Consider the following 144,179-nt stretch of genomic DNA (forward strand, 5'->3'; position numbering starts at 1 on the left):
AGTAGTAATTTTTCTGAGTAACTTGATTTTCAATTGGACTCGTCAGTCCTAAATTAAAATTGTGCGCGCTTTCAAACCGCATAGCAATTTTTTGAGCTTTTTTGCAATTAGTTAGTAATAATTTGTATTCCTCTTTCAATGCCGGTATTGGCTTCTGAGGTGTTTTCAAAATATTAGATAATTTCCAAAAGGACTTAGAGCCAGAGTTCAATTGAGAAATTTGATTTTCAAAATTTTTGTTTCTTAATTGTGAAAATCGTTTTTGGATTTCTTTCTGCAAATCCTGCCACATAATTTTCATAGCAGGATTGCGAGTGCGTTGTAATTACCTTCTTCTCACGTTTTTAGGGCGGATCAAGAGTTTAAGATCATCGTCTATAATCACGGATTCAAATTTTACTTCACATTTTGGAATTCTGACTTCAACAATGGAATTTGTTTTTCAGCTACTTGATGAAAGGCTTTGGTGGGGGGCTTGTAATCAAACCCATGACCTTCCATTTAAGTAGCGAGAGTGCAGTCCATTACGCTCCAGGCACCACCATTTTATCGGTCAGAAAATTTTCTTTTAGGTCGTTGCGCAACTCGGGCGCTGACACGGTATAATGTTGCACACCGTTGACCGTTGCATGAAATCGCCGCATATTGTTCTGGTTCGGACTGTCTTGTGCTTCGGCAATAACACCTGCTTTGTGCTATCTTTCCATTCCGCGGTGTGTTTTTTCAGCTTTCACTGCTTAGCTGTACAGGCTCAAATCAGAAAATGTAATCAATATAATATCTGATTACAATTCTTCCAAATGCAATAAAAGTTAAGAGGGTTCATAAAAGCTTTTTATCTTAGATTGGTGCAACTGCAACCACAACACTTAGGTGTTCATCATCTGTTAATTTGTTCAACATAAAACATAAGCTAAGCAGCAATAAATCAGTTAGTGATCCAAACTCATTACAGCTGTAGTTTGCCAAACGATATACTTAGCTAACTCTTTAGCATTAATTCAAAAACACACCAAAAGAACAAAGTTAATTTCCTCGGTATGCTGTCAGCAACATTTACAATCCTCTTGAAAGAAGTGGCAAATTCAAAACCCACTTCATGAACATTGATTAGTCACACTTAAATATAGCGAACCCAATGGGCCTTTTCTCTATTTTCCCCGGTAGCAAAAAACAGCAGAAATTGGTTCGAAAACCAAGAGCAAGGAAAACGCCGATCTTTACAAGGAAAAGCATGACGCGCCGGGCAAATGAATGGGAAAAAGCTAGCAAAAACAAATCCTTTTTTGCTTTTGCAGACATCCCCTCGTCTCAGGACTCCTTCACGCTCCTGTGTTCTGATTGTGCCGTTTCGCAGTTCGTAACGATGAAGAGTGAAAATAGCGTTCTGTTCCGAAGAAGACAGTTCAACAACGGCGCAGCATCATGAGCAAATCTGTCCTCAATGCTATTTCTGTGCCATTGCAGTTGGCGGAGGCCGTTTAATGTCCCGCTCTTGTTCGTTGCTTCCAAATAAGTATGGCAATTACAATCGCAAATAAACGACAGACGGGAAGTTTCGCCAAGACAATGGGATCCCCGGGAAATAAATGCTGCTGACTTGTCTTGGCGAAGCAGCTTTCGTTTGAAAGTTATTTACACAAAATTGTAACTCCAGCGTAAATTGCAGAATGTTCTTGTTCTGTTTTGAGGACGACACAAGATGCAGTGCGTCCTTTTCCCATTCACATAAATAATTCTTCCTTTTAACTTATTGTGGTTAAATGCAAGACTGCGACGCAAACCATGTTCAAGACGATGTAAAAATTGATAACACTGGCGAAAGAAGCTCTCAGTTAATAACTGTGGAAGTGCACAAAGAGCACTAAAATAAGAAGCAGGTTTTATTCCAGTTGAGTGGCTTTGATAAAAAGAAGAGGAACAATAAATATTTGATTTGAGCAAAGATTGTTTTATAAATAATAATAAAATATCATCCAACTTTTTCGGACTTTTCAATATGAACTCACCAGCAATATTTATCCTCTTGGAAATTTTAGTCGTAGCTCGATTGTCAAATCAACGTTTGTTCATTTCTGTCAAGTAATAAAACTCTTTTTAAGAGACACAGCACCACAACGGCCCACATTTTACATTTGGTTTTTCAAAATGTTCAAAATTGTGCTCGTTCTTAAGCTCTTGTGAAGAAACTGGAAGGTCCAATAGATGGATCCATCGGTAATTAAATTTTATCGATTTTTGAGAATCCCACGATTTTTGACAACTTTTAGTGCACTAACGCTATTAATTCGATGATTCCTTCACGATAACATGCTTTTTAAATTAGGACCATAGGAGCTTCATTCGCAAAAATAAAAAAATAATGACGGCCATATTAATATGGCCACCATACCGGGTACCCCCGTTGGTTTGACCAGATTTAATCTGACCACTTTTTAATTTGTACCCCGCTAATTTGCTCATCGTTCAGATTAAAAACGTTCAAACGAGCTAAATGTCATGGAACGGAGTAAAGTGGAATGGAACGCTGTGGAACGGAACGCAGAATCAAAACAAAACAGTGACAGAAGTGACCAGAAACACGTTTCTAGGGTGACTAGATGTTCAAACTAAAAATGAAACCCGATGGTTTGCATGAGTTACCGTTCAAGTTAACGGGGGTATATGATTAAATGAATTTTCATGGTATTCGCAACTATCGATTAAAAACGTTCTAGCATTAAATTAGCTAGTTTTACCGTTTTATCTCAAATTCCGAACTGACTCATATACCGTAAAATGGAGGGAAGTTGATCACTTTTGAGCGATTCTGCTCTGTAACTCCTAGTAGGATGCGTCCAAATATGTTTAAAACCTGTACTGGATGGTTGTTTATCGAATTATACGAACAAAATTTTTACGAAATGGTCTCGTAATAATAAACAAATATTTAGAAATCAAAAAATGGAGTTTTTGATTACGGGGTGAAGTTGATCAATTATTGTGATATGTTTCTTAAAATAAAGAAATATGCTGTTCACTAAATTTGGGGTCTCTGAATATGAATCAAGTCTTAAAAATCTTACAACTTGTTGAAATATCGTTCAGTTTTAGACTTGAATGTTAAGAATCACAGAATACACCACATAAAACGCCTAAATGTATGCAATTTTCTTTGAAATTAACAACTCGCTCACAAAATATACATGTTTTTCTCGGAAAATGATATTTTATCCTCAATGCAAAATCAAAACTGGATTCACAGAACATATCTGGAATGTATGAAACAGTTTATTTGAATAGTGTCTTCATTTAACCTTGACAATAATCGATTGTTTGAAGAACCCTTCAACAGTTCATCAAACATTTCTTTAAAAATCTATTTTTCCGTGGTATAATTATCTTGAATGTCAGATCGAATTTAAGAACGTCAAGAGCACTGCCGTTATACGCATAATTGTCCCATGTTCCATAATATGCAATCGAGAAAAACGCGTTTTAAGATTTTAACACATTTAGGCCTCGTATTGTCCAGGTGTGTGGTAATTGAATTAAAAACTTTACAACAGTATAAAGAACAACGTGTTCATTAGAGTCAAGAGTTTTTGTTATGGGAATAAAGTAAATTTAGCTACGAAATTCAAAGTGGGACAGTTATGCCTAGAAATACGGGGGTTTTGGTGAATTTCTACTCATAACAGTCCCACTGATGGTAGTAACCAATTATGTGCTAAGCATACTGCTGTAGATGACCGTTCTTACGCATAGATTGCACCTAAGGTAGAGGACGTATATCCTCAAGACTTTGTTAAGGCACCTAATGACGACTCAAGTGGCATGTGCCAATGGAGCCTCGTGTGGGGAAGTGAAAGAAAAAACGATTTTACAGTTTGGGATGGAAAGCAAAATTTTATTATGAGACAATGAATGAGTTAGTGAAAGAAAGAGTGGATGAGTGAGTTAGAGAGTTTATAAGATGTTATAAATTTATATATCGACTCTTCCAGCTGCAGGCTTGACATGAACTCATCTATGAATTCAAGGTTATTCTGCGAAGTAAATATTTAACTCAAAATTCACGACACAAATCTTCACACGATTTGACATTTCTTTGGACTTGGTTTGTAAAATCATGATATTTGATACATCGCAAATGAAGCTTTAGAACCACCAACATATTTGCCACCTGTACCGCAGAACCAATTATCCGGAATAACCCAGTTTGTGGCCAGGTCACCCAAAACCTCTTAATCTATTCTTCTTTTGAATTGACTTTGTCTTAGTCTTGACTTCATAAAGTTTGATATGTCGCAAGATAGGTCTCAAAACCGCCAATATAATGGCAACCTTCCCTGGAGAACAGGGTATCCAAAACAACCTGGCATGTTATCAAGTTATCCAGAAACCTTTGAATTACCCTTATTTAGCCTTGATTTGGGAATTTATGTAGTTTTATGTTGCCAGCTAGGTTTCAGAACCGATGGCCATTTCCCCCAGGGAACCGAGAATTCGGAACAATCCTACATGTGGTCAAATCATTCAAATATATTTGAACCACCTTTAGACTTGATTTGCAAATTCATGACAGAAACTTATTCTGCAGAGTAAATATTTAACTCAAAATTCACGACACAAATCGCCACACGATTTGACACTTCTTTGGACTTGGTTTGCAAAATCATGATATTTGATGCATTGCAAATTAAGTTTAAGATTCACCAACATATTTGCCACTTACATCGAAAAACCAGTTATCCAGAATAATCCAGTATGTAGCCAGGTCATCCAAAACCTATTGAACTATTCTTCTTTTAACTTGTTTTTCAAATTCATGAAGTTTTACATGTTGCAAGATAGGTCTAAAAATCTCCAATATAATGGCCACTTCCTCTGTGGAACAGGGTATCCAAAAGAACCTGGCATGTTATCAAGTCATTCAAAAACTTTTTAATTGCCCTTCTTCAGCCTTGATTTGTGAATTTATGAAGTTAGATTTCGCTAGGTTTCAGATTCGTTAATTTAGTGGTCATTTTCACCGGTTATTCGGATCAATATGACATGTGATCAAGTCGTTCAAATACCAGCTTTACTTTTATTTGCAAATTCATGAAGATTTATATGTCACAGATATTCAAAACGATTTTCCCAAACTACAGCCAATTAAAAATTTCGTACTGAATATTTTGTTGGAGATCAGCGCTGCGAATTGTGTAGTGTGACAGTTATGCGTAGAAATACAGTAGTGGGACAATTATGCGTGGAAATTCAACAATGGGACAACTTGACTTGGCTTGCTTTTCATTGAGTTTCCGAACAAAGTTAAATTTTGGTAAGTGTTTTCTAATACTTTACTTAAAAATAAAATGTTTGATGACAAAAAGTCAAAATGCACAAAAAGTAACATGGGACAATTATGCGTATAACGGCAGAGCAGCTGTCTGGTTATGCGACATCACAGGAATTGTGCTAACTGGAATTGAATTATAGCTCCATTGACAGTTTATACATGTGGGTATGGAGGGCCCAGATAGCCGTAGCGGTAAACGCGCAGCTATTCAGCAAGACCAAGCTGAGGGTCGTGGGTTCGAATCCCACCGGTCGAGGATCTTTTCGGGTTGGAAATTTTCTCGACTTCCCAGGGCATAGAGTATATTCGTACTTGCCACACGATATACGCATGCAAAAATGATCATTGGCATAGTAAGCTCTCAGTTAATAACTGTGGAAGTGCTCATAAGAACACTAAGCTGAGAAGCAGGCTCTGTCCCTGTGAGGACGTAACGCCAGAAAGAAGAAGAACATGTGGATATGTGAACTATCAACTTCTCCCCACTGATCGACTACACCCCGAATTACGGTACCAAACACTTGGTTCATGTATGGCGGTTTGATTCAAATATTTCGCTGAAATATGTCATCAATTTACAAGGAAATAGCAGTCAATTGTAATTCAATTTTAACGTCTTCCAATCTATTTTATACCTTGGGAGAAGTGATGATGACCAGCAGAACCAGTTCAGATAAATTTATTTGCGAAATCATTCATTTGAATACGATTTTTTCGTGCTGTTTGGAATTTGAATCAAGGTGTTCAGAATATGAGACAGAATGAACACAGTGTTCGACATTTGAATCAAAATTTTGTTCCACTCTTTTACGTAAAAACAATACTAAAAAAGTAAAAAAACAAAACAATTTTATAGACATATCCAACAGCTAACAGTTAAACTTTCCGAAGAAATCAAAATTTTCACAAATATCAGCATTTGTTGTCCTTAAGTGTTCGGAAAATGAGTCAAAACGGTACAAATGCTTTCTGATTAAAACATGCTATTTTGCTTTCCAAAACAAGTTAGTGTGGAAGGGTTGCAGAAGAAATTTATGAAATTTTGCAGTTTTAGTGAGCTAAGAATTGTCATAAATCGAGTGCCAAATCAAAATCGCAATCCGGTTAATTTATACCGTTTTGTGTTGAATTCCGAACACATTCCAAACAATGTCGATTCCAGAGTTAACACCGTTAGTAGCATGTCTGAAAGAATTTGAAACTATTGAGAACCAGAGCTACAGGCCAAAGCCCTGATATAGGTTGTGATGGCTATGACCGTCGGTCGATTCACCGAGTACATCTGAAGGTATGGAAGGACGAAGAATTTACCATCGGCTGGTTGGATAGCCTCATACGCCCAATCTACAAGAGAGGGCACAGACTGAAGTGTGCCAATTAAAGAGAAATCACCCTGCTGAATTCGGCGTACACAATTCTGTCTCGTATCCTGTTTAACAGACTGAGATCGCTCGAGGAGTCCTTCGTCGGCGAATACCAAGCTGGGTTTCGTGAAGGCCGTTCGACAACGGACCAGATGTTTAGCTTGCGAATGATCCTAGATAAATTCCGGGAGTGTAGCTTGCAGACTCACCATCTGTTTATTGATTTCTAGGCGGCGTACGGCTCAGTGAAAAGAAATGAACATGGTTTTCCGACCAAACTAATTAGGCTGTGCTACGCTAGATGGTTTGAAATCAAGTGTTTGGATCGCAGACGAGGCGTCAACCTCGTTTGTGACGTTAGAAGGATTGAAGCAGAGAGACGCACTTCCGAATTTACTGTTCAACATTGCACTCGAGGGTGCTATTTGGAGCTCTGGCGTACAGAGAAATGGCACTATTATCACAAGTTCGCACATGCTCCTTGGCTTTACGGACGATATAGACCTAATTGGAATCGATCGCAGGTCAGCGGAAGAGGTCTCCGTGCCTCTGAAGACGAAGAAAGTGAGGTTAGGCCTGAACGATAACTCTACCAGAACGAAGTACATGGTTGCAGGTAGAGATAGAGTCAGATTTGGTGGTGTAGGTGCTGAGGTAGTGTTTGATGGGGATTTGTTTGAAGTTGTTGAAGAGTTTGTTTACCGTGGAACACTTGTGACATGTGCCAACGACGTTTTCCGCGAAGTGAAAAGACGTATTGTGGCTGCGAATAGGGCCTATTACGGAATATGTTACCAGCTTATGTCCCGCAGCTTGCAAACGGAAACAAAATTCGCCCTGTATAAAACATTGATTCTTTCGGTGGCTCTCTACGGACACGAAGCGTGGACGTTGAAAAAGTCAGACCATAAAGCTCTCGGTGTGCGTAAGTGCTGCGGACAATACTCGGTGGGAAACTCGAAAATGGAGTGTGGCGCAGACGCATGAATCACGAGTTGTATCAAGTGTACAAATATGCGAATATTATCACGCGTGTAAAATACGGCAGACTTCAGTGGGCTGGTCACTTAGTGCGAATGCTGGAAGAAAGAATTGCGAAAATAATATTCAGCAGGGAACCAGGTAGACGTCGGCGACTTCGGGGAAGACCACGAATACGCTGGTTGTACGCAGTGGAAGAGGACCTGGCGACTCTAAACCTTCGGGGCAACTGGAGAAGTTTCGCCCAAGACCGACGAAGATGGAGCTCTACAATACGCCCGGCAATGGCGTGACGCTAAGCTGTAGCCATCAAGGTATCAAGGTAAGGTAGCTCTATTCCAGAGATAAGAATAAATATTTTCATTAATTTCAAATGCGAAGGACTTGGATCATAGAAGTATTGATCATCATGTAAAAAAATGAATGATTAAAAAAAACATAAAAGTCGAATTGTTCAGAATATGAGTCATATTCGGAATTTAAGACAAAACGGTAGCTACCATTTGATCCATCAATTTGGGCATCCAAATGTAGTTTTTTTACTTACTCAGTAGGAGCTTCCGAACAACCATAATGATGAACATATTGAAACTAAAGTAAATTGTGGGCCGGTCTGGCAATCTTCTTTTGTAATGACAAATGCGTTATATATAGGTTAAGTGGAAGGACGGGGTAATATGCCCCATGTACAAGACAAGTAATATTGTGAGAACTTTCGAGTGATCACCATTCTAAATGTGGCCTACAAAGCTAACCACTAGCCCGCTAATTCGCCTTCTTGGCCTTATAGGGCTATTATACGGCTTATATAGGGCATGTCAGCATTATTGTAGCACTATATTGTCACACAAGGCGGATTAAAGTGCTATCTGGTTACTTGGGAGTATAATCCCAGCTCATCTTCCGTCGTCTGTCGCCTGTAGTCAAAACAACGAGTTCATGGGAAGTTATCAAGCCGACTTTGCCGACAGCCGATCGACAAAGGATCAGATCATCACTGCACAGCCAACCCTCCAAAAATGTCATGGTCCAACGCATAACCTTTACATCGATTTTAAGGCGGCATACTATGGTATCGACAGCAAAGAGCTATGGAAAACCATTAACGAGAACAGCTTTCCCGGGAAGCTCACGAGACTGATAAGAGCGACGATGGAAGGTGTGCAAAATTGTGAACCTTAGGTGAACATTCCAGTTCGTTTGAATCCCGCCGGTACTATAACAAGGTGATGGACTCTCGTGCCTGTTGTTCAATATTTCGCTAGAAGGTGTTATGCGGATTGACGGGCTTAACAGCCGGGTTACAATTTTCACGAGATCCAGTCAATGTGTTTGCTTTGCGGATGATATGGACATTGTCGGCAGAACATTTGGTAGGTGTTTAGTCTGACTGGACTAAGTGTAATTTAGTGTTTTCAGGAAAATGATCTCCAAGCATTTAAGGCTAAGTAGCCTGTAATTCGTTTTGGCAACAATGATGACTTTTCAGCTTGCATTTCAAAGCGATAAAACTCAGTCTTGATAGTTTATATTGACTTGAAAAAGTATCACTGTATGCGCTAACATGTATGAAGTATGCAGATACTTTTTCAACTGTATCAGTGCAAAATCAACTGATTTTCTTTGATTCGAAATCGGGAGTGGAATTAGCAACAATCATCAACGACGCGTTCAAATTTCAATGACGGCCTACTTCGCCTTAAAATAACAAAATATTTGCAGAATTGAAGTTCATCTGTTTGATAAAACATCTGTATCAGAAGATCACCGAAAACCTCAGAATTGATGGTCCTTGGTTAATCTTTACAAATACAAAATATCATGTAGTCCGGTCTCTCTAAACACCGACCATTTGAAAAGGTAGCAGATTTGTACACCTGTCTGAAACGCGAAGCAACAAGAGTTGGACTGATGGTGAATACATCAAAAAACGAAACCTCGCCTAGGAAGTAGTGTCACGATAGGGGTGGATACCTTCGAGGTGGTGGACGAGTTCGTCTACCTTGGATCCTTGCTACAACGTAAGTTGAGAAAAACGAAGATTCATCATCTGTGGAAGTCTTGCATACTATGGGCTCCAGAAGTAACTGCGGTCAAAAATGTTTTACCCCCGCACCAAATCTGGGGCCCAAATGAGGGGCCCAGATAGCCGTAGCGGTAAACGCGCAGCTATCCAGCAAGACCAAGCTGAGGGTCGTGGGTTCGAATCCCACCGGACGAGGATCTTTCGGGTTGGAAATTTTCTCGACTCCCAGGGCATAGAGTATCTTCGTACCTGCCACACGATATACAAATGCAAAAATGGTCAATTGGCAAAGAAAGCTCTCAGTTAATAACTGTGGAAGTGCTCATAAGAGCACTAAGCTGAGAAAGCAGGCTTTGTCCCAGTTGGGACGTAACGCCAGAAAGAAGAAGAAGACCAAATCTCCATGTACTAAACGCTCATGAGACCGGTAGTCTTCCACGTGGACGATGCTCGAGGAGAACCTGCAAGCTCTTGTAGTCTTCAAACGATCTCTGGCGATATGCAGGAAAACGGTGTATGGCGGCGAAGGATGAAGCACGAGCTCACCCAACTTTAGTGGCTGCTTGGGCACGTCAGGAGTTAATCATCAATATTAACCTCCTTTTCCCGAGCAGCCTAGATAGCCGCGTAGTGTCGGTAGCGGTTGTTTCAACTGGCTAAGAATTAACACTACGGATTGCCTGTTCCGGTGGTAAAAGTCCACCTCACAGGTGACCCCTAATTTATGGTGTGATGCGTACCGTGCCTAAGAATGAATGGTTAGGGGGGTCTAAATAAAACCTAACCGCAAACGGAGCCTGTGGGGTACCAGGGCGCCCTCCACAGTATTGAGTCCTTCCTGTGCTACCCGGAGCAATGGTGCAGGTGACCTTGTGTTTCTCCGAGATAATCGGCTGCCCTTCTTCAGTCTCTATCTTGAGGCTTAATAAGGGTGGGATTATGAATATGTTGACATTTAATTTAAATTATCTCCTATATGGATTCGCATTATGCGTTTTACACAGTGTATTCTGTGCTCTTTCGCCTTTGGCGACTTTAAATAGATACCGATCTGGTTTTTTCGTTGCTGGTCTTTTTCGTGCTGAGATTGCAAAAAGCTTAATCCTGCCTAGTTTGGGTAGTGGCTACGGTTAGGTTAGCTCAGATCAATCTTCAGCATAAAAGAACAGCAACGATCAATCTTTGCAGACTCATGCAAAATGGTGCAGCCCAAGTGGCGCTAGTTCAAGAACCCTACTTTCGTAGAGGGAACTTCTATCTAGGTAACCTTGTGGACCCAGTTTTTGCTACTTTTAGCAAGCTTGAAATGGCAAACTCGCGCTCCATGCCCCGCGCATGCGTGCTCGTTAATAAAGCAATCGTTGCTACACTCATTTCTGAGTTAACTACCAGAGATGTATGTGCTGTCACAATCGATGTTTCTGTTGGTGACCTCAACAGGAAATACGTCTATTGTTCGGTATATTTACCACATGATGAACCATCCCCAACGGATGACTTCAAACGAGTTGTCGTACACTGCGTAACAAAAGGCCTTCCGCTGATTGTGGGCAGTGATGCCAATGCTCATCACATCATCTGGGGCAGCTCGGATATCAATTTGAGAGGCTCCAGTCTGATGGAATACTTAAGTAGTACAGACCTTGGATTACTTAACATAGGCAATCGCCCAACCTTCATGGTTTCTAATAGAGAAGAAGTGTTAGACATAACGCTCTGCTCGAATAGAATCAGTCACGAGTTGACGAATTGGCATGTATCAGATGAGGAATCATTATCTGATCATCGCTACATCTTCTTTGAACATTCAAATGTAACTGCGCAGACTTTGCGTTTTAGGAATCCCCGGTCAACAAACTGGGAACTCTACATTGAATTGGTTGCGACCAAATTTCATGGATATTCTCCGTCCATTGAAAATCCAAGTGATCTGGATGATGCCGTTGATACTACAACATCCTACATTATGGAAGCTTTTGAAGAAGCATGTCCTCTGCGGTCTGTAAAGACTACAAGAGGGACCCCATGGTGGAATTCCGATCTGACTAGACTCAGGAAACAATGTAGAAGGAGTTGGAACAGACGCCGTTCAGCTGGATCAGAGTCGTTCAAGTCAGCTCGCAAGGCTTACAAGAAGGCTCTTCGTTCTGCTGAACGATCCGGCTGGAAAAACCTTTGTACAAATGTTTCCAGTTTGAGTGAAGTCAGTCGGTTGAACAAAATTCTTGCAAAATCTAAGGATTTCCAAGTGAACGAAATTCGCTTACCTAATGGTGACTTTACTTCTTCCGATGAAGAAGTTTTAGAATGTTTATTCAATACACACTTCCCCGGATGTGTGGACATAGCATCTACGGATGAATCAAATGTCTTTTCATGTAGTTACGAGTCTCTGGCCTCGGCTCGCAGTATCGTAACTACTGAATCGATTCAATGGGCACTTAATAGTTTTGCTCCTTTCAAATCTCCAGGAGCGGATGGGATTTATCCTGTTCTGCTCCAAAAGGGATTTGAGTTTATCAAACATGTTTTGAAAAAGCTACTTGTAAGCAGTTTTGCTACCGGGTACATTCCCAAATCCTGGCGTGATATTACTGTAAAGTTTATCCCAAAAGGAGGACGTGCGTCGTATGAGGAAGCGAAGAGTTTTAGACCAATCAGTCTGACCTCTTTTCTTCTGAAATGTCTGGAACGGATTATCGATCATCACATCCGTGATGTTTATTTGGCAAACATGCCTCTTCATGTGAATCAACATGCTTACCAATCTGGAAAGTCCACTGTGACTCTTTTACACAAAGTTGTATACGATATCGAGAAAGCATTCGCTCAGAAGCAATCGTGCTTGGGTGTTTTCTTGGATATTGAGGGTGCCTTTGATAACGTGTCTTTCGATGCCATATTGGAAGCCGCACGAAACCATGGGCTACCTACAATGATTACCAATTGGATTCATCAAATGCTCAAAAACCGACATCTCTTCTCGACATTGCGTCAATCAGCGATTCGAAAATTGAGTGTTTGCGGATGCCCCCAAGGGGGAGTCTTGTCACCACTTTTGTGGAATCTCGTAGCAGATACGCTATTGAGGCAACTCAATAATTGCGGTTTTCCAACTTATGGATTTGCCGACGACTATCTAGCTCTGATAGTTGGTATGTGCATAAGCACCCTATTCGACCTGATGCAAAGTGCTCTTCAGGTAGTCGAGAGTTGGTGTCGCCAATATGGCCTTTCGGTTAACCCGAATAAAACATCTATTGTTCTTTTTACGGAAAGACGAAACCGCGATGGAATTCGACCTTTACGTCTTTTTGGCACTGAGATTAATGTGACTGATCAAGTAAAGTATGTCGGAGTCATTCTAGATTCCAAACTTTCATGGACACCTCACATTGATTTCAGAGTCAAAAAAGCTTGCATGGCCTTCGGTCAATGCCGGCGAACCTTTGGTAAAACTTGGGGCCTCAAACCCAAATATATCAAATGGATTTACACAACAGTTGTTCGACCAATATTGGCATATGGATGTCTTGTGTGGTGGCAAAAGGGCGAAGTGAGAACAATCCAATCAAAATTGGGCCATCTCCAAAGGATGTGCTTGATGGCGATGTCTGGTGCGTTCTCTACAACTCCCACAGCAGCGCTCGAGGCCCTTTTCGACGTTGCGCCACTACACATATATCTTAAACAAGAAGCACTTTCTTGCTCTTACCGTTTATGGGTACTGGATCTACTGGAGAAAAATCCAGTGAATCGTAGATCTACACACACTTCGTTGTTTCCACTTTTGGTGAATTGGGACAAAATTGTCCTTGCTCCAAGTGATCTCACAATTGCTTGTAACTTTCCTTACAGGACATTTACCACACAATTCCCTTCACGGGAAGAGTGGACGTCTGGCTATTTGGAAAGAAGTATATCAAACAATATAGTATGTTACACTGATGGCTCCCTTCTTGAAGGTAGAGCTGGTGCAGGAGTATATTCTCGTGAGCTAAGGCTGAATCAGTTTTACTCACTTGGTAGAAACTGCACCGTTTTTCAGGCGGAAATATTTGCTCTTATGTGTGGAGTGCAATCAGCACTTCAACAGCGCGTAATGGGTAAAGTCATATACTTCTGTTCAGATAGTCAGGCTGCTATAAAAGCTCTCGCTTCGGCCAACTCAAGGTCGAAGCTTGTTATCGCATGTCGAACTCAAATTGAGGAACTGAATTCAGTCAACTCTGTAAACCTTGTATGGGTACCTGGCCATTCTTCCATCGCTGGAAATGAATTGGCTGATGAGCTAGCTCGCGATGGAGCATCGCATGACTTCATTGGCCCTGAGCCGGCTATTCCAATTTCGAAGTGCTGGGTGAAGCTTCAGATAAACTCTTGGGCGGCAACTCAGCACAAGCAATATTGGAATAGTTTGGAGTCGTGTCGTCAAACAAAATTGTATATTACTGAGCCATCTCCAAAGGTGGCGAAGTATTTAACAAATCTGTCAAAGCAGAATTGCAGTCTCTTGGTCAGAGCGTTGACAGGCCACTGCCGACTCAACTATCACATGGCAAATATTCAGCGTGCTGACTCATTTGTGTGTGATAGTTGTGACTCCGATTATGGAACTTCGTATCACCTGATATGTAACTGTCCAGTTTTTGCGCAAATGCGATTCCAATTACTTGGTAAACACTTATTAAGTGAAACTGAATACAGAAGCCTGAATCTTCAGGACATCCTGTTATTCTTAACCCGCTGTGGTAATGAGCTATAGGCTCTCTTTACGCTCACGCGTTTTGCAGTGCCCTTTTTAGGGCGCTGTTCGAACCCATTGTGGTATGGAGCTACATGCTCTCATTTCGCTTATGCGATCTTCCCTCTTCAAGGGACCCACTCCTATTTCCTCCCATCTTTCCCTTCCCTTTCCTCTCCCATCGGGTAGATGATGAAATAGGCTCAAATATGGCGATGGCACAAATCTCCCAACTGGTGGGGAACGTGCCTTTGGAGCCGGCCTTCTGATACCTGATACCTGATTGTCCCAGTTGGGACGTAACGCCAGAAAGAAGAAGAAGACCAAATCTCCATGTACTAAACGCTCATGAGACCGGTAGTCTTCCACGTGGACGATGCTCGAGGAGAACCTGCAAGCTCTTGTAGTCTTCAAACGATCTCTGGCGATATGCAGGAAAACGGTGTATGGCGGCGAAGGATGAAGCACGAGCTCACCCAACTCTATGGCAAACCCAATATCCTGAAGGTGGCTAAAGCAGGAAAGATACGCTGGGCAGGTCATGTTGCATGAATGCCGAACAACAGCCCTGTAAAGATGGTGCTCGCTTCGAATCTGGTTGCAACAAGAAGGCGTAGGGTGCAGCGGGTTAGGTGGATTGACCTGGTGCACCAGAACCTGGAGAGCATGGGTCGAAGTCGGGGTGGCAAATGTGGGTACAGTGAGTACCTTCCGCAGAAATGGTGCAGAATCGATCATCGACGTGACGTTTTGTAGTCCTAACCTTTTAGGTACCATGAACTGGCGCGTTGATGACGGTTATACTCATAGCGATCATCAATCGATTCGCTATAGTATAATACCAGGCGGGCAGAAGGCAGCGCGATGTAACTCGACCCAAGCCCGAGGATGGAAAACAGCGCGCTTCGACGTCGAAGTATTCACTGAAGCCCTGAGGCGCGAACGAAACACTCTGGACCTAAACGGTGAAGAGCTAGTTGCTATGATATCACGAGCGTGTGATGCTTCCATGCCGAGAAAAGCCCCTCCTAGAGAGAACAGGCCGCCAGTGTATTGGTGGTGCGAATCAATTGCAAATCTTCGAGCAATCTGCCTTCGGGCTAGACGAAAAATGCAACGCGCACGCACAGAAGCACAAAGAGAGAAACGCGGTGCAGCATTCAGAGAGGCAAAGTTGGCTCTCAAAAAGGAAATCAAGAGTCGAAAACGGGCATGCTTTGAAAGTCTATGCGAGAGTGCCAATTCTAGTCCATGGGGTGACGCCTACAGAGTGGTAATGGCTAAGACCAAAGGAGCCATAGCGCCCCAAGAGAAATCGCCCGAGTTGCTGCGATCGATAATCGATGTACTCTTCCCGCACCATCCCATAAGCCCATGGCCCCCAGCGCCGTATGCGGCAGATGAAGGAGAAGAAGTGGCGAGAGTGACGAACGAAGAGCTGGCAGAAGTCGTGAAATCATTCGCGTCAAACAAGGCACCGGGACCCGATGGTATCCCGAATGTTGCCTTAAAAGCGGCAGTGAACACGGATCCGGACATGTTCAGAACCACGATGCAACGCTGCATTGATCAAGGAATCTTCCCGGATGCATGGAAGCGACAGAAATTGATGCTACTACCAAAGGCGGGGAAACCACCAGGTGACCCGTCGGCGTATAGACCTATCTGTCTACTAGATACGACGGGCAAGTTATTGGAGAGGTTGATTCTCAACAGACTAGTACCGTATACGGAGAGTGCGGACGGCCTGTCCAACAACCAGTTTGGATTCAGAAAAGGTAAATCTACTCTGGACGCCATCCAGTCGGTCGTTCAAACAGCTGAGGTGGCAATCGAGCATAAAAGGAGCGGCATCCGTTACTGCGCGGTTGTCACTCTGGATGTGAAGAATGCGTTCAACAGCGCAAGCTGGGAAGCAATAGCACACGCGCTTCACCGCCTCAAGGTACCGGTGCAGTTGTGTAAGCTTCTAGAAAGCTATTTTGATGGTAGGATTCTACTGTATGACACAGAGGAGGGGCAGAAAAGCGTTCGAATTACCGCGGGAGTACCTCAAGGTTCAATCCTGGGCCCGCTGTTATGGAATGCGATGTACGATGACGTACTGAGGCTGCCCCTTCCGACGGGTGTTAAGATTGTTGGCTTCGCCGACGATATCACCCTAGTGGTCTATGGTGAATCGATGGAGGAAGTAGAGTTGACAGCAGCGCACTCTATTTCCCTGGTTGAGGAATGGATGAAGTCTAGGAAACTAGGACTGGCCCGTCACAAGACTGAGGTGGTGGTGGTCAACAACCGCAAGTCCGAGCAACGGGCGCTTATCTCGGTAGGTGATTGCACCATAGAGTCCAAGCGATCCCTTAGGCATCTTGGGGTAATGATCGATGACAAGCTGAGCTTCGCTAGCCACGTTGAATATGCCTGTAAAAGGGCATCTACGGCTATAGCGGCGCTTTCGAGGATGATGTCTAACAGCTCTGCTGTAATTGCCAGCAAACGCAAGCTGCTGGCAAGCGTGGCGCTATCCATACTAAGGTATGGAGGACCAATCTGGTCAAAAGCGCTTAGAACGAACAGAAACCTAAAGCGGTTGGAAAGCACGTACAGGATAATGTGCTTAAGAGTAGCAAGTGCATACCGGACGGTATCTAAAGAGGCCGTGTGCATTATAGCCGGGATGACGCCCATCGGGCTCATCATCAAGGAAGATGTTCAATGCTTCAACCAAAGGGGTACCAGAGGAGTCCGCGACACGTGTAAAGAGGAAACGCTCAGAAGCTGGCAGCAGGAATGGGATAACTCCACTAAGGGTAGATGGACCCATCGACTAATACCAAATGTGTCAGATTGGTATGGTAGAAGCCATGGGGAAGTGAACTTCCACCTGACGCAGTTTCTGTCAGGACATGGTTGCTATAGACAGTACCTGCATAGGTTCGGGCACTCAGAATCTCCTGCGTGCCCCAATTGTGCTGGTGTAGAGGAAACAGCGGAGCATGTCGTGTTCGATTGCCCCCGTTTCATTGTTGTGAGAGGTCGCATGCTCACTACATGCGGAGGGGACACGTCCCCCGACAATATTATAGAGAGAATGTGTGCGGATGCCGAGTGCTGGAATGCAGTAACTACGGCTGTCACTCACATTATGTTAGAATTGCAGCGTCTATGGCGCGCCGACCAAGAGTTGGCTGCAGAGGATTAGCCCTGCCGAGGCTGGTCTCTTGTAACATTGTTTAAGTCGGCTAGGAGAAGCAGTTTGCCTAGGCTACTTCTGCTACACGTGTTGTGCTATATGCACTGGTCCCTTCCCGAAGAAATACCGTAAGGTGGTTCCGGGGAGATGAGGGTCTGAGTCCAAGGGTCATGTCGATGCACTGTTCACCACTTGAGCAATTCTAAATGAATTGCTCATGCACAGTGCATAGGCTGGTTTTAGCGGGTCGTCGTTGGTGCGTCATCCCCGCATTCCCTGAGTTATCTTCTCAGGGGATCTGTTTGCAGATTTCCCCCTTGTAAAAAACAAAAAAAAAAAAATGGGTCGAAGTCGAGGATGGAAAGAAACGACCATGCACCGAGCGAATTGGCAAAACATTGTTGGTGAGTTTCCATCAAATTGATTGATATAGAACCAAATAAATGATAATCATTCAACCGGAATTGTAGGTCTGATATTGATATCTGATCTACATGGATTTCTTTTATATTTGCTTCAAAAACTTAACCTTGCAGTCATATTGGTCACCGTCAGAAGTTCAGCGAGGTTTTTCATCAGTGTTGTACAAAATACAACAATGTGACGACTTAAGTGTTAAGCAACTACCGACGACTTGATAAAGCGGAGAGATCAATTGTTTATTAAGAAATTGTTCTCAAGTAATCTAGTTGAAAATAATGCCTTGACTCTTTGATTGTCGAATCTAGATCCATTATTGTTAAGTCTACCAAACCTCTAGTGAACGCTTGGTTACCTGTAAAAGATAAGAAAATAAAGGTATGAGTATGTACTGCAGATTATAACATGCATATTGAATCATAAATGGTTTTAAAACTTTGCGTCGAATTGACACAGAATCAAATTACAAGAAGAAAATTTTAGAACTTATCACAAAAGCCCGAAATATCAGAAGTTTCGAATCACCCCTAAATTACCATAAACCAAGCCGAAACACGTGTCGTTATATTTCAACAAACCTTGGAGTTCACACCTCCCTATCTCGAACACCGTGTGCCCTTTTTGTTTGTGCGATCCTTCAAATGCTTACTTTTCATTACACTCAAATCCCCACAATCCTTGTATCATACCCGGCCAATAAAACCCCGTTTTCTCAGCGGGATCCAGAACCACCGAAGTGATTATTTTCCTTCCCATCAAAAGGATTCCCCCTTTCTCGCATTTGCTACAAACGGAGTCACGCTCGGAGCATAATTTGTTCGATTAAAAATATAATCCAAATATTTTCTTTCCATTTCTTCCGGTACCCGCCAGCCGGACGTGATGCTAAGAAGAAAAGCGAAGCATCCCCGAACCGTAGATCTCCTTGCGTGAAACGGAAAAAGGGGTTCTCGCTGTTATCCCCATCCTATCCTATCTCAGCGCTCCTGCGCTGAAACTGATGAGCTCTTTCTTCCGGTTCCTCTCGCACGCCATTTCCAAACTTTGGCCACATCGACGCGACGGCGAGGTCGGGTTCTGGTGTCGACGTCTTCAAACGCTTCACCTCCTACGCCTTCGATGGTAAGCGCTTTGACGATGACTCGCCGATCAAAGGCCACTAGTACTAAGGGTATGCGATATTTAAAATGATTCTGTCGAATACCTTTTGAAACGAAATATTGCGGAATTCCATAGAATTCAATGAGGTGAAGTTTTTGTTTCTGGTATTGACCTTTTGTGCCTGTGTACTCTGTGCTATTCAAGTGTTCAACGTAATACTACTTCCACCATTCTATCGCTTTGCGTCCGTTCGTCAAGATGCTACCATCCATATCCATGCACATTCAACTCGCGGCATGAAGTCTTTGTAGGATGCGGTCTGAACTCCTCCTCCTGGCCAACCTGAGCGTTCAAATCTCCTATGATGATCTTGACGTCGAGGCTTGGGCAGCGATCGTATTCTCGTTAGAGCTGCGCATAAAATGGTCATGACAAAAATGCATATCACATACCCATACCAAACACACACACAGCCGGAAGAATCTGAGGTCGGCGTTGGCTGGCGGCGGAATATGATGGAATTCCGACAGAAAACGGGTTGCATTTTATTGGATCAGTGCCAGGGCACGGTGCGGTGGAACCTTGGATGCTACACTGTTGCTGTTGGCTGATCTTCGCGAATGCTGCTGCTGCTGAGGCAAAGATTGCAACGGGGCAAGGATTGAAATTCGATTTAAAATTTTTGCTCCGGTGGGTAGAGCTTCGTATAAGATCGCAAACAGAACCAGAGTTTGGTGGAGCGAGGGTAAGAAGAACCGAGAACTCGTTCAAAGAAGTTCTACTTGTATTTATTTTTTGAATTATCTCCGTCTTCCAGCAGTGAATTTTTGCAGGTGTGGGATGGAAATGGCTTGCATCTTATTGATTGTTGTTTAAATAATGAAAAGTCATGGCCTGTGTTGCGTCGTGAGCAAAATCAACTACCCGATGCTCTTTAAATAATCTGTTTCGTTTAATTTAGAATAAATCTATATAAATAAAAATGGAATGATGTTTGTATGTCACGAAATGGCTTGAGAACGAGTGTTTGGACTTACATGATTCTTTCACTTTTGAATTGTATGAAGAATAAAATGAAGGAAGTCTTCGGAATAGTGTGGAAAACGGGAAAAAACTAATCTGACATTTTCTACACGGGACTTGCATAGCGTTTTCAACAGCCTACTTGATGGCAAGACGAAGTTTGCCGGGACCACTAGTTTACAATAAAATATAGAACATTGAAGATTTTCCATGTGATAGTTTAATCTACACTGATCAGTCAGGAGACTGCAATATTTCTTTGACAGATTTGTTAAATACTTTGCCATCCCTGAACATGTCTTAGCAGTTTTGTAGGCACGAAGATCCTCAATACCCAGGGAAGTCAACGAAATTTCCATAACGTAAAGATTATGGTCCGATCAGCAATCGAACAGGCACCTTCAGCATGGCTTTGCTTTGTGGCCACGGATTCTAACCACTTGGCTAAAAGGAAGGCCCCATCAATAGTCCGTTGACTGCTTTTTATGTGGCACAGACCTTTAACTACTTATAATAATTAAAGGAATATGGTATTGTTCATCTGTGAAGATTAGCAGAAATAAGCCAAGGTCCATGAAAGTTTGCTTTTTCCGTAAAAATTCGTGAAGGTCAACAGAAGTCTATGGATGTCCGCAAAGCTTTTGGTATCAATATTGTTACATTTCTTCAAGACCATACATGATATTGTATTAATGAAATACAAACTGTCAGATGAATATCATTGCTCGGTATGTCGCTTTTTTGATACATATGTTATCTTATTCATGATTCGCAAAAGAACCCAAGTTGATTTATATGCTTTCACATTCATCGTAAGTGCCAATAAAGTTTTGCATAGAAGTGTTCAAAATTAGGTCTTCAAGTTTTTCCCATCTTCCAATTTCAGTTAGTCAATCATCAAAGCAGTGATACAATTACTGTAAAAAATGGGATCACTTCATGTCATCCAAAGTTTATCACATATTCTTAACGACGATCGTGTATCATTTCCAGCCCTCCATCAACAGGAGTTTCAATTTCCCGTTTCACACTTCCGCCAATCCAGAATGTGCATAAACCAACAAACGTTTCCCAGGCGCATCCCGCTTCCAAATTTCCCTGTTGTCGGGGGCTATTCGCACTTGTCATCGGGGACATTTTTCATGTGCCAAATTTATTACGGTTATTCTTCTCAGTCATTTTTGCGGGGGATCTATATCTTCCGACTGCGTCAAAATTCGCTCGCTTTCAACCGCACACGCCGACTGCCAGATGCTGCGACGTCGCTGCTTTCCCACATGGAAGCACTAAATGTGTGAGATGAGTTCATTTTTTCGGGAGGGATTGGAGCTTTTGTCGCGTGCGGGAAATTCGAGCGATCCATCGTCAGCAGCACACACGATTCCGGAATCCCGCAATGGTGCACTATGGTCCAGATTGATAATTTGGCAGGAAAAAAAGTTTTAAGGTACCCCGGGGCAAGTGGGACTTGACAAAACGATTGTTCAAACAAATAGTTCAAAATAATTTTCAAATGTCAATATATTGCAAATACAAAAATACGGTCACATTTCGACAACATATTTGCTGGTGTGTGCATGCATTTGATCGAATAATATCTAAATTGTGAAAACTTTAGAAGAAAGTTGTAAAATGAGCCATTAGACGCAGTTTCTTAGCCAAACGAGGCAAATGGGACCCATTCAGTTTCATGCGTCAATCCACATCAGTAAGTCAACCATTGCAATAATAAGATTGGTAAATCATAAAGTTTCAATTTCCAGTGGATATTTGATGTTCATAAGGGATTAACCATAAAATACGTAATGCTTTAAGAAAAAAAAAGTACATTGAATCATATGTCGCAACTGAACTGAACTGAAAATTTCTTACTTAAAGAGTTTAAAAGTTATTAATTCAAAATTTGTACGTAAATTTTCGGTAATTGAAGAAATTATGTATTTATTTTGCAGCTTCTAAATGTGGTAGAAAGAATAAATGAAGTTGAAATTTTGAATTAGTATTTCAAAAATAAAAAACTAAAATCAAGAATTTATAGAAAAAGATACGTTTCAATCCCTTTTAATCAATTACACTCCCGTGCATAAGTTTGGGTTCACCCCCTTAAAAACATGTAAACTTACTTAAATCTGTGAAATCTCAAAGCAATCATGTAGGCGCCATTATTTGCGCTCGAAAAAGCTTTAAACTATTAAAATCGGTTGAAAAATAGCAGAGATATTGACAAAAATGATGAGCCTGCGGCTCGTGTGAACCCAAACTTTTGCACGATACACCATACTGAGGGGTGAACCCAAACTTTTGCACGATGACTTGACTGACTGTTTCATAGATTTTGAATACTTTCCAGGTTTTTTCGCCAAAATTTCGTGGGGTCTCTTCTAAGAATATAAGATTACTATTCTAATGACACTTTGATTTAAAATTTTAGTCGATCCAATGCTGAGGAAATTAGATATGATTTTTCAATGCGTTCTTTGAAAAATGTATCAACTTTAAGTAAAAATTTAGTATACAAAGTTCAAAAAATGTTTTTGTAAAAATACATATAAAGTAAGAACAACTCTTTGCCTTTCGAATGCGGCTTAAAGAGTTTCAATTGGATGTGTAATCACAGAGATATGGACAGAACACTTTTGTTTGTTTTTGAGGGGGTGAACCCAAACTTTTACAAGGGAGTGTACGTAATTTGAAATTGATCTTTATTGATTAAAATTAATTGTTTGGATGTTTTAGTGCTACACTCTTAAAAAATGTCTGAGAAGTGTAGGAAAAAATCTGATGTTGATGATGTTCTTGTTTTGATAGTTCCCCGGGTATAAAAATATTTTGAGGTAAGAAAACAAAATGCCTGTGTAAGCAGCTTGTAATAGTATATAAAATTGTAGCTTACTGATGGTAACTCGATTTATAACACATTTTTTTTTTGCGAGCCAATGCAAGACGTAGAACGCGTCACAATTTGTAATTCAAATTTTAAAAGGCGCTGAATTGACAACTTTATATGGAGCATTCCCTATCAATGTTTCATCAACTTTCCAGAAGAATAATCCCTTGAAAATCTTTTTCTAAATGAGCTATGACGGAAGGTCCAATTTTCCCCGGATTCGCACATGCCCCGTGGTACCTTATTTCTGTTTTTGTCGATTTTGGAAAAAGCTGGCTGTGAATAAGAACTTTTATGGATTATGTAAACAGCTGAAAAACCCAAAGCTTGCGAAAGAAAATCGCTGAATCCTTCGGTGGCTAATAACTCGAAGTGGAGCTCTCATAAGCTGAGTTTCAGATTGAGACTATAAACTGTTCGCTCAGTTTGTTGACCGATTTCAGTTCTGTTAGACTTAAATGAAAGGCACACATATATAATTTCAAGAATCATCCGGAAGAACCGGACACGGTCACTAAAGGCACTGGGTAACAGGTACATCTGGGATAAAGTCGTTTATTTAATCCTAATATCAACGAGCTGTTGTTTCAGAACCAATCAAGTAATTTGAGCCGTTTATGTATAATTGAACAGGGGTTCTCGTGAATTATGAATAATAATACTTATATCACATTCATACTTAGTTCTGCAATACCGAATAAAACTCCTTGAATTTAAGCATCGTCTAGGAAACAAGGTTAGATGTATCACTTCGGCAGTGGGATTTATTGAAAGCTACTGAGCCCATATTTGGTCACAAAAATCGTCTTGAAAAAACCCCCATGCCAAAGTGAATCATGGAAGTGCCCAAGTAGCTCTGCACCCTCACTACTTCGAGTTTAGGTTTGTAAATTGTTAGAATTTGTCAGAATTGTGGAACTTTTAGTTGAGATTTATTTAACTACCGTTTAGTTTTGAATAGCGTTTTTCATATTTTGGATTCTCTTTCCTTTTTCCATTTGTTTAATTGGCAATTCTGTTGTGTCAAAGTGAAATTTTAGTTCTGGATTATAACTGTTGGCCTGCCCTGAGGAGGGAGTCTCATACCGTTATATTTGAACAGAGTTCACGATCCTTTCTCGAAGGGTGGCGCTTAAGACGTTGGCTTTATCGGAACAGAGCGGAACGTTACACAAGGATTCCATCATGCATTATTGTGAGCTTGTGGAATTTTTGGGTTAAAGGTTCCATGGAGGAATTTCTAATATCCCTAATTATTCTGAGAAGGGGAAATCCTAGCTTAAACTATTGAATTATTTTTTTTGGGCCAGAACTTCTGGTGGAACTCTGGTAGATTTATCTGGTGGAAAAACTATGGTGATATTACCAGTATTAACCCTGTAAGAACTCCAGGTGGAATTCCTTAAAAAAAAACTCATCTCTAGAAAAAATTACTGGGTGAAATAAATAAAGAAAATACTGGATTCTCTGAAGGAATAACTGCTGGAATCTTTAACCCATATAGGTCTGAGTGAAAGAAAATACCTTAAACTCTCACCGCTCAGCGAGTACTTAACGGATTACAATTATTTTTTTGTTAGTATACTGGCACACATATCCAGTTTTGAAAAGTGACCAAAGAACTTCGGGAATGTCCCTGTGGTCGGAGTTATTCAGGCGGATTAAATTCTCTCCCATTATGCTCACTTTGTGGAGAAAACTAGACAGAGTAGGTGAGAAAGAGCTGGCCGTTTTGTTTATAAACATCTGAGACAGGTAGTCAAGAGATTGGCTCCTGATTGGTTGGGGAAATATAGTTGTCAAGAATCATTCTAATCTGGTCGCCCCTGTTCCTTCTTTTTTGACAATTTCGTTCACACTGATGGCAGCACAGTTAGTTTCAGTTTCAGCATTATCCAAGCCATGCAGTAATAACTTCTAATTGGTTGAAGAAAAATATTGTCAAGAATTATTTTGAAACGGTCCTACCTGTGCGTAGTGTACTCTACTTTTATCTATCTTTTTACAATTTCGCACTATTGGCAGCACGGTTAGTCTCAGTTTCAGCATCATCCAGGCCAGGCAGTAATGTTTGTAAACAAAACGGCTAGCAAGTTAAAAATAGCTTCCTAGCCACTTTCCCCAAGTGATAACACCTTACTCTGGCTACAGAGTACAATGCACACACATTGACAATAACAGGGTTTTAGAAAGAGAAAACATATGAGTGTGGTAACCAAAATTGCACTCTTCTTCTTCTTGGCATTACGTCCATAGTGAGACAGAGACTGGGCTTAGATGGAGGGGGGCAGATAGCTGTAACGGTAAACGCGCAGCTAATCAGCAAGACCAAGCTGAGGGACCTTCCTTAGCCGAGTGGTTAGAGTCCGCGGCTACAAAGCAAAGCCATGATGAAGGTGTCTGGGTTCGATTCCCGGTCGGTCCAGGATCTTTTCGTAATGGAAATTTCCTTGACTTCCCAGGGCATAGAGTATAATCGTACTTGCTACACGATATACGAATGCGAAAATGGCAACTTTGACAAAGAAAGCTCTCAGTTAATAACTGTGGAAGTGCTCATAAGAACACTAAGCTGAGAAGCAGGCTCTGACCCAGTGAGGACGTTAATGCCAAGAAGAAGAAGAAGCTGAGGGTCGTGGGTTCGAATCCCACCGGTCGAGGATCTTTTCGTAAAGGAAATTTTCTCGACTTCCCTGGGCATATAGTATTTTCGTACCTGCCACACGATATACACATGCAAAAATGGTCATTTGGCACAGAAAGCTCTCAGTTAATAACAGTGGAAGTGCTCATAAGAACACTAAACCGAGAATCAGGCTCTGTCCCAGTTGGGACGTAACGCTAGAAAGAAGAAGAAGAAGGGACAGAGACTGCTTCTCAGCTTAGTGTTCTTATAAGCCCTTCCAAAGTTATTAACTGATATGATAAAAATATACGAATTTCAAAATTCACGAATTTGGCAGCATCCCCATTTTGACAACATAAAAATCACGCCTTGTTGCCAAAACCGGTAAGGCACTGTAGTTCATAATAACATTTTCCAAAAGCTTGCTGAAGAATGCAACTAAACATTTCCTCAAATAAAAAAGGTTAATTCAAAAATTATACCTGAATAAGGGACTAACCAGCCCAATTTTTTTTAAAAGATGCAAAATTGAATTATACGAACCAGAAGTTGTTCTCAACGTAAACATAAAAAACAACTTTTTTCCTGCTTAATTGTCGATTTTAACCATTGTTCAAGAGGAGCTGAAATATGATCTCCACGAAAAGAACCGTCGGTTGATGAGTGTACTGAAAATTTCACCGAAAGGGTGTTCGAAGAGCGAGGGCCGGGATTTGAGCTCATCATTGAACACGCGGGGGGAATGGATGATCCTGCTGTGCATAGTTGGAGCAGGTCTATCCGATGAGTATGAAGGGGAACCGGTTCAAATACAAGCCCCAGTGTAGAACGTGACATATGCCGGGGTCCGGGGAGCAAGATTTAGAAGCAGGAAAAATTGAGTCGGTAAATCAAAATTATGCTGTTTTTATTGGTGCTTTGTGATTATTAATATTGGGAACGAACCCGAGCGTGTGTTCCGTGCTAGTTCGACATGCATTACAAGCTCTTTGGTTTGCCTTTCGTTTAGAATCGGTGGCGATGTTTCTTCGTTGGCCCAGCGACAGCGCCGGGAGTGAATTATGGAAGCGATTCCGATGGCACGAGACTCGTAAATTGGGTATGATGGAGTGAGCGATCGAATTGGTTGGAGCGGGCGTGTATCAATTAGGGGGTCTGGTATGGTTTTGGAATTGGTAGTTATGGAAATTTAGGTAACGTTATTAGCCCTTTGAGGATGTTGTTACTGTCTCATGACATGCTCCCGTGCAACTCGTTACTGGCTGATAAATGGTTCTCCTGATTAATGTGGGAGTCGATGCGAGCAGCTGAGGTCAAAATAAACATGTTGAACTCATTCGTTATATGGGCAAACAACAATCGGTTGTAGCTACAGGTAAGAGGTAACCGCTTTGTTCTACGCCTTTTACATCGATGAAACATGAATCTTTGTGCTATAATATAAATTAGTGGAACAGAGTATCTTTTGAGCTTTAAACGATAATTAAATTATTTCGCCAATTGTTGAACGGTTAAAATGTTCTCCAATTGTCGAGCACACTATGGAGAATACACGGACTGTTCAACAATAGGCAAGATTTTTAGCCGTTCAACAAAAGGCGAATTACCCTAATATCTGACAGTTTTTTTGAGTTTTACCTTTGTTGCATTTGCATTTTCATCATGGACTACCATGAACCACATAGTATAAAATACAAGTCTTTCTAATCCGTACGTAATTCGACTGAAAATGATCCATTATAGTGAACACATCGCCAACTGTAAAGACAGATGCTTGCGTAATCCATAAAACCAGCACGAGATAAACCTCACCGGAAATAAACGAAAGTTTTATGAGACGAATGAAATTTATTTATTTCTCACAGCGACACGAGTTTCCATTTTTATTTCTTTTCGTTGACCCCGGCCAAGCGTCAAGCGTGTGATCTGGAACAAGGGAGGCACTTTGCTCTACAAATCGGCGACACGAAATGGCCATCGTCAGTTTCACAGGAAAAACACGCTACGAGCGCCGCCAGCCGTCAGAAATTGCGTGAAAATTTATACTTTCCGAGCGCACGACACACGAGTCATATAAGGAATTATTACATACGTGTGCGACATGTCGGGCTTCGTGACAATAATGCTAGACTGCCAAGCTGGACTGTGTGACACAAAGAAGCTGAATAAGAGCAGAGAACGTATCATTTGTTGCTGTCATTTGAGTTTTAATGTTATTTCGCGACTTTTCATTACATCTGATAATATTTTGCATCAGATCAATTCTGCTACCATCACTTCATTGTGCACTCCATTAGAATTTACCAAAAAAGTAAAGCCTTAAAACGGTAGGTGCGACCATACTTACTTCTTCAACTATTTACCATAATTTCAGTGAAACCCAGACAAAGTGATTGTCGATTTGATGCTCAAATTTGCTTCATTGTTGAGGGGCGCGAACAGCTTCTTTCTGCGAACCACTTCCACCATAATAACATTCCTTCTGTTTCGATTGTTGGCTGCCACGACGCCGAACCGCCAAACCTCCTCTCTGTTAACAGTCAGCTTGACGGGCCTTCGTTTGGCATCATTAGACATTACGCCAAATCACAACAACAGGCACAACATCAGGACCAAAAGTTCAAGTTTGTTTAGAACAATTTATTCCCACGCCTCCAACGAACTTTATGTTGGCCAAGTCTGTGTTTGCAAGGCGTGTATTGTGAACCAATTTCCGTCAAAGTTTTCCAAATGACGTTCCCGTACAGAACCCTCCGGCCGTAATTGTGGTCCCCCCCTTATAAGATTCACGGCCCCTTGCTGATGCACAGACAACACTCTTGCACTTGCTTCAAAAACTCGATGTAAGAGCGAGGGAGTGGCGTTCAAGACTTTCGCTCTCCTAAATAAAAGCCACAAATTTTGTTAACTAACAATGTTCTTCCATTACCATAAATTGCCTCCCCATTTACTTACACTTGGCAAAGACTATCGGGTTCTACATGGAATGCTAGAAGAGCAGCAGTGGCACTAAAAGTTACGAACCTGGGCGGCTTCGGAGCAAACTTTGTACTCCATTTCTTCGACGACCTTAACTTTTTTTTCGGCTTTGCCATCGTCTCCTTCCGAAAGCTGGTTGATTGGAGGTACTTTTGGAAAAGTTGCGATCCATGGGCTCCCCGTAGGGAAGCAGTCCCATATTTTATAAGCACCAGAAGTTGAAAGATTTCGTCCCACCTGCAGCGGAAATCTTTTCCCAAGAAAATCGAAGCCCACAAAGCAAACGCCTCCCCCCTGCTGCGATCCACCGGGAAAAGTTCCTCCTACTTAAATCTCTCGAATGTTATGGCTGTGAGAATGGGAAATTTTCCATTTGCTGTAAATGCTATCTGCTAGAAGTGAAAGTAGCCTAGTTGTTTTAACCCTTTTAGACCGAAATTTGTCCTCACCAAAGCAGCTAAGGCAATAGGCCTGCGAATGCCCTGGGAGCATAGAAGCTAACACTGCTGCCGGACAAAAACGAATGGTGGTCTCCCCGGATTGGTATCCGGAATTCGCAACTGCAATCCTCGCACAAATTATACCGGAAATGAAAGGGAGCCAAACAAGATTTATTCGGACCGAACCAGAAAGTTGTGCGACATCGTACAAGTAATAACTGTGGAGCCCGAGGATGCACATTCTAGAAGGATAGAGAAGAATGAGTTGGGATGCGGTGAGGGTTATAAATAAATCCTCTATTGAAGTGGAACATTGTTCGTAGGGCTATACTGCAGCATTAGGTCAAATGAATATGACTGGTAGTTGGAACAAGAAAAGAACAGGATTTGCTGGTCTAAAATTGTGAGAGTAGTTTCATAAGGAGGAAATTTGAATTTGGCTTCAATTTTTATCTTTGTGTGTACATCGAGCTAGTTTTAACATTCCCAAGTATATTCGTTCAGGCAGTTTAATCAACTCTGCTGCCTGATTCTCAAGCTAGAATAGTTTGGTGTTACGTTCAATCGTTAACGATTAAAAGTATGGATATTTTTTCTTCATACTTGTCAAGATGAGATGGGTTTCAAGAAATTAGTCAGATGATGTTAATTATCTAGGGCTCATGCTAGATAAGAATTCAACTTTCAAAAATCACGTTGAGGGCATTCCAGCCAAATGTAACAAATATGTAAAATGTCTATAACCCCTTATTAACAGAAAATCGAAACTATGTCTTAAGAAGAGCTTTTGATTGCCGAACAAATTTTCAGGTCAGCCTTGTTGTATGCTGTATCAATGTGGACTAGTTATACAAAAAAAGCGCTGCTTTTTGTCTTTATCCCATCATCCCAACATCCCATTACCCCGAACGCCATTACCCCGAACGCCACTACCCCGAATGGGTCACTACCCCGAAAGCCATTACCCCGAATGGGTCATTACCCCGAACGCCACGACCCCGAATGAGCCATTACCCCGAATAGTATGAGATACAATGTAGTTTCTTGTTTTGCGGACAAAAAATGATGGCCATACTGTAATAAAAGATTGATTATTCATGTATGTGTCTCTAATGTAAACTTAATGGTTTTCATCATATATTTTCCATTCTTTCATATGTGAGCTATTCTTTCGAAATATTCTGTTGGCAACTATTTTCTTTTTAATTTTTTTTTTTCTGGTACAGAACCTATTTCTTAGCTTAGTGAGCACTTACCCAATTCAAGGGTCCATTCACAATATTCATAAAACTAAAAATGGCCATTTCCGATACCCACCCACTGTGGAAATTCAACAAATTTTGTATGAGCTGTAATATTTTGACAACAACCCCCTTGATCGTTATAAAATTTGTGAATGGGCTTTTAATAAAATAAGCCTTTTATTTACTGAGATCATTCCTTGTCAATTTACCATTCTTGTACATGTGTCTCTGTGCCAATGGAGTCAAGGAAATGGTCAATGCAATAAATGTCCTCCGCCACCAGAGGAATTCGAACCCAAAACATATAATCTTGCTGAACAGCTGCGTGCTCACCGGTCTTTGGAGTCCTTGGAGGTGTTCATAATTCAATTATGTTTTTAAACAGAGATTTCCTTTTCTTATCAATACATGTTGTAGCATAGAATCACGTTGTCAAAGTGATTATTCACGTCATAGCTGTAAGCATTTACTAGAATTTAACCCTTTTTTCTTTAGAAGGCTGTTCTTTCAAGTTTTCGTTGGATAATCTACTCTCTAATATTTTCGTATGGAACAGCTAAGTTTATAAAAAGCAGGATATCCTTAAGGCATTCATTGAAGTTAATCCTGCCTTAATTTAATACAAGAAGATAAGAGAAAGGGCATCCCAGAAATTGCCATTCTTTAATTTTCCTAATTAAAACAGTCAGGTCTCTTATCGAACTGCTCACCATTTTTCTGCCATCATCATTTCTTCATTGTCTTGAATCAAATACAACTAATTTTTGTAGTTATCTTATGGGAATTCAGCTGAATGACCATCAAACCAACAAAAGTTTTTACTGTAGCGGCCATCAGAGGCCACCGTTTTTCTAATATGTACAAGTATATGAGCATTTCTATATCACAGCGGAACATTTGTCTATCAGGTTGGTCTTTAAGCGGGTTCCATAGAACAACACTTGCAGCGATAATATCAGGGTGATCTTCAATTGCCACAAAAAATTTTGGAAGATTCCAATGCTAGTAGACTGACATCTAAAATAATATTAGTGAAGGAAGTGGGTAGCAGCGTCCAAAAGGAGACTTTACTACATCCTAATTGTTTGCATATTATAACTATCCTTTTCATAATAAATGCATCCTTCTTTTTAAAGTAGGCAGTTCTTCAGAGCATTGCAGTGTGGCTTTGTAAATCTCACCAAAAATAGAGGACAAATCCAAATGAAACTTTGTAAGTAAGGATTATTTGCTGAAGCTAGCTCCATTTTTTATCTCATAATATTTGAAAAATACATTGTAAAGCTAAAATCGTTTCATACTCCGTACAGTTATCTCCCCATCTTCAATTTAAAATTAGTCATTCGGGGTAATGGCGTTCGGGGTAATGACATTCGGGGTAGTGGCGTTTGGGGTAGTGTCATAGAGTCGTACCAATATGGACTAGCTGTTGTAATACCAGGAAGAAAGCTTTGCAGAGAATTCAAAATAAAATTTTGAAAATGATTCTGAAGCTCCCCTCCCTGGTATAGTACTAATGAGTTGTATAGAATTTCAAATGTTCAGTGCGCATCGTACCTTCGTGCTGTGCGAACGCAAATTTTCTCTGCTCATGAAAGCTTATAAAACTACCTAAAGCAATAAAACAGCACTACTCAGTGCTACAAAAACAGTACTTTTCATTTCTATTTTTCTTTTGATCCCTTTACGATCCTTTTTAGTACACGTGCTTTCGATGTTTCTTTGGATCCGTTAGTGAAAGCTAGTGATGGTAATCCTTCTTGGAAACCGTTTTGAGAAGAAAATAAACCTCTAAGAAGGTCACGTCTTCTTTCGTTTATTCGCTAAACAGGGTTACAACAAATAAGAATATGAAGGGTGAATCTCTGAAATCACAACTTCCTTCCAAAACAGCGGAAAAAAAACTGTCACTAAACGTGGCAAGAATGGAAGAAAGGACGTTTCTCCGGAATGTGAACTTTCTTTCAAGGGAGAAATGGATAATGTTGATAATTGCATCAAAATGAGCAATAAGTTCGATGCTCAAGACAAATTTTGCGAACTTCAAATGGAAGCAGCCTTTTGTCCAGGCTTTTTAAAACAAGTGAGGAAGCAAAACGTGCCGCCTATCGTGGTCAGTTGTTCCGAACTCGGAGGATTTAGGCAGGAAATATTGAACTCCATTGGGGGAATCAAGGTTTCGTTCCAAATCGCAAAGAAAGGAGACGGTCGCGTTTTGCCGGAAACTCTTAAAGATCGCAGATTTCTTCTCAAACATCTTGAAGGGAAGAAGCACAATTTTTTTTATTTATGATGACAAAACTAAACGTTTGTTCAAAGTTGTATTGGAAGGTCCCTCAAGTGACTTCAAGTCACCTGAAAAGAACAAAAATGGAATAAATGATTTACTTGGATTTTCCCCCTGCGCAAATTGTGGGGGCAATCATAAGTCAAATGTTTGGGCTTGCCCTTCGCGTAGGCGAGTCGCCGAGGCTCGTACCATGCAGATGAACGGTAATGTCCGTTACGATAACGGTCGTTTCCGGAATTTCCCTGATAGAGTTTCGAACAATGCTCATTTTTCAGTTAACGATCGCTTGATGAAGAATCATACCCATCAGGAAGATTATAATCACAAACTAATTTTAATCCGTCGTATCTTTCAATTTCGGATGTATCTACCCAAGAAAAATCCTTTGCCGATATCGTAGCAAGTAATTTGAACTCCTCCCCTATTCATACTACGAGTACCCATTTAAATTGTTTCAAATCAAATGGAAAAAACCCTGCCGCCACAGGGAACTTCTACTCCGCGTCTTCGTCTACCGAAAATTTTAGCGGATAATCATCAGATAATGTACCCACTTCAAATGATATGTCTGCCTTCGATTTTATTTTTCTAACTGAACAATTCAATCAAATGATTTATGACTGAAGTAGTCCAAATTGGTGTAAAATTTACAAATTAAATTGTTATTGGATTTCGTTTTTCTAATGGCTCCAATAAATAATAATTTAAATATTTTAAATTGCAATGCTTGGTAAAAGTAGAACACCTTAAATATTTATAGAAGTTTACTATAAATCCTCGATCATAGAAAAATCTTGGAATAACTCATAGAAAAAATCCTGGTGAATTCGCTTGACAAATACCTGAAATTCAAATTCACTGGAAATATCTTCATTGTGTTTTTTTATGCAATTCTACCAGGCAATCAAGATAAAATGCTTGAAGAAATAGTTGATTTTATTGCATAAGGTATGCTTGTAGAAGTATCATAAGAGCAATTGCTGTTCAAATTCTACAAGGACTTCTGAAACAATACTTATGGAATAAAACATGGAACTCGATGAAAAGAAAAAATATAATAATTTAATTTCGATTTCGAAACTTCCAATAACGCTCCTCAATTAATTCCTGCATGAATATATAGAGTCATTCTAGCAAAATAAAAAAAAACTTATGGAATCACCTTAAAGATTCTGGAGAAATTACTGTATATACAATTGAAAGAACTACTTCCAGTTGTGCCTAGAGTAAGTCCAAACCGAATACAAGAAGAACAGCCCGAACAAAATAAAGGACGAATTTAAAAGGATTGCCAATAATCGGAGGTATTATGTAGTTTGCCATATCAATGCGAAATTGCTTGGCTAGGCTAAAACTGGAAAAAAGGCCCTGCATGGAAGCGATGGAAGAAATTTCATAAAGTAGAAAACGACTAAACTTTTTGTAATAATTGTTAGAAGAATTACTAAACCAAAACACACTTCTAATGTTTGCGATTCTTCAACGAAATTTTGGAAAAAGCTCTGGATATATCAAATCACAAATTGTGACATGACTTCTTCTTCTTCTTCTTCTTCTTCTTGGCATTACGTCCTCACTGGGACAGAGCCTGCTTCTCAGCTTAGTGTTCTTATGAGCACTTCCACAGTTATTAACTGAGAGCTTTCTTTGTCAAAGTTGCCATTTTCGCATTCGTATATCGTGTGGCAGGTACGCTGATACTTCATGCCCAGGGAAGGCAAGGAAATTTCCATTACGAAAAGATCCTGGACTGACTTGGAATCGACAGCATGGCTTTGCTTTGTAGCCGCGGACTCTAACCACTCGGCTAAGGAAGGCACTGATAATACAGTTGAATACTGGTACGCTTCGATCCATTTCTCTTAAAACTTTCATATTATTCACTTGTCATCTTCAAATGAACCAAGCTGTGTAAAAGTAGAATTCCTTCCTTTACATCCCCGCACATAATGCAACAGATTTCCTCAAATTCCACACTTTACTTATCGTTTTTCCTTAAATCCTAACGTGCACCCGCTCTTCCTGCCAACATATGGGTAGTGAAGAGTTATGTTTATGTTTATGTAGCGGACTCGTGGTGGGTTTTATATCCCCCGTTAGAAGAAATCCTCCTACTTCCGTGGTTTGTACCAGCAATGGCTAGGTCTAGGTATATCGTCTTGTGTTGTTGGTTGCCATATGAAGCTGCTTCGCCATTACCAGTGTGTGATCTATTTTTGAAGCTCCGGCCCAGACTGTCAGAGCAGCATACATTAGGGCGGTTCAAAATTTGAAAATGTTTGAAAATCCAATCTCCCATATGCTCCTTACCATCCTTACCATAAAAATAATGTTCTGTGAAATTTTCAGCTTTCTAGGTTGTGATTTAAAGGTGGCCCAAAGACAATATAGGTTTGTATGGAAATCACTATGGAGAAATTTTGAGATATGTTCCATACACGGTAGTTCTGTAATATTAATACAAACTTATTATCCCATATTGAAAACTCGTTCTTCAAACCATAATGAAGAAATTTGCTGAAGAGAGAAATTCGATCCGAAGGATAGCAGACGAGATATCCATGAGTTTGTTTGCTATTATTAAGCTTAATATGGGATTATAGCCCTGCAAACATGTACAAAAATCCCAAACAAAATTGGCTCAAAAGGGATTTGTTTCTTCAGCAACATCCTTCATTAAGGTTTGAAAAATGAGTTTTCAATATGGGATGATAAGTTTCTACATTCATTACTAGAGTGTTTGGAACATTTCTCTAAATTTCTCAATAGTAATTTCCATATAAACCTATACTGTCTTTGGGCCACCTTTAAATCACCACCTAGAAAGCTGAAAATTTCACAGAACACTATTGTTATGGTAAGGATGTTAAGGAGCATATAGGAGATTGAATTTTCAAACATTTTTAAAATTTGAATTGCCCTAAGCATACATATACGTGCTTTTGTATAGTTGCGTAGATGGGAAGATGTCGGGAAAGCGTGCCTTGTGCGGTGTTTGTGGGATCACAAGAGGAAGAGTTATAGTTGATAGTTATGTCTGTTTAAAATTGCTCCGTTAGTTGCTGCTGGTGTTGTTGCTGGGGGAAGTTTGTTGAGATTCTGGATAAACTACACAAGTGCAGGAAAGAGCACACGAGCGACTACGCCTGGAATGCACATGCTGTTTGTTGCAAGGTTTTCCTCCATGGATGGAATGCCAGACGAGTATTTAAAGTCGAGCATCCTCCAATCCAGAGAGCACCGTCCATGAATCTGTTTATGCTCAGACCGAAATGCTTAATTTCCGTCGCCATGCCGCCTGCACACGCTGACCTTCTTCTGCTGCACCGAGAATGGGAATTACAAGGTAATAAAGTGCTAAACCTCGTAAAGTCAACATTCCATGAACAGAATTCCGGCTTAATCGGGTCTCATTATTTACTCGAAGGATTCTCCGCCGGAGCAAACATGCAACAACGAATCCCTTTTATACAAACACACATTATGATAATATATTTATGTGCACACTTTGACCATTTTTCTTCCATCCTCGGCAATCTCGCTCCTGCCAGAAACTGTTGCATATGGCTAGTGAACAAACAGGCAATCCCGGGCAGAGTTGTATTCATTTCCGAAAAAAGTTTTCCGTACGCTGAAGACCTACTGCCGTGTGTACTTCCAACATGTAGAGTTAGTGTCCAAAAATTTTCCAGCACAGTTATTCGATCGGTCGGAACGTTTGGTAAAAAGATAAATAAATCGACTCACTCTAGGAGGATGACTTATCCACAAATTATATTGCAAATTGAACCAGTTTAATTTATAGCTAAAATGAGGCATTTATGTGTTGCATCATAGAGTTTTGTCCGTTTTCAACATCACTTCTTTCTCCGGGGACCTGGAATCGATTACCGATCAATTATCCCTATATCCGTTAGTCCAAACCATTCATCGTGCTTCAGATTGGTATGGATAATTGTTGTTTAATACATAATAATTTTCTCCAGGAAACTCGAAACCGGTTCCCAACCCCTACTGGTGGCTATGAACCGGACCTGAATCTGAAAATGTTGTTTCCATTTCATTTGAAATTATTCATAAAGCTCCATCTGGAATTTCTCCAGAAGTTTTTTTTTTGAATTCATCAAGCGGTTTCTGTCGGAAGCTACACGGAAGCTCCGGCTTGGATTTCTTCAAAAGTTTCGTCTATAAACAGTTCACTTTTAAGTTTTTTCAGAAGTACCATCCACAATTTCTAAAAAAGTTCATTCTGATTTTTTTCTGAGAGTAGGACCTTCTAGGAATTGCTAGTAGGAGTTCTACCTTCTGAAATTGCTAAAGGAGTTCTAATAAAACTTTCTCCAGAAGTTCAATCTATACATTCTCCAATAGTTACACTACCCGTCTTAAACACGGATTCGCTTGAAAAAGTATTGCAACACTCAGCTAAATATTGAATCACCCTGAAAAGATTAGCATCACTTTAAAACAGGATCATTCATGATGATATATCTCGAGATGGTGATGATCTATAATGGTCCGGTCTTCAGCAAAGTTGAAATCATTTATTATAGTTGCTTACTAACGGCAACAAGCGGTTATTCATCCAAGACTCGAATTTTCTATTTTATCTGGATAATGAGATAAATGCTCATTTCATATCCTCACTAGCACCACCTCGTGGCAAAATTTAGAATAAAATTGTTTACCTTCCGGATTTCTGAAAAACTTTTCCGTAGCCTCAAACTATCATCTCATGTGGATCACAAGTAGAACTAGTTTAGAGCGAATAATTTTACGTGCACACTAGCGTCACCTTGCGGCAAAATTTCAAACCAAGCGGTTAATCTTTCAGATGTCCTTAACATCCTGAACAACTTTGCCGATGATTCCAAATTTCAAACTCTTTAGAATCACAAGATAGCACATGTTCAAAATTAATCAGTGCCACCGAATGTCCTTGACTTTCTGAAAAACTTTTCGGAAGACTCAAACTGAATTCTGTTTGATCTTTCGACCTTGACACTTGCTCCTGCGGGGGCGGGTGACGAGGGCAGGAACAAACATGTCGAGCATAGGTCGACTAGTGAAATGATAAAGCGCCGCGGATCGTTAGTAGTGTTTGATCTATTGATCGAGTCGATTGCTCTTGCGTGGGCGAGTGATGATTACTTGTTCGAGGTACAATGCGTTTATCGAATTATATCGCGAATCCGATTAGGCGTGATTATATCATGGATCACATCACCAACCATTGGTGACTCCCAAATCTTTATCTCATATGGATCAGAAAATAAAATTAGTTTAGAACGTTTAATTTTACACGCTCACTAGCACCACCTAGCGACAAAATTGCAAACCACACGGTTTGCTTTCCAGATGTCCTTGATCCACTGAACAACTTTGCTTTTTTGCAAATCATAAGAATCTCAAGATAAAGCAATGTAAATTTACCTCTTTTGAGGTGATGCTAAACTTGTTGGGGTATTCAATATTCAACTGAGTGTTGTAATACATTTTTAGTGAGTCCGTATTCATGACGAGTAGTGTATATGTGGAGTTTCTCCAGGAGTTTCATTTGATTTTTTTTTTTCCAAGAATTGATTTCGGAAATTCTTTAACAATTTTTAGACATACCGTTGCAAAAAATACCATGGCATAAGAAAGCGTCAATATTTTGGAAATTCGGTTCCCTTTATTCATAATAAAGCAGCATATTCTTTGCATTATGATTTCCCATATTTTTGTAAGATGCTCCACTCGAATTGTCCGGTGATGATGATTTTCCTTATACAGTCATTCCATGAAAAACCGATCTAGTGGGTCACCGAATTCCGTGAAAATTTGCTAGTTTGTTCCTAATCCGAAATAAGGATACACGTGTTTTTGGATTTTTTGATTAGGGTTACCATTTCCGAAATAGAGTGACCAGAAAAATAATTCTTATTTTGCTTCTTCTTGAAACTTTTACATTAGAAATTCTTCCCATGAATTTCACTAAATTTTCCAGGAAAATATTGTGGTATATTTCTATATATGCTAATGAGGTTACATTAGGAACGCCTCCAACAATAACATTGATTATTGCTTCTGAAATTTCACAGAAAGCCTTATGAGAATTATTTCATTGTAACTATCACGGTGGTAGTTCAATAAAGCGTTAGAAGGTGACATGCGGAGAACTGGAGTAAGATTTTCACGAAATGCAGTCAATTTGTTTGCTTCGCGGATGATATGGACATTGTAAGCTGATCATTTGAAAAGGTGGCAGACCTGTACACCCGCCTGGAATGCGAGGTAGCAAAAGTTGGGCTGGTGGTGAAGCATAGCATAGCATAGCATAGACTGACTGTACATGTCAATGGTTGCTACTCCGTGATTGATCGGAACTGGTAAGAATTGCACTACGATCCAAATGAATAAGGGATGGGAGTTTCCGCTTACTCTCGAAGTGCAATTTTAGCAGATCTAATATTATTGATCAATAACGGCGCCGGCCAAGTCCTTACAGTCAGTTGGGATGGGGAAGGAATGTTAGGGTGTAATGATTGTTGCTTCTAGAGACCGAGAATACCTCTGCATCTCCACAATCACCACGGGAAGGGTGTTTATTAGTGAGGGAGGAAAAGATCTGGGAGTCACTTCTGGTCGGTGATGCGATCCATGGACAAGGGGGAAATATACGACTTGTATTTAAAACTAGTTTTGTATTTTTGTCTCGAGAAGTTTTTGGAAAAAATACGTCAACATCTATAATGTCGAACAATTCAAAAGACGTTTTTATTAATGACGAAAACTGAAAATTACATGTATATATTTTAACTTATATGAAACAGGAATAATGCCGACACTTGTAGTGACGAACCATACATAGTCTGTGCATTTTGTCTCGATATGGAAGAAGTTTTAGAAAATACGTCAACATTCACAATGTCGAACAATTCATTCAGATAATTTTTATTAATGTCAAAAAGAGAAAAATATATGTATATTCAAATTGTATAAGAAAAAAGCATAATGCCGACACCTATAGTGACAAACCATACAAAGTTTGTTTTAATATTACGTAAAAGTTACGCTTTCAAGAAAATATGTGTTATCATAAGCATGAAACGAACTCACCAGTTGGTAATCCATTCTCGACTGAACACAAAACTGACACTGACAGCAAAACTTCTTGGCGTCCCGAAAATAAACCGTCTTGCTTGGGCCTACCCAAATACGTACCCAGCAAGACGCTCCAAAACAGGGGAAAAAAATCTCCGGCGACGAAAAAACGCGCGAATCCGTCAGCAAAATCAATCGGACGACGCAAAACCGAACTGTCCTGCTTGGGCTTCACAAAGCACTACCCAGCAAGACGCTCCAAAACAGGGGGAAAAAATTCTCCGGCAACGAAAACGCGCGAATCCGTCAGCAATTTCAATCGGACGACGCAAAACCGAACTGTCCTGCTTGGGCTTCACGAAGCACTACCGCAAAAGTTGGGCTGGTGGTGAATGCGTCAAAGGCAAAATAGGGGAACTGGGGGTGTTTTGCCCATAGGACGTAAAACGCGCCACCATAGAATTGAACGAACAATGTGTTTTGGAATGATTTTTTTCACCCTTGATCATAGAAAATGGATTAAAATGCTTTCTTAATATAATTTTATGTGTTTTTTCTTGAGAAAATCGTTAAAAACGTTTTTCGCTGTTTTAGTTACAATTTTGTGCGAATTTCAAGGCCATTTTTTAGGTCGATAGATGACACTGAATCAACAATTTCATGCCACAATGTTCGGTTATTGGCCACATCTATCCATCCTCTGTTCTGCCCACGCTCGCCAAATCGATACGCACTTGATCCGCCCACCTAGCTCGCTGTGCTCCACCACGCCTTCTTGTGCCGAGCTCGTCCAACTCTATGGCGAATTAAGTATCCAGAGTGCTAAAGCTCGAAGGATACGATGGGCAGGGCATGCTGCAAGAATGCTGGACAGCAAACCTGTAAAGATGGCGTTCACTTCGAATCCGGTTGGTACGAGAAGACGTGAAGCGCAGCGAGCTAGGTAGGCGGATCAAGAGCATAGCGATTTGGCGAGCGTAAGGCAGAACTGAAGATGGAGAGATATGGCCAATAACCAAGATGTTCAAGATGTTAACTAAATAAATTAAAATGAATGGTGGATTTTCCATATATTTCTTTCCAGAGTGTTCAATAGTTTTCTCAGTTTCGTTTATGGTTCATAACTAGATGAGATCCTCGTTCGACTATAAACAACAGAATAGCACAGTATGGTCGATGAACAACTGCATTTACGACTTCGTCCACACAACTTAAGCTATCCTTAGCCTAGTTATAACGTTTCTGGCTACAATGGAAAGCCTTGTATGTTAAATCCATTCACAGTCGGTCCAAAAGCTTTTCGGAATGGGAATAGAGGTTTGCTTGACCTCCATGAACATAGCGTATCATTTAACCTGCTACTTGTGCTGCTGTGGAACTAATCATTGAATATTAAGCTAATAAGCAGGTTGGTGGGGTAGTTTTTCCAAGCTATTAGATGTGGAAAATGCAGAGGTTTACTCGGTTTTTAAATTCGTACAAAAAAGCACCACACTCACCACAAGATCTTACGTACCTATTTGGCAGAGCAAGCTTCTCAATTTAATGTTCAATGCGTATCTTTCACAGTATTTGCATACCCATGACCTCGATTTCCAGAATCTTGCAAACCATTTCGACTGCTAGTTCTAGCCAGGCTGTCATTCGATCTGCTCCCGTAGTGCAGCTCTAGAAAGGTGGGTGGAGCACTACTATGCCAGCGGTAAATTTAGTGAGTCCCAATGCAGCTGAGTTCACTTGCAAATGTGTAGTTCCGATGTGTGCTTTCCGTTCCTGTACACATGTCTGTTTATCTGTACCCTCTACTGTAGTTTGTTTGAAAAACTAGCCCCAAACTTCAACATCATTTTCCCAACTTGTAGAACGGGTACATATGAAAAAAAAAAAACTAATGATAAACTTCCCTTTTTGAATGGAATCCAATTTTTACCCCAAATGGGAGAGTTGCTGCATGTGTTTGCTTGAGCGTGTGTGCGAGTGTTTGGCTTCAGGAGAAAGTGTACTGGCGGCGATCCACGTTAAATTTCCGACCAATTTTCATGTCCAACTTTCTCCTCCAGGCGGAAATTAAACGGCGGTGAGTGCTCACTGGCTGGCTGACTGGGACGGGATGGAAATGGCTTTTGTGTGGAAATTTTGGCCCACTACATCAACTTGAGAGCACCTCTCTGACTGTTTTGGTAGTGGTTTTTGTAACGATACACAGAAATTGTTTCGCACAGACCGCAGCCAGAGCTTGTTTCGGATTGCTGGCCCCGAGGAAGGTGAAAATTATATAATATTTAATTACTTTGGCAGGATACTGGCCGGGGCAAATTATTTCCGACAGTTCCACAAAGCTAGGGCTACAAAGTTCGGTGGAAATCTGGTGACGTGTGATGTAATCAAAATTTTGGCAATTGATTCGGAAGTAATTTCAAAAAATTTGGATAGCATGTTGAATTATATACGGAATGTATTTGGATTGGACTTGAATATAGATTCAAAGATTTGGATTAGATTATGATTGAGTTGAATAAGATTTTAATTGGATTCGATTAGAATGTTTGTCGTCTTCTGGTCGTCTTTATTCATATCCTGCTTTTGAGGGCAAGCCAGTAGTCTAATGAATGTCTTCCGACCATTTTGTGGCCGTCTCCTAATCGTCTTTTGATTGCTTTCTGATTGTCTGCAGGTCGTCTTTTAGAAATCTTCCGATCTATTTTTTCTTATCCTCTGCTGATTGTACCCCGTTTGGCATAAAGTCGTTTGGCATTTGTTTATTTGGAGCAGAGAAAAGCCAATGGCCGTATGGCATAAGGTCGTCTGGCAAAGATCGTTTGGCATAAGGTCGTTTGGCATTATGATTGACTTCGAATGAAAATTGACATTTTCGAAGCTTTTACCGAGATCAACACCATCGAGCCCATAGCAAAAAAAAAATGGTAGGTTCACAACAAGCGTGATGTACGTTCAGAGATATTCCAAGCCATGAAGGGAAAATTTATTTGCAAAATATTAAAAGATCTTATCCAAAGATCTATTATTGCAGCAAAATGCAAAAAAAAGTCTATATATGAGAGCACGGTATTTTTCGTTTAAAATGTTTAAATGGCTCTAACGCAAACAAATCTTTTCACAGCATAACCATTGAACGATTCAATATAAATTATTATTTCGGAAGTGTACATCAAAAACACTGTCTATTATAGAACAAGGGAAAGTTTGGGATTGAAATAATATTCTTCTTGTCGTTTTTTGATAATTTTCTGAAAATCTTCTAGTCGTATTCCGTTCGTACTTTGGTCATCTTATGGCATCTTGGACATCTTCCAGTCGTTTTCTGACCATATTCTGTTTTTTGGTCATCGTACAGTCAACTTCTGGACGTTTTCTGATTGTCTTGTGGGCGTCTGTTTGTTTTTCCGGTCGTCTTCTAGTAACCCCATTGTCGTTTTTTTTTGATCGACTTCTGGCCATTTTTTAGTAGTCTTCTGATCGTCTTCTTTTCATTTTCTTATAGCCTTCAGGTCCGAGTTTGTTTTCTAGTAGTCTTCTGATCATCTTCTGATTATCTATTTGCCGTTTCCTGGTCGGTTTTATTGTTCTAGTCGACTTTTGGTTGCCCTGTGATGTACTTCAAGTTGTCTTTTGGTGATTATATGGTCATCTACTAGTCATTTTTGAAACGTCATCTATTCAAATTTTGATCGACCTTTAGGCTTCTTCAGACCGTATTCCTATTGTTTATTAGTCATCATGATCGTTTCTTAGTGGTCTTCTGATCATCTTCTAGTATTGCTGTGTGCGGTAAGATTTTTAGCAAGGAAGGCGAAGTCAAAGATTGATTTTCTTTCCTAGGTTGGCGGTGATATGGATCATGGTTGCTAAGTATATATTGGTTACTTTGTGTTACTGCATTTGAAGCTCAGTTAGATTGGATTTGCACATCAAACGCAAACAGCAATAGTGTTTTGCCTTCTGATCGTCTTCAGGTCGTTCTTTTGTAGTCTTTTGGCCGTTTTATGATCGTCTTCTAGTGGTGTTCTGGTCGTCTTCTGATTATATTGCGGTCGTCTTCTAGTCGTCTTTTGTTTGTTTTCTTATCGACTTCTGGTCATCTATCGATCAACTGCTGGTCAATTTCTAACCATCTTCTGATTGTCTTTTGGTCGTTTTTAAGTCGTCTTTCGGTCTTCTTTTGTTCGTCTAGCCAGCTTTTTATATTTTGGGGCGATCCATTAATTACGTAAGACAATTTTGGCGGTTTTTAGACCCCCCTCCCCCCATAGTAAGATTTTTTCTATGAAAATTTAAATTAATTTGTATGGCGCGTAAGAAATCTCAAACCCCCCCTCTCCCCATAAACCCTTAGCTAATTAATGGACGACCCCTTTTGTATTCTTGTCTTCTTGTCTTCTTGTCTTCTTGTCTTCTTGTCTTCTTGTCTTCTTGTCTTCTTGTCTTCTTGTCTTCTTGTCTTCTTGTCTTCTTGTCTTCTTGTCTTCTTGTCTTCTTGTCTTCTTGTCTTCTTGTCTTCTTGTCTTCTTGTCTTCTTGTCTTCTTGTCTTCTTGTCTTCTTGTCTTCTTGTCTTCTTGTCTTCTTGTCTTCTTGTCTTCTTGTCTTCTTGTTTTCTTATCTTCTTGTTCTAAGAATTTAATTTAAAGACTCAAATTTTTAATTAAAATTCTTGATCTATATTTGCTTTCCTCTGAAATGACAATTGATCAATTCATAATATGTTAATTCATATATTCAATGTACGACAGCATTTGCAAATTTTTAATTCACACGTGGCAACTAAAGCTCATATGTCGAAGAGACAGAAAACATAGCACATTATAGAAGGATTTAAAGCGTACAACTTAGGGTTTTCCATGAAGGAAGATATCGATGGCAAATCAAGAACCCCAGAGATAATTTCTTATTAATAGACTCTTTTCGATTTCTCATAGTATAACTTCCGTCATACGTTTGAAGCTCAACGCACATTTTCTTTAAAGAAGCATGGACCGCTCTTTGTGAGGCAAGAAACGCAATTCTGTCGGAACCTACGTGGCAAAGTAAAGAGCAAAATATAACACTCAGATTTCCGACACCTTTCCAATTATTGTTTCGCAATGGTGCTCGTAATTTTGCGGAAAATATTGCTCATTGGAGCAGTGATAATAAACACCGGTATATATGCGGGTACGTGAAGAAAGCCGGTTTTCGAAGAAATAATACCTCGGCAGAAAATTTCTTCTTGCACAAGAATTGGGGAAATAAAACTTGAAGCAACAAGATGTTTCGCAATGGGAAGGTGTCTTTTGAATGAGTTTACTCTCAGAGAAGTTACGATTTGGAATTGATTAATTAATTTCAAACTCAATTCAACAAAATAATAAATAAATTAAGCTTTGACGAAGCCAAAGGCTACTGAAATTGGAGAATGCTCAAAATCTCTGAAAAACTTTTTAAGTGTGTAATACAAGTTGTTGAAAATTTCGAAGCAGTGAAATTAAAGAATAATAGCTCCATTATTATGTTTCCAAATTTCCAATTTAATCTTCCTCGGAAATGCTTCAGCTTATTTATGTACCGCTCAGGGTTCAACCTTCTGCTGTAAGAAGCTCTTTAATCTTCGAACTAAATTGAGTTTGAGACAAATTTCCAAGAAGCTTCCACTTCCATGTGCCTCCCGAAGTTTTTGACTTAGTCTGAGAAAAGGTCACCACATGAAAGAGCCAGTTTGTATCGGTCGGACTCGAGCCGGAGGTTTCCTCCGGTCAATCTGGGACCGAAACCATCACATTGCCTGAATATATTGCCACACATAAGGAAACGGACAGCGTATCCAACCGCACCGAACCAAACCGAACTAAACCGACGACGACGACGGAGCCGAATGCCTGCGGTCAAAGACAACACAATTTGGCACGCACGAGATGAGAGAAGAATTTCATTTTTCGCAATCTTTTGAAGTGACGCTCGTCGATTCATTGTCGTCGTCGTTCTCGCCGTTTCTCTTTGCATGAATCAAAAAAGCCAAGAAATCGCCCAACCCATACACGCTTAGAATCAGTAAGGCAGAGTATGTGTAAATTTTACAGACCTGTCGAAATATATTTTGCCTTTTTACGCAATTTGATGTGTAGATTTACCATAATGAAAATTTATGTAAAAAGACAAAAGAGTCGACAGCAACTTAAAACTTACACCTACTTTGCGTAGCTGATTCTAAGCGTGTAATCTACTCTGCTGCCGGGTTATAACGACACAATACTGGTTCGTGGGGGAGGCAAAGAGACGATTGGCAATTTCTCGGAAGACAGAACTGTTCCTAACAGAGCAACAAAAGGAACATTTGGGGGGGGCTAGACGGCTGGCTAAGCGACCAAGCTGGACGATTATTATCATGTGATGATGGCGAGATGCCGCCTTTGACGAGTATTGCAATGATGATTTGAATGGGCTGATGGGGTTTGGGTAAGCCACAAAAAACGGGAATGATTAAACAGAACGGAAATGGAACGAAAATTGTTTCCTTCAGAACACAGAGTTGCTCGATTTTGTGTTCAAGTCTTTACAGGAAGTCTAAGAAGAGGATTTTGAATCGTGCATGGGGGAAGCAGCTTCAGATATTTATAGTATGGCATTATTAATTCTTGCTAGAGTGGGTATTAGAGCGATTATTCTGATGAACATTCAAAAATTGAAGAGCCCATATGAGTATTAAATTGATTTATCTATCATTTAGAGATTTCTGTTTACGTTGCTGGTCCGTTGTTGCTAAAATTCGGGTGTGGTTATCCAGCGATACGAGTTCCAGAAATCACAGAACGATGCGCATCAACATCCATAAAGCTTGTCGACGGATGTGGTAACAGTACAGTACCGCAAACAGCTAGACGACCAGTTGGGAAGGATCGGTGTTTCTGGAGCATGCCAAAAAGACTAAAAAGGCGCGGTATGTGATTGGCACTGGTCAACCACGAAGGCGACTGGTTCGATGAAGAGTGCCAGGGAGTGACAAACGTGAAGAATGCCATCAGAAGCCATAGTATTGGCGGTGGCGTCCAGTTGTAAGAATCAATGTAGCGAGAAACAGGTTGAATATTGATGAAGACGATCAAGCTAACTAAAGAACAGTAAGGTTGCTGGGCACGACAAGATCCCGTTCGATTTTGGACAATGTTCGACTTACAACGAAGTATGGACAACGCGTAACATTTCCGGTTTCGGAAGATATTCCTCCGTCGGGATACTCTCCATCAGAATAGGCTAGCCTGCCTCACCATCGGGAACTACGCCGAGTTGGATCGATCACGACGAACTGACGGTTTTGGGTTGTCGGGGCGCTTGCGAATTGGAAGCCACCCCTTAACTCAACCGGAATCGCAAGACCGACCTCGGCTTTCAACCGGTCCGCCCGAAGAGCATGACAAGCAGCGCAGTTGAGTCCAGAGAACCAACAAACACAGTAGCATCTATCGAAAGAAGACTCACATGGCTCAGGCGTATGGACGGCCTCAAAATGTTGGTGCCGTTGAAGAGACAAATTGCAGTCAGATTGAATATAGCAAAAGGTATAGAGGCATCAAAAAGCCCTCAGCCCCATGAAGTAATACAATAAGGTAGTTTCAGTAAGACATCGGACTTAAAGGTAGCGTAGTCCAGAGTTCTTAACCCCTTTTTTCTCTGTTACCACACTCGAGACGTGTATCCACATTAGACCGTTGATCGTAATAAACCGTGAAGCCTAAATCGCATGTGCTCCCAGATAGCTGGGTTTGGTGAAAGTTTCTTATTTTGATAGAAGTGCGGAAATTCTACTTAAAAAAATAGTTTTGCTCAAGCTTTAATGTACGCAGTTTACATCATTCAAAGTATGTGCTATACGTAAATGGAATTTTGGTAATATTTGAGTTATTGTGCCTTTTAGAGTACCGTTTCTCAAGTAGAACATTCCTACAGAGTAAGCATTTTCGGACCGACATAATAATAATAATTCCCTTGATTACAACCGCCCCACAAAAGAAAAGGCTGCCTCCCAGAAATGTAATCTCTCGCTTTATGATCTCCACCTGTTGCCCCATTTGAATCATCTCGCAAATCCTCGCCTCCACTCCACCTACCAACGCCGACGATGGGCATATCATTTTCCTCGGAAAATTGACACAAACTGTTCCAAATCGTTTGTGGAGAGATTTAATGATCCATCAAAATAATCTCGGGCATATTATTACCCGAAACGCGGCTCGCCGTCGAGAAGAAGGTACTCGGAGCGATTCCACGCCACGTCGTCGTCGTGTCGGCTTTGCAGCTTACGGATGGTCACCGTTAATGAGAGAGCGAGCATAATGTCCTTTTGGCAGTCATCGCTTCTGTCTACCCATAATACCGCTGCTGCTGGTGCCATTAATGTCTTGCGCATCATCACCCACAATATTCCCGGTAGCGCTTCCCAGGACGGACTACAGCTGTTGACGGCACTGATGACAGCCGCAGCAAATGGGGGAATCTGGTTGGTGGTAGGTACTTTTAAAGACAATTCATCCGGGAGCTACTGGAGCCATCAAGACGAGTGCTCCTTTGTCGTTTTACCCGCTGCCAACCATCCGGTGTGACAGTCTGATGGAAGTTTTTTTTACGACCGCTCTAAATTAATTCACTTTCCCGAGTACAGTCATTTCAACGTCGATTATGTGGAGGAAATGATTCGTCACGTGTGCCTTGGGCTGGGAAATTTTTTTTAATATACGTTTTTGTTCTTTTTGGCGATACGTTCTAGCTAAAACAAAGCATACTTATCAGTTGAATATTCAATAAGCGCTTCAACAATTATAAATCGAAAGCTCTCATTGACGATTGATCAAAATAGTGTGGCAGGTACGACGATACTCTGTACCCAGGGAAGTCAAGGAAATTTCCAATAAAAGATCCTTGCTCGATTGGGAATCGAACCCAGACACCTTCAGCATGGCTTTGCTTTGTAGCCACGGACATTACCACTAGACTAACAAAGGCCTCAATAATTAAACGCATATTGAGCTCAAATTGGAGATTTAAATTTGGTCATTTTATTTTTTTTGACTTCAGAAACAAATATTAAGGACTTCCTCGAGAAAATTACGTATACAAAATTAAAAAGCCACTGATACATTATTTTTCGTTATTACCGATACGTTCATACGTAAAACTCTTCAATGATCTGTTCAGCTCCTGTTGAATCCTTGGAGGCATCTCTATATAAAGAATCTATAGAGAACTTCTACAGTATGGATAGTTTAAAATATAAAATCATGATTTCTACTGCAAATCCATCATTAAAATGCATCATTTTCTGAAATAATTATGCAAAATATATTGATTTTAAACAATACTATAATCACTACTGCATAGATATCGCAAATGAGATCAAAATTTCATTCCGAAAGAAAATCAGCATTCGTTAAATGAATATTTCGCTCCACTCATCTCATCGCTGAATTTACTGTGCGTCTGCTCATTTTCACTCACCATTTTTGTCCCCGGAAAGCAAGAAAAATCCCAAATGAATTCTTTTCAACACGACCACCACCACCTAGTTTAACTTCTGTTCAGCTGGCCCTGATGATGGTGTCACGTTGATAACCTTCTGAAAGTGGTGCTTCTGCGTCGTCGTCCTTCTAGAAATGCAAAAGTCGTGCTCGAAGCGAGGCAACGCTGATTTCCCAGAACATTAGTCTCATTACTTGCTGTTGCTCCGTGCTGCTGTTACTGCTGCTGCACTTTCTGAGGACTTCGTGTATCCGGAGGCAAACGATACGGTGGACGTGTTTTGGTAAAGTCAGTAAAAATGTCTTCGTTAGGTAAGACGATATTTTAGTTTTGACTTTGAAAAGCACATTCATGACTTAAACGATTAATTTATATTCGAAGCATCATATTAGCCTTATACAAATGATTCAGAGTATTCTACACTTTCTTCTCAAACTCATCTCGAAAAGGAACAGATGACAGTGAAGGGATTGGTTACAGTATTTGCATGTCGCCAAGCTTTGCCTTTTGGGCTCCACGCCCAGTTTGTGGACATTTCCACAGCCCACCACCACTTCTGTTTGCTAAAATAAACTGTTTATGAGTTGAGGTTTATCCGGAACCATCTACACAACCACCGTGTTCAAAGTTCCAGAGGTGCGGAATCGGGAGGACAGGTGAAGATGGTGGCTAACATCGTGACTGTATCGTAAACCGTAAGAGCCCCCTGCGGGAATGCGGAAAAGTTTAACACAAGAAAGCTTGCTGCGCCAAACTGGAAAGCTCATCTCCTCCTTGCGACCGACGGTCGTGGCGTCGTTTTCGTGTGGATGTTAGATATGAGCTTGAGAGAGCGTGTGGCCACCGGCATCAGCAGAACGACACTCCGCAAAGGGCACCCTTCGGCAAATGCGGTGATGTTGGTGACAGTACATGTTAGGGTGGGTCATTGGGATCATTATTAAGGCCATTATGAGCAACGAAAAACCATTACTCGAGCTGTCCGTACACAAATTCTTTCTGCTCCCGGAAGTTTTTTTTAAACAACCTAAAGCAACTAAACAGTACTTCTCAATGCTATAAAAACAATACTTTTCAGTTCTAGTTCATTCTACTATTAATCCTTTAATTAAAGTGAGGAAACAAAGAGTGCCGCCAACCGTGGTGTGTTTTTCCGAATTCGAAGAATTAAGGCAGGAGATCTTGAACTCCAACTCCAAGATTTCATTTCAATTAGCAAATAGTCGCGTTTTTCCGAAAACTCTTAAAAATCGCGAACTTCTCCTAAAATATCTTGAAGAGAAGAAGCACAGTTTTTACTTATGACGACAAAACTGAACGTTTGTTCAAGTTCGTCAAGCTGGCAAATGTAGATACAGTGAGTACGTTCCGCAGAAATGGTCTTCTTCTACTTCTGCTTGGCATTACGTTCTCTGGGACAGAGCCTGCTTCTCAGCTTACTGTTCGATGAGTACTACAGTTATTAACTGAGAGCTTTATTTGCCCAAGTTTGCCATTTCGCATTCGTATATCGTGTGGCAGGTACGATGATACTCAAGGCCCGGGGAAGTCAAGGAAATTTCCATTACGTAAAGATTCTGGACCGACCGGGTATCGAACTCAGACACCTTCTGCATAGTTTTGCTTTGTAGCCGCGGACTCTAACCACTCGGCTAAGGAAGGCCGCGCAGAAATGGTGCAGAATTTATTATAGACGTGACATTCTGTAGTTCTAACCTTATAGGTACCATGAACTGGCGCGTTGATGACGGTTATACACATAGTGATCATTAATCGATTCGCTATAGTATAATACCAGGTGTGCGGAGGGCAGTACGATGTAACTCGTGCAGAAAACAGCACTCTTCGATGGTGAAATATCCACTTAAGCCCTGAGGCGTGAACGGAACACTCTGGAACAAAACGGTGAAGAGCGAGTTTCTGTGATATCACAAGCGTGTGATGCTTCCATGCTGAGAAAAGCCCCTCCTAGAGAGAACAGGCCGTCGGTTTACTGATAATACGAATCAATTGAAAATCTTCTGGCTTCGGCCTAGACGAAGAATGCAACGCACACGCACAGAAGCACACAGAGAAATACGCGGTGTAGCATTCAGAGAGGCAACGTTAGCTCTCAAAAAGGAAATCAAGTGTCGAAGACGGGCATGCTTTGATTTGTCTATGGCAGAGTGCCAGCTCAAGTCCGTAGAGTGACGCTTAAGGTGATTATAGAACGAAGCCACACCACAGATTTTCAAGAGCACAAGACTTGAGAACCAAACAGCGCTCCGCGTTGAAAATTTATCCCATTGGTCACCACCAGCAAGAAAGTAATTTGATTGACTTTCAACGCGAACTGTTGTCAGATTCTCCAGTCTTGTGCACTTGAAAATTCAAAGTTTGACTTCGTTTTATAATCACCTTAAAGAGTGGTAAGTAATGGCTTAAACCAAAGGTGCCATGACGCCCCAAGAGAAGTCACCCGAGCTGCTACGATCGATAAACGATGTGCTCTTCCCACATTATCCCATAAGCCTATGGCCATCAGCGTCGTATACGGTAGGTGAAGGAGTAGAAGTAGCGAGGCGAATTCGGACATGTACAGAGCGTGATGCAACGCTGCATTGATGAAGGCATCATTCCGGGCGTATGGAAGCGACAGAAATTGCTGATACTACCAAATAAGGCGGGTAAACCACCAGGACACCCGCCGGCGTATAGATCTAACTTTCTACTAGATACGACGGGCAAGTAGCTGGAGAGGTTGATTGTTAATAGGCTAGTACCGTATGCGAAAGGTGCGGACGACCTATCCAACAACCAGTTTGGAGTCAGGAACCGTGCTGTAAACATTCGACACTTTGCGCGATGTTCGTTTCCTTGCCTTGGTAAGCAGTCACTGCGTTAGAATGAACGTCGACAAACACAAAAAAGTGTCAATTGAATGTCGTCTGACACGATGACATTTGCATAAATCATAAGTTTTGCAGTGAATTCAGACAACGGATCATAAACAGCATGAATAGCTTGATCTTGTCTGTTATGTCGTATGTGACACAAATGAAGTGAAAGCAGAACAGAAACATACAAACCCGTAACGTTTCCTAACGAAGCTGGTGGTGGTGGTAAGTGGCATTCAATTGACATTTTTCTTTTCAACATTCGTTTGATCGATCGTGTTGTGAATGTTTAAGGGAAGCGCTGCCGAATATCAGCTAAAACGTGTCGACTACCGTGATTGCTTACAACACTGGTCAGGAAAGGTAAATCTACTCTAAACGCTAACCAGTAGGTAGTTCAAAGCATAAAAGGAGCGGCATCCGCTACTGCGCGGATGTTAAGAATTAATTCAACAGTGTAAGCTGGGAAGCGATAACCCACATGCTTCATCGCCTGAAGGCAATCTATTTTGATGGTAGAATTCTATTGTATGACATAGAGGAAGAGCAGAAAAGCGTTCGAATCACCACGGAAATACCTCAAGGTTTAATCCTGGCCCCGATGTAATGGAATGCAGTGTACGACGACGTATTGAGGCTGCTCCTGACGACGGGTGTTAAAATTGTTGGCTTCGCTGACGACGTCACCCTAATGATCTATGACGAATCTATGGAGGATGAAAAGTTGACAGCAGCGCACTCTGTCTATATAGTTAAGGAATGGATGAAGTCTAGAAAACCAGGACTGGTCCGTCACAAAACTGAGGTGGTCAATAACCGCAACTCCTAGCAACGGGCGCTCATCTCACGCGTAGATGATTGCACAATACATCTCCAAGCAATTCCTTAGGCGTCTTGGGGTAATGATCGGTTACAAGCTCAGCTTCACTAGCCACGTTGAATATGCCTGTTGTTGGTACAGATGATGGGATTTCAGACCATCCGTTGAGCAAAACTCGGGTTCTGTGGTTGAGTTCGCTTTTAGTTTAGTTCACTAATTTTAAGTTTATTTTGCATAATTAGTTGTAAGTAGCGTAGGTTGGTAAGTGTTTATATTTGTATGATAGTTTGTCTTACATTTTCATTAATTTTCTTGTACAACTCCTGTGCAACAAACTAAGAATTTTCAATGTACGTTCAACATGTGTTCTTGTCCAACTAGCGTGTGTGATTGCTGTGCTGTCTCGACATTGAGTGTGATATGCGTGGTGTACAGAGTCTGTTTCTTTCGTTGGATGACTGTTCACTCAGCCATTTCTCGCGCTCGCCCCGCAACTAATAATTCGGACGGCTAGGTGCCGTCCTGAACATCCTCCGACCCGTATTGATCCATGTCCTCACGAGCAACATCCGTCACTTCAAGGACGGCTAACTTGGCTACTGGACGGCGTAGACCGCCGGTTGCAGTTTGGACATTTTCGCTACGATACCTCCCATCTCGCCCAGGGATCACACGTTGAACTCGTCCCCTGATCCATCCATTCCGCAGTCGGTCTTCTACAATCATAACTAGGTTATCGGCCGAGACTGGTTTGCTCTCAACAAACCATTCGGTTCGCTTAGTGATGGTGCGCAAGTCCCAGCAAACCCAGAATCGGCCCAGTAGACGTTGGTATAACGCCCAGCTGGATCGGAAGGCCAACTTATCGCGTTCCGAAGTCGAAGCAGTATGGCTTTTGCAGCATTTCTGTTGTTCCTCTGCGGAATCTCCGACCCGTGAGAGGACTTCCTTGGAACTAGACATCCAGTTCAGTATATGGAATCCGGCCTTTTGCGTGGACCGTTTTGACTTGCAGCGCAAGATCTATTACCTCCTCGATGGTATCTAGACTAGACTATCCAAACAGTCGTCCACATAGTGATTGTGGACGATAGCGGCAGCAGCTTCGGGGTACTTGGCCTCGAAAACTACGTCATTTTGGCTATAACAAAGCCACATCGCACTTGGACTCCGCCACAGATTGACACGGCATCTGCCAGGCCAGCTACGGAGTAGGCTAAGTCCACCGTCAGGGATTAGTAGATCGCGTTGTTATCCCGGCGAATGACCGTCGGGCGCCTGTGAACCGTAAGCTTCCCACAACCGGAATCGCATATGACCGACCTTGGCATCTACCCGGGTAGCATTGGTTCGGGAGATCTTCCCGGGAAATCTTCGTCGGAGTAGGATAGACCGTCGGGGACTGCTCTGAGTAGTACGTAGCGTATAACCGGCTTGAGTCTTCGGAGCGCCAGTGAACCGGAAGCCATCCTCCAACTGGAATCGCTGGACCGACTTCGGCACTCCACTGGCTAGTATCGAAGCATGAGAGCGTAGCCGGAGTATGCTGGCTCCACCGTTGGGGACTAGGCCGAGTAGCATCGATCGTCACAAACCAGTTTTGGGTCGTCGGGGCGCCAGTGAACCGGTAGTCATCCTCCATCCGGAATCGCTGGACCGACCTCGGCATCCAACTGGTCAACCATGAGAGCTCGAATAGCAGCAGCGAAGAACGAGTCGTCGTAGAGCAACGAAGACCACATGATCGTCCAGTAGAAGTTCAACAGAAAGTTGTCCAAATCCCCGGCCAGATCGTCAACCACCAATTGGGTAGAATTAGTAGTCGCAGAGACAACGTAAACATGTCGTATTGAGCAGCATTTTTTGACGACATTAAGCTCCAACAGCGAGCTACCAGAACAGCTAGAGGGTGAGATTGACGAAGTGCATGAGCGCAGCCCTCCCCCGTTGAAGTTGCATGATGTAGTTCTGGAGGAGATCGAAGCAAAGGATTGCGCTTAATGGCCTTTTTCTCCGCACCTTCAACATAAGTTAGCTCTGTCAGGCCGCTCGCAGAATCGAGCAAGATGACCGCACTCGTGGCACCCATAGCATCTTCCGGTTTCTGGGAGATACTCAGTGGCCATATAGACCGGTTTATTTTTATCTTATTTGTTTCTAGCGCCTTAATAGCCGCTTCAATTGAAGCCCAATTGATGCGATGAGCATTACAGATGGCCCCTTCCTGCACCTCCCTTAGCGCGCACTGGTGCTTCATAGGAACCCTTACGTCTTCTTCCGTAGAGATTGCATCCAAGTGCTTGCACTCAAGACCGGTTCCGGTCATACTTTGCTCTTTGTAGGAAGTGCAACAGGTCTCTCTTTAGCTCCAAAATCATATCTCCGGTGCGGTCGCGCTTGACTTTCCGCATTTCCGCACCTAGCTGTTCAAGCTCCGGGTTTGTCCGCATTGCACGGAGAACCTTCTCGTACGAGTCTTCGCTTGCTTCGACTATGAGCGCCTCGCCCATCTTCCTCTCCTTGCAGAATTTTCGTTTATTAGACCTGCTCTTTGTTTTCGTCTTCCGATTTTTTCTCTTGACAATTTCCCATGTTGTATTGTTGCTTTCATTGGTGGTTGCTGCGATGGCTAAACCTGTTTCGTTGTTCGGGGAGCATCCTTATGTTTCTTGGAACCACCCGGTCTTGCATCTCCTGCTTTTGGCCTCTACGGCGTGAAAGGCACGCTTTCCTCCCGCTGGGGTTTGTCCCTCTTTACGTTGTTTTCGCTCGCAAAAGTGATTGAGCTAGTCCAAGGGCTCCTTGGATCTTAAGCACCAATGTCTTGCTGTCTTTGTGCACATTGCTTCTTTTATCGACAAACTCAGTTTCAGAACAGTTTCTTAGTTGCTACAAAACTCGGTAGCAATGGTACTTTCAGCCATGCACTGTCCTGAGCCTGTTGCTGCTGCTTTCGAAGCTGCTGCTGCTGTTCCTCCTGATCACACTACTGTTGCCCTAGCTGGCTTTGAGATGGTGATGATCTTACTAAGCCACCTCAGGCAAAAGGGTTCGCTGCGCCTCCTCCGATTTCAATTAGACTCTCTTCCATTCTTGAGGTTCCCTCCCTCTGGACCGCTATCTTTACCCGCCGTACGTAGTCGCCTGTCATGCAAGAGTTGTCACGATCCCTTATGAGAAATGTGTTCAGAGCCGGATCGGAGTAATCCGAGGTTTGTTCGTCCGAGTATTTCGTTCGTGATCTAAAGAAATAATTGTTTAGTTAAAATATAAGGCAGTGTGTTGATTTTTTATCAGTTTTTAAACATTTATATTTACCAAAATAAATATGTCTACTTCCAAGAAATATTTTTCTAGGAATACATTGCCTTCTGGATTAACTGGAACAGCAACTTGATTGAATAACGATTTTTTTAATTTTTCGACAATGTCCGGTATTGGTACACCAGTACCAAAAGGGGATCTTTCCCTAAATTATCCACAGGTGGAAATACCTTCGATGTAATTTATAGACTCTTAGTTTTACACGGGTAGAAATCAGAATCCAAAAACAAGATTATGGAGTCATGATATCATGATTCCAGCGTGTTTTCGTCTTATGAAAATACACCATGATTTGGACTCATGATATCATGAGTCGGATTGCCGTAACGCAACACACGCGTTAGGTTTTTGTAGCTGATTGCTCGGAATCATGATTCAAATGCCAAAAATGCTGAGTCGCGCATCCGTTGATTATCGACAAAATAAAAAAAAAGTTAAAAATAGCATGCATTAAGATTCGACTCAAGAACCTTCCGATTGTGAGCCACGTACTCCACCACTCAACCGCTTCGTCATCTTGAATTAAGAGTGATCGATACGAATGTGATGAAGCAAAGTGCGCCGCTTAGTGTTTTCACACTGGATGATTCACGCTTATGAGGAATCATGATTATGACTCCAGGAACTATGATTTGTGATCCTGATATTATGACCTAACTAATTTATGAATTTCATGATTTGTAAATCATGGTGTGGGGATCAGATTTTTATCCGTGTAGAATATTTCATAATCACTAGTATCAGAAATTTTGACCAATTCGATCTTCATCCTTTAGCCCTTGGCTAATATCAATGTTTACAGAAACAAATGCTCCACCCTATCGCACATATTGGAACAGCAAACCAACATTGTGAGCACAATATTCAGAGCTATCAACCAACCGGAGATGAATTATGGCCATCGGGAGGCCTGTATTTCTGCCTGGTTAGTTTGCTGCCCGTTATAGTTGGTTGGTACTTTAGAATTCAACCTGAGGGCATTTTCGGTTTGTTGGCGAATTGTGTGTTCTATCTTCGAGGTGTCCTCCGTTAGGGAAAGTCGTACATATATTAATGTTTATAATGTATGTTTTGTATGAGGCAAACTTTTTCGGGTATAATGTGTCCCTTTTGGTAGATCCGACAATGATAACTATTTGAAAAAAGAACCAAAAGATGGTAACCTTCCCTGAAATGCTTAAATCGGTATGTTTCGGAGCCAAAAATTCTTTATATGCTCTTTAGCTAGGAGCATACATATTGTTTTGACTTATTTTTCTTCTAAAGAAATAGAAAAGAAAAAAATTTTGCCTCTTAGATAGTAAGCAACCAAAAATCTTTACATTAAAACAATACTACAGTAGATAATCTTCTACAACAAAGCAATGCTACATTATACGTGAGTTTTTCCATGTTTTAAGTTAACCACCCTTTAACTACGGCATGGTCACAGTTCATCACTCGGATGTACTGTAGAACATTTTCCCTTAGAATGTATATGTCAATAGTTGCTACTCCGTGATTGATCGGAACTGGTAAGAATTGCACATTGATTCGAATTAATAAGAGATGGGGTTTTCCGCTTATTCTCTAAGTGCACATTTTAGCAGAATTCATATAATTGATCAATATCGGTGTCAAGTCGTTACATGCATTTGGGTTAGGGAAGGAATGTTAGTGTGTAATGGTTGTTATTTCTAGAGAGCGGAAATACCTCTGCATATCCACTAGACTGGCCCTCAAACAAAAAAGTTGTAAAACTCGATGGGGCACCCCCTAGATATGAGCCTTAGGGTAAGAAAGACTCCCTCTCAAAATTTCAACTCAATTGGTTGCTCCACCAGCTGGCGCATTCGATTTGAAGTTTGTATGGGGTATTCGTCTGAAATATATTGAAAATTGACCCTTTGTCACTGTTTCGTCCCTCATACTAATTGTTCGGGTTTAATTAAACTCAGAATGACAAATACACTAGTTGATACCCTAAAGAACATTATTGCAGAAGGTTGTATCTGGATTTAATCTCATTTTCATTACTCTTTCAGTTGTTAAAAGTTAGGCTTAGATCAGCACTCCCGTACAGTCACTAGAGTTACATATTTCTCAGGAGCACATAAATGTACTGACGAGCCTCCAACCAAACCGTCTCTCAGCACATCGGAATCCTAGTGTGCTGCGCTAGATGGAGGCTCACGAAAATTCTAAAAGCGCGCGCTAGGTGATGTGCTCTCGGGGAGACTCGTCACATGCGCTGCTCTGCGCTATGGCTCGCCATCGGTATCCAAGTTGTGAAACAACTGCTTAGTAACGAAGAGCCTCTACAGCTATTTTCGGCTCATTATGCAGGTGTCTAGATGGCCTACATGATATGATCGAAGACTCGCAATTCAAAAGTTACAATTTCGATCCTCGTTGAAAACTTTTGTAATCACTTCAATTATTGCGCTGAATTTTAAACAGCACATGTGACGGAGCGCATGAGACCGCAGTGAGACACATCTCAAGAAAAATGAGGCGCACCAAGAAAGGTCTCACGATGTACAGCGCTCCCGTGCGCTTACAAGCAATGAGGCTCCTGCACCTAAGGCTACAGCACGTGCACAGTAATTCTAACAGTCACTTATATGCATGCGACATGTGCCTCAGATCGCCCAGCGTCATAGGTGGCTATGATGCGCTTAGTGGCTACCACCAGTAGAAGCATTAACCTAAGAATGCTAATGTCGCTGCTGTTCTTGTTACCAACATCTAGTTTGCCACGAACTGACAGCCTGAGTACCGGGCATCAAAGTGTCAAATTAATTATAAAAACATAAACAACGCCAAGGCATTGAAAAAACAATGAAAAACTATAATTAAAGGTAATAATAATTAAAATCAGTTTTGTGACAACAGCGCTACTAGCGTTCTACTACTAATATTTCTATTCTACCACCCAGCTTTGTTGAAGAAAAACTAAGCAGTATTGCAAATCTGCTTCCGATAGCTAAAACACAAGCTTTTTCAATTTTAATCATGATACAACCTTCTACAATATTGTTCGCTATTATATCAAGTAGTGTTGTTGACAATCTGGGTCTAATTGAACGTGATTAACATTTTTTCTGAACCAAACAGTAGATAATGTGTTGTTTCCCATATGTTTGAACTGAAAATCCCATATTAACTTCAATTCAAATGCGCCAGCTCATGGAACGACCAAATGAGCTGAACTTTTCAGAAAGGCTTCATCCAACTCCAAGGAATAATCCTGGGGGGTGCCCCGTGGAATCATACAATTTTATTTTTCTCCCATACTAAGCTGGGCCAGTCTAATATCCACAATTACCACGGAAAGCGTGTTGATGATTGAGGAAAGAAACAGATCTGGGAGTCACCTTTGCTCAGAGTTGCGATCCATGGATTAGGAGGAAGAATACGACTCTTACTTAAAACAAGACTAACATTTTTGTCTCGCGGTGAAAATATGTTATCATGTCGAACTATTCAATGGTTATTTTTAGTTATGACAAAAAAAGAAAGGTATGAGTATATTGAAATCAAATGAAACAGGAATCAGTGTTTATGTCGACACTTGTAGTGACGAACCATACATATTATGTATGAAAATTGCATAAAACTTACGGTGCCAAGAATAAAAAAAAATGTTATCATAAGCATGAAATGAGCTCACTAGTTGGTATTTCATCCTTAACTGAACACGAATTTCTTTTCGAATTCGTACAACGCAAACCGGATACGATTGATCCTGATTTGTGCACCGAATTCTTCCCTTGTAGCTTGAACCTTCACCAAGCAAGAGAAAGTTATTTTAAGAAGGAAAAGTTGTTGTATATTACAAAATAATAAAACTAAAAGAATGCAATGAAAATATAATTAACTGTCTCTTAAATTTTTTTTTCTCCAAAGTATAGACCTTGTATGACGTCGAAGTCCGTAATTTAACAAAATTTCTAGCTTCTAGCTTTACCCATTGTTGGAAAATCCAATCCCCAAGTCAGCACACATTTGCGAACCGATTCCAAACATTGTTGCAAAATCATCCAAAACAAACTCCGGTCTGTAATTGACTTAACCATCTAACGAACATTCAAGGTTGGCAAACTTTGCAGAATAATATACTCAATCAAACTGCGCCCGAAAGCGCTTACAGTAGTTTTGCGAACAGCCAAATCCAACCATGTGAAGAACTGAACTGGTTCGTTCCCATCAAACTGTGGAATATTTACTTTGATGAGGCAACATTTTCCCACCCATTCCGGTATTCATGATGGGGAGGTGAACAGGAGATACGGAACTTTCACTTTTTCACATGGTGCTGATGAAAAACTGTACCCAAGTTTTCCCCGACTGGGAAGAGAAGTAAGAGACGTTGCGGGTGGATGGAAGTTTAATCAAAACTCTATACACTAGCTGTACCTTTTGCGAAAACTTTCTCCTCAGTTGGCGTGTGCCAATTACTTTCCCTATCCTGAATTACCACCCCGCCTCGATATGGTGTGGGGGAGGGATGTTTGTAAGGGAGCCTCTCAGCAACTTATTTACCTGTAATGAAAAAAATGAGAAAGGAGAAAACGACGTTAAAAAATATTTAATAGGCAAACTTTTCCCATTCATTTTGCCGATCAATATAGAGCAAGCAGGTGGCGCTGCGTTGCTTCTTCCCGGAAAGGTGGGCAAAATATTTAGGAATGGCTCGATGGGAGTCGAGGTAGACACTTATTATGGTTTAATATTGAAATAAGTTTTCGATCTGGGGGAAGGGAGGGTTGCAAGAATTGCACGAGCAATTTGTTCATTAATTTGAGCATTTGCTTTGTTAAGTGGGATCTTTTTTTTTTGGGCAACTTGTTGTAAAGTTCAATCGAATCCCCTTTAATGATTAGATATTTGCCGTTTATATCATTGCTAATTAAGAGTGAATGTAAAGTCACGTCTTACTCCGAGAAAAACTTTCTATGCTTTTCCACATTTTGCTTACAAATTATACTATTAAATTTTAGGGGTCTGATAGCCGTAGCTGTAAACGCACAGCCATTCAGCATGCTTAGGTTCGTAGGTTCTAATCATAAAGGACAAAGATCTCTTCGTAAAAAAAAATTTCTCAACTTCCCGAGGCATAGCGTATCTTCGTACTTGCCACGCGATAAACACATGCAAAAATAATCAATTAGCAAAGAAAGCTAGCAGTTAACAACTGTGAAAGAGCTTAAAAGAACACTAAGCTAAAAAGCAGGCTCTTTCCCAGTTGGAATGTAATGCCAGAAAAAAGAAGATGAACATATTGAAACCATCTCCTGAACTGCACGGTATCAGGTATCAGAAGGCCGGCTCCAAAGGCACGTTCCCCACCAGTTGGGAGATTTGTGCCATCGCCATATTTGAGCCTATTTCATCATCTACCCGATGGGAGAGGAAAGGGAAGGGAAAGATGGGAGGAAATAGGAGTGGGGTCCCTTGAAGAGGGAAGATCGCATAAGCGAAATGAGAGCATGTAGCTCCATACCACAATGGGTTCGAACAGCGCCCTAAAAAGGGCACTGCAAAACGCATGAGCGTAAAGAGAGCCTATAGCTCATTACCACAGCGGGTTAAGAATAACAGAATGTCCTGAAGATTCAGGCTTCTGAATTCAGTTTCACTTAATAAGTGTTTACCAAGTAATTGGAATCGCATTTGCGCAAAAACTGGACAGTTACATATCAGGTGATACGAAGTTCCATAATCGGAGTCACAACTATCACACACAAATGAGTCAGCACGCTGAATATTTGCCATGTGATAGTTGAGTCGGCAGTGGCCTGTCAACGCTCTGACCAAGAGACTGCAATTCTGCTTTGACAGATTTGTTAAATACTTCGCCACCTTTGGAGATGGCTCAGTAATATACAATTTTGTTTGACGACACGACTCCAAACTATTCCAATATTGCTTGTGCTGAGTTGCCGCCCAAGAGTTTATCTGAAGCTTCACCCAGCACTTCGAAATTGGAATAGCCGGCTCAGGGCCAATGAAGTCATGCGATGCTCCATCGCGAGCTAGCTCATCAGCCAATTCATTTCCAGCGATGGAAGAATGGCCAGGTACCCATACAAGGTTTACAGAGTTGACTGAATTCAGTTCCTCAATTTGAGTTCGACATGCGATGACAAGCTTCGACCTTGAGTTGGCCGAAGCGAGAGCTTTTATAGCAGCCTGACTATCTGAACAGAAGTATATGACTTTACCCATTACGCGCTGTTGGAGTGCTGATTGCACTCCACACATAAGAGCAAATATTTCCGCCTGAAAAACGGTGCAGTTTCTACCAAGTGAGTAAAACTGATTCAGCCTTAGCTCACGAGAATATACTCCTGCACCAGCTCTACCTTCAAGAAGGGAGCCATCAGTGTAACATACTATATTGCTTGATATACTTCTTTCCAAATAGCCAGACGTCCACTCTTCCCGTGAAGGGAATTGTGTGGTAAATGTCCTGTAAGGAAAGTTACAAGCAATTGTGAGATCACTTGGAGCAAGGACAATTTTGTCCCAATTCACCAAAAGTGGAAACAACGAAGTGTGTGTAGATCTACGATTCACTGGATTTTTCTCCAGTAGATCCAGTACCCATAAACGGTAAGAGCAAGAAAGTGCTTCTTGTTTAAGATATATGTGTAGTGGCGCAACGTCGAAAAGGGCCTCGAGCGCTGCTGTGGGAGTTGTAGAGAACGCACCAGACATCGCCATCAAGCACATCCTTTGGAGATGGCCCAATTTTGATTGGATTGTTCTCACTTCGCCCTTTTGCCACCACACAAGACATCCATATGCCAATATTGGTCGAACAACTGTTGTGTAAATCCATTTGATATATTTGGGTTTGAGGCCCCAAGTTTTACCAAAGGTTCGCCGGCATTGACCGAAGGCCATGCAAGCTTTTTTGACTCTGAAATCAATGTGAGGTGTCCATGAAAGTTTGGAATCTAGAATGACTCCAACATACTTTACTTGATCAGTCACATTAATCTCAGTGCCAAAAAGACGTAAAGGTCGAATTCCATCGCGGTTTCGTCTTTCCGTAAAAAGAACAATAGATGTTTTATTCGGGTTAACCGAAAGGCCATATTGGCGACACCAACTCTCGACTACCTGAAGAGCACTTTGCATCAGGTCGAATAGGGTGCTTATGCACATACCAACTATCAGAGCTAGATAGTCGTCGGCAAATCCATAGGTTGGAAAACCGCAATTATTGAGTTGCCTCAATAGCGTATCTGCTACGAGATTCCACAAAAGTGGTGATAAGACTCCCCCTTGGGGGCATCCGCAAACACTCAATTTTCGAATCGCTGCTTGACGCAATGTCGAGAAGAGATGTCGGTTTTTGAGCATTTGATGAATCCAATTGGTAATCATTGTAGGTAGCCCATGGTTTCGTGCGGCTTCCAATATGGCATCGAAAGACACGTTATCAAAGGCACCCTCAATATCCAAGAAAACACCCAAGCAGGATTGCTTCTGAGCGAATGCTTTCTCGATATCGTATACAACTTTGTGTAAAAGAGTCACAGTGGACTTTCCAGATTGGTAAGCATGTTGATTCACATGAAGAGGCATGTTTGCCAAATAAACATCACGGATGTGATGATCGATAATGCGTTCCAGACATTTCAGAAGAAAAGAGGTCAGACTGATTGGTCTAAAACTCTTCGCTTCCTCATACGACGCACGTCCTCCTTTTGGGATAAACTTTACAGTAATATCACGCCAGGATTTGGGAATGTACCCGGTAGCAAAACTGCTTACAAGTAGCTTTTTCAAAACATGTTTGATAAACTCAAATCCCTTTTGGAGCAGAACAGGATAAATCCCATCCGCTCCTGGAGATTTAAAAGGAGCAAAACTATTAAGTGCCCATTGAATCGATTCAGTAGTTACGATACTGCGAGCCGAGGCCAGAGACTCGTAACTACATGAAAAGACATTTGGTTCATCCGTAGATGCTATGTCCACACATCCGGGGAAGTGTGTATTGAATAAACATTCTAAAACTTCTTCATCGGAAGAAGTAAAGTCACCATTAGGTAAGCGAATTTCGTTCACTTGGAAATCCTTAGATTTTGCAAGAATTTTGTTCAACCGACTGACTTCACTCAAACTGGAAACATTTGTACAAAGGTTTTTCCAGCCGGATCGTTCAGCAGAACGAAGAGCCTTCTTGTAAGCCTTGCGAGCTGACTTGAACGACTCTGATCCAGCTGAACGGCGTCTGTTCCAACTCCTTCTACATTGTTTCCTGAGTCTAGTCAGATCGGAATTCCACCATGGGGTCCCTCTTGTAGTCTTTACAGACCGCAGAGGACATGCTTCTTCAAAAGCTTCCATAATGTAGGATGTTGTAGTATCAACGGCATCATCCAGATCACTTGGATTTTCAATGGACGGAGAATATCCATGAAATTTGGTCGCAACCAATTCAATGTAGAGTTCCCAGTTTGTTGACCGGGGATTCCTAAAACGCAAAGTCTGCGCAGTTACATTTGAATGTTCAAAGAAGATGTAGCGATGATCAGATAATGATTCCTCATCTGATACATGCCAATTCGTCAACTCGTGACTGATTCTATTCGAGCAGAGCGTTATGTCTAACACTTCTTCTCTATTAGAAACCATGAAGGTTGGGCGATTGCCTATGTTAAGTAATCCAAGGTCTGTACTACTTAAGTATTCCATCAGACTGGAGCCTCTCAAATTGATATCTGAGCTGCCCCAGATGATGTGATGAGCATTGGCATCACTGCCCACAATCAGCGGAAGGCCTTTTGTTACGCAGTGTACGACAACTCGTTTGAAGTCATCCGTTGGGGATGGTTCATCATGTGGTAAATATACCGAACAATAGACGTATTTCCTGTTGAGGTAACCAACAGAAACATCGATTGTGACAGCACATACATCTCTGGTAGTTAACTCAGAAATGAATGTAGCAACGATTGCTTTATTAACGAGCACGCATGCGCGGGGCATGGAGCGCGAGTTTGCCATTTCAAGTTTGCTAAAAGTAGCAAAAACTGGGTCCACAAGGTTACCTAGATAGAAGTTCCCTCTACGAAAGTAGGGTTCTTGAACTAGCGCCACTTGGGCTGCACCATTTTGCATGAGTCTGCAAAGATTGATCGTTGCTGTTCTTTTATGCTGAAGATTGATCTGAGCTAACCTAACCGTAGCCACTACCCAAACTAGGCAGGATTAAGCTTTTTGCAATCTCAGTACGAAAAAGACCAGCAACGAAAAAACCAGATCGGTATCTATTTAAAGTCGCCAAAGGCGAAAGAGCACAGAATACACTGTGTAAAACGCATAATGCGAATCCATATAGGTGATAATTTAAATTAAATGTCAACATATTCATAATCCCACCCTTATTAAGCCTCAGGATAGAGACTGAAGAAGGGCAGCCGATTATCTCGGAGAAACACAAGGTCACCTGCACCATTGCTCCGGGTAGCACAGGAAGGACTCAATACTGTGGAGGGCGCCCTGGTACCCCACAGGCTCCGTTTGCGGTTAGGTTTTATTTAGACCCCCCTAACCATTCATTCTTAGGCACGGTACGCATCACACCATAAATTAGGGGTCACCTGTGAGGTGGACTTTTACCACCGGAACAGGCAGTCCGTAGTGTTAATTCTTAGCCAGTTGAAACAACCGCTACCGACACTACGCGGCTATCTAGGCTGCTCGGGAAAAGGAGGTTAATATTGATGATTAACTCCTGACGTGCCCAAGCAGCCAACAGGAATATTTCCCTATCCTGAATTACCACCCCGCCTCGATATGGTGTGGGGGAGGGATGTTTGTAAGGGAGCCTCTCAGCAACTTATTTACCTGTAATGAAAAAAATGAGAAAGGAGAAAACGACGTTAAAAAATATTTAATAGGCAAACTTTTCCCATTCATTTTGCCGATCAATATAGAGCAAGCAGGTGGCGCTGCGTTGCTTCTTCCCGGAAAGGTGGGCAAAATATTTAGGAATGGCTCGATGGGAGTCGAGGTAGACACTTATTATGGTTTAATATTGAAATAAGTTTTCGATCTGGGGGAAGGGAGGGTTGCAAGAATTGCACGAGCAATTTGTTCATTAATTTGAGCATTTGCTTTGTTAAGTGGGATCTTTTTTTTTTGGGCAACTTGTTGTAAAGTTCAATCGAATCCCCTTTAATGATTAGATATTTGCCGTTTATATCATTGCTAATTAAGAGTGAATGTAAAGTCACGTCTTACTCCGAGAAAAACTTTCTATGCTTTTCCACATTTTGCTTACAAATTATACTATTAAATTTTAGGGGTCTGATAGCCGTAGCTGTAAACGCACAGCCATTCAGCATGCTTAGGTTCGTAGGTTCTAATCATAAAGGACAAAGATCTCTTCGTAAAAAAAATTTTCTCAACTTCCCGAGGCATAGCGTATCTTCGTACTTGCCACGCGATAAACACATGCAAAAATAATCAATTAGCAAAGAAAGCTAGCAGTTAACAACTGTGAAAGAGCTTAAAAGAACACTAAGCTAAAAAGCAGGCTCTTTCCCAGTTGGAATGTAATGCCAGAAAGAAGAAGATGAACATATTGAAACCATCTCCTGAACTGCACGGTAAACTTGCTTACTTCAACATAAGGGTCCACGATAACCTTAATACTGGTTGGAACTGCGTCACCCTCTGACCCTGGATCCACCAAGTCCACTATGAATCTTGCCAAAAGTCCACAAACATCTTGGCAAGAAACTTCTTTAATCGTTAGAAATACTAATAAAGTAATCTTCTACGGCATTTCTGAATGAATCAATATATGGTTTCTTAAAAATATCAACAACCAACCCTGTGTATGCCATGGAACAAATTTGCGTGAGAATTCTTGGAAGTAATCGATGAGATATTTTTTAAAAAATTTAAGGAAAATTATCTGAAGATTCTTGAAAAATCATTGAGAGAAGCTTTGAATCAATCTAAGACCTGTCGCATCGTGTAATACAAAGTACGAACTGTGGTGATACTAGCGATTTCTGAGCGTGCGATCTCTATTGATGTTATCTATCAAAGCATTGTTGTACCTCTCGACGATTGAAGTTCTTAGCTGATTCAGAATTTTTGTAGAATCTTCTGGTAGTAGTTCTTAATTGATTCTTGAAAAATGATGTCATCAAAACCTCACTAATATTTTCTGGTCTCTATTTTAATACAAGTAAAAAAAGTCTCTACTTTTAGGGAAGGTTTAAGTCTCTTTTTCCTTATTCAGCTTGCAATGAAACCTGATGATAAATTGTACATGCTCCAGAGAAACCTTTAGAGACTATATCGGGTTCAACTGATCCTTCAAGAATTTCGTCTCAGATTCCTCGAGGAAAAGCTTCAGAAATTATTATAGTGATTTTATTTATAATGCCTAGAGGGATTTCTTCTTAAATTCTCTGCCAAACCTTCTAGAAACTCTTTTAGCTATTTTGCAAAGCATGCTTAGAAGATTTCCGCAGAATTCACTCCAGTAAATCTATGAGAACTCCAAAGCTACTGCCTCCAGTATTTTCCTCACATTTTGTTTTTTTTTTCCAAAGCTATCCTAGAACTCCCTCAAGATATTTTTTACTGATCCTTCAACAAAATTCTCCAGTTGTCACTGAAGGAGATCTTCCAAAGGTTTACAAAGATGAAGATTTCTCCCAAGAAAATCCACAAAGGTTTATTGCTGAGTTAAAAAAAAATAGCTTAAGCTTTTCTTTTTCAAGAAAACCTGCAAGAATTCCTCCACCTGTACATGTTTATCCATCGAGTTTATCCATATTTTCTCCCATGAACCCTGGAATTTCTTAAGAGGATCTTCGAGAAAATCTCTTTTTTTTCTATGACTTTCTTCAGCATTCTATCCCATCTAGTTACCCCTGCAGTTAATCCAAATATTTCTTAAAATGTTTTCCAACACAATCCCAAGCATTCTTCAACAGTATATTTAAGATGTTGCTGTAATATTAACTCAACAGAAATTTTCCTAATAATTCCTCCAATCATTCCTGCACAATTTCTATTGAGATTTCGTCAAATGTTATTCGAGAAATTCTATTCGAAAATCCTACCCTATACTATCCCGAGATTCGATTGATTTTGTTTCGATTATCTCAGCAAGTTATCTATGAAACCTACTAAAACTTCCTCGAAGGTGTAGGAGTTCTTTCAAGGGTCCTTGTTCACTAAGGATAACTGTTTTTTACACAGGTTTTATCAGAGGTTACTTTGAGCTTTTCTTCATCAATACCTCACGTATTTATTTTTCAGAAAAATATTCTTGGCATTTCACTAGAAACATGAATTATGAAACAATCCCTGATAAAAAAATCTCAAGACTTACTTTAGAAAGTCTCATAGAATTAATGGAGGATTTTTTTTGCAGAAATATTAGAAGGAACTTCTGAAGCGATTTCTGAGGGTATCTTCAGATCAATTCCTAGTTGAAATCTCATATAAATCCTGCAAGACAATTTCGTAGGAAACCCCTGGAAATTCCTGGAGAAGTTATGGATTTAATTTTAGAAGACGTTCTGACAAGGAATCTTGAAGCCCAGTAAAATCAATGGATGAATCACTGGAAATCTTTGAGGAATTAGGATTCTCTTCAAACATTTCTCAAAGAATTTCTGAAAAAACTCGTAAATTCCGAAAAAATAATTGGAGAAATCGCAATTCCAAACTCTTATTTCCTGTGCCTTTTTAGGTTTTGTTTTGATTCCTTGGTATCTCTTTGGCTTCTTCTTTTTTAATTTCTTTATTAGTATTATTCTAAACATTACATTCATTTCTTATAAATACGTGTTCTGTGTTATAAGACAACACTATCATCCTAATTTGGTAAAACAAATGCAAGATTTTATTAACATTTTGTTAACAACATATTACATTTCATTTGCCGTAGCAGTTCCGATTTTTTACAGGTGAGTTGATTTCACCTGCTTATAAAAGATTCGGCCTCTTTTTGATTCCTTCAAGTCTCTTTTTTCAGGCAAGAGGTCTTCAATATACTATTTTTAAAATACTTAGTAGCTACCAGCTCTGTGAAGACAAAAAGTTGTCTTAGTCTTGTGATAACGAATTTGCGTTTGAACCCCTTAAATATAGTAATTTTCAATTTCCGGTTTAGGAATCTATTAAAATTTTTCTTAGCTTCACTGTCCACAAAATAATTGTCAACGTTTGTCCTATCCATGGCTTCAAACGTGGAAGCGCCTCTGTAGAGTATCTCGTCAACAATTGAATTTGGGGAGCTGGACCTTATTCTTGGCACTTTTGATTCACTTCGGCAGTGGGTTTTTTTGAAAGCTACAAAGCTCATACATATTTGGCCACAATATGCGTCGTAGTGAAGTGCTCCTTTTTGCAAAGTTTCAGACTATTCGGCCGAGAAAAACCCCCCATGCCAAAGTGAATCATGGAAGTGCCCAAGGGTTCTGCACCCTCTATATTTGAGAAGTTTTAGGTGAAACAGAGAAAAATTTCAATTTCTTCAATCTTGTCAATAGTTTGCTTTCCAGAAAGAGGCAAATCATTTATGTAAGCCATGCAAATCTCACACTATAGATTTTAATCTAAAACCACTCGATCGAACTCATGCTGATAAAAATAAATCTCTCATAATACCCATCAAAACCTGTTTTGGTTGTTGTTTGTATAAAGTCCCGTAAAGCGAGTAAAGAGATTCCTCATATTAAGAGCAAAAAAAGCCATCATTATAAATCTAGCAGAATCATGTGATTTATCTGTATTCACTGTTGACCAAAGTAAGCAAATCACATCTCATGAATCACCCGTTGGCTTCCAGGGATACATCAGGACAACAACAAGATCCCAAAAAGCAGAGAAGCGACACTGAGTGCAGAATAACGGCAGTGAATAGCACACTGTTTAAAGTGAGAAGGAGAAGAATGCAACACGTAAGGAGAGAAAGAGAAAACAGGAAGGACTCGAAGAAGAAAGAAAAGCGATGGTCATCTCGTGAGAGGTTCAAGGGCGATGCTCTTGTCATTGAGGCAAACGATAAGACAATCAACGCGGCGATTCTCAGGAGAGTAAAGAAGTGCCGGCTATTGCCAGTGTTTCTGGAAGCATCATGTAGTAGTTTCGGCAATAACTGGCACTGTGGGGCAAGAGGTCCCATCTAGTCTCAAACACCCAATCTATTTTCAAACACAATCGCGCCTTCCATTTCTTCAGACCCCATCAAACCGCATCAACCAGTGCAAAGGCGGCATCCATTTATTACGTAACGCTAAAATTGGAAATTTCCGAACCCCCCCCCCGTTACGCTTTTTGTATGGAAATTTTTAAAATTGTGTATGAGTCGTAACGCTCGAGCCTACCCCCTCCCCCCCCCCCCTTCGAGCGTTACGTAATTTGTGGATGCCGCCAAATCCCAATCATCACAAGACACTACACAAAGTCTTTCCCCGGTGCTGTTGCTCCCGCGCATGCATCTGAATGTCGATCCGCCATCGATAGTTGCTCTGCCCTTCAATACACGAATATTCCGTGGTCTAAAGGCCAACCTTAGCGAACTAAAACTCCTCATCGCCGACTTCGAACCATGCGTGGTAGCACTTCACTGCCCATACTCGCAATACAGTCCCATTCGTGAAATCATCATGTTGAGAAAAATGCATCTTTACAATTTCACAAAAAAAATACGTTTTGCTGCTACTGGTTATAATAAATATAGATAGCATTGTTCAGCATATTATAATTACAATATGAAAGAGTCGCTGGCAGTTGAGATACACTTGAATTCGTTGTATTTTCATATTTAAATTGGAATACTGGTAAATGGGACTCCTTATCCGAGTATTTCTCACGCCAAATGCATTTATACCCGCATACCAGTCCCATTAGTTGGGACTCGCTTACTTTGTTATCGCGAACATTGACACATTGTCCCAAGTTTACAATCGATTCCAAGACACTTTTGCATTTCCAACCATTGTTTAAATTGTAATAATGTCCCTCGAATACATTAAATTGTATGGTGGTGGCAGTGATAGTGGAGGTAGCAGTGATGAAGATTTTGCTGGATTCGATTTGTCCGCACCGGCCAGCCGATACGAAAAGTTTGGTGAACCCACCAGTTAAGAAACCGAGCCAGGTTTGGTCAGCGTGATGACGGCAATCCCGTTGGCGCCCACCCAAATGTGAAATTTCCTATGGTGAGTTCAAAACCTCCTCGTTTCTCCTCATCAGATGTCGAGTCCAATGGAAATGGGCGCGATCCTGCGGTAGCCCAACAAGCGAACAACTCACCGTCATTAGAAGATGAACCTACCGTGGCTGTTTCGCCGGATGACAATAACAACCATAGCGATAGTATCGACTCAGAGGGAAATAGTTCTCAAATATTTTGAGTCTGGGCATACGTTTATGGCTGCAGATTCTTTCCACGCTGCTGTAGAAAAAGCAATGCGCCAAAATCCGACGCTTACATACCCTGATTTCGTTGATGTTGTAACAAAAGCAAAAAAGAGGGTCGATGTATTTGATATGCAAGTGTCTGATTTCTTCCAAACGCCATTTAACGTCAATCAAAGCGACCATATATTGACAAGATTAAGAAGATTATTGTGCAAAAAGGATGTTTCGTGTTAAAATACAGTGAGTCTGCAATCGACGAAAAAGCAACACATAATTGTAAGTTGTTTTCTTAATCCCAAATTAAACAGATCAACGCTGAAGGATTCAATTTGGGAAATTCGTTGAATATGCAAGGAAACTCCGTGGGTTTTGACGCTGTTCGCAAGGATTCACTTGTCAGTGTGATTCTACCATTGGTTTCAGAAGAGAAAAAAGCATTCTGAGAAAATTTGCCTATCAAGAAAGAATAAACTTTTTTGTATACGAATATTTTTAAATATAGATGAACTGTACCACCTTAGCTTGTATAATTTGATATTTTATAAAATGAAAACCATAATGCTAGATTTCAACAATAATTGAAGGAATATATTGGTTCATTTTCTTCGTTATCAACTAATGGGACTGTTATGCGGGTACTTTCAATATGGGACGCACATGGTTTGGTATTTTTTTCGCATTTTGCCCATACAAAAGTAAAATTTTAAAAATGGTTTCGAAAAGTACACTTAAAATAAACACTATTCATGAAGTTATCTCAAAAGTGGAGAAAATTCAAATGGGACTGTTATGCGAGTATGGGCAGTTCAGGAGACTAAAGTCGGCCAGCATGTCATTCCCCAAGACCTCGTTGCTGGCATCGAACACCATGCACCACTGGCAACACTGGGTAGGCATTGCCATCCGGGAAGGCATACCCTTTGAGCCAGATGACAGTGGTTTCGGTGTATACCTAGCGCAGCGCAATGTCAGACCGCATTGGGAGACCTTTTTGAACAACTAGAAGGTCCGGTTATCCTCCTGGGGGACTTTAACGCGCACTATCATGCTTGGGGGTCACCGCAGTCAAATGCCGAAACTCCGGATAAAAAACTGGTTATCCTGAACGACAGCTCTCATACTTGTATCGACCCGGAAACGAGCAACATCTCAGCAATCGACGAGACAATATGCTCTGAGAGTATTGCGCGAAGGTTCACCTGGCGGACCTTGTCAGACACACACAACAGCGACCACTTTCCGATAACGGTGTGCGTGCATCCCTGGATGGTCCAATAATCGAACAACACGACAGAAGTGGCTGTACGAACCAAGCGGATTGGTCGCTGTACGAACGGCTCAAAGCGGAACCCATCCGCCCAGATGTCGAGTGGGACGTAGACAGCTTCACGGAAAACCTATTAGCAGCAACGAAGAAATCTATCCCGCAAACCAGCGGCCAAAATCGATGCCGTGGTTATGCCCAGAAGGTAGGGCTGCCGACGAAAGTGTCTGCGCTCCTTCCGATGTGTCCAGCACAGTGAATCAATTGTTACCCAACACGCAGCAACAAAGACATTGTCATCTCCTATTCTTGTTGCAACAATTTCGTTACGCAACATCAGTTTATCATAACTTAAACAGAATATGACAATGATCGATCACCACGTGCGCAGAGATTTTGTGGGCTTCGCATTGCAATTTTCGATAACTTTCTCCGTGTTAGTAAACATTGACACATTATCGAACAGCATCCATAAAACAAATTTGGTTTTGTGTTTAGAATAACTGATTAATCGCGAGTTGAAAAGGTTGCAACAATGTTGCGCTCTGGGATTGTCATGACAATTTTGCTTTTGATTGTATCCTTATCCGCAACAGATGGGACAAACGGTTGTGAGCGAGCTACTTTTATTGTTTGTTTTTCGTCTGTTTTGATGACAATTTGATTCACTCAGCAGCTTGATCCGAACTAACCAGAAGCATTGGCGAGCTTCCAGGAAGCTATAGCAGCGACTAAAAAGGCAGTCAATCAAGCAAAACAACGGTAATGAGAAGATTTAGTGGCGAAAATATCACCCAGTAGCTCAACGGCTGAATTGCGGCGTACGGTTAACACATTGCGTGGTTACCCTCCATTGTTCCAGAGGGTGAAATCGGCAGCTGAAGGAAAGTCCACAGATGTTTCGCCTATCAACGGCGATGTATACAACATCGATATCACCCTGTCCGAACTTGTGTAGGCTCGACAAAGGGCGAGGTGCATCAACAGGTGCCGATTCGATAGAGCACTCTCTGCTTTAACGACTTCCTTTGGCTGTGAAGATGACGTTTCTTGAGTTACTTAATAAAATCTGGCGAAGTGGCGAGTTTCCTGCCTGCTGGCGGAATGCTATCGTCGTTCCAATACCGAAGCCCAATTGTCAAGATTCCGGAACTGCTGCCTTCCGGCCAATCTCGCCACATGGCGATGTTGTTTGAGCGGATCATCAGCCACCGCCTAATTTCGGAGCTTGAATCAAGCGGACGACTTGACAAGCGCCAGCATGCCTTTCGTGCGGGACGTGGCACTGACACCTACTTTGTTGAGCTGGAAAAAAATCGCTTCCTTATGTAGACGAGCATAGCTTCGTTGAACCTGTCGAAGCATATGACACGACTTGGCGCCACGAAATATTGCGTACATTGAAATTCTGGCGGATACGGGGTCGGATGATCAACATATTACGAAGCATCCTCTCGGAGCGAACATTCAAGTGGCTGGTGGACATATGTCTCGTAAACATGCCTTAGAAAACGGAGTACCGCAGGGATCCGTGCTATCCGTAACGCTGTTCATCGTTGCAATGCAGCCCTTCTTCCGAGTTATACCAGCTGGAGTCGATATTTTATTATACGCTGACGATATCCTTCTCGTTGTACGTGGGCCGAAAAACTAAGGGTTACACAGAAAGCTTCAGGCCGCCGTGAAAGCATTTGACAAGTGGTCGAAAAGCGTGGATCGTCTGGCCGTAAGTGGCGCGCAAAAACCGTTGATTCGTTGGGATGTTAAAAGAAGTGTACGAGCCGCCAGTTATCCACCGGAAGAAGTCCACCCAATTATTCAACAATTATTATCGACCCGCTTCCATCAATCAACCGTTATGTATACCGAAGGTTCCAAATTCGAAAATACGGTTGGTGCTGCTTTTCCTACCACTGGACTAACAGGTACTTACAGCTTTCCGAAACAGTGCAGCGTCTTCTCTGCTGAAGCATATGCCATTAAAATGACAGTTGCAATTCCGAACGCGAATGGAGAATTGTTCATCCTCATGAACTCTGCAAGCTGCTTGCAGTCCCTGGAGGCAGGCAAATCTAGGAAATCCAGGCAGTGGAAAGTGTAGCGATGACCAAAGCGATCCGTTTCTGCTTGATATTTGGACACCAGGGATTGAATCCTGAGAAAATTGAGAGAATCTCTCACGTATCGCTCTCTGTAACTATCATAACATGCTGCACATTATGAGAGACTGTTTATCGTATACTGCTACAACTCTGATCAGATTGGGGGGGATAGTAGTGCCTGATAAAACCCCTCTAAACATGCTCCAATCCTGGGGGGCATTATTGTTATTGGAAGTTCGTGGATTGTTTATCGTGTCAGTAAAGAAAAACACCTATCCCCAACGGTAAACAAGCGAGAAAAATGGATTTTATCATCGCTCTCTCATTGGGGCTCTCGCTCGCTGCTTCCATTTATCAGACTTGTTACACCTTGCGATACAATGACGATCGTGGACCGCAACAGATGGGATGTTTTTCTTTGCTTGCTTTGATCGTGCTTCATACTCAAATGAGAGCGAACTCTGCAATGCCTGTTGGACACACAGGCATTAGTGGAAACAATGAAGACGACCGACTAGCTAACGAGGCTTGAAGGCAATCGGCTATCGAAATTCCTCTTCCAAGTGAAGGTACTTTACGAGCAGTAAAAGACAACAAGAAATGCGACATCGATGGAATACCCAATGGAATGACTGCAGAGACGTGAAACTCAGGGAAGTGAAACATAGCATATTTAGAGGACCGATTGGGGAAGAACTGCTGATCAGCGCGTACTAACACGTTTGAGGATTGGCCACACTCGGCCAACAAACTTTTTCCTACTTAAAAAGGAGTTCCTGCCGACCTGTGAATTCTGCGGCACAATTATAGATGTGAGACACCTGATACCTCAATGCAGAAAGTACAAGAAGGAAAGACAAGAAAATGAGATCAATATGACCAGTCTCCAAGATGCCCTAAGCAATGAAGAAATTGCTTTGAAGAAGTTATTGAAATGTTTGAATGGACTATACAAACTGTTGTGAATAAACTTTGAACTGTAAACTTTAAATTTTACGAGGCCGTCAAGAATGCGCCATCCTGGTGTAAAGTGTCGTAAATACACAATCAATCAATAAATTAATCCATCCTTGTCACAATACGCCGAACCGTCGTGCATTTGGAATCCTAATATAGCGCTCCAAGCATTCCTGGTCTAGCCGGATCTGAAAAGAACACAATCTTTGCATGGTTGCTATCTGACGTCCCTGTCCATGGTATTCAACATTCACCCCCTTCTGAATAATGGCTTCTGTTGGTGCCTGTACTAACCCAAGCATTCTCAAATGATGCACCTCCGTTTTTTACGCCCAATGCTAATATCAGCCATATGGCAGGAATCTAAATTAAGCAAGCTCATCCACAACCTAGAATGTACCCTCGTCTATCGTAACGCTATTTCCTAAACAAACCCTATCGCGCTCAGCTTGGCTTACGAACATACACCTGGTCTTTGACGTATTCATCACCAGTCTGGGTTGTTTTGGGTGTAACTTTTTATCGCATGGCTAAAAATCAAAGAAATTTAGTTTAGAGTTATGTGTGAAAAACTGCGATCTGTCAAGTAGATGCATTCGAAACAAGAAGAGCTACGCCAGCAAGTCTTAGGCGCAGTGATCGATAATCCTTGTCAGTCAAACAGATGGATCGGCAAAAGGCTTGGAATCCACCATTCCACCGTGTTCCGCGTTATACAGATGTTCCAGGAGACAAAGATCGTCGATGCGCTGGAAGCGACCAAAAACCGAAAACGGAATACCCAGAGTAGACGCGGAAGATGAGGCAGTACTTTAAGAATAATCCGAACCTTTCCGCCCGAGACGTGCCCAAAAAGGTCAATCCGTCGAAGTGGTTCATCCAGCAGACCATGAAGCGGGCTGAGCTACGTGTTTTTAAGGTTAGGAAGGCGCCAAATCGTTGTCAGTCCGATTTGACGCCTTCCTAACCAAAACACAGTGGCCAAATTGTGTGCGTAGAAGCTTACCGTGAGTGGCTGGTCAAGCCAAGCGGAAGATACAGATGGACAAATTTGCGGCAGGCGATCTGCGAGTGCGGCGGTACAGCAATCCGTTCGTTACAACCGGCACCATAAACGGGAAGATTTATAGAGAGGAATGCTTGCAGAAGCGCTTGCAGTCCTTCCTCCGCTCTCACCGTAGTCCCACGCTACGTACCGTTACCCCAAGTCTGTTACGGATTGGTACGAAGTGAAGGGCGTTGATGTGATCCAGAAGGAGGCGAACCCGCCAAATACTCAAGAACTTCGTCCGATCAAAAAGTTTTGGGCGATAATGGAGAAGAAGTTGAAGAAAGCGGAACAACATTCAAAACCAATGAGGCTTTGAAGTGAAAACTGGGAGAAATTGCGTAAGAAAGATGGACAAAGCCTCGCCCAAGATCCCATGAGCAGTGTTTACGAGCAGTCAGCTTGGGGGAAGAGATTTAATAAATAAATTATACCAAAACATAGCTAATATATAATTATCTCATCCCTGAAAATTACTTCTCAAATCCGACATTAAATAAATTTTTGGTGATCATTTTTGTGTGTGTCATTTTGTTCAAGTCCAATCTTTACCATCCTTGAAGCTAACGAATTTACTGGATCTGTTAGAAATTTTATTATTAATCCAACATTTAAATCAAGAAGATGTGGAGCTTAAAGACTTCAAGAAAAGAAAATACAATTTACACCGTCTTCAGCCAAAGGCTGCACAGACTGAACAATCACGAACATTAGGCAACGGACAACACAAAACACCCAGTAGCCCAGTGATGAATTTTTCGTTTGACGAAAAGTTTCCACCGACTGGAGCGGGAATCGAACCCACGCTTCGTAGCACTCATAATACGCCTAATCGACTGACGCCGTTAACCGCACGGCCACGAAGCTCACTCTCTATACGCAGTGGAGGATGGCCAGATAATTTTAAACTTTCGAGGCAACTGCAGTAGTATCTTCCATGGTTCTGATTCGCCTGGCTGTGATCTGAAGCTACACTACAGCCAACCAGATATTCAAATAAGGACGAGAAGTATCTATAGGGCGCTCCAGAAAACTACTAAAAATTGCCCAATAAATGCTTTATTGCTCAACCATTCTAGAAGTATAAATGCTGAAGACGGAGTTCGAAAAAGTAAAACAAAAGAAACATAATACCTCAATTCACAAAACATGATTATACTCAATGAGAGAAGGTGTAGCGAGGTGCTTCTGTGATTTATTCATATGATTCCTTCTGTATTCACTTACCAAGCTCCCTCGAAATAGACTGTTATTCTACGTAGAGCACAATTGTGCCACAAATCGCAGATGATTGATGTTCATCTAGTCGCAAAATTGCGTCCAACAGTGTTGTTTTATTTTTCGCGAGAATTCCCTTCGGTAAGAAACCGATACTGTTTCACACGACACGGACAATTGTATTTCCTTCCAAGTGATAAATTACCTCCCATCATGTTGTATTCCTAAGAAACATAAACACGAGCAAGTCGAGATCGTCCACAATTTTCCAGATAATGTTGCAATTTTTCCCGAAATCGAACTGCTAACTTATTAGCATTCATCAACGGTTTTCCACGACCAACTTCATCAATCTGAGCCTCGTTCCGTTTCGCGAATAAATTGACCGAGAGCTTAGCCATTAAGGATCGATATTGATGATTTGACTTTGTGAATCATCGGTTGGGAGGAAGACGATTCCAACATTGACACGAAAATTAGTATAATTTACTGTCTGCCACGGAACAGTTTCTCGTTCATTATAGGCGTATTTAACCTACTTTCAAAACTTTCTTTATTAGAATTTGCCCTTGTCGCTACAAATCATACGCTTCGGTATGAAACAGGCCTAAGTTAACTCAAGGACGACGACGACAACAAAATGGGGGTATGCGATATTTCGAACGATTCCGTCAATTGTCGTTCGAAACAAAATTCTGCGAAATTCCGTGGAATCCAATGAGGCAAAGTGTTTTGCTCTGATTTTGTATCGTTTCGTTACATTGAAGAAAAAAAAGAGTCTTCTAAAGTGTAGCTTATGATATTCAAAAACAAGAAATTCACCATACCGTTTCGTATTGACATGAGAAAAATCCATATCGCATACCCTTCGGACAAAAGCCGTTATTCCTCGTCAGACAACACCATGTGAGCTTTCTCCTTCCGGCTGGACGACGAGGAAGCTAGGCAGAACGGGATCAAAGCTGGATAATACTTCCGAACACTTGTTCCCAGTTAGGGCGAGGGCTTAGCCTAATAATGGGATAAAGTTTCAATGACACGAACTGAACCGGGTTGCGTGCTTCGAGAGCATTGTGCGTGATTGTGGCCATGTGTTTGTGCGCTTGTGTGTGTGCGAGAGTGCGACGTTAGTTCTGGAGGATTGATTCTTGAGAGAGGCCAAAGCGATGTTTGTTTTGCTTTCTTAAACGTTCCTGAACTGAAGGGGACAATCAACACAGGAAATGGGACGAATGTGGTGCGGAATTTCAATCGGAACGTGAGTGATACTTCGGAAGATAGATAGCGCTTTAAGCTGTGCGTAACTGGATGGAATAATAAACTGGAACCGATGGTTTCCGGGAACATTCTGATAAATTATAAGCAAACAACTGATTTATGGGATGAACGGTTTCCGAATAATTGGAAAACGAGTTGGGTTATTTTGGAGCAAATATTCATGAATTCGATCCATGGAGTGGTAATCGGATTGAATAAAGAATCCATTTTTTATTGTTGGATGCTCTGTGATTGACCACACCTCGAATTTTTAAGAATTGTTTTGTTTTGTTTAGTTGGTGTTACATCAATTAATTGGTTTCATGGCTGTGTCCCTCCAACTTCGATTTTTTCCCATGCTCTCCATATCTTGTTGCACCCCCTCGCTCGCTGTGCTCCCCGCCTTCTTGTGCCAACCGGATTCGACACGAACACCATCTTTTCAGGATTGTTGTCAGGTAGTCTTGCAACATGCCCTGCCCAGCGCACACTTCCGGCTTTCGCCGTCCAGGTTCGCCGTAGAGCCTAGCGAGCTCGTCGTTCATTCTCCGCCGCCATACACCGTTCTCCTGCACACCACCAAAGCACCCTTCGTTCGAACATTCCAAGTGCTTGCAGGTCCTCTTCCAGCATGGTCCATGCTTCATGTTCATAGAGGACCACCGGTCTTATTAGCGTTTTGTTCATGGTACATTTGGTGCGGGGGTGAACCTTTCTCGACCTCTTCTGGAGCCCATAGTAGGCGCGACTTCCACTGATGACGCGTCTCCGTATTTCACGACTAACGTTGTTATCAGCCATTAACAAGGATCCGAGGTAGACGAACTCATCAACCACCTCAAAGGTATCCTCGTCTATCGTAACACTGCTTCCTAGGCGGGCTCTGTCTCGCTAGGTTCCACCTGTCAGCATGTAGCTTGTTTTTGACACATTCAGCACCAAGCCGACATAAATTGCCTCGCGTTTCAGGCGGAAGTACAGGTCTGCCATCGTTCCAAATGTTATGCAGACAATATCCATATCATCCGCGAAGCAAACAAATTGGCCATAACTTGTGAAAATCGTACCTCGGTTATTGAACCCAGCTCTTCACATGCCACCTTCTAGTACGATGTTGAACAGCAGGCACGAAAGTTCATCACCCTGTCGAAGTTCTCGGCGGGATTCGAACGAACTGGAATGTTTGCCCGAAATCTTCACGCTATTCTGCACACCGTCCATCGTTGATCTTACTAGTCTTGTGAGCTTCCCGGGAAAGCTGTACCCGTCCATGATTTTCCATTGCTTTTCGCGGTCGATGCTATCATAAGCCGCTTTAAAATCGATGAACAGGTGATGCGCTGGGACTAGGTATTCACAGCAGTTCTGGAGGATTTGCCGTACAGTGAAGATCTGGTCCGTCGTCGAGCGGCCGTTGATGAAACCAGCTTGATAACTTCCCACAAACTCATTTGCTATTGGTGATAGATGACGGAAGATAATCTGGGATAGCACTTTGTAGGCGGCATTCGCACGATAGTTTTCCCATTCCAGTTTGTCGCCCTTCTTGTAAATGGGGCATATGATCCCTTGCTTCCACTCCTCCGGAAGCTGTTCCGTTTCCCAGATTCTGACAATCAGCCGGTGCAGACAAGTGGCCAATCACTCCGGGCCCATTTTGATGAATTCAGCTCCAATACCATCCTTACCAGCGGCCTTGTTGTACTTGAACTGGTTGATGGCATCCCTAACTTCCCTTAATGTGGGGGCAGGTTGGTTTCCTTCATCCACCGTGCTGACGTAGTCACTTCCTCCACTGTCGTTACCCTTTGCGCCAGTGTTCTCCGTACCATTCAGATGTTCATCATAGTGCTATTGCATCTTTCAATCACCTCACGTCCATACGTCAAGATGCTTCCGTCCTCATCCCTACACATTTTGGCTCGCGGCACGAAGCCTTTTCGGGATGCGTTAAGTTTCTCGTAGAACTTTCGCGTTTCTTGTGAACGATGCAGCTGCTCGATTGCTTCACATTCCGCTTCTTCCAAGCAGCGCTTTTTGTCCCGGAATAGGCGGGTTTGCTGGTTTTGTTTCCTCTTATACCGCTTCACGTTTTGTTGCGTTCCTTGCTGCCGCACTGCAGCCTGCGCTGCATCATTCTCCTCCAAAACCTGTCTGCATTCTTCGTCAAACCAATCGTTACATGTCCTCCTTTCCACGTACCCGACGATGCTCTCGGCTGCGTTGTTGATGGCTGCTTTTATGTTGCTCCAGCACTCCTCAAGAGGAACTTCGTCAAGCTCGCCCTCTTCCGGCAACGCTACCTCGAGATGCTGCGCGTATGCGGCAGCGACGTTCGGTTGGGCCAGTTGCATTAGGTTATACCGGAGCGGGCGTCGATACCGTACATTGCTGATGACGGATAGTTTTGGGCGCGGTTTAACCATCACTAGATAGTGATCAGAGTCAATGTTAGCGCCACGATAGGTTCTGACGTCGGTTATATCGGGGAAGTGCCGTCCATCGAGCAAAGCATGGTCGATTTGTGATTCCGTCTGCTGCGGTGATCTCCAGTTGTACCGATACGGGAGACTTGCTGAAAGTAGGTGCTACGAATGGCCATGTTCTTGGAGGTGGCAAATCTATTAGTCGAAGGCCGTTCTTGTTCGTCAGCCGGTAAGCGCTGAACTTTCCAATCATCGATCATAGCTCCTCCTAGCCAATCTGAGCGTTCAAATCACCTCTTCTTGACGTCGTAGCTTGAGCAGCGGTCGTACTCGCGTTCGAGCTGCGTCCTTGTCATCATCAGTGCTACCGGAGTGAGGGCTATGCACGTTTATTATGCTGAAGTAGAAGAACCGGCCTTTGAGCCTCAACTTGCACATTTTTTCGTTGATCGGCCACCCATCACTATAAAAGCTGTCCCAGCTCACGTGTGTTGCCGCAGCTCTGGTAGATGGTATGGTTACCTCAAAACGTTCGCACCATCAAATCTGTCCAGCATACCTCCTTCAGCGCTACGATGTCGAAACCGCGGATCTTCAGTACATCTGCTTTCGATGAAGTTGAGAGATTTGCAGTTCCACGAACCGAGTTTCCAATAGCTAGTCCATTTTCGTCGCTGTGGTCTTTGCCGATTGTTATGGTTCGTGTTCTCTCGTTGACGTTTCATGCTGGTGTATTTTAGAGGGTTGGTGTTAAAGCCAACCGTAATTTCCGGAGGACCATTCCCCCTAAATGTTCAGAGGGCAATAGTGCGCAGTTTAGCTCAGAGTGCTTCTCTGGCACTCGGACGATGATCAGTCGCCCCTGACATGGGGAACAGACGCTGTTGTGAGCCGCTCCTAACATGGAGTACAGACGCTCCAGGTTTGCAAAAGCAATAAGACCAAAGCTCCCACCGGGGTTGGTTACCCGATCTTCCCTAAGGTTACTCGTACCCCGGCCAGTACCACGAGGAGATAGGGATAGGAGTTGCTGGGCAAGAGGCTAAGGACCACACAAAGGGGTATATTTTGCTCCTGTAGGTACGCGAGGTACCAATGGTACGCCATGCCCAGCCATTTAGCGTGCCCATACTGTAGAAGTAAACGTTCAAAAGTGAAACTAATAAGAAACACTCAAATAGATATTTTATTCTTCTTTTGAGTGTAAATATTAAGTCACTGAATAGCTCAACAATGGTAGGTGTACCAGTTATGGCCATAGTGGTTCCCTATTTCACCATAGGCAAAATTTAGTTTTGATATTTTGGTAGTAAGGTGTGAAGATATATGTTTGTTAGCATATTCAAAGAGATTACTAGTTAGGACAAATTTCAAAATTTCACATATTGTCAAATATAAAACCAATATGGTCATAATTGGTACACTTTCCCTAGATTTTATCAAATTGGCTGATAGTTTTACCTAACAAGGATCATCTAGATTTAAGAAATAAATGTGTTATTCGAAATGTTGGTGATGAAGGAGTTTAATTATCAGTTCAGAATATCAACTTTATATAATAACCAACGCAATCATTTGATGTAACAAAAAGTTGCCTGGCTCATTGACTTCGTTAAAAAACGCAAAGTTTCAAAAACCCTGTTGATTTGCTATCCATTTTATTAAGAATAATGACCCGTAGTTTTCCCGAAGGTAATTGCTCATTCTTTCATGCAAAATTAAGGAAACTTTCGCTCTTAAACCAGCAAAAACAATCGCTTTCAACCCTTTACGCATACCATGGCTTAAATGTTTTAACGTTTTTACGAGAGGTGACCCAGCGCTAATTGATTTGGAGAGCTCGTAGGAAAAAGGTAAAACACGATTCTAACACAACCCCACGCAGGCGAACGAAAAGCAAAAACTTTCCTCGTTATGAGCGATAAACTTTGTGAAAATGACTCATTAAAAGCTTCTCGGCGAAGAATGATTGTCCCTCCTGTCCCCTCTTGTGCGGGAGGGATATCAGCATTATTATTAAAGCCATCGCCTCGTCGGGAAATAACGCCCCGGACAGCTTCTTAGGCGATCTCTCTTCAATTATCGTTTGCCTAATTCTACGGCACATTGTTGACCAAAATAGAAAATGTCCCAAGCAGAGATGCGTCTGTCGCGCTACAATAAATTTACTTTTTCCTCGTAACAGGGCGCTCACAGAAGATCGTCAAGAAATTCAATTTGGAACATTCTCCACTTGGTGGCTTGCGACCGACCACAAATAAAGCAACCACTGCACAGTGTTCTTTTCATTCGCTGATTTCGTGGTCAAAATAAAATCGCACTTGAGCCGTTCATTTTATGAATAAATATTTTTCAGAAAAGTTTCTTGATTTTTGAAAGCGCTTCCTTTGGTACTCACGGCTTGACGATTAATCCACCTTAAAAAATATAAGAAGTTGTGCATGGAACATTTTTGCTGAAGACACCGACCGCCTATATCCATTCGGTAAAAAATATTTTACTTTTACAACACAAAACCCTTGGCTGAACAAACTTTGTGAATAGAATTGACAGTTTAGGAGCTATTCTATTCCATTCACGATTCCATGGAAAAAAGAACACTGTGCGCTGACAGTGAATATAGCAGATTGGAGGAAAAAGATGTTGGTAGAAACGAGCCTAATTCATCAATTTCCACGAGTTTTACACTTTAATTAAAATATCCCTCAGCCCAACTTCAGCTCAAAGTCGTTAGACGGCCAGCAGCCTGGATTGTTGTCTCCATACTTCCTCTCCTTCAACTTAGACATTTTATTTCCGTTTTGTGTGTGGAGTGTCGATTCAAGGCGCGAGAAAAAAAAATTAGCGCCTCTTCTAATTTTAATGCTTCTTCCGACCGTCGTCGTCTTCTGCACGTGCCTTCAAGTGTGAAAAGAAATGTTTTCCCCACTCGCACTTGCCGTTTGGGGAAAACCGACCAGCACACCAGAACCAGGGATCTACACATTTCCTTCGTCGCCTCGGTTCGAGTCTCAAGAGCGCAATCAGTCTGAATAAAGACAGATATCCTAGGTTTGTTGACAGGCTGTGCTTCTGGGTAAGCACAAGTAGGGTAATGGTTTGAACATTCGGAAGTGTGGTGGATTCTATCCTCTTTTCGCATACTTCCGAATGTTTGACCTTCTGATTACTTCTGAAACAATAATTTTACATTTGGTGTTTTGAATGTAATTAGTTGATATTATTCTTCTACTATGACGAGCAATGGAACCGCCATTCAAATGGTGAATCAATAAAATTTAAACGAAGTGTGAGACGTTAATTGCGGAATCGAATGAGTTGTTATGCAACACTTTTTTTATTATACGCAAAATTGAACTTGCAGTTCTATTTCACGTACTAAAAGTAGTTGTTAGTTTTGTTACGTTTGAAGCTTGTAATCGGCATTTAGCTTAACAATCTCATCAAAAACCGTTCATTAAATCTGTCAAAAAGCCGTCAATGATCTTGCAAATGACACAGCGCCCATAGAATTTTCAAAGCAATTTTGATATACAGTATGGCCCCTAGAAAATGCGAAAATCGTCATATTATGTTTTATGGTTCCATTTACATAGACAATGTGAATGAAACATAAATGTTAGTCTCCAGGAATCTAAACCGTTAAGCCCTCAATAATTTGGGATTACGTAATCGAAATGCGACTATTACTTTTAATTCATTTATTGTGCTCCCAACCAACACCGATCAGTGGCGGAGCACAACACCAACTGATCCACTACACGCATTCGTTTAATAAGTTCAACACATCTCATAAGTCTAGGGATGTCTATTTCATTATTCTGACATTCGGCCATCCTGACCACCATCGGACTCCGATGGTGTTACGCAGCATCCGTACATAGCATTTTCATCATCATCGTCGTCGTCATCATCGTTGTCATAATCGTCGTCCTCACATTCAAAGTTTCCGAATCCATTCCAAAGTATCACGCGTTTTGGAAAGATTTTTAATGCACCATATTCAGCAGCATACGATTTGGTGTGATTCCATTGCTTCTGCCTATTACAATTCCTGGCTCGTTTTAATTTTGAAACATTTTCGCGTCTGTTGCGATACTTGTAAAACATGTTCTGGCTCCACTGAACCAATCGCACCGATGAGCAGTGATGCCACATACACAGATTTATCTGTAATTACACAGATTTTTTCCCGTTATTGCCTACAGATATCTGTGATCACAGATCATAGATTTTTTAGATAAAAAATATTCTTAAGATTTTAGGATATTTCACGAGTTTAGGACACGGTTTTGGAAGATATAAAACAGGCATGCCTTCACTCTGTTTAGTTTTTCTCAAAAAATTAAGTATTTTAATATTTTAGAAACTATTATGTACCTTTAACTTACTTTTAGAAGAATAAGGTAAAATTTAAAATTGTTGACATGCCAAAAACAGTCATAATACGTTTGCGAAAATTCTTTTTGGTCTAAAAAATGAAAATTTTGGGTATTTTTTGCGACACAGATTTTTACCAAGATTTTTGGAGGTTCACTTAAGATGAAAAAGATTTTTTCAGCTGAAAACACAGATGAGAGTCGGGAAAAATGAGGCAACACTGCCGATGAGTAGAGTGTTTGGTCATAAATTAACTCTGGTTTGGATAGGCGCACAACCTCATCCATCACAGACGGTTGATAATAATCGTCTGCGCTATACTCATATGCACGTTCACCATTGTTCGGATCACCGATCGTTTCAATGTTGTTTTCATCATTCGTCATTTTGCTATCTTGCGTTGTATTTTGGCATTCCAAATTCGATAGTTCACACCTTAATTCATAATTTCTTCGCTTAAGATCTAATAACTCATTATGCATATTCAATAATTCAGAACTTATACGTAAAACTGCAGCATTCACGTCGATCATATGATTTTCAAAATCATCATATAAGTTTGTGCACTGAAGCAGAGTATTTCCCCTTTGGGAACCATAACTACTTTCACTTTGCCGGTATTCATACATCTCCATATCGGCAATACTTTTTCTCAATAAACGTTATCGAACACGTATCCCACGGCTTCTGGCTTCCCGGACGAGCCCCCAATTTGTTAGTCTCCAGGAATCTAAACCGTTAAGCCCTCAACAATTTCCAATGAGGGGAAGGGGGAGGAATTGATGATGCATTGAACTGGCTCCCACGTAGACCGTATATTCCACTGCATCCACGCCAGTTCATGCGGGAGTGTATGGATTGGGGGCAAGGCATGACAGAGAGGTTTGCTTTTGTGGTTAGCAGACTGCCTATGTATCAGGCGTAAGAAAGGCGTGCGCGTGGAAGTAGGAAGCGTTAGGTAAACGGTTTCTTGTCCGTCTCTGGTTCTAGCGTTTGCTCTGAACGAATAGTTTGAGTGTGATATATTTAGAATGGAAGATAGAAGCAAGTGAGAGATATACAACTACAAAGTACGAGGAAAGGGACGGGCCTGGGATTGACCCCATGACCTTCTGCATATGAAGCAGAAGCGGTAGCCATCAGACCACCAACCCCGTCTACTTAACTGCATTAAAAAAAACTTATTATGTTTTAAGTTCGTAAGAAATTCTAAATGTGTTTTTTGTCGGTTGGCTTCATTTGGTTTGGGCAGTGCTCTGCGAAGGCCCAAGCTGTCCGATTCGCTTTTCGCGCGCTTGAAGTGATTTTTTTTTGCAGTTGGCGCTTCATTCGTACGCCATCGGAGTGATCTTATATCCAAGCATATGCGTGTTGATGCCGAGATTGTGACTGTTCAGCCGAGGATGGATTACCAACTGGTGAGCTCGTTTCATGCTTGTTGTAACATATTTGTATCATGGTATAGGTTTAGGTATTTGTTAAACAAACTATGGATGGTTCGTCGCTTTAAGTGTCGACATAAGCGCTTATTTATGTTTTATAAAATTTCGGTACCGTCGTGCGGGGTGACATTGGGCCATAAGAGTAACTTTGTGCCAAGATTTTTACAGCAAACTAAAACTAGAATAATGAAAACAATGTTACAAACTTCAAGAATACATTACAAATAGCCACTGGATGGACATTAGCCTGGGACACGGTTATATGAAAAATTTAGAATCTCGCTCCAGTCCACTTTTTGGATTGCATTTAGGTCCCATAACAACTGTGCAAAATTTCAGCTCGATCGGAGAAACTATATTTACGCGCCAGCCGCTCAAAGTTTGTATGGGATTTCCTATGGAAAAACTTACTTTTGCAAAGAAAAATCGCCAGACGTTGCCCATTGACCTCTATAAATTTTTAGCTTTAGTGACGAGACTTTCAGCCCGCGGCTGGTTCGTCTCCGTCAGAATATTCTTCAGTTTTCTGGAACATTGAAAAAAAAAAATGACCACGCACAAGTCGGCCATCCTTAAATTAAGAGATTTTTCACCTTAACTGACCCTTGCGTTTGTAGCATGTTGTGGAACTTCAGAAATATTTCGCAGCAGAAGAAACACCACAACAGCATTTGAGGCTAAGATTGTTCAAGATTAGAACATTACAAAATATATAAGAAACTACACTGAGCCGGGTTCAACTCAATTTTGGGTTGTTTCAATGCAATTCCGCAATAGTTGACCCCAATAACTCAATTTTGACTAAATTTTCAAAGTCCTCTCTTGGTAGTTTACCTTTAATTCCATTAGAAAAATAAACTCAATTTTGTGTTGGTTTAACGCAAAATTTAGTTCTTTCTACCCAAACATAAGAAAAGTTGCATTTACCCAAATTTGGCTTATTGGGCTAAAGTACCCCCATTGAGCAGATGCAGCTCTCTTTAGTTTTGACAACATTCGTGTGGAAGTTAGAGAATTTTGGTTGAATTTATAATAAGGTAAAGTAAAATCAAAATTTAGGTAAAATTTTTCACCGTGGAGTATGGTTTGAGCATAATTTTGAGCGATATTGCAATCACATGAACCATGTGTGTGACGATTATCAGGTAATTTTGGCAAAATTATAGTCATTACAATATTTCTTCCAAACTTAAGTCGAAAACACAAATACTGCAAGCTCTATGTTTTTCAAACAAGTTTTGGCACCTATCGCACCAAACGGTATACTGTATTATGTTTTCTGAAAAATTTTAAGCATGATTAAAAAATAAATATAGTTTAGGTGTTTTTTTGATTCAGCTGATTTGTGATAACATTGATAACCCAAGTAAACAATATGTGTTAATTTTAAAATTTCGTTACCTATTAATATGCTGGCTTCTAAAGTCGAATTTGAAGGTCAAAATCATACAATTCATAAACATTTTGAATTATTTTGAAATCAAGACCACCATGTAACGCGGAAAACAACAGAAAAAGCTGTCCATTTATTACGTACGACAATTTTGGCGGTTTTTCAGAACCCACCTCCTCCCCCTATAGTAAAGCTAATTGCGTGAAAATGTGAGAAATCTCAGAATTATCAAACGGTGAAAGGTCAAACATAGTTTTTCCCTTCCAAATTTCGTTGGAACGTGGCTAGCCACGTTGGGTATGCTAGTTATTTAATGTTTTTGCAGGAAATTTAATGTTTTTGCAGGAATGATTTTCCTTGGGAAGCGCTGGAGGAACTCAGTGAAAACAGGTGAAGTAGTTCTTGGAGAAAACACTGAAAGTGTACGGAAATAATAATGAAGAAATAACCGTGTGGCGCAAGCGACATGAAAGTGAATTTTCAAGTTATAAAATATAAGGTTCAATGAGGTCTTCATAGCTTTCTTACTTTTATTCAAAATTCATGTTTTGGCCATAAATTGAATCTGATGTGCATTACGTATACCCCGTTTACGTTGCATTATATGCTATTATATGCTTCAACGATTTCAAATTTTCAAGTACTTCAAAGAGCGTTTAGAACACTAAAGCGTGCAACATGACCCCTCCGCATAATCTTCCGTTGGTTGCGGCGTAATTCAAGCGACTGGAAGTGACGAAAACTGAAACCAATTCTCCCGTTGGACTGAGTGGTTACTTCCTGTCGTCCCAAATGTAGACGTCTGCTGTCGTGTTGGTCGCTTGCTACATCGCGCTCACTTCCACCCCTGGCAGGGCCATAAATTCTCCGCGCTCTATTAATAAATTAAAGATTATGTTTCAAGTGAGTAGTGAGGAAAATTCTCGCTAACAAACAACAACAAGTAAGCAAACATGACTCCCGACGTCTGCCGTGGAGAAGACCGGATTTATTCCATGTCATTCTGTGGGTTTGGAGCTTCAACAGTGCGGCAAATGCAGATGAAGAAGATGCTATTCGTAAACATTACTCCAGCGAAGGCGTCGTCGTGTGGTAAACTTGGTGGTTTTGTAACCTTACTTTCGCGCTGGAAAATGAGCCACGTGAAACGAATCTCCATGTCGAGTAACCCCAGATATCCTCGAGCTGTAGTGCCTGTGTCTTCTTGTAGGTAGTCTTCTCAGGAGCAGAACATCTTCGTTCGTAGAGATGAAGAATATAAAAGGTTCTAGGAAATTATTCAACATCGCACACCTAACGACTATCAGAAGAATCAAACATTTGATTCCAATCAAACTCGAAGGGGTGCGTAGATCAATTACGAATTTAATTGAATTGAAAATCAACACTTTTCAACTATCCAGGACCTTTTAGCCATGATATGTTCAACAGTACATGGGAAAAAAACATATAACAACCATTTTATAAGAATCGTAATCAGTGAACCGCCCCCAAAAAGGGTGAATTTCAAAGGAATCATTTGGAACATGCGACCGGGGGCGAAGGCTTCCGATAACTGAGTTGTGAGCAGAGAACACGTTCGTCAACGTTCTCGTTGCCGAAAGGTGGGAGGCTTGTTTTCCGGGAACTTGAAATTATCGCTAATGGCAATTGATTGCAGCCCGTTGGAAAATTGCTTTCCCGGGAAAAGCTGACAGTATTGAATATGCCATGAATTTACTGTTTCAATTTAAATGTTTGAATTTTCGATCAATTTGGATCATAAGAGCAATTTCTGGGAAATGGTTCGTTGCGTAGTAGTCAAGCAAACAGCTGCCCACTTAAGACAGGACGAATCGTGACAATTTCATTCGCCACTACAGGAGAACTCTTACTGGAAATAACGGCTCGAAGTGTGATTTTAAGTATGGTAATTCGATGTAATATGCTTAAACGGGACAATACGCTCGCTTTAATTTCAGGAGATTGAAGTTTCTTTAACACCTAATCATAATAACATATCTAAAATATTCGTCAAATAAGCAAGCCTTGTTGTTAATGAAGCCTGTATTCTGTATTATTGTATTTATTACAATCAATTTCATTTTTGAACGTCTTCTTATTGACCATTTTAGGCTATAGTGGTGAACATTTCACTGTTTTTTTTTTTTTTTAACTCTGTCGGACTTTATATATGAGGCATTTATTACGAAACGCTAAAATTAGCATTGGCGTCGGAGCACTGAGTGTAGCAAGAAGTTGATTTTAACAATTATAACTTCAGAGAAATGCAAACATAAAGTTTTAACATGAATTTCGGCAATTATTTTTCGAGTAACAATTTAAGCAGTTGTACAAGACATATTAGAGAGGATTTTACCAAAATGTTTTTAGAAGTTCCGTAGAAAAATCTGTGAACATTCAGACAAATATTTAAAAAAAAATAGGGGAATTAGGGGCATAAATAACAGGGTGGATACGACACCCCCTTTCTTTTCTTCTTTTTTTTCTTTATTAACGAAATGTTTAGCCCTTGGCTAGTTCATCTCGAGTTAATTCTTCCAAGTCCGGAAACTGGAAAAAAATATATTTTGAGCCTTAGCTCTTCGTTTATTCACGGTTTACTAAAGACTGATTTACATTTTGTTCTTAACCTACGAAGTTAGTTCTGGGTTAGTCCTGGAACGTGGGAACAGTTTGGGATTGTTTATGTTGCAGTCCATTCTGGTTTTCGCTAATGGATTCTGATGACTCTGCGTGCGGGTGGTCCGTAGCATCATGGCATTGGCGACATCGGTGATCGGCGTGATTTCAATAACGGCGATTGTTTGGATTATCGAAGAAAGTGGTCTGGGATATGTCATCCATCGTCTGATGAAATCGTGGGATCGATGGACTGATGATGCAGGCCGCGCTGTTGCTAACTCTCGGAACCAACGGCTCTCCTTCCGAAGGAAGTCACCATTTCAACATAGATAGTTGCTACTTTTACTCGAATTTCGGTTCCCCGAATGTCGTTTCCCCGAGCGCCAGGTGCCCGTTTCCCGAATAGCCCATTTTCCCGGAAAGTGTTTGGTACTCAAAAATGTTGTAGGGTGGCTGATCCAGTGATAGTGTGTGTCCCAATAATAGTGGTAGTGCGGTTCTAAGTGTGTTATAGGTAATTTATTTTTTTATGTGTATTTTTCTAACATGGCCCTTGTTAAAATAATATGTATGTGTATAAAAAAATCTTGAATATAAATAAGGAAATAGTAGAAAACAATTAAAAACCTTAACTCTTTTGCTCCCTTGCACCAGTAATAGTGGGTCGTTCCTATAATAGTGAGTCTCAATGGGAAATCAATGTAAACCACTTTTATAGGAACACAAGTTAGCAAATAACACTATTGGGAGGAAATGATTTTATAGAGGATTCAATGGTTTCATCATTCTAAGATTATTTTTTACGTGGAATAGAATACAATAGCTTTCAAATGACGCATTCAGATATGAAAAATGACCTTCCGTTATTTTTTGGCGATTTTTTATTCTTCAGCCCGCTTCTATTGCCTCTATCACTGGTACAGACGCCCTAACATCACATATTTCATGGTGGTAAACGAACTGGTCATCTGATATGCGCCCTTCTTTGGTTAATTGGTGGTTCTTTAGAGTTACACTGATCTCGTCGACTTTGGCAATATGTGTTTAGTTTAGACTGACCATATATCACCTTCTTTTGATTGCTTATCATTTTTTCTAGTACATCACGGTGTCACTGAAGACTATTCTTGTCTCTTATTAACTGCATCACTTTTAGAGGAAACGGGTCATTAGGGGAAATGGTATTCCGGGAAAAGGGTTATTCGGGGGGTTGGCGTTCGAGGAAATGATATTCGGGGAAACGACACTCGGGGAAAAGTAGCACAATCAACATAAATATCAAGTGACTATCTCGAGTGTGAGTTTCTATCCTAGGTCCTCAGCATGGGAGTCGTGTGTTCTAACCACTACACCAGATCCGTCCCCATAGCCCTTATTCTCTGATAATATGCATACTCCACAGAAATTTGATACACTGCAGGAGATCTGTGTTTGAACTGTTTGACTGTATTCAAGTTTATTTTTAGCATTAGTCGTCCTTTGAAATTTGACTTTAAATAATTCTCAACTTTAAATTCACATATAAGCAAGGCGCCGGAAGAATCTAATTTTAAACAAAACAATAGACACAGAGAAGTCTTCTTAGCGAGAATGATAAAAAAGCACTTTTTCGTATCAGAACGATCAGAGTCATTGTTAATATTGGAATAAAAAAATTTCACAAAAATTTTATATTGCCCAATACTTTTTTACCAGCCTTGTTTTCGACCCAATTTTCCATCTTGTTTTTTTTCTCTAGCATTTGATTTATCCTTATGAATGAATGTATCACGTTTTACTAATATCCAGAGTCTATAAATGAAGAGTTGCGAAGTGTGAAACCTAGTCTACCTATCGAATTGACAAACCGTCTACCTATGGAGCAGACCAGCAAAATAGATAGGGTCTATTTAAGAAGACGTAGAAGAACAATTATTCAAAGAAGTCTCTTCGCACAACTCTCTGTATATACTCTGCTAATATCAAACTTGAAAACTAGCTTAACATTGTTATTTCATGGGTCAAAAATAAGTATTCGCTTAATGCGTCTATTATGCGCCACTACTCCACTTTGTATTGCTCAAAAACTGTTATCAATAGATTGTATTTAAGTTTTCATAGTTTTTTCTTTTTGGAATTCTACAGGTATTTGAAGATTTTTTCCAAACATTTTGTTAGACAGACACGAATGCCATGAAAAAATAGTAAAGCGTTCCTAAAAAAAATATAATAATACTAATAATTTTGTTAAAACTTATTTAAAGAGCCTAACAATCCAATTTTTTCATAATATTGACATGTTTACGTAGCATTTTTCATACTGCAGGTCACAAACACTTATATACCGCAACTCTGGAAACACTATACTGACCACATACTGTACTATTCAGTTACCATTCATCATACCTGAAACAAACAGAAAAAATAAGAAATAGCATCATTATTCAATCAAACATTTGCTTACAATACTAATCTTAGCAGTAGGCGAATTCCGGCGCGCATTTTCTTCGAAGAATAGAAAATTTTCTTGCTGGTGAGTAATGTAAGAAAATGTCTTCTCTTCGGAGAAATTGTTCGCCGGAATTCATCTACAGATCACGACATTCAAAAGCATTGTTATTATTCATCATTACTAGCATGGTATCTATTCATTCAACATTTGCTCTAAAAACATCTACGATACCTGTTGTATAATAGTTAATACAATACAGTTACCAATATAGTTCACGGATATTACATCAATTCGAACAAATGTTGGCAGCACCCTCTCAGCTTTCAATTAAACTTTCTGTATCTACAGACCTTTACTAAGTAAACAATTTTGCTTATATTTTTTCAAAATTATGCGGGACTATCGTTAAAAAAGCAAAATAATTTTTTTTAATTAAAAAAAAAAGACACGGACACCGTCTTCAGCCATTTAGCTGCACAGACTGTAACTTAACACTAGACAACGGACAAGCATGCTCCAATGGTACAGCCGAGAAACATTCCTCACGAAAAGTTTCAATGGCTGCAGCGGGAATCGAACCCACACCCCATGACACGATGCACTCATTGCCTGACGACACTAACCGCACGGCCACGAAGCCCATTATCCGATTTTTTATTTTTATAATAATGTAATCGAAAAATGAAAACTCCTATAGAAAAGTGTTGAATGGTAGACCTTCAGATAATTGTCTATTTTTTTTTTAATAAAAATACTGAAAAAATCTTATTTGTGGCTTACACTTTCAGATTTTCAAATATTCAAAACTCATAGTCAAAAATGTCTACCAACCACCCATACATCGCATAATGGGCACTTTTACAGGGAAAAAATGTAATAAAAACTTTTTCTCATCAATAATATTTTTCAAACAAAACTAAACAAGTGAAAGTCACAGTTTTCTTAGAACTGAATGAAGGACGGTTGGTAGAAAACATAATTACTTATCTTGAGACAAAGCTTTATTACAATGAATACTGACCATATTTAAATCGAATTTGAGTTATGATTTTTTTTCAGTGTAGGCCACAAATGAGATTATTCTCAGTACTCCATTGAAAAATTCAGATAATAAGCTATACATGACTCATACAAAACATGTCTGTAGAAGTTGCCTGTTTTCAATTATATTACTTAGAAAAAAATTCGGGTAAAAAGGTTAAGTCCTTTCCAGATAAATTTTGCAACAACTTATTATGTATAGTGTCTTACTTAGTCAAGGTTTACAGATCCACAAAATTTCATTGAAATCTTAAAGGGTGCTGCCGCTTGGAATACGATTTGTCGCGAAATGGGTAGATTTAAATCCCTGTACATTTTGATCCTCTCAGTTCGCATATTATTTAGATAGATAGGACTGTTTTGTACTTGAATCCTTTATACCAAAGGTTTAAATTTAGGCCAGGAACGCCGCCTTTTGAAGGTGTGACCATTTGAACACTTTTTTAAATAGATTATTTAGGCTTTCTAATGCAAGTTCAAACGTTTTCTTTGACACCTTGCACTTACATGCTGCAAAAGTCTTTCACAATTTACTGGTTTTTGATAGTCTCAAATGCCATAAGGTATTACGGAGCCAATTCATCATGTAATCAAATAAATTTTTGTAACACAATATTGTGGATAGTTTGGTGAACCCTTGTACTCACGATTCAGATTATTTTACATCCAAATTATGTTGTACATCGAAGCGCAAGTTGACGTCAAAGAATACTCTCTGACTTGAATTTTCGGTTGTGGGTAGGAGTGTATGGAATTAAAATAAATTAACGACGCAAAAAGCCGGAATTCAAAATTGAAAAATAAAATAGTTCGTAGAAAACATCCGTTATTATTTTGTTTAATGGAATTCAAAATCATAGCAAAGCTTAATTTTAATGACCATGTACTGTTTCATTGACTTTTTTTATGCTGTGCAAATAACAATTTGATGTTTTTATTCGATCATAATTCTTGTGTAAATATCTGAAAGAAGGCTCTTAATATTGGATAAATTCTTGAAAATAACACTGTAAAAATCTTTAGACTTGACAGAGTCTGGAAATACAGTTGACTCTGCATAACTCGATATTCAAGGGACCATCGACTTATATAATTATTGAGTCATAGAATATATGACACAAAAACTCCTAAAATAAAAAAAATAAAATAACAAATTCCTAAATATTCAAAACTTTTATAAAAAAAAACTTTTATGTGCAAGCAATATAATATGGTCCATATTGCTATTATCTGAATTGTTTTCTAAATGCTGGTGTCATCTGTAAAAAACAAATCAATAATTATAGGACAAATCGCTGATGGGATATATAGAAGGACACCTTGATGACCGAGCGTGTTTAGAAGCATTTTTTAAGATTTGCTCTGCGACAATTACCACGGAAATGATTCTGAGGCTTCCTCCCTGGTATAGTACCAATGAGTTACATAGAATATCCAATGTTGAAACATTGGAACAAATGTCAAATAAAATTATTAATAATTTCAGGCAAAAATCGTTGCAATCTTCTATTGCCACGATTATGTTTAGGTTAAGTTAGGTTAAGTATATAAAAAACGGGTTTTTTTTTCTCTTATAAGCAGGTGAAATCAACTCACCTGTAAAAAATCTGAACTGCTACGGCAAATGAAATGTCATATGTTGTTAACAAAATGGTCATAAAATCTTAAATATGTTTTACCAAATTAGGATAATAGTGTTGTCTAATAACACAGAACACCTAGATATAAGAAATGAATGTAATGTTTGGAATGATACTAATAAAGAAATAAAAAAAAAAATTTGGCCTAGATAATCCGGAACTTCTTCAGATAATTCCGTGGAACACAGTCCCTCGACGCTTTCGAAAAACATCAATGTCTACTGTTCCCTTTCACATAATGAACTATGGCTCAAACAATTCTTTTCATTCGTGTTTAAATTCACGATAATTAAAAAAACAGAAACGGCATCATAGAGAAACACTGGGAGAATTTCCGGATGAAAGTTAGGGAGAATATATAGCAGTATTCCTTAAGGATCAACCGGCTGCTTCATCCTGTGTATAAACTGCGGCAAGAATCCCAATAGTCGAAAGATAATTTCCAAAATGTTCTGTTAAATTCGTATAGAATTTGACAAATCATCCAAAGACTAACCCAAAAAGAACATGGAATGAAGATGGTTTCGAAAGAATCATTGATAAAACTTTTGAAATTCCTGTGCTATTCCATGTAGGAATCCTTAACGGAATTCCAAGAGTAAACCTGGAATCTAACAATTCAATATGCGGACGAATTGTTCTTAGAAGTTATTTCTTCACTGGGAACCACCTTCTAAGATTGGCCTATTTGGTACTAGAATACATCATCAAAACGTAATGTCACCGATGTGCTTGATTTCTACAGAGAAGCTCCTTTATACCTGACATAATGCAGTCCATCTTCTTCTTCTTCTTTCTGACGTTACGTCCCCACGGGGACAGAGCCTGCTTCTCAGCTTAGTGTTCTAATGAGCACTTCCACAGTGTAGCTGAGAGCTTACTATGCCAATGACCATTTTTGCATGTGTATATCGTGTGGCAGGTACGAAGATACTCTATGCCCTTGGAAGTCGAGAAAATTTCCAACCCGAAAAGATCCTCGACCGGTGGTATTTGAACCCACGACCCTCAGCTTGGTCTTGCTGATTAGCTGCGCGTTTACCGCTACGACTATCTGGGCCCCCATATTCAGGCCCCTCATGCAGTCTATATTCAAGATATTTTTTGATAAATTGAATATGAACAAAATAGTCAAAACCAGTTGAGCAAACATCAGTACCGACACAAATTCCAGAAATACAAGATTTGTTTGAGAACTTGAGAAAAAAACGGAACGACAAATGTAAAAAAAACTGAAAAAGAATCGGATTTGATGAAAAAATATATGCTGCCGATAGAGAGATTAATAAAAAATCATTTCAACACTAGTTTCGTGATACAAAACTTCAAATTTATGGGAAAATCTTTTGTCTTCTGGGTAACCAACTGATCTACAATCTTGTTAGCTTGAACACTTAACTTTAAGTGATAACTTCACTTGAACCAAGCCCCCAGCAAGAACATATCTGATTTCCTACTATCTCAAGAGGATTCCCTAAAATTACTCAATCCAAACCAGAGAAGCACGCTTCGCTTCACTTTACAACGGCTTCGTTTTATGTCGGCTTCTCTTTTTTTTTTTTTTCAAAACGCTTCAGATCCCACCCGCATGTTACCCAATACACAAGTACATATTAGGGTGATTCAGAAAACCATGTTTGCTTTTCACTGCTCTTTCTATTCTACATCAAAAGATGAGTGTTCTCTTGAAATAGGAGCTAATTTAGATGAAAATTTGAACTACAGATATCCTTCAAAGTCTGTATGGGAATTACTATGGGAAAAGCACATAATTCATTCAATCGCTTTCAATGTTTTCCCATGTGCTCTTGAAAGTCCCGAACTAACTACTAAGTTGTCCGATGTGAAATTTGAACCTGAATTAGAATCGGATCAGCGATGCGGATCAAAAACTATATTTTGAACCACCCTAAAACATACATCCCACACGACAAAGTACACCGAGGGCGACGCGGAACAGAGAATGTTAATTAATTTAAACCCATGTTGCATGCGTGCGTATGTAAACGAAAATCTATCTTATCTCGTTAGAGCAAAACCACCCAACAGCTTTAAGACACACCAACAACAACCATCCGGAGGGGTATCAGAATTCCCATCTCGGCAACATGTTCCCTCGAAGGAAGCCCAAACAGCAGTATGGGGAGCGAATAAGGCGAACAAGACTTCTCAATAAATGTAAGTACGCTTGCCTGTGTAACAGCGAGGTTTGTTGTGGAGGCTGATGATCCCTGGAGCAGAAGTGTCTCAAATTAAAATGAATCATTGTATGAAGCTTCTTAGCTAATTTGTGCTAGCTCAGAGGTTTCCCTCCGGTTAATCTCTTGGGGGTTATCAGATTCTCCAAACGTATCCATGAGTCGAATATGGGATTTCATTCAGTGCGGTGATTAAAAATAGATTTGAGGATTTCCTTTAGTATAACATAGACTGACTTTAAATAAGGGTGTTAGAAGCGAAGGGGTGTAAGTGACAAAAACCTGCATTCGAGAAAATCAGTTTGGGATTCATACCAGGTGGAAGATTTTTTCAGGTTGGCTTACCACTTAAAAATGGCAACTTTGTCAAAGAAAGTTCTCGTTTTATTACTGAGAAAGTACTCATTGGAACATCAAGCCTGGAAACATATTATGTCCCAGTAGGTTTGTAAAAGAGGAAGAATAATAGGAAAAACACGATAAAACAATAATCCTCCCCTACTTGACGAGCTTTTATGTCAAACTGAAACTTAAGCTACAATTTAGAACCACCCGAGCGGGTTTTGTGCAGATTTTAACTTATTCCGGAGATGTAAATGGATATTTAATGTATTTTCGCCATCATCTTGGCAATCAGCTGCGAATTCCAGAAAAGCGTACCCCCAGGGCTAGATTAGTTTAACTCGCCGAACCCGAGCAACGACTTCTTAAGTGTACCCAACAGACAAGACCGCGTGCTTTCGATGCCCCTTTTGTGCCCCTCCAAGTGCCAGTCTTACAACTAATCTTGATCAATTTTGTTGCCACACTACTAAGCTGATGTTGATGCTCGTTGATGACGGGGATCCGTAGAAGGGAAACTAGATACAACATCATTAACCGGTTGTTCATTTTCCATTAGCACCAGCAGCAGCAGAAGCAGCATTGGTTCTTTCGTTCGTTTTTACTTTCCTCCTGTTGGAAACTCGTGAAAACGGAAGACCTCATTAGCCAACGTTTACAAGTGTCTCGTGTTGCGAGCGACATTGCCCTTAATTTAATTCAATGCACCGCTTATCAACGAATATCTTGCGTCATTAATCGTCTGCTGGCGTTACTCCGTGGCAGATCTGTGCGCCGACATATTTTTGATCGGCAGCGATTCGTTAAGTATTGTGGCAAATTCTTGAAGATTTTTAAATAAATTGGTGTTAAATTCTCTATTCGTATTTCTGATAGTTCTCATGGGTGAAACTCATAGAGATACCTAACTTGATATCTTGATGTCTACAGCGTAGCGTCACGCCATTGCCGGGCGTATTGTAGAGCTCCATCGTCGTCGGTCTTGGGCGAAACTTCTCCAGTTGCCCCGAACGTTTAGGGTCGTCAGGTCCTCTTCCACTGCGTACAGCTAGCGTATTCGTAGTCTTCCCCGAAGCCGCTGACCTCTACCTGGTTCCCTGCTGAATATTATTTTCGCAATTCTTTCTTCCGACATTCGCATTAAGTGACCAGCCCACTGATGTCTGCCTTATTTTACATGCTTGATAATATTCGCATCTTTGTACACTTTGTACTCGTGATTCATGCGTCTGCGCCACACACCATTTTCGAGTTTCCCACCGAGTATTACCCGCAGCACTTTACGCTCGAAAACACCAAGAGCTTTCCGGTTTGACTCTTTCAACGTCTCCCAATAGCACCCTTGAGTGCAATGTGGAACAGTAAATTCAAAAGTGCGTCTCCCTGCTTCAACCCGTCTAACGTCACGAACGAGGTTGACATCTCGTCTACGATTCGAACAAAGGATTTCGAACCCTCCAGCGTAGCACGCATCAGCCTAATAAGTTTCGCCGGAAAACCATGTTCAGACAATATCTGCCACAGCTCATTTGTTTTCACTGAGTCGTACGCCACCTTGAAATCAATAAACAGATGGTGAGTCTGCAAGTTATACTCCCGGAATTTATCTAGGATCATTCGCAAACTAAACATCCGTTGTCGAACGGCCCTCACGAAAACCAGCTTGGTATTCGCCGACGAAGGACTCCTCGAGTGGTCTCAGTATGTTAAACAGGATGCGCGACAGAATTTTGTACGCCGAATTCAGCAGAGTAATTCCTCTGTAATTGGCACACTCCAGTCTGTGCCCTTTCTTGTAGATTGGGCGTATGAGGCCATCCAACCAGCCGGTGGGCAATTCTTTGTCCTCCCATACCTTCAGAAGTACTCGGTGGATCGACTGATAAAGCTGCTCACTTCCGTGCTTGATAAGCTCTACCGGGATCTCGTCCTTCCCAGCAGCCTTAAAGTTCTTCAGCTCGCTGATAGCCTTTTTAACATCTCCTAGGTGGGTCCACAGCTAGATCATCATCATCAATATTCATCCTGTTTCTCGCTACATTTCCATTTTCACCGTTCAACAATTGCTGAAAGTGCTCTTTCCACCTTACAGCCACCGCCGTTTTATTGGTCAGCAAATTCCCTTCTACCGATTGTAGTAAATTTATAAGGGAAATACCCTTACGCTGCAAGTATTTTCTTTAATAAATAAATAATAATAAATAAATTCCCTTCTCGATCATTGCACATGGCGGACACTGGTACGGTATTGTGCCGCGCTCCATTGACCGTTGCATAGAATCTCCGCATATCATTCCGGTTCATGCTTTCTTGAGCATCAGCTATCACACTTTTTTCGTGCTGCCTTTTCTTTCTGTGTTGAATTCACATTTCTAATGGGCTAGAAACCTCTTATAAAAATGGCGTCTTGGGCGAAGACGTTCAATTAATCAAGAGCAAACATGGATCGAGCTAGTTGATTCTAAATTTTACCACCAGGTGACGCCAATGAGCATGAAACATAGCGTCTTCGGCAGTGTTGTTCAGTAGCTCAAAGGCTACCTAGTTTAGGCCTTTAAATTGAAGATTGACTAAAATAATGATAGCCCTTGAGCTGAGCGGTTCCACGGTAAACGATGAAACTGACTACCTTGGATTCAAATGGAATTTTGCACATAGTTTCGATATAATAGAATAAGTTTTTTCCACTGGTGGAGAGACCATTTAAAATCAAGAGTAACTTCTGATAAGGGCGTAAGTATTTTTAGCATCACCATTTAAAAAAAATGTACCTCGGAAACCGTTTGTTATAGAGAAAAAGTGTATGAGGAGGGATGGTAGACAATCAAATAGGCTATGTAAAAAAATATAAACTGAAAAAAAAAATACTTTTAGTTTCATGAAAAAATCGAAATTAAACCTTAAAACACAAATTGCAAGAAATAGGTATCTTCGATTTTTTTCAATTTTTTTCTGTAAAATTTCAATGTAAAACCAGATGTTTTAAGCACAGTTTCAACATGGTGCAATCTAAAATAAAAAAGTTTTTCTAAGGGCAACTTTTGGTGCATTTCTGAAAATTCAATTTCTGGCCGTAGAAAAGACGTTTTGATGCTGTAATATGATTTTTCATCCAAAAACAATTCAAAATGCTAATAACAATGATCTTCCTAAAACTAGCCGTTTTCGAGATATTTAGGATTCAATTATATTAATATCATAAAACTTAAGAAAATACGCCCGTTTCATAAGTTACTCCAGATGCTCCACCAACTATGTTACGTTTATCTCTTTCCACATTAATATCCCATGTTTTAAGGGCAGTTTCAACATGGTGCAATTTAAAATAAAAAAGTTTTTCTAAGGGCAACTTTTGGTGTATTTCTGGAAATTCAATTTCTGGTTATAGAAAAGGCGTTTTGATGCTGCAATATGATTTTTTATCCAAAAACAATTCAAAATTCTAATATCAATGATCTTCCTATAAGTTACCGCTTCAAGATATTTGTTGATTTTATCGCATTATAAAGGGCCATACTGTAAACAAAAACCGTTGAGTATTGTTCTTAAGAAGATTGTTGAGGAAAACATTTTGTTTTTCATACATTTGGTGTCGACTGGTATCTTTGTTGTAAAATGATAGCATATAAATCACAAGTGTTCTTTGTCTTGAAATAAGCTTATAACAACCCCCGTGATCGCAAATTTAAAAAAAAATCCATTATTGTGCTAACATTCACATTCAAATTGTTTTTTTTTACGTTAAAAAGTTCGAATTTTCTTCATGAACTTATTCTTGGGTTTCGGTTTGCAGTCACAATCAAAAGCGTTGATTATTTTAGTTCGTCGCTGACGTTTCGATCCTATGGCTTGAATCTTCTTCAGGGCTCGAAGTTTAACAACTTGTTAAATGCCATAGGTTTTACACGGTATACGATAAGTGTTTTCCTTATTAACAAATGTGGTTCCCTTACTGGTCATAATGGGTAATTGCCAGGTATGTGCACGGATGTTTCACAGTCGTAGAAACTTCGAGCACTGAAGAAGATCCGAACCATAGGATCAAAACGTTGGTGATTAATTAAAAATACCATCGCTTTTGATAGTGACTGCAAGCCGAAATCCAAAAAATAAGTTCACAAAATACCAGTCAAAATCACTACTTTCCATAAAAAGTATAATATATTGCTATAATATAATATATTGCCCAATGTCAAGTTCAATAATTCTGGGCTAATTAAAAACGGAACTATTATTTGTTACATATACAAAACAAAAAAATCACAACAGTAATGCCAGATAACCTTTTTAAATTGTACTGTTTGAAAAAATGTCATGCTCCATTAGTATGAAACAAATTAAGTTTTTTTTTATTTCGAATATTTCTTGGAGATCTAAACATTATTATAATCTGGATTAATAATTCATTTTTGAACCAAAATGATAAAAAGCTTGTACTTACTTTACTTTACTTTTGCTGGCGCTACGTCCTTCAAGACACGACCTGCGCCACAATGTTACGCCAACTAACTCGGTCCATGGCTGCTAACCTCCAATTCCTCGATCGCCCCACACTTCCAAGATCCTGTTCCACTTGGTCAAACCACCTAGCTCGTTGCGCTCCCCTTCGTCTTGTACCGGCCGGATTTGAGTTGAACACCATTTTTGCGGGATTGTTGTCCGGCATTCTCACAACGTGTCCCGCCCATCGTACCCTTCCAGCTTTGGCGACTTTCGTGATACTGGGTTCACCGTAGAGTTCGGCAAGCTCGTGGTTCATTCTTCTCCTCCATACGCTGTTCTCACATACTCCGCCGAAGATCGTCCTAAGCACACGTCGTTCAAAAACTCCTAGCGCTTGCAGGTCCTCTTCGAGCATTGTCCACGTCTCATGCCCGTAGAGGACTACCGGTCTTATTAGCGTCTTGTACATGGTACACTTAGTACGGAAGTGAAGTTTACCAGACCGCAAGGTCTTGTGGAGTCCATAGTAAGCACGACTTCCGGCGATGATACGTCTTCGAATTTCTCTGCTGCAGTTGTTATCCGACGTTATCAATGGACGAATTCGTCCACCACCTCGAACTCATCCCCGTCGATCGTCACGCGTCTGCCTATGCGAGCTCTATCGCGCTCGGTTCCTCCAGCCAGCAGATATTTCGTCTTCGACGTATTTACCTTCAATCCAACCCGATCTGCTTCACGTTTCAGCCTGGTATACTGTTCAGCAACCACCTGTAACGTTCTTCCGACAATGTCCACGTCGTCAGCGAAACAAATGAACTGGCTGGATTTATTGAAGATCGTGCCCCGAATGTTGAAGCCCGCCCGTTTCATAACACCTTCTAGCGCAATATTGAACAGGAGGCAGGAAAGACCATCGCGTTGTCGAAGTCCTTTGCGTGTTTCAAACAGGTCCGATAAAGCACCCGATATCTTCACACAGCACTGTACACTATTCATCGTAGCTTTGATCAGTCTAGTCAGTTTCCCGGGAAAACCGTTCTCGTCCATAATCTTCCATAGCTCTTCGCGGTCGATGGTATCGTAGGCCGCTTTGAAATCGATGAATAGGTGGTGCGTAGGGACTTGATATTCGCGACACTTTTGGAGGATCTGCCGCAACATAAAGATTTGGTCTGTCGTCGATCGACCGTCCACAAATCCGGCTTGATAACTTCCAACAAATCTGCTTGCCGGTGGCGATAGACGGCGGAAGATGATCTGGGAAAGCACTTTATAGGCTGCATTAAGAATGGTGATCGCTCGATAGTTCTCACATTCTAACTTGTCACCCTTTTTGTATATTGGGTATATTATTCCCTCCTTCCACTCCTCCGGTAGCTGTTCTGTATCCCAGATCCTGGCTATCAATCGGTGCAGACAAGTGGCCAACCTGTCCGGGCCCATTTTAATAAGTTCCGCTCCAATACCATCCTTTCCAGCTGCTTTGTTGTTCTTGAGCTGTTTGATAGCATCCTTAACTTCACCTATTGTGGGAGTTGGCACGTCTCCCTCATCCGCCGTACTGATGAAGCCATTCCTCCTGCTGTCTTGATCTTCCTCCTCTGCGCCGTTTAGGTGTTCATCGTAGTGCTGCTTCCACCTATCAATCACCTCACGTTCGTCCGTCAAGATACCACCATCCTTATCCCGGCACATTTCGGCTCGCGGCACAAAGCCTTTGATGCATTTAGTTTCTTGTAGAACTTACGTGTTTCTTGAGAACGATACAACTGCTCCATCTCTTCGCACTCCAACTCTTCCAGGCGGCGCTTTTTATCCCGGAATAGATGGGTTTGCTGTCTTCGCTTCTGTTTGTATCGTTCCACGTTTTGACGGGTGCCTAGCTGCAGCATCATCGCCCGCGCTGCATTCTTCTCGTCCAAAACCGTCTGACACTCCTCGTCGAACCAACCGTTCCGTCGATTTGCTTCCACGAACCCAATGGCACCTTCCGCTGCGTTGTTTATGGCTGCTTTGAGACTACTCCAGCAGTCCTCAAGAGGGGCTTCGGTGAGCTCTCCCTCTTCCGGCAACGCTGCCTCAAGGCTTTGCGCGTATTCAGTTGCGACTTCGGGTTGCTTGAGTCACTCCAGATTGTACCGGGGCGGGCGTCGGTACCGAATGTTGTTCACAACGGAAAGTCGTTGGCGCACTTTAACCGTCACAAGGTAGTGGTCCGAATCGATGTTTGCGTCGCGATAGGTTCTGACGTCGATAATGTCCGAGAAGTGTCTTCCATCAATCAAAACGTGGTCGATTTGCGATTCAGTCTGTTGGGGTGATCTCCAGGTGTACCGATACGGGAGGCTGTGCTGGAAGTAGGTACTACGTATGGCCATGTTTTTGGAGGCGGCGAAATCAATCAGTCTAAGGCCGTTTTCGTTCGTAAGCTGGTGAGCGCTGAACTTCCCTATAATCGGTCTTAATTCCTCCTCCTGGCCAACCTGAGCGTTGAGATCTCCGATAACGATTTTGACATCATGGCTTGGGCAGCCGTCGTATTCACGTTCCAGCTGCGCGTAGAAAGCGTCCTTATCGTCATCGTCACTTGCTTGTATATCCTTTGGAAATTTGCAAATCTGGCAACACTGCCATCTCATATTTAATAAAAGTAGACCTTGTTTTATTAAATTATCAACTGAATAGAGAAATATGTTTAAAAACTAAAAAAATGTAAAAGATTGCTGATTTGTTAACACTGTGGACTGTGATTTTTTTTTTCGAGTGTATAGAGTAAAGTGGGGCAAAAGTTCGAGTGGGGTAAGAGTTTCTTTTTAAAATTTCTAGCTCAATTTAAAACAAATCTTATAAATGTCATGGTGGTTCGAATGCTATTCAAGTAAGAGACTTTCAATCCAAATATCATAAAAATCGATTGAGATTTGGAAAAGTTATGGCTATTTGTTGTTTTTCGACGTGAATATTGTAATTTTTGGTCAAACTTTCGTTGCATTGAACCAATTGAAGATAAAATCTTTTTCAATATTTTTTGTAAGGGCGTTTCTAGGCCTATCATAAGGTTGCTTTGAGGTGTATTAGTTTTTGCATAAATGCTTGAAAACAATTTTTGGCCCATAGTGGGGCAAAAGTTCGAATCAGCGGGGCAAAAGTTCGACCCATGTACAAACTCACGGAAAAATTTGCAAATTGCCTAAAATCCACATATTATCTTCAAATTTAGTTAAATTTGTCTGATCGTGTGAAAATTGTCACCAAAATTTTACATTTCCATTTAGTTTTGCGAAAAACTGCTATTTTTGAATATATTACAATTAACCCGGTTTTGGGCAATTTTTTGATGAAAATTTAGTGTGTATTTTTCGGCAAACTTAAGTTTACGACTGGTGTAAAGTATGCCTGTCATAAAAGGATCGATATTTTGTGTTTTAGCCAGCGAACTTTTGCCCCACACTAGATTCGAACTCTTGCCCCACCGGTGGGGCAAAAGTTCGAATAAGACAATAAATTTTGAAACTGTTATAACTAAAAATGGGTAAATATTTTGACACAAGTTTGTTCAGCAAAATTATAGCCAATATGTTGAAGGTTCACTGTATGGTATTTGTTTTGTTTTAACTGCTATTGTTTTCCTGGAAACTTTGATTATACCACTAAGGTCGAACTTTTGCCCCACCTTACTCTATTGTTTGTTTGGTACTCAACCAGCCCAAAATAGCTTAAATTTGCATTGAGCAATAACTGCTTCGTCAGAATTTAAAATTTCTTGAGAATGATTTTATATGAAAATCTCGGGCTTTTTAACTTGAAAAAGTATCAAGATAAGGTCAAAACACCTCGGTGGCGTCAAAATCGAAGAAGGCTGGCAGATTTTTCCACTCAATATAAAACTCGTGTTTTTCACTTGGCTCTAGTTAAGCACAGCCGATTGAAAATTTGTTTTTTTGTTGCATGAAAAATAATGTTCATATTAAATGCACACGTCAAAATTGTGGAACATAAATAAGAAAATCGATTTTTTCATAGGGTAAGGGATAATTCAAACATAACGTCCATCGTTTTTCTGGATTTCTATACCTCCCTTCCCCCTCTGTCACGCTATTTCCAATACCTTATACATGTAATGTCACACTTTTGTAGACCCCCCTCCCCTAAATGCTGGACGTCATTTTTGAATGACCCCTGAATACCGTTGCTCACCTAGTTTTTGTAGCTGCTCTTAATCAGTTTTTCTCAGCTTTCTGTTGATTATAAAAATAAACGGTGCGCTAATGGTAAAAAAACGTTTTTACTGACAAAATTTAAGATGGCGGACAAATTCAAAATGGCTGCCATATTGTTTTTTAGCTTCAAATGAAAGCCTTTCCTTTCTCTTTACGATGCTACTAAGTTTGATTTGTGTTCCAAGGGAAATATGAGGGAAGCAGGTCGTTAGGCCAAATTCCGTTAGGTCGAAAGGGTCGTTCGGCCGAGAGGATCGTTAGGCCTAAAGGGTAGTTAGGCCGAAATAACATTTGATTATTTATTACATTTCCAAATGGCTAACACATTCATCAGCGATTTTTCCTTCTTTCAATCAAAGGCTATTATATCTAGTTTATATCACAGCATATATTATGAGCTTCTAGGTAATGCAAATCATCCTGTTCTAATAACTGACAATCCATTCGACCTAAAAATTCATTCCTCGGCTTCTGGTAATGCAAATTGGCCATACTTACTCCTGTTAGTTAAACCTTACGATTCATTAGAACAATCAGGCACTCTTGGCCTAATGGCCCTTTCGCCTAACAGCATTCGGCCTAACGACATTCGGCCTAACGGGATAGAACCAGGGGTTTCGTGAAAAAAAAAAAACAATTTAACCAGCATACACAAAAAACCCTTTCTTACCTACGTCCAAAACAGCCAAATCATTCATATTTTATATTGCAATATCAAATTATCTCAAATTTATTCAATAAAACTAAAAAACAAGAATATCAAAAGCAAATTCAGGATAATCGAGTCTAAAATTCCGGAAAATCGAAGACCGAATAATCGAGTTACCGGATAATCGAGTCTCCGGATAATCGAGTCCGACCTGTACCTGAAAACCCCTTCGAAGAGTGTCTGGAGTGCGTGCTTAAAACATTAATTTTGAAATTTCTGAGGAAGTCCTCAGAGGAATTACAGGAAGAATTCTTTCGACAAAAAATCACAGAAAACATATTTTTTTGGAAAAATCTCCGCAGACACTCTCACAGAAATATTCCTTAAACTTTGAAGAACATTCCAGAAAATAATCATGGCAAATTTTAGACAGAACCACTGAAGTGATTCCTAAAGAGATCCTAGGATATATCCTCAAAAGACAGATAGGACTATTTCTGAAAATCCCAAGAGAATAGTTTTACGGAAAAATCTTTAAATTAATTCGGAGAGAAATATCGTAAGGTTTTTTTTTCTTGTTCTGGATAGAATTCCTGCAGGATTTTTGTCACTTATTCCTAGCAATACTCTAGGAATTATAAGAGTATACTAGGCCAAAATGACATGTAAGATTTTGCACATGATAAATGTTAGCAAATTTTTCTTGCCTAGAAGTGTGATCCAATTGTTAACATAACCTTTCAGTGATCAATTTTCTATTTTTTATATAACTTTATAACGATATCTTGCCAAATCCTCTTTCCCAAAGCGTTTCAACTTGCCACGATGTACTTAAGTGGGTCGTTTTCTCAATGAACCACTGGAAAAATTCTTAAGGAATAATCTCTGGAATGATATATCAAATAATATCAAGAATCTAGGGTTCCAGATAGCCGTTATGATCAACGCGCCGCTATTCAGCAGGACCTAGCCGAGAGTCTTGGGTTTGGATCTCATCGGTCGAGGTCTTTTTCGTAATGGAAATTTTCTTGACTAATATATAGACTATATTTGTATTTATTTGCCACTCGACATGCGAATACATATATAAACAATTAGTCAAGCTGAGGTTGATGCTCTTTCTCAATGGGAACGGGACGATTACGATATTAATATGAAGAAGAAGAATATCTGGAAAAATTCCAGCTGAACTCTTGGGAAAAGTTGTACAAGAATTCCTTGAAGAATTGTGGAATCTTCCAAAAAAAAAAGGTTTTTCAAAAATTCCTTGATTTCTTGATTCCTTCTGTACTGAACAAACACCCAGAACAATTCTTACAATTCTTAGCTGTGGAAGTTATTGCAGGATTTTTTTTTTAAATCCTTGAAAATCTAATAGAAGAATATAAACAAAAATTCTGGTGGCGAAATTGTAGAAAAAAAAATATTTTTTAACTATTGAAGGAGTACTTACAGCAAATCCACAACTTGTTTATGAAGGAATTAAAGTGTTCCTGGATGAAACATTTGAGAAATTATAAATTATACCTTTTGAGAGAAATTCCTGAGACATGCGGTGGCGCACAGAGGGGCCTTCCTTAGCCGAGTGGTTAGAGTCCGCGGCTACAAAGCAAAGCCATGCTGAAGGTGTCTGAGCTCGATGCCCGGTTGGTCCAGAATCTTTTCGTAAAGGAAATATTCTTGACTTCCCTGGGCATAAAATAGCATCGATAGTACACGATATACGGATGCAAAAATGGCAAAGAAAGCTCTCAGCTAAAAACTGTGGAAGTGCTCATAAGAATACTTTGCTGAGAAGCAGGCTTTGTCCCAGTGAGGACGTAAATGCCAAGAAGAAGCGGCGCACAGCTCTACCCCGGTAGAAGTGGGAGCAGAAGCTGCAATCATAGCTTCCAGCAAAAAGCTTGTTATAACCTTAATAAAACAAAATATCCAACAACGTAAGAGAGCGAAAGTAGTCATCCTTTTCATCCTGGCCGGGACGGCGTGATTGTTCGCGTCGCGCATCTTTCAGACTCATCCTATTTGCTGTCGTCGTTCCACGTGAGCACTGTTTCCTTCTTTACTTCCTAGCCTTCGCGATGACGACGACGGTGGTGGGTGCCTTCGACAGTAGCTAACCGTGTCTGTTCAGCATCACCCAGACCATTGTCACATTGTTCACCGTTAGTTACTCTTCAATTATGCATACGTACCACTTATGTAATAACAGCCACGGTAATAATAATAAACTGCACTGAAATTGCATCATCGTTATCACCCATTTCCCAGACTGGACGATGCAGCAGCAGCGAGGTTGAACTCCATATGCCGTCGTCGTGGTCGTCTGTTCAGTACACACATTTTAGAATGCATTTGAAGGCGGGTTTTGAAAACTACACCCGATATCGCGATGGCGAAGGGTCAGGGGACTAGAAGGTGGCGATGGCGGAGATTATGCTTCCGAGCACGGACATTATGCAACTATCGGATCGATGATGTTTCCGCTACAACCGCACACGAGGGTATCATTTACAGACTATGGAGTAGGGTTGTTCAATATGGTTAGATTTCGAAACCATACTCTGAAACATAACTCAGGTAACCAATAAGCACGCAGAGTACTAAATTCCGCTAATTTGGGCATTATTGCCTATGTAGAACTATTTGGCGACTTATAAGCCCTGCCAGCACCATGCTGCCCATAACTGCATATTTGTCACATTCGACATTTTTGACAATTTCGAGTTGGGGGGGCTGGGGGCAAGAAGAACACCTTAAGATATATAGGTTCAAATCATGGTTGATTAGCACAATTTTTGAAGATTATTCCAGTGTAGGGGCAAACTCACCTCTTGTTCTAAATGATGTTATCGATAAATTTCAAAAATATAAGAAACACATGATGATTATAGATTTTTGAAAATGTCCCTTTTTATGAGGTTTCACCCCGACCAGAACCACATAACAAGATCATAACACATTCATATCAGCAGCAGTTAAAAATAACAGAAGTTGATATAATTTTGTTATAAAGAAAGCTTCGTTCTCAACTTGTTATATTTTTAGTAACACATTTATAACAACATTTGTTATATTTTTGACATCGCTTTTATAAGCTTGTTGCAAATAACATCCGATGTCATAAGCAGTAACATAGTTTGCAATAATTTTGTTATTTTGTAACATCCTTGCAACACATTCTGTAATAATTTTGATATAATTATAACAGGGTTTGCTATACTTTAGTTTAATTTGGTGCAAATTTTGTTAGAATTTTTGTTATTTTAACTACTAACGGTACGTGTTTTATAACAACTGGTGATATAAAAAAATCATATCAGGAGAACACATTCTGTTATAATCTTGTTTCTTCCATCTGGTCGGGACGGGGCAAGAGTGCCACTCGTATGGGGCAAAAAGACCACCAGAGCAAAATGCCACAAATGTTGTATATTATTATTTCCCCGCCTGAACGATAAAGTAAAGATAAAAACTGAGAGATAAAAGTTGACTTATAGTTGAAAAGCAATTTTACGAAATTAATTTAGTTTTTATCTTATTTGACTGTAGCAATAATAGTAAAAATTTTCAGAAACCATTTTGAATGTCCAAGATGGATTATTTTGATTTTATTTAGTAGGAAACATTGATTTAATGCAATATTAAACAAGAAAAATAAAAGTTCATTTGATTTTATATGAGAAAATTGCGGTGTCCCTTTTGCCCCAAAAGACATACTGTTCCCGAGTAACACACATGTTATAATTAAGTCATATCAACTGATATATGACTAAATATAGTCTTATAAGAGTTAATCTGCATCAATTATAACATGTGTGTTCCTTGGGTTATTATATGTGTAAAATTTATTGTCAAAAGGACTTTTTCGAAAAAAAAATCCTCACAGCTATATTAAACAATTGAAAATCATCAATACTGTGCGGAAAATCAATATGTTTTGTATTCATTGGGAGTCAAACCTTGTTTTCCAGTCTTACATTCTTATAATATTTCGCGTATTTTGCGTTGGTGATTTTAAGACATTTTTCTAAATTTTTGTACTAAACATTTTAAACTGTAATATCCCTTTCGGGACGAACCAGCACAATTGTGCTGTTCGGCACCCTTGACATCGAATGACTATTTCAGCCAATAAATCATTGTTTTACTAAACTTTTTCGATTTCGATTATTGAATTATCATTGATACTTGTAATCAAGCACAACAGCTTTTGTTTACATCGTGTTTAGAAAACACCAGCTCAGGGTAAACAAAAAGTAAACAAACACCGTAAGAATTGAAAAAGTTTTATCTGTCGCAACTTTTCAACTATTCGTTATATCTAGGTATGCACAGATACGAATCGAGAGTGAAAGAGTCATTCTTTGAAATGGTGAAGACCAAATGAGAATTGATTCACACAGCAAATATTTCTGGAGGGACAAAGTGGGACCAGCACAATTGTGCTGGTGCCGGCACTTACCCGGTCGATGTTCGTTGTGGACTACCAATTTTCATTTTCAGTATTTTGATCGAATTAAGTGGCTGAATCTGGTTCTAATGTCCACAATAGTGCATAATATTGCAATAAAACATGAATGAGTGATTTCATACAAATCATAAGGATGATGTACCGTTCGAAAACTATGTAACAGAAACTCATAGCTTTGGTTTTATTTTTTTTATTTTTTATACGTCCATATTTGAAATAGATTGGGAATCACATTTAATGTTTTAAATCTCCTTTAGCAAAGTTTAAGACAAAGTAAAAGTTTAGGGGAACGTTCAAAAATTACGTCATTCATTTCGGGGAGTAGAGGTGTATGAAAGTGCGACCGTGCATGTGGGCAAAAGCGTGATAGTGGACATGGGGAGGATTTAGATTGACTTAAAAACAATGGACGTAATTTTTGAATTTCCCCTTGCTTTGATAATCGATCAATACCATGTTGACGCGATAATCCATTTTGGTGTTCTACAATGTATGCCGGTTCAATTTCTGCCATAATATTTATGAAATTTGACAACTGGAGCTGAAAACCTTTACTTACTATTTGCTTCTAAACCACAGAGTCCTTTGAATGGCATACTATTGATGTATGCAGCCCATGCTAGTCTTCTTCTTCTTCTTCTTCTTCTTGGCATTACATCCTCACTGGGACAGAGCCTGTTTCTCAGCTTAGTGTTCAATGAGCACTTCCATAGTTATTATTTGAGAGCTTCCATTGCCAAAGTTGCCTTTTTCACATTCGTATATTATGTGGCAAGTACGATGAAACTCTATGCCTAGGGAAGTCAAAAAAATTTCCATTACGAAAAGATCCTGGACTGACCGGGAATCGAACCCAGACACCTTCAGCATGGCTTTGCTTTTTAGTCGTGGACTCTAACAACTCGGCTAAGGAAGGCCCCTGCTGGTATTACTCGCAAATATGTTGTTTATGATGTATGAAATGCGTTTGAAATAGTCTACTTAACTATTAAACAATGTATGAAGTTATGGAGTCTAGATTATCCGCTCATATAAAAAATATCGTTTCATTCCTTTTACGTTTAAAAATATATTGTCCAAAACTTGAATTTTGAGACTTAGATAAGCTGATATATTAAAAATAAAAATCTGTACTTTATTGCCGTGCGTATAGTGTTGCAAAGTAACTAGCAGTATCGATCAAAGAAGTTTAGGTTCAATTCCCACTGCAGTATTTTTTTCGTCAGATACGTATTACGATTGTGCCATTTGGCGTTGCATGCTAGTCCGTTGATTCGTGTGATGCTTCCTTTAAAGGCCATAATCGTACATAATGCTTTCCAGGAAACTTTCCACGGTAGGATTGACAGCTAAAAATGTACATGCAACCGAAACGAAAAGGAAAACAAAACTTACGAGTATGGTCGAGCTTTACATTTTCCTTAGTAATCTAACGGTCACACCGATTGCGAAACTTTAAAAGCTCATGGAAAATCAAAAAGTCTACTGTTTGCAGCTGTCTAGCTGTAAGAAAAATGCTTAGATAATTCAACGGTTAGGTAGAACTAAGATTCAGATTGATGCCGGTTGTATTACAGGCCAGAGCAAAATTGCCGATCAAAGGGATCTTTTGGCGTGAAATTTGAGAATGAAATTGTGAGGGCCGCTTTTCTCCTCCTGATAAACAAAAAAAAAACCTGACTACGCCCATGTCCCTCGCCCCCTTTAAAAGCTATGTAGGTCGTAAACGTAGTTCATAAACAAATATTAACATGTTAAAATTTGAAAAAAAAACAGAAACAAAATATATGTCCCGATTTTGTCAGGTTCCCCATTTTGTCAGCCTAAAATTCATCGCGGGGCTGACAAAATCGGGTCTCTACTGTATTACAATGACTTTAATTCCATTTTAAGCAAATAGACCCGATGTAAAAAATAAAATAAAATAAATTTGATATTGGGAGCCAGATAGCCATACGGTATACACGCAGATACTAAGTAAGATCATGCTGAGGGTCGTAGGTTAGAGTCCAGCCGGTCGAGCATCTTTTCGTAAAGGGAATTTTCTCCACTTCTCTGAGCGTAGAGTATGATCGTACCTGTCACACGATATACACATGCAACATTGGTCGATTGACAAAGATAGCTGTTAGTTAATATCTGTGGAAGTGCTCATGAGAAGTTGAGAAGCAGGCTTCTTTAGCGTCAGAAAGAAGAAGAAGAAATTTTATGGTAATTATTTGCACTTAAAAACGTCCAAGCTGTCGGGCACATATGACGTAAATTTACATGAGAAAGCTGCTTACGCAGACTGAATATTTTGACGTTTCTTTTTTAGCTCTAGGAATAAAATGAATGATTCCAGTTATTTAAAATAAATTAGTTCCATGCAACCTTAAAAAAAACATCGTTCAAGCATCATTTGAAGGAGGGCTATGTGATTTCAAAAGTGATAGTGTATATGTTAGGTAAAGTGAGTGAAAGAGGTTGGAGGGAGTCTCTAAAAAAATAATTTAATTTTCGAGTCTAGTACACGACTCTGACAACGGCCTTATAGTGAAGGTCGAATTATGCGTAACTGTCAAAGGATACAAACTGTAGTGGAATAAAATGATATAGTTCTAAATTCGGTTTTCATTTATTTATAGGTATTCTACTAAACAATTCGAAGGTTAATTATTATTTTCAATTTTAATTTTTATTACATAATTATTTTTGAGGAAAAATCCCACATAATTTAGGAGGATATAAACAAACATAGCAAAACAAAGACGATTTGATTGAGCCAATTAGTTTTCAAGTTATTCACACATGTATTTTTACCCATTTTTATATGACGTAGACTAGTTCTTGAATAATCTCGATAAACGTCATCGTCACGTGATGCTTTGAATCTTAGAGAGAATATGAAGTATTTTTATCTCTCGTACATTGTTCTCGTTCCATTTATAAAAAAAAATCATATTAATTAAAATACATTATTTTTTTAAATTTCAATGTGCATTAAAAAAACATAATTATTTCTGAATTTTTGGGTCACCCTATCTCACGAAAGAGCACCCTAATGACGAAATAAAAAAATACGGGTACAATTTTTTTTAAAAAGGCATGACTTAAATAACTTTCTAAAAAAATAAAAAAAAAATATTATTTTTTTCGAACATCGACCGCCTTGGGGACGGACCAGCACAATTGTGCTGGTCTGAATTTGACCCTAAAAAGTTCATGGAGTGATAGAATAGCCAAAATAAAGAATGTTTTGTTCTACGAGATGATGAGTTTATGAGGTAAATTTTGAAATAATCACTCAAATATAGTCCGTCCCGAAAGGGATATATACACAACCCTCAATTAGTACTCAATTCATACTTATTCTGCGTTAAACATCAAAAACTTGATTTGAACTACGTGAAATTAGAGGTGGCACCCCGGGTGTCCTTCTTGCCCCATGTCCCCCTAATACCGGACAGAGTCATAAAACGATTAACACTTTCGATCAACTTACTGAAAGGCACATTGAGCTTTTACATGAGCCTTGAGTTGCAATGAAATTTTTATCAGAATTGCTTTCTGACTACTAACTCAACATGGGATATGAGCTGTACAAAATATAAGCATCAAATAAGCACTTTTAAGTTCTTGGTAATTATTATAAGTTGTAATATTTCCACATATTGCCATGGTGCATTCAACTTGGTCTTCAATTTATTCAATGCCCACTTGGCACGGTAAATAGCTGGATATAGCGTACCATTGGTACCTCGCGTACCTACAGGAATAAAATAGACCCCATTATGTGGTACTTAGCCTCTTGCCCAGCAACTCCTATCCCTACCTCCTCGTGGTACTGGCCCGGGTACGAGTAACCTTAGGGAAGATCGGGTAACCAACCCCGGTGAGTGCTTTGGTCGTATGCTGATAGGGAAGGGAGGGTTTGCTTTTGCAAACCTGGAGCGTCTGTACTCCATGTTAGGAGCGGTTCATAACAGCGTCAGTTTCCCATGTCAGCGGCGGCTGATCATCGTCCGAGTGCCAGAGAAGGACTCTAAGCTAAACTGCGCACTATTGCCCTCCGAACATTTAGGGGGAATGGTCCTCCGGGGTTTGGTGTCAGGCCCTGCAAGCCAACCGTAAAAATACACCAGCACAGGAACGTCAACGAGAGAATACGTACCAGAACAATCGGCAAAGACCACACCGACGGAAATGGACTAGCGATTGGAAACTCGGTACGTGGAACTGCAAATCTCTCAACTTCATCGGAAGCACACGCATACTCTCCGGTGTACTGAAGATCCGTTTAGAGGTAATCATACCATCTACCAGAGCTGCGGCAACATACGTGAGCTGGGAACAGCTTTTATAGTGATGGGTGATATGCAAAGGCTTGTGATCGGGTGGTAGCCGATCAACGAAAGAATGTGCAAGTTGAGGCTCAAAGGCCGGTTCTTCAACTTCAGCATCATAAACGTGCATAGCCCTTACTCCAGAAGCACTGATGATGACAAGGAAGCATTTTACGCGCAGCTCGAACGCGAGTACGCCCGCTGCCCAAGCCACGACGTCAAGATAATCATAGGTGATTTGATCGCTCAGATTGGCCAGGAGGAGGAGTTCAGACCGACCATTGGAAAGTTCAGCGTCCACCGGCTGACGTACGAGAACGGCCTACGACTGATAGATTTTCCCGTATCGATACACCTGGAGATCACCACAGAAAACGGAATCACAAATCGACCACGTTTTGATCGATGGACGGCACTTTTCCGATATAACCGACATCAGAACCTATCGTGGCGCAAACATTGACTCTGATCACTATCTAGTGATGGTGCAACTGCGCCCAAAACTATCCGTCATCAACAATGTACGGTATCGACGCCCGCCTCGTTATAACCTATCGCGACTGGCCTAACCGAACATCGCCCGAGGTACCGAACATCTCGAGGTACATTGCCGGAAGAGGGCGAGCTTGACGAAGCTCCTCTTGAAGACTGCTGCAGTATCATAAAAGCAGTCATCAACATCGCAGCCGAGAGCATCGTCGGGTACGTGTCAAGAAGATATGTAACGATTGGTTCGACGAAGAATGCAGGCAGGTTTTGGAGGAGAAGGATGCAGCATGGGCAAAGGAAACGAAAGCAGGCGGCGGGTTTGCCTGGAAGAAGCGGAATGTGAAGAAATGGAACAGCTGCATCGTGCACAAGAAGCGCGAAAGTTAAACGAGAAACTTAACGCATCCCAAAAAGGCCAAGGCCACTGGTAAGGATGGTATTAGAGCTGAACTCATCAAAATGGGCCCAGAGAGATTGGCTGCCTATCTGCACCGGCTGATTGTCAGAATCTGGGAAACGGAACAGCTGCCAGAGGAGTGGAAGCAAGGGATCATATGCCCCATCTACAAGAAAGGCAATATAGAGTAAAGTGGGGCAAAAGTTCGAGTGGGGTAAGAGTTTCTTTTTAAGATTTCTAGCTCAATTCAAAACAAATCTTATAAATATCATGGTGGTCCGAATGCCATTCAAGTAAGGGACTGTCAATCCAAATATCATTAAAATCGATTGAGATTTGAAAAAGTTATGGCTATTTGTTGTTTTTCGACGTGAATATTGTAATTTTTGGTCAAACTTTCGTTGCATGGAACCAATTGAAGATGAAATCTTTTTCAATATTTTATGTAAGGGCGTTTCTAGGCCTATCAAAAGGTTGCTTTGAGGTGTATTAGTTTTTGCATAAATGCTTGAAAACAATTTTTGGCCCATAGTGAGGCAAAAGTTCGAATCAGCGGGGCAAAAGTTCGACCCATGTATAAAATCACGGAAAAATTTGCAAATTGCCTAAAATCCACATATTATCTTCAAATGTAGTTAAATTTGTCTGATCGTGTGAAAACAGTCACCAAAATTTTACATTTCCACTTAGTTTTGCGAAAAACTGCTATTTTTGAGTATATTACAATTAACCCGGTTTTGGGCATTTTTTTTATGAAAATTTAGTGTGTATTTTTCGTCAAACATAAGTTTACGGCTGGTGTAAAGTATGCCTGTCATAAAAGGATCGATATTTTGTGTTTTAGCCAACGAACTTTTGCCCCACACTAGATTCAAACTCTTGCCCCACCGGTGGGGCAAAAGTTCGAATAAGACAATCAATTTTGAAACAGTTTTAAATAAAAATGGGTAAATATTTTGACACAAGTTTGTTCGGCAAAATTATAGCCAATATGTTGAAGGTTCACTGTATGGTATTTGTTTTGTTTTAGCTGCTATTGTTTTCCTGGAAACTTTGATAATACCACTAAGGTCGAACTTTTGCCCCACCTTACTCTACTGGAGGAAACTATCTTCCGTCGTCTATCACCTATAGCAAATGAGTTTGTGGGAAGTTATCAAGCTGGTTTCATCAACGGCCGCTAGACGACGGACCGAATCTTCTGAAATTGACTTTAATTCTTCAAATTTCTTCAAGGAATTTCTAATTTTCATCGTTATTTGGGAACCCAGGATGCGCCCTTGAGTATGAACCTTAAGTATTCATAACCTGCGTGGGAATCATGATCAATAATAGTTGATATCTCAAGCCCTATAATTGATAAAAATCATGAATAATCGAATATATGTGAAAGCTATTGGTTATAATTTAAGATTCAATTGTTTATACTCAAAGCATATATGGATGTCCTTGAACTGCCGTTCAGGTCAAAACTGTTGTACGTTGCATAAATGTTAGAATTTCATCCTAATGGTTTTGTGTCGTCTGTTCATTTGTAAACCTTTACTCAAAGAATGATTTTGAGTAATTTGTTAAAATTCAGAACATTCCATATATTTGACTTTGGTCATGATTTTCTTAAAAGTCACTAGTAACACTTGTTAACTGAATTTTTTTACTCCAATTAGTTGTTCAGATATGGACTCAAATGTGTTCTTGGGCAACCTTGAAGTAGTTGAACTCATAGTTCAATAGATCATTATTTGAATTGGCAAGATGAACGTTGAGGTGAACGTGATTTATAAAGAAGCAATAAACTCTAAGAAGCTAAGAAGCAATTATCTCGTTACACGTGAAATTCCAAAAATGCAAATTAACAAATGAAAATAATTTTCATGTAGAAGCAAATTACAAAATAATTGCAAATATTGTCCTTTAGAATCAAACTATCTGTTGATTTGATTCAATTACGAGTTATAATAACTAAAAGCAAAATCGCGAATTAATTCCTGATATAACAAACATAATATTATTCGAATAGGAAACCACTAATTTCGAGATGTATATCAATTCTTATATTATCAATTTTACCTCTTATGTGTGGACGATAAAACCAAATATAACCTTTATTTGAGCATCTCTACCCGGACCCGTCAGAAGGGGTGTAGCTTAATAAAATTTTAAAACGTGGCTTAGAATTGCATTTCCTGGACGCACGATGCAACCTACAGTCGGATCTTCTGCAATTGATATCGACCGAAAGTACAAATTGGTATTTTGAAACGACAATCCATTCAATAGCTCTGGATGCAATACAACACTTAAAAGTTAATAAAAAAAGCTATCATATTGGCAGCGCTTTTGACTCAAGGTAAAGACTACCGATAACATACCATATTATGCATGAAGCAAATACATACTTATCTACACATAATTAATTTCTAGATGCTTAATAGGTCTTCTTCCTGGCGTAACGTCCCCACTGGGACAGAGCTTACTTCTCTGCTTAGTGTTCTTATGAGCACATCCACATTTATTAACTGAGAGCTTTCTTTGCCCATTGACCATTTTTGCATGTGTATATCGTGTGGCAGGTACGAAGATACTCTAATGTCCTTGGAAGTTGAGTAATGATCCTCGGTCGGCGAGATTCGAACCTACCATCCTCAAGTTGGTCTTGGTGAATAGCTGTTTGTTTACTGCTACGGCTATCTAGGAGCTATGCCGGTACCTATTTTCTTTGTTAATGTTTCATCCCCTAAGGAGTAATAAGACACTTGCTTTAGCTGTGTCGGGACAATAGATGTGAATAAATGTAGGGTAGATACGCATATAACGGAAGTAAACTGTTATGAAATCCCTAAAAGCCATTCGCTGCATCAAGCAAGAACCCATTGCCCAATGCAAAATCAACTCATGAAAGTTCGACTGTATGCAATATGTATTTGTTTTTCGTCGTTATACCCCATGCTCCATCGCACTAATCGTTGAAAATTCTGCTATCATGGTATACCTACTGCTATCCACATCGTTCTTCGCTTAGGCATCAAATTCCGTCATCGCGCGCGGTCAGGTCAAATGGTTGTCATGGCCTAACAACTGCTCTATCTGATATCAGGCTGCTACCAAATACCGCGTATCAGCGATGTAAGCTTATAACGTTACGAATTCACCACCCAACCCAGAGCGGGAATCCACTGCGAAACTTCAATCTTCATAAAAAGGATTTGCAACTCATTTTATTCGCAGAACCAATTTTGAACCCGAGATCACCCAACCAGTGCGACAGTATTTTGGGGACTGCTGACGGTTGATTCACACTTGATATCGGTTACGATATTATTCCATGCGTAAAGCTTAATCCCTCGGAGGCACCACACATGGGGCCGTCGAGCGGAGTAATAAAAATTTCTATGCCTATGATATTTTCTTCCCATGAATCGATTTATTACGCCACTACCTTGACAGTAACTACGGGGTGATGGGCAACTGAGCGAAGCTGAGATTGACACTGCCGGTTTGTCGGCAGCTATAAGGCGTGCTAAAAAGAACATAAAAAATCAATAAAATGCTTCCGGGCTTGTGGCCCCCCGATTGTCGTCTCCTGTTCAGGTTTTCTCGACATGGGCGTAGCCAGATTATTAGGGCGAGGAGTAAACGACTTTCAAAGTTCATGCAGCAAGTTCAAGCAAAACGGTCATTTTTGACACAATCCGCTTAACCTATGGTTTCTTTTTGTGCATTCCGCGAAGATTTGAAAGATCCTTCGCGTAGTTGATCAGTTGACACTAGCACTAACTTGGAGTTATAACATACCGAGGGTAATCATTTTAAATTATTATTTCAGTTTGAAGGTAGTATTTTAGTTCGGTAATTTATTAGCATTTGCTAATAACTATATTCGGAGAGAACCATGGACCGATGCACGAGTTCACTATCAGACGTTTTAGCAGTGCCGTGTTATTTACGTGACCATGGCAACAAGTGAATTCGGCACCGCTCAAACGTCAAATCAGTGAACTCGTTCATCGGTCCATGGACCAATGCACGAGTTCACGAATTTGACATTTGAGCGGTGCCGAATTCACTCGTTGCCATGGTCCCGTAAATAACACGGCACCGCTCAAACGTCAAATAGTGAACTCGTGCATCGGTCCATAGCAGCTCGTGGCACATCGCAATCGGGGAGCCCTATGAATGTTGCTATTCACTCTCTCGGTTGGTATGTGACGAGAGAGCGATCAAGAGAAGCAACTCTCACAGACTACAATGGTATCGAGCCATTCGGGTAATTTATGTTTTGCATAAAATTGGTAACAACTTTCATGTTTTCTGGTAATGCAACCTTAAACAACTTGATTCTAATCTATTGGATAATCGAACACCACTTTGGTTGCAAACATAGCTCAGAAAAGGGGAAATATTCGCCTCTGTTTCTTGAGCAGAATGAGAATGCGTCAGTCAACGAATGTTACAAGTATTGACACACAGTTATCGGCGTGTTGTTGCGCTGTTGTATTTTGTACAGCACTGTTGAAAAAACCTCGCCTTTCGTTCACAACAGCAACGCGGTGGTTCTGACGGTGGCAAACCGCACGACGACTGGAAGGTTAAATTTTCCAAAGCCTGCTTTCATTCTTTCATTATTATAGCACGTCTTCTCTTTCGCCTGTTACATATGCAGTATGTTTACCACAAGAATACACCTTCCCTCATGAACTGGTGTAAATGCAGGAGTGTATCCGGTCTACTGTGGGCCAGTTTTAAATGCAACTTCAATTCCTCCCCCTTCCTCTCATTAGTTCCCGTTCTGACGTGACGGGCACCATTGTTGCCTAAAAACAGAAGATCTGCGAAGCCCCTTGAGAGACCCATACGCTAGGAGGCGAGAGAGATCGCTTTGATGTCTACATGTACACGACGATGTATGTGTTAAATGTGCATCTCATACATACGAAGGAGGTTTAGACTGCGAAATGATTATACCATGTGCTTCGGGGTAATCGAGTTCATTTCGCCTCCGAGCATCGGGGTCCCTCATGGGGCTCTGCAGCTTGTAAATTGTCCATCTAGCGAATAGGGAGTCGTGGGTTCGATCCCCACTGAAGCACTTGAACATTTGACACGTCTACGTCGTGAACATTTGAACTTCAAAACCTTACAACAGTAAAAGTTTCATGCTCACTAGCGCCACCTAGTGGCAAGATTCCGAGTTTCTTGGCTCAAACAAACATTAGCCTTTGAGCTACTGATCAATTTTGCCGAAGACGTCATCTTTCTAAACGGTCAGGCTCCTGAGATTGTAGAAAATGGTTTTTCTATAATCAATTTAGATCGCGAAGTATTCCATGTTGAACATAAAAAACAACGCACGACTACTCGCGTTACACAGAATGTCTCTAGGAATTATTTCATGGCTATTTCCAAACATTTTTTTTTTTTGACACATTTGTCTTGTTCACTTCTTCAGATTTTCCCAGGCATTACTCGTGGTAACTGTTTTTTTAGCGTTCCACCAAATTGATGGATGCTTCCCTTGATAATTTCTATGAAGGTTATTACTGAAATGCATCATCCAGAAGTACACTAGGATGGGTCACATAGTCACGATTATTAGTCACGATTATTAGTCACAATGGATATGACCCATAATAGTGGGTATTCCTTAAAAGTGTGAACAATAAAATTGTGTGATTACATCTTTAAATGGTTGAAGATTTAACTCTAGACATTCTTCCAGGTATACGCTCAATTTTTTTCCCAGGATCAACATCATAGTTCACCAATATCCTCCCGTAAATGATCTACGAATTCCTGTAAACATTTGTTTTAAGAAACTTTTTGAAATGACTTACTGTATTTTTGTATGTCAGGAAAAGCTCAAAAAAATTTAAGCAAACATTTACAAGGATCTGCTGTGGAACTCTTTGGAGGCTTTTACCAAGATATTCCAATAGACTCTTGAAGAAATTCTTTCTTCAATTCCTCCAATTTTTTTCTGTAATATTATTTATGTCATTATTTAGTGGGCTACCAAATCAAATTTATAAGAGATCTTTAAAGATTTGTTTTCCTTTGTAAATTCAAACCTCCCGCCATCAAAGAAAGTTATCTGTATTTTTTGGAGAAGTTTCTGGTAGAACGTGAAAAATAATTCCTTTGAAATCCTAGTGAAGTTTTTTTTTCAAGATGTTTTGTCTATTGATGAGATGCCAAACAAATCCATGGATCATGCTTAATTGAATTTCAAGAGGAGTATATACAAAATAACTATGTATATCAGTGATATATGCAAAGAAATCTTTGGAAGATTTCGTTGCAAAAATCTAGATTTTTTCGGTCGTTCTATTCGATAACTTTTTCTCTTCATGATAGAACACATACGTACAATAATTCTCGCGGAATATTCATGAGAAAGTCTGTAATGGTTGGAATAATGCTTGAACGGATTCATCAATCAATGCCTGGAGAATAAATCAGAAGAAGTCATTCTTGAGAAGTTCCTTTGTTAGTTACTGCAAAAATACCTGCAGGCTTTATAATGCAATACTGGGGAAAACTTCTGACAAATTAAATCTATGGATCATCTCCTAATCGTTTTTTCATCGTCTAATTTATTTTATCAGAAGATACTTAGTTCGTTTTTTCTTTATGAATATTCGAAACATCTGTCTGATTATTTAGATTAAATTTCCTATTCTGCGTTCAACAAATATTCAAACAAATTTTTATTTCTTTCATTTTCCACACAGCTGTTGCAACTGAATTTTCTTATTTCCTCTGAAGACGAAAAGAGGCTGTCCTTGCCCTACCATATTCAATGAAATTGCTCGATTAGCCATGATGTCGCTTTAATGTTTTTGCATTTAATTTGTAGAATATTCTCAGTTAACGTTTTGAATCAACTCAACCTAACTGAACCTAAATATTTAACGTATTGATCATGGCAAAAGCAGGTAATGCCACAGTCAATTCTCCATGTCTCAATATTGCGGAAAACATCGAGTTGGAGAGGTATCGAGTTCCAGAACACAAAATCAGTGCAAATGCGATCCTAGGGCCCATCGAGGTAGCCATGAATACTAAATTTGACTATGGTTCTCAAACTCGATGTCGACATTTGGAGATCGAAAGATATCGAATAAGGGAGAGTTCACTGTATACACAAAGAGGGAGGTTCACAATCATTTTCAAAATGTTGAATCCTCTGCAAAGCTTTCTTCCTAGTATTACAACAGCTAGGATATTAGTACAGCATACAACATGGTCGACCTGGAAATTTGTCTTAAGTTCAAAAGCTTGTTCTTTTTGTTAAGAATTTTACACAGACAGTTTATAAATTTGCTACATTTGGCCCTAATTGTTATTTTTGAAAGGAAAACTTTTATCATGCATGAGCCCTAGATACTTAAGAGCCAGTTCGCGAGAACCGCAACCCCCTTTCCAAGGGAAGTTGTATTGATGTTCTCCGATTAGGCTGAAATTTTCAGGGATTGTTCTTCTATATAAAAAATGATGTTTTGCAAAATATTAGATTTTTATATTAGGGGGAAATGGGACAAAATGACCCCCAATGATTTCATGTCACTAAACATGCAAAATCACAAAAACTGATATAACTATAGTAAAAGTGCACGGATTATGTTGAAATTTGGCATGAATACTCTACGTTATATAAACTTTGAGATTGGCATGGTATATGAATTTTAGAAGTACTTCAAATCGAGAAAAATGAGTTTTTCATAAAAAAATAGTGATTTTCAAATCGATTTTTTTCTTACCAACCGAACTAGGTCAAAAAACTAAATATGACGTTTTGTAGGGTAACTTATGGGCTTTCATTTGAGGTGTAATCCAGATATGCCGTTTCAAAAATTTTCGAAAAAAAAATTTTTTTTCGGGGTAGTGTTTGAACTTGAGCCATTTTGCGAGTACCGCAACCGCCTTGTCTAGAGAGAGGGTGTATTGATGTTCTCCGATCGAGCTGAAATTTACAGGAGTTGTTTTCCTATATACAAGAAGATATTTCGCAAAATTTCAGATTTTTATATTAGGGAGAAGTGGTACAAAATAACCACTAATGATTTAATATATAAAAATATACAAAATTAATAAAACTGCTATAATAGCGATAGTAGGGGCCCAGATAGCCGTAGCGGTAAACGCGCAGCTATTCAGCAAGACCAAGCTGAGGGTCGTGGGTTCGAATCCCACCGGTCGAGGATCTTTTCGGGTTGGAATTTCTCTCGACATCCCAGGGCATAGAGTATCTTCGTACTTGCCACACGATATACATATGCAAAAATAGTCAATAGTTCGACCCATGTATAAACCCACGGAAAATTTTAAAAATTTTCTGAAATCTACATATTATCTTCAAATTTAGCTAAATTTGCCTGATCGTGCGAAAAATGTCACAAAAATTTTACATTTCCACTTAGTTTTGCAAAAAACTGCTATTTTTTGGGTGTATTACAATTAACCCTGTTTTGGGCATTTTTTGATGAAAATTTAGTGTGTATTTTTCGGCAAACATAAGTTTACGGCTGGTTTAAAGTGTGCCTGGCATAAAAGTATTGATATTTTGTGTTTTAGCCAACGAACTTTTGCCCCACACTAGATTCGAACTTTTGCCCCACCGGTGGGGCAAAAGTTCGTTTAAGACAATCAATTTTGAAACTATTATAACTAAAAATGGGTGAATATTTTGACACAAGTTTGTTCAGCAAAGTTATAGCCAATATGTTGAAGGTTCGCTGTATGGTATTTGTTTTGTTTCTTCTGCTATTATTTTCCTAGAAACCTTGATTATACCACTAAGGTCGAACTTTTGCCCCACCTTACTCTATTGTTCTTATTACATATTACTCATGTTTTGATGATGTTCAAATTATTATTCCAGTTTTATTTGAAAACTAGTGTTCCCGGCAAACTCGTCTTGCCATCAAGTAGGCTGTTGAAAAACACTACTGATCGTCCCATAAAAATGACAGTTTCGTTCACGCTCGTTTTTCCAACTTTCCCAGTGAATATCCTGTATTTTTAAACACACAAACACGTCGGAACCCTTAACAAACAAAGCGGAGAAAGAATCGTTCATATCCGTTCACCCGTTCGTAAGTCATTTCGTGACATACAATCTCCATTCTATTTTTATTTATATAGATAGATAGATTGTGTACTTACGGCATCGAAACATACAATTCCAATACAATGTCCGTATTCAAAAACATTGGGCTCCAATTCCGGACAGCCTTTTTTTTACTATTTTAAACTATATTTACAGCATATTTTTTCAATGTGGTGTCACTAAACTTTTAAACTATAACTTTGTGTATTATTATGTTACAATCAATACTGCTGCGACGATTGCCTCCATCTAAGCGCCCCTCGAACGCATATGTACCATCCATGCGAATGAGTGGGGGAAATGTCAAGTGGGGGAATGAGATTTGAAAAAAATACCTTCTCATTGTTGATTGATCGATGTGAATGCAAAATCGTTTATTAAGTGAATTATAATTTATATATTATTACTATATGCTTATTAAAACTGAATAATTACAGATAGCGACCTGAATTACCCTATATTAAATTTAAAAATTTGAATTTGTTTGCCTAGTACGAGACCAAATGTAAGTAATAAAATACTATACGATTATCTCTAACCAATAAATTTATACCTTTGAGCTGATCTCATCGGGGACATTGATGAGTTTGTTGAACAGAGCTCCGAAAGGCCAATACGTCGTAATAACTACAAAAAAAAAGTTGTATAAATGTTGTCAATTTATCATTTTATTGGTAAACTAGTGGTCCCGGCAAACTTCGTCTTGCCATCAAGTAGGCTGTTGCAAAATGTCATGTAATCCCCCATACAAAATGACACCTGAGTCTTCTCCCGTTTTTCCGATTTTTCCGGAGACTTTCTCAAACTTTTTCCTTGCACGAACACGTCGCATCCCTTGTCAAGTGCAACAGTGAAAAACTTACCTCAATCGGTTGATCCGTTCTCAAGTTATTTCGTGACATACAAACATCACTCCATTTTTATTTATACAGATATTATCAGAGTGTCCGGATATTGGTACCGTCCGAATTTTGATTCACTACGGTACACCGCGAATGAAAGCTCCTGAGTTTCCCTACAAAACTTCATATTTAGTTGTTTGACCTAGTTCGGTTGACAAAAATATAAGTCGATTTGAAAAAAAAAAACTAATTTTATTTAAAAAAAAAAATAAAACAGATTTTTTTATCAATTTGAAATTTTTTTCTAATCCAAATACCATGTTCATTTTGAAGTTCATATAACGTTTATTAAACATGCCAAATTTCATGCAAATTCGTGCATTTACTATCGCTAATATATCACTTTAATTGATTTTGTATGTTTTTATATATTAAATCATTAGTGGTTATTTTGTACCACTTCTCCCTGATATAAAAATCTGAAATTTTGCGGAATATATTCTTTTATATAGGAAAACAACTCCTGTAAATTTCAGCTCGATCGGAGAACATCAATACAACCTCTCTAGACAAGGCAGTTGCGGTACTCGCAAAATGGCTCAAGTTCAAACACTACCCCGAAAAAAAAATTTTTTCGAAAATTTTTGGAACGGCATATCTGGATTACACCTCAAATGAAAGCCCATGAGTTACCCTACAAAACGTCATATTTAGTTTTTTGACCTAGTTCGGTTGGTAAGAAAAAAATCGAGTTGAAAATCACTAAATTTTTTATGAAAAACTCATTTTTCTCGATTTGAAGTACTTCTAAAATTCATATACCATGCCAATCTCAAAGTTTATATAACGTAGAGTAATCAAGCCAAGTTTCAACGTAATCCGTGCAGTTTTACTATAGTTATATCAGTTTTTGTGATTTTGCATGTTTAGTGACATGAAATCATTGGGGGCCATTTTGTCCCACTTCCCCCTAATATAAAAATCTAATATTTTGCAAAACATCATCTTTTATATAGTAGAACAATCCCTGAAAATTTCAGCCTGATCGAAGAACATCAATACAAGAAGGGGTTGCGGCTCTCGCGAACTGGCTCTTAAATTCATCTGACCACTTCATTTACCATGAGATTGGGTGACAACCTGTCTACTTGAAAATTTGAAAAAAGAGCTTTTGGTTTATGTAGGAGTATTGTTAGTTGAGTTATGGAAGCATTAAAAGAAATATTTAATTTTGGCAAGCATGGGGAAAAATATCCATTTTTTTTTCAAATTTACTACAGATGACACGTAGGCTTCGTCATTTGGTGAAGAGGCCTGTGTCATCCGCAAACAAAGATTTTTGACATTCCTGAGGTAGCTCAGGTATTTTTTTTTATCTTTATTAAGGAGACTTTCAGCCAGTGGCTGGTTCGTCTCCGGAAAACTCAGGTATAAAATGTGTGAAAATATTGTATAATTTTGGCCCAAAAATGCTGCCTTGAAGAACACCAGTTCTTACAGGAATTCTTGCAGACTCGGAGCTCGAATAATTAACCTGAAGTGTACGATTAACCAGATAACTTGAATCATTCTAACAATATATGTTGGAAAATTAAAGTTTTTTTTAATATTACAATCAATTCTTCATGCCAAACACTGTCGAATATTAAGAATTTAATTTTATTTCCAATGCTAGGAGAGGCAACGCCCCTCACCCCTGGCCATGCCCCTGCTTCTCGTCCACGGAGGAACGCAAAGCCCGATGGCAAAACCAGTTGCGACTTTTTCGTGGTCGTGGGAGGGGGGGTGATGGGATTCACCAAAATGAAATCTGATTACCGCCTGGGAAAGCTGAAAGTAGTAGGTACCTACCCTTTCGGGCCCACCCGATAGATGGGTAACGATTTACGGTAGCGATCGGCGTTCGTTTTAAGATGGAAATGGAAGCAAAATAAAAAAAAAATCCGAGCGTAATACAAAATCGATCTCAACCGGGCCAGGCTACGGAATGCCTTTGGAGCGCAATGGCGAATGGCTGACGAAGCTGGTCCGTTAGCTTCTGCAGTATGGCATTATTGGATTACCGTCAATCGCATCGAGTTGAAAAAAGGGTCGCCCGGGAACGTGAGTCTTATTTGCGACGACGCGGTCCGACTGTAAGTAATTTGTTTACCATTTACTTTACTAAGTGATTTTGGAAACACCGAAATCGGTCGGGTGTTTTTGGATTCACAATAGCGGTCATAAATTTGTTTGGTTTTGTCTTGTTTAAACAACTGAGTGGAATAGATAACAATTGAGAAGGAGTTTTAATTTATTTTGACTTTGGTAATCGGTTATGATCGACGATGAAGGGTTCCGCCTTTTGAAGATTTTGAAAGATTTTTTTTAAGATTTACACCAGCTGAAAATATAAACAACAAGAAAACTTTCAGTATGCTCTCCAATCATGTCATTTTACGAAACTACTCAACTGAGCTGATGATGATGATTTTTGAAGAAAGTTTTCATGTTTTCATTTTGACATAATTGTATATAACTAAACTTTTTTGTCTAACCGCTGTAAATAAAAATTTCCTAAGAATTCATCAAAAACTATCCAGGAGCTTAGGAGGGATTTCTTCAAGAATTATGAAATGTCTTAGGTGCAAACATTTCATACTATTTCAATTGTACAGTATTGCTTTTTTTTTTCAAAATAATAACTTGCTGTTATGGGGACGGACCTGGTGTAGTGGTTAGAACACACGCCTCTCACGCCGAGGACCTGGGATCGAATCCCATCCCCGAGATAGTCACTAAAAATTTCAGTGACGACTTCCTTCGGAAGGGAAGTAAAGCCGTTGGTCCCGAGATGAACTAGCCCAGGGCTATAAATCTCGTTAATAAAGATAGAAAAAAAAAACTTGCTGTTATCTGTGGAATCCGACAAGTAATATTTCGAGAAATTTCCTTTGAAATCCGTAGATAAATTTTAAGAGCTGATCTTGGAGGTTTTAGTTCGATCAGTTAAATCTGTAGAAAGCATTGGATAAAGTCTAAGAAGAATTATCGAAAAAATCTTAAAGTTTAATGGGAAAATTTCTTTAGAATACTTATTGGTTAAATTTATGAAAACGTGGAAAAATCTCTGTCAGATTTGTTGGTCAACCTGAGAATGAATATAGTAGAATTTAAAATTTATGCTTGAATACTTGTAGTATTTCTGGGACGGCGCTTGTAGAAATTCTTCTAATACACGTCTACAGGTATTTTTTAACCGTCGATCCTTTTAGAAGCAGTCTTCCCTACATTTTCAACCAACATAAAATGCAACTCCGTGGAGACCGCGCTAGAAACCGAATCATTAATATCCTTTAACGTTTGTTTTTTCAAGCATCATAAAATTCCACACGCGCACTGCCGCTAGAAGGTAGCTTCCTTCTCCTGGGAATCACCTACCTACATTTCATCTCGCGACGACGACCGACGCAATTGACGGTTGCGACAAATTGTTCCTTCGAGCACATATCGCTTAACTCTCCGGACGCCGAATGTAAAATATGTTCGACATACAGAACCAAAGCGCAAATGTACCTAAGGACTGTATCGAAAATAAATGAGAAATTTTCAAAATACTTGTTCTCCTAGGGTAATGCATATTTTTGTACCAAAGCTGCCTACAGTCTTTATTTGAAATTTGCACAAATTGTGATTTTTGAAGCATTTCCCGATGAATAATAAAATAAATGTTAACAGCATTTTACAAAAACAAATAGGAAAATAAAAAAGAATGCTTGTCTGCATTGCAACAACTTGATCCACCGTTCCAACTTATGAACAACTAAAACATTTGAAAGTTTTATTTTTTTTTGATCCAATTCTTAAAATGTATGTTGCGAATTAATTTTAGTTTAAAAATACAGAATGGGCTAGAGTTGTATAAGAAGACGCCATTAGTAAAGAATAATCACATTGAGGGCGTTCAAGCCAAATGTAACAAATAGATAAGATGTCGGTATCCACATTTTAACATGAAATCGAAACTTTGTTTCAATTACAAGCTTTTGGTCTTCAAACAAATTTTCAGGCCGACCATGTTGTATGTTGTACCAATATGGACTAGCTTTTGTAATACCAGGAATAAATATCTGCAGAGGATTCAAAATAAAATTTTGAAAATGATTCTGAAGCTTTCTCCCTGGCATAGTACCAATGAGTTGCATAGAATATCCAATATTGAAATGTTGTAACAAATTTGAAATAAAATAATTGATAATTTTTGACAAAAATCGTTGCAATCTTCTATCGCCACGATTAATAATTTATATATTCAAGTAAGATTAAGTAATTTGGAAACTTTTTTTTCTCTCTTTTAAAAACAGGTGAATACAACTCATCTGTAAAAATTCTGAACTGCTACGGCAAATGAAATGTAATGTTATTAATCAAATGTTAATAGAAGCTTAATTTTGTTTAACAAGATTAGGATGATAGTGTTATCTGACACAGAACACCTGGATATAAGAAATTAATGTATTGTTTGGAATGATACTAATAAAGAATAAAAAAAAATAGAACTTTCCAATACAGTCCTCACCAGCTCCTTGGGAGAACATTCTTGGTAAACATCGCACGCACCGTTGGTTTCGAGTGCGCCAGATCCAATCACCGAAAGCGATCCCTTCAGATGGACATTTTTTTTCCTGGATTCCGTTCCTCTTAGCAACACAAATTTACACAGTGATTGAGAAAATACCAACGCAACGCGCCGACGACGACACACACGCACGCACTCATCCACCCACGCTTCCCTGAAGTTTCACAACCGTAAGGAGAAAACGAGGAATCAGCTTTTCCTGGAAGACGGAGCAGCATGCTGTTATCATTTCGGATAACGGAAAAAAAATTGTAGGAAGAAGTGTAGGTTCATTTTCAATCGGGCATGGCATGACGCTGCCGAATAGGATTTCCAAGATCTGGGGATTTCTTTGACACGATTTAAAGAAGTTCTTAAGGTGCTGACTGTTGCGTTTCGCTTTCACTGGACGATGAATGAATATTTCCACATGAATGCTCTTGAAACCCAGCAAAAGTCCTACTGTTCGAAATAATAATGTCATAAAAACGTACAACATGAGTAAAAACATAACCACGAGCTTTGAAGTTCTACGAAGGTTTATTTTTTGTGCAAATTGGAACCACTGCGGCTATAAAGTTGATCTATTGCGGAGAAGAGGTTGGCCAACTGTCATGAAATGATTTTCAAATGGTTTTACCGACTTATAAATAAAAAAGTCCCCTTCATGTGTATAAAAAGTAAACATATATGTTTACATAAATTGACAAACAAATAACTTTTTGCATTCAGAGAGAAATGACGTGGTGTTTTGAAAGTCAGACTTGTAAATCCATATAAAGTTTTGCAATGATTCTTAAAATACGTAAGGATGTAAATTATGTTTTCCGGCTAAGAATAGCACTAAGGATTGCTGATCATGGTGTGATGTTATGTGTCGGCTGCTTGGGCACGTCAGGAATTAATCATCAATATTAACTTCCTTTTCTCGATCAGCCTACATTGGATAAGAATTAATACTACGGATTGCCTGTTCCACCTCACAGGTGACCCCTAATTCATGCTGCTTACCGTGCCTAAGAATGAATGGTTAGGGGGTCTAAATAAAACCTAACCGCTAACGGAGCTTGAGGAGTACCAGGGCGCCCACAACAGTATTGTACGTTTTCTGTGCTACCCAGAGCAATGGTGCAGGTGACCTTGTGTTTCTCCCTGATAATCGGCTGTCCATCTTCAGCTTTTAGCCTCAGGCTAAGTAAGGGTGGGATTATGAATATGTTGTAATTTAGTTTAAATTATTACCTATATGGTTTCGCAAAGCGCGTTTTACACAGTGTACACTGTGCTTTTTAGCCTTTGGCGACTTTCAATTGATACCGATCTTTTTTTTTTTGTTGCTGGTCTTCTTCGTGCTGAGATTGCAAAAAGCTTTATCCTGCCTAGTAAGGATTGCTCAGATAAATCTTTGCAGGCTCATGCAAAATGGTACAGCCTAAGTGGCGCTAGTTCAAGAACCTTACTTTCGTAAGGGGTACTTCTAGCTAAGTTACCTTGCAGACCCAGTTTTTGCTACTTTCAGCAAACATGAAATGGCAAACTCGCGCTTCATGCCCCGCGCATGTGTGCTCGTTAATAACGTAATCGTCGCTACACTCATTTCTGAGTTAACTACCAGAGATATATGTGCTGTGACAATACATGTTTTTGTTGGTGACCTCAATAGGAAAAACGTCTATGGTTCTTATTATAAACCACACGATGAACCATCCCTGAAGGATGATTTCAAACCAGTTGTCGTTCACTGTGTAACAAAAGGCTGTTTGTGATCAGTGATGCAAATGCTCATCACGTCATCTCTGACAGCACAGATATTAATATGAGAGGCTGGTAGGTAGATGGTACTTAGGTAGCACAGATCTTTGATAACTTAATAAAGGTCATTGCCCAACCCTCATGGTATCTACTAGAGAAGAATTGTTAGACATAACGCTCTGCTTGAATAGAATCAGTCACGAAAAGACGACAAATTGGCATGTATCATATGAGAAATCCGATCATCGCTACATCTTCTTTGAACACTCAATTGTAATTGCGCACACTTTGGTCAGCAAACTGGGAACTCTACATTGAATTGGTTGTGATCGAATTTCATGGATACTCTCCGTCCATTGAAAATCCAAGTGATTTGGAAGACGCCGTTGATACTACAACATTCTACATTATGGAACATTGGAGTGGCATATCCTCTGCGGTCTGTAAAGACTACAAGAGGTATCTTATGTTAGAATTTCGATCTGACTAGGCTCAGGAAACAGTGTAGAAATAGTTGGAACAGACGCCGTTCAGCTGGATCAGAGTCGTTCAAGTCGGCTCGCAAGGCTTACAAGAAGGCTCTTCGTTTTGCTGAACGATCCGGCTGTACAAATGTTTCCAGTTTGAGTAAAGTGAGTCAGCTGAACAAAATCCTTGCAAAATATAACGATTTCCAAGTGAACGAAATTCGCTTACCTAATGGTGACTTTACTTCTTCCGATGAAGAAGTTTTAGAATGTTTATTCGATACACACTTCCCCGGATGTGTGGGCATAGCATCTACGGATGAACCAAATGTCTTTTCATGTAGTTACGAGTCTCTGGCCTCGGCTCGCAGTATCGTAACTACTGAATCGATTCAATGGGCACTTAATAGTTTTGCTCCTTTCAAATCTTCAGGAGCGGATGGGATTTATCCTGTTCTGCTCCAAAAGGGATTTGAGTTTATCAAACATGTTTTGAAAAAGCTACTTGTAAGCAGTTTTGCTAACGGGTACATTCCCAGATCCTGGCGTGGTATTACTATAAAGTTTATCCCGAAAGGAGGACGTGCGTCGTATGAAGAAGCGAAGAGTTTTAGACCAATCAGTCTGACCTCTTTTCTTCTGAAATGTCTGGAACCCATTATCGATCATCACATCTGTGATGTTTATTTGGCAAACATGCCTCTTCATGTGAATCAACATGCTTACCAATCTGGAAAGTCTACAGTGACTGTTTGACATAAAGTTATATACGATATCGAGAATGCATTCGCTCAGAAGCAATTCTGTTTGGGTATTTTATTGGATATTGAGGGTGCCTTTGATAACGTTTCTTTCGATGCCATATTGGAAGCTGCACGAGACCATGGGCTGCCTACACTGATTATCTATTGGATTTACCAAATGCATATCACTTCTCGACATTGGGTCAAGCTGCAATTCGGAAATTGAGGGTTTGTGGATACCCCCAAGGGGGAGTTGATCACCACTTTTGTGGAATCTCTTAGCAGGTACGCTATTGAGGCAACCCAATAATATCGGTTTTTTGGCGTAGATTGTCGATTTGATGTTTGGTATGTGCATAGCAACCATGGTCGAATCCAGGATCCAAGGGATGGGGGGGGGAGTGAGGTCGAAAACGATCTTGAAAGTCCATTCACGAAGTTTACAGAAATACACATCCTCTGCACCCTTTTTGCATGAAACGTTAAACTATGAGAGGTGAGATCAAAAACACTTTTGACATGTTCATTAACGTATTATAAAATTTGCCAATAAAGATACTAGTACTTGAAAATTTTTGGAGAAACCCTTGAATAATTTTTTCAAGAAATTTCTCTAAGCAATTTGTCAGAAATTTGCCAAGAAAATGCCTCGGGATTCCAGCAAAGTGCTCTTCAGGTAGTCGAGAGTTGGTGTCGCCAATATGGCCTTTCGGTTAACCCGAATAAAACATCTATTGTTCTTTTTACGGAAAGACGAAACCGCGATGGAATTCGACCTTTACGTCTTTTTAGCACTGAGATTAATGTGACTGATCAAGTAAAGTATATCGGAGTCATTCTAGATTCTAAACTTCTCTGGACACCTTACTTTGAAGTCAGAGTCAAGAAAGTTTGCATGGCCTTCGGTCAGTGCCGATGAACCTTTGATAGAACTTAGGGCCTCAATACCAAGTATATCAAATAGTTTTACATAACTGTTGTTCAACCAATACAGGCGTATGGATGTCTTGTGTGGTGGCAAAAGGACAAATTGAAAACCATCTTATCAAAATTGGGACATCTCCAAATGATGTGCTTGATGGCAATGTCTGGTGCTTTCTCTACGACTCCTATGGAAACGTTCGAGGCTCTTTTCGACGTTGTGTCTCTACACATACATCTTAAGGTGAAGATGAATCGAAGCCAAACTCTAAATTTTCAAAAGCACGAATCTGCAGAACCAAACATCCGTTCAAGCTGAAAACTTAATCGATTGGTCACTAGCTGGTGATAAACAATCGATTCAGTTTTCATCTTAAACCGTTGATTGTTTCTCCAAATTCGCACTCTTGAAAATTTGAAGCTTGGTTTCGATTTATCTTCACCTTAAACAAGAAGCACTTTCTTGCTCTTCCTGTTTCTAAGTACTGGATCCACTGGAGAAAAATCCAGTGAATCATAGATCAACACACACTTCGTTGTTTCCACTTTAAGTGAATTGGGACAAAATTGTCCTTGCTCCAAGTGGTCTCACAATTGCTTGTCAGTTTCTTTACAGGAAATTTTCCACAAAATTCCTTTCGCGGAATAAGTGGACGTTTGGTTATTTAAAAAAAGTATATTAACAAACTGACGGCTCCTTTCATGAAGGAAGGGCTGGTGCTGGTGTATACTCTCGTGAGCTAAGGCTGAATCAGTTTTACTCACTTGGCAGACACTGCATCATTTTTGAGGCGGGAATATTTGCTCTTCAGCACTTCAGCACTTTATCAACGCGAAATGGGTAAAGTTATATACTTCTCAACACAAGCAATATTGGAATAGTTTGGAGTCATGTCGTCAAACAAAATTGTACATTACTGAGCCATCTCCAAGGGTGGCGAAGTATTTAACAAATCTGTCAAAGCAGAATTGCAGTCTCTTGGTCAGAGCGTTGACAGGCCACTGCCGACTCAACTATCACATGGCAAATATTCAGCGTGCTTTCTCATTTGTGTGTGATAGTTGTGACTCCGATTATGGAACATTGTATCGCCTGACTTGTATTGTATTGTATCGCGATTACCTGGTAAACTTTCATTAAGTGATTTCAGAAGGCTGAATCTTCAGGACGTTTTTCTTTTCCCATCGGTTAGATGATGAAATAGGTTCAAATATGGCGATGGCACAAATCTTCCAATTAGAGAGGAACGTGCCTCTAAAGCCGGCCTTCTGAATCAAGAATCTTATAGGAAAAGTGAGACAAAGAGGGGAGTCGGTTGAAAATGATTTAAGCGTGACGTAATTAATGAACTTTTGCAAATACAAATTACGTTCTGACTTAGAATGAAAGGTTTGTTCCTAAATGCCCTGTTGATTTCATGACTGTCCATAAATTGGGTTCACCTTTGCGTTTAAACGTTTCGGCATAAGCCTTTTTTCTGCCCATCAACACGGAGAGCTTACAAGCTCTTGCAATTGCTCATATACCACCTTCTTAGGCACCCCCCAAAAAAAGGATACCCAAACCAGCAATTTCTGAGCCGGAAACGGTGGGAAAAACAACGTTTGTTGACTTTTCCGTGGCTTTAATCTTCTTATGTCGACAGCGACGACGGCCAAACGAGTGTGCTCTTGGGAGCGTAGAAACGGTTATTGGGGAGGTAATAAACGATGACGGCTCCTGCCAATTAGAAAGCCACCAACGGCTATGAAGCTCAGGATCCCACGCATGGGTCGTGTAATTACCCGAGGAGCCAAAGGCCGGTGACTGGTTCCGGGCATAATAATCCCTTTCGGTTCCGCAAAAAAGCAATAAGTTATGGGATTGCCCATCGGCGTGTAACATGAAGGTTATTTGCTAATGACGCAGTCCGCTGGGCAGTCCTTTTTTTGGGAAATTGATGTGAGTAATGAGAAGCTGTTAACAGAAGAGCATTATGACTGGGGGCAGAATATAAATTCTATGAAATATTGTATAGGGCCCTAACAGAGATCTTTTGGCGTCAACAGAAAGATTTCAACCTCTACTATATAAGAAAAATATAAAAAGAGTGATAAAGCTAATTTTTTAACATAAAATCGCTTGAGCCACTATTGGTACACGTGTTCCAGTAGTTGCGCTAGTGCTCCAGTAGTAGACGTTCGGGAATGATACAAGGAAGTTTAAACAAAATGGTAAATTTTTACATAGGTTTAACATTTTTCCCTCGGAACAGCAATTAATATCTTTCGAATGAAGCATAAAGATCATGTCTAGGACTTTTCTTCATTTTTATACATCCATTTTAAAAACTGCTTCCAACCGTTGATCCACTACTGGAACACGACGGCTACTATTGGTGCAAGGGAGCCAATTTTTTACGTAAACTTAATTATTTATATGTCTTTTTGATAAGATAAAAAGCTGAAATTTGACAAATCGACTAAACTAGAGGCGATCTATCCACCAAAAATAGCACATATCGTTTTTATCGAAAAATGTACGTTTTATTCCATAGTCCAATCTACTGGTACATTACAACCATTGGTACCGGCACCCTACTGCAATACTTTTCGGCCAATAACCAAGGGTGTTGAAAGGGTAAACGATGATTTGAGGGCATGAGTTGTGATTTTTAGTTTTTTTCTTCGTCTTTCGGGCAGTGTTCATATACACTCCCGTGCATAAGTTTGGGTTCATCTCCTTAAAAACATGCAAAAGTGTTCTGTCCATATCTCTGTGATTACAAGTCCAATTGAAACTCTCTAAGTCGCATTCAAAAGGCAAAGAGTTATTCTTACTTCGTATGTGTTTTTCTAAAAACAGTCTTTGAACTTTGTATACTAAATTTGTACTTGAAGTTATGACATTTTTCAAGAAACACACTGAAAAATCATATCTAATTTCCTCAGCATTGGATCGACCAAAATTTTAAATCAAAGTGTCATTGGAATCGTAATCTTATATTCTTTGAAGAGACCCCACGAAATTTTGGCGGCAAAATCTGGAAAGTATTTAAAATCAGTCAAACAGTCAGTCAAATCATGGTGCAAAAGTTTGGGTTCACCTGAACTTACTTAAATCTGTGAAATCTCAAACCAATCATGTACACGCCATTATTTGCGCACAAAAAAGCTATAAACTATCAAAATCGGTTGAAACATGGCAGAGATATTGACAAAAATGATGTGCGTGCGGCTCAGGTGAACCCAAACTTATGCACGGTTTGCATCATACTGAGGGGTGAACCCAAACTTTTGCGAGGTAGTGTACACACTTACACAGTTATGAACTGAGAGTTTTCATCGAAATTGCGCTATTTTTGCATTTTTATATCATATGACTGATACGAGGATGCTCAATATCCTGAGAAGTCAAGAAAATTTCCAAAAAAGATCCTCGACCAGCAAGATTCAAACTCACGACCCTTAGCATGGTTTTGTTAAGTAGCTCTGCGTTTATTACTATGGCTGTTCTGGAAAATATATTTCAAAAACAAAGTGGCCGTACATGTAATTTCCATTGCTTTGGAATTCTATATGCAATTGCGTACGCTGAGTGTATCATTGGAATTTATGAGAGTATAAGCTACGACATACCGAACATTCTTTGCATTACATCATACTAATTGAATCCACCAGTTACCTAAAATGAAAATAGGAAAAAAAAACATGTTATTGAAAATGGAACATTGGTTTACAAAATTAAACAAAAAAGGCAGGAATATTATAAGTTTAGTTTTGGAAGCATTCGGAGAAATCATATATTTTTGCAAGCATGTAAAAATATATCTGAACTTTTTCGAAATCTACTCTAGATGACGCGCAGGCTTCGTCCTCTGGCGGAGAGGCCTATGTTACCCGCAAACAAAAAAAAATGACATGCTTGAGCTAACTCAGGTAAGATGTGAAAATATTGTATGATATTGGTCCCAGAATACTGCCTTGAGGCACACCAGCTCTTACAGGCAGTCTTACAGACTAAGAGTTTTGTTAATTAGCCTGAAGTGAACGATTTGCAGAAAACTTTGGATTATTCTATAAATATATGTTGGAAAATAAAAGTTTTGGAATTTTACGATCAAACCTTCATGCCAAACACAGTCGAATACATTTTCTATGTCCTGCATAGCAATATAAGTCAACAAATTCAAAAGTGTTCTGCTAATTCCGTTATGTGTACGTTTTTTTTTGTTCCTTAAAACACCTCTATTGTGGACCTCTTTTATTTTACCACTCCCGTGCAAACACGGTTATTTTTTCATTTACAAAGCGCATGCTTTGCTGTAAATGGGGGGACTATTCCTTTTCATCTTGATTCTCAACTAAAAAAAGACAGCCCAGCCATAGCTCTTCAAGCAGGATATAAAATTACCTCCCTCGTTTGTTTTCTGTCCCACCACAATAACGACGGTTTATTCAAAGGCAACGAACCAACGAACCGCAGGGGCACATGGAGGTCCTATTCAGTATTCATAAGTGGCCACCATCTACCTACACAATCAGAGATCGCATTTATAGCCAACCAGAGAGGTTGGCAGCGCTGCGTTGCGGTCATCAAAAACAAAACTCAAGCTGTGATTGCGATAAAGATCGGCCGGCGAAAGAAAAAAGGAAGGTAAATGCGCGGATTGAAAACAGCAAAAGAATAGCAAGAACAAAACAAAACAGGCAATGCATCACACATACATTTAAAGAGTAAAAGTGGACTCCGAATCGCTGCACAATCGTTGTATGAGCTCGTAAAATCTTGAATGTTACGAGAGAAAGGGACATGATGTCTCATTTAAGCAACAACTGTTTTTGTTGTAATTATAACGCTTGAACAAGCAATACCAAATAAAGTTAATCGATTTAAATATAAAATATTACCTATTAAGGTAGAATATAGTTAAGAAAAAATCCTTTTACTCACAGAGAACAATATATACAGGAAGCAATTTGAATATGTGATTTTTAAAACATGCATAAGAATTGTTTTAAAATACTGCAAGTATCACAATAACCTATAGTACCGTTTTGTCTCGAATTCCGAACAGACTCACATTCCGAACACTCACTTTTTGTATGGCGATTCGATTGAAATGTTTCGCTGAAATATGTCATCAAACTACCAGAACATGACAGTCAATTGGTATTCAAATTTAAACGCGCTGAATCTATTTTATACCTTTGGGAGTAGTTATCAGTGTCTAGTTCGAGGTAAGTGAAACTAGCTAAGATACATTTATTTGAAAAATTATTCATTTGTATACGATTTATTCGTGCTGTTCGGAATTTGAATCAAGGTGTTCGGATTATGAGACAGAATGAACACAGTGTTCGGCATTTGAATCAAATGTTGTTCCAAAGTTTTAAGTTAAAACAATACTAAGCAAGAGAAAACAAACATTTTTATCGGCACACCCAACATCTGAGAGTTGGAGTTTGCGTACAATTTAAAATTTTCACAAATATCTGCTAAATTATGCCTATTAAATGCAGTTGAAGTCAATGTTGGCCTTAAGTGTTCGGAATATGAGTCAAAACGGTATATAGTTGACAATAACTTTAAATTTGTTGATTTTACAAATATTAAACGTCTAATTTCAACTATTTTGTTTTGTTTTATCGACCATTTTTGACACCTATCCACCTGTAATATTTTTTGTATAAAAACTCTACAAATTTTGTATGAGATGGAACATTTTGAGGACACTCAAACACTCTCTTCAGCGTTAAGAAGTTGATTTGTGAGCTTGATTTGACGTCAAGATGGTTTAAATTTTGTATTTGCTGGATATTAAAAATTACTATAGTAATAAATGAATCAATTTTGATTTAACTCATTTACGCTCAACTTATTTCACATGCATAGTAATCCCCTGATTCTTTCTGGAGTATCGCAACATGATAAAAGAATGCGAAAACCTTCATTTCTCGCATAACTTATGATCTCGCCCTAAAATCCATTGGTAACCATGTGTGTAGCTCGCTGATTCTGTGCATTTGAACGAATTTACACGCTATTTTACAACGATATGGTAAAGGAAGGATCCTTTTCCGGGGTACCGTCGCACAAGTCAAAATGAATCATTCTCTAGAAGACACTAGGTTTCTAAAGACCAAGGAAAAGCAGTTATAACCGTTTAAGTGCAAAAATCAGTCATTTTTGGGGTCTGTGTATTTATTCGGGTGGCTGCTGGTGGCAGATGAAACCTAATAGGGTTAAAAATACATCATTAGTAATTGTAAATGTCGATAGTGTCATTAGTATCCACGAGTATCCCTTTTACTTAGAGGAAGTTTCATCAATGACTCTTATTACCCTGAAGTACTTAGTTATGTGATGGGTAGAGGGCTATGTGACTCCAAACTTTTTCTTTTTCTTCTCCTTGACACATTCTTCATCTTTATACACACACTCAATAGGTTCCAAATACTTTTATGAAGAAAGTTCTCAATCTCCTGAAAAGACGCTTTACGAAATGACCCAAATTTTAAAAATGGGGGTGAGATTGGGTCATGCAAGAACGATTTTGAATGGAATCACAAGTCTACATTTTTGTCGTTTTACGGTGCCGTGTGTACTCTTTCATCACTTAGATACGTTTATTCTTTCTAAATACAGCATCGCTGAACCATCAAACAAGTCTACTTGAGAATTTCGTGCATTCAATAACAATGCAACGCATTTTGACAACTTCTCAAACCAGTATCTCTTTTTCGTGCGCAGCAACATCGTAAAATTTTATCAAATGTTTTTTTTTTCATATTTCATTGTTAATTTGTATTTTCATATCATATAAATATCTCACGCAAGTAGGTACAAATGAGTTTGATCGCTGATATACCGGGAATATGACGTCAACAACTGCCTGAAATCTTTTGATCGTGGAATATCGCACCGAAATTTAACTATTTGCGAAGGTTTAAAATAATCACTGTTCTAGAACATCTTTGGGGATACTTAATAGGCTTTATGGCAATGAAGACGAGTCTTTGAAGACAATTTGAAGAAGAAAAAACAAGAAAGTTTATGTAAACTTGACGATAAATGCTGGGTTTACATTTTTTTCTCATAGCTCTTCAATTTTTTTTTTATATAATCGTACTTTTAAGTGGGTTCATCATACTTCTGAAACTTCTTAGATGTCATTTCTTATTGTTTGCATCGTATTTCATCAATATTTTTTCAGCTGTGAGTGGTTTTGTAATCATATTCTCAAAAATAAGTTATTTCAATTACAGTGACCCAATGTCACCCCCTCTATAGGGTGAGATTGGGTCACTTTTCATTCACTTATAGTGCCGTAGTGAATAAATATTT

This window comes from Aedes aegypti, chromosome 3, assembly GCF_002204515.2.
Source record: "Aedes aegypti strain LVP_AGWG chromosome 3, AaegL5.0 Primary Assembly, whole genome shotgun sequence".
NCBI lineage: Eukaryota > Metazoa > Arthropoda > Insecta > Diptera > Culicidae > Aedes > Aedes aegypti.